The following is a 144,179-nucleotide window of genomic DNA, read 5'->3' as shown; positions in this document are numbered from 1 at the left end:
AAGCAAAGCCTGAATCTGTTGTAAGGGAAAATCAGCCTTTCTCATTGGACTGCAGCTTCCATTCTAACCCATCGGTCTCTTCACTCACCTGGATAAAGAAGACCAATGACGGCAGGGAAATGACTGTGAGTTCTGAAAGGAAATACTCTGTGGAATCTGCCCGTCGCTCTGACAGTGGATGGTACAGATGCGCAGCTACAAATAATGTTGGAACAGGAAAATCCCAGCCTGTACAGATTACAGTCCATTGTGAGTATTATAAAAAAGGAGCAACATAAAATGTGAACCTCCTGTTTCTAAACATAGAAATACTAAACTCATAATGTTGCTCTGCTTCATCTCTTCCTTTATTCTGCTTAGACGCTCCAAAACAAACAACAATCATCAAAGGTAAAGAGCTGTTGCATGATGGGAAACGTTTAGTGACTCTGAGCTGCAGCAGTCAGTGCTATCCTCCTGCAACTTATGTCTGGTACAAAAAAACAGAAAAGCAAAAAGTCTCCATTGGAAATAACTTCAAAGTTTTCTCAGACCAAGCAGGAGAGTACTATTGTGTTGCTGAAAATGAGTTTGGTCTAGGAATCTCTGAACCCATCAGGCTGTTTCATAGTAAGTGAATGTAATGCAATTTAAGTGAACATACAATCATTTAATCATGTTTGTCTTCAAAATAATTAGTATTAAAATTAGTTGAAAACAAATTCCCTGCTTACCCTTTAGGTTTGGGTCCTCTAGCAGACTCCTTGGAGCTTGAGGGTCATGTCCAGTATCTTTTGCTTTTGTCACACGCTGCAGGTTTTTGGGTTGTCCAGGCCCGTAGAGGGTCCTCTAACTGATCAGCAGCACCAACAAAACACAATTATTGTAATATAACTGTGATCTCTCTATTATTACATTTTGTGAATGAATTATTGTTGCTGCTGATGAATTAAATACAGTATATTGCCTGCATGTTGGATGCACATTTAGTGGTGCCAAACCAATTTTAAAAGTGAAAAGAAAAAAATATGAATGACAAAAGTATATAGATATATATTTTTGAATGTAACATTTGGCACTCAACAAATAACAATCACAAAACTCCAACTTATTAAAAACAGCAACTTAATAGCAAATCAAATAACGATAAAACAATCCAAAATAAAGAACACAACAGCTCACTGATGGGGATTTTGGAAAGTCAGAGTCTTTATCCGTCTGAAAAGGACCTCTTTGCACCAAATCCATTCTTACTGGATCAGAGAGTGTGGTTGGCCGTTCAGCTGGACCAAACTTACAAGCAGCAGCAACGTTTTCCCTTTCAACAGAAGATGTGGTGACAGGAGTTTCTTCTGCAGCTAAAAAACAAGAATTATTAATATGCAAAATATCATCATTATGTCAAACCAAAACTGCAAAATACAAATAAGAAATAAATGTGAACAATGACTTGAGTATAAATGGAAATATAAGCATTTATACACTTCTCTTTTATTTTGTATGTTCAAAATTTTAAAACTAATACATTTATTTTGTTTGTCATTGATAAATTAGAACCTTTATTTCTTATCTGTATTTGACAGTTTTGATTCTACATATTTCATGCCAATGCAAGATTTTAAGTCACATTGTTGAAAAAGTCAGACTACCAGAATGTTTACTCTATAACATATAAACAGCAGTTTCTATACTGACATAAACCGGAAAATGCAGATCGCACTAAATATGTGTTGGCAAAACAATGAAACGATGAGATAACGTTAGTTAAAACATTTATCAGCCATCATACCATCATCATTATCTACTTTTCTCTGCTCTCCGCCGTTTTGGAAGGTCATGTCTGACCTCAACTTGGAAACTTGGGTATCAGAATTATTTTCTAGTTTTCCATTGGAAATTAACAGGATTGTTTATGTGCAAACTTGACCTCGGATTGATTAATATTTTACGTAAATTGTGCAGCTGCAGAGAAAGGGAGGATAGTGTAAAAATTACGGCCCCAACATCCTCCAAACTTACCTTGTGATTGTTGTTGAAGTTCTTCATCTTTTTTCAGCTCCTAATGATGGATAAAGCATCTGTAGCATGAAGTTCTCTTGTTGTCGCTCTGATCAGTGTGACAAAATGCGCTCGTTTTTTAACTTTTCCCCAACTTTATTTAAACAAAATGCGCTCGTAAATGCACACTGTTCCAGACTCAGATGCAATGATGTTGACCAATCGTTGCTAAGAGTGGCGTAACGTCATTATTTAGGTTGCCAGATTGGTTCAGATATATTGAAGTGGGGGATCATTAAAGTCCAGGCAACATTCTTTTGCACAAAATTCAGAGCTCACATTGCTACAGAAGTTCTATGAAATGGGTTGCCAGATTTGGGTCTTTTTCTATTTAATTATTTTCGCCACTTCGGGGCCCTGGTGGTGACGGGGGCCCACGCGGCTGCGTAATTCGCATATAGGGAGGACCGGCCATGCATACAGTGCTCTTTACGCAGAACTCCAGTCATTAGTATGAATGTGTGCTCTCTGACCACACACAAATACTGCATGCATGGCATGTTGAGGTGATACAGGTGATATATGTCCAGTTTGGAGGAGTTTGGGGGGGGGGGGGGGGGGTGACACTTTATAAACTTCGTTAGCACAGACATGTTATTATTCCGTGACATCTCCTCAAAGTCAAAAGCCCTCAGTTCTCTATACGTTTCTTGTTGCCAACATATAAAAATGATCAAACGGAGATCAAACCTTTATTACATCACGCATAATTGAGATTTTCATTGTCTGTAATGATAACAAAATACGATTATACAGTTAGGCAACGTCCTTTTATTTTCCGGCGCTGTAATGCAGTTAATGGCAGCTCTCTGTTGTTGAGGATAACATCATCTCTTGTGATCACGGAGTAATCTGCTGTTTAGGTTCAGACAGCCGAAAATCTTTTTTATTTTGATTATTTGATAATGAATTACAAGGTTTACAGTCTTTGAACAACAAATGTACAAAAATAGTACACATTTTTGGAGGAAATCTAAATTAAATTGCTTATCTGTTGCAATTTTAGTCACAAAGAAGTAACATAATATTCGTGGATGAGGGGGCTATTTGGGTAGTGAAAACCCCAAATTGAAAATGAAACCTATATAAAGCAGATCAGTCCAGTAAGAGCTAGGAACAGCAAAAACCCTCTGCTCTCAGGCCTCTGGTAGACGACCTGAGTTTGGTTGAGAAACCAAGCAATGGGAAAGAAGAGAATTTGTATGTGTTTCTGTTTGTGTATAGATAAATTATTTACAAATATTCTGCATTTTCAAAATCAACAGATAGAATTGGAGTTGTGAAAATTCTTTTGATTGGCACGATTTTTGGCTTCATAGTTGTAGTATTCCATTTGCACAGGTAAGAAACACAAAAAAGGCAAATATTTTATAAAAGTAACACCAGTCAAAATTGCTCATACAGTCTTGTTTGTAAATTAATTTTAAGACTCAGGAGGAATAAACTTCAGCAAAGAACCATGAACACGTCAGTCTGCATTGAGCTTGTGGTAAGAAAACTCACTGCATTTTAATGGCGGCTCTGTTTCCAAACACTGGAACTAAACCTGTGAGGATCAATGTCTTGCCCAAGGACTCTTCAACACTTGTGCGATCCTAGGCATTTTAACATTGGGAGTTGGGTCATCCAGACCCTCTGGACAGTGCGCTGAAGCTTTTATCTTCAATGATTTGTGATTTTCACTGGTGTCCATGGATGACATGAAATCTTTTGCTTTTTAAGGACGTTTTAAAAGTAGCACGAAATTTATGCCGTCTATGTAAAAGTTTGATTGCGTACACTGATCGTCCAAAACGAGCGTTATGGCGTTGTGGACGTGCAGTTTTGATTCTGCTGGATTGCCGTTTTGGACGTGTGGTTTGTACAGGTTAAGACGCATTTTTACATTCATTAAGATTAAAACTGTTTAAAATTATTAAAAAGATTTGTGTACTCTTTATTTAACACTTATTTTTTTATAGTATTTTTACCTGTGTGTTGTGGGTCTTTTGTTATGAAATGAGAACACACATTGAAAGGAATATTAATCATTTTTCATGTTTTTGGATACATTTCAGGAGTAAAATGGGAACAACAGGAAGAAACCATGAGTGCAACTCTGCCACAGACACTGCTGAAGGTCAAGTAGAGATTGTTGCAGGTCCAACCCTGGACAAAGAAGACTTCATTCCCTCTGATGAGAATCAATGATTATTACATATCAGTCACCTAAATTGTGAATCATTACTGTTTACTGAAAAGATGTAGAAGTTCTGTCTGAAGATAATCAATAAGCACTCGATTTTGTTACTTGAAATAATCTGCACTTGATCTGATCAGAACCTGATGACAAAATCGAGGCAAAACTATGGAGTGAAATAACTCTGTAGGAGTGGGATTATATAAACGCGCTTCTTCCCACTCCTTTTTAAGCAACACTTGACTTTAGTTACTGATCACTACATTTAATTAAGCAAATGTGACTTAAGTGTGTCTTTGTCTGTTTGCATTTCATCATTTCTGTGAGGAGCTACATAAATCTGTGTATTTTTTCTTTTCTTTTGGGATTGACTACGATTAATGCTTGGAATAAAAATAAATCAAATCAAATAAAATTATACTTAACATAATTAGATTGTTTTTAATAACAATTTAAATTCTGCATTACGGGTCACAAGTGTGACTAAAAAATGGTTTCATTTCTAAGGCCATAAAAATGATCAATGCACTGTCATCCTAAAAGGAAATAAATAAAGTATCTCAGTGAAATATGTAGGAGGAGCAGGTGTACTGCAAATGATCACATGACTGTTTGCACCAATAGAAGAGGATGATGGCAATAAAACTCTCAACAAAAAGGTTAAAAAAGTATGTTAACGTAAAGATAGAACATAGATTTTTGGTACACATCATGGTTAAGGTGTCTAGTGTTGATATTTTAATTTGCAATTACTCTGCTTTATTTCATGTGATCATAGAACTCTCAAAATGTGTTCCTGGCAACAACAGTGACTGATGGGATAAGCCATTGTATCCACATCCTAATACAAAGGCTAACTGTCCTATCTTATTTTTGGCTATTTAACTTTCTACATAATTTTACACACAGAGAAGCACACTGCACTGGTCAATGAACCTTTATCCAATATATCCAGTGGTTGATACCGGTCAAAATAGCAATTAATCATAAAACCCTATTTTTTGGCCGACATTTCCATGAAAATCTAGAAAAAATATGATTGATTGTTATAAAGGGATACTAATGACACAGGTTTTGGATATTTAAATATCTGGAATTTTTTACGTCTTATGTCACCTCTTCACCATGTTTTTTTTTTCTAGAAAATGTTTGTAAGCAAGTTTGTCTGAAAACAAAGTTTTACCATTTTACGAGTTCCTTTCCTTAAAATAGAACTTTGATATATCTACATTTTCATTTATTTGCTTTAATCATAAACAAGCAGCAGTGTAAATAGATTTTTCCTCTCACTTTAAACAAAGAAGAATGTAAATTGTAAAAAGACAGTAAGAATGTCACACTGCAAACCTAGTAAATAAGGCTTTCAGACTTTCTGCAAAAAAATTCAAACTTAAAATAAATACAGCTTTGATCAAATACTGTGTTTTTGATTAGCAATAGTTTATTATTAAAGAGAAAACAACAGTGATCACAGATTATTACTTATCAGTAGCATTGATAACGTGACAAAAACTTGACGAAAAATACAAATTTTAACATTATAGGGGATAATAAGCTAGACTCAGTAATGGGTGCGTGATTTTGGTGGAAAAGGATCCACTGAAGAAAATTGTTTTTATTTGTGTCATGGTACCCCCGAGAGGCCCCCTCCTTTCTCCGCTTCCTCCTAGATTGGACCCAGCTGTTGGCATTCACCTCATCACCTGCACCTGTATTTAAGACGGCTCCAGACCAGAATTCGACGCCAGTTCGTCTGCCCTCTATGGTGCTTACTTGGCCTTCCCTAAGCTCTAGTTTTGATTATTTATTATTTATTTCCGTATTCCACCTCTTCGGAACTCCAGCACACTGACTCCATCCTGCCTTTCTCGCAAAACCAGCTCCACTTACCTCCTAGAAGCCGCTCCAGCTCTGCTCCGAAAATCCTCCTCCTCATCTGTCCTCTCCTACTCCGGTGACGTCTTCGCCACTAGGCTCCAAGCTGTTAAAGCCTCGTCAAAAATTAAATCCATTCACGCCACTTCCAGTGTCTGTCGTTTTGGGTTTCAGCATTTGGGTCTGCCTACGCAACCACCGAGCATGACAATTTGTTTATTTTTTTTGGAGAACTTTTTGCTGGAAATGAGTGGACAGAAGAAAAAAATCAAGGCGCTGCATTTGTTACTATTAAACCATGTTTAAAGCGTTTTTCATTAGTTTGTTTTTTTAAATAATTCTGTTGATCAACAACTCAAATGACTGATTTTGATTTTGATTTTGAAATTTTCAACAAATTTTTATTGTTACTTTTGAACGTTTCAAGTAATTTCGGAGAGCATTGTGGACTTTCTTTCTTCAACTGAGGGGCACCAACAATTTTGTCCACCACTGTATTTGCTGATCGTCCCGATGGGTTAGATAAAGCATCAGTTCAGAGAGAAAGTTCAACTCTTACCGGTTGTTTTTGTCCAGATGATGAAGCTAAAGTTTGTTTTAGAGAAGCCAGCACAGTGATACAGAACATTTGTTCTATTTTACCGGAACTACTATTTTAGGCGTGGTATATCACTTTTTAATCCACACCCAGAAGCCAATCAGAATAGAGTATTCACCCGGACCATGGTATAAATGTGTTTTTATTATTTTAGAATTAAATTAACTTTTCACAATCTCTGGATTTGTAAAAAAAAAAAAATTCTAAATTTTTTCGTACATGTTTATGTGGAGTGACAGCCACAATACAGCTGGTTTTTTGTTCTTTTAACAACCATAACAGTTTAATTTGTTCATTTTTAATGCTTTAAACCATCTTAGCCAGATACTGTTGTGTAGCCTGGATGATTTGTCTTTTCAAGATTTTGTTTTTTTGTCATTCCACACAAAGTATTTGCAGAGGTGAGACGAGATGTTGTTTCTCACTAGCATGACAGTGCAATAAAATAACAAAAAATAAAAATAGCAGTAAAATGAGATAAATAAAAATAAAATAGAATAAAAGGGGGTGTTAGAGTCTGTATCCATGTATTGTGTCTTCGGGTTGTTTGGGGGTGTTTGGGGGTTGGATCGGAGTGGAGTTTGTGAGAGCACGAATGAATGAGGAGGACAGTCCGTTCAGCAGTCTCACAACCTGTGGGAAGAAGCTTTTTCATCCTGCTGGATCTGCAGCTGATGCTCTTAAACCTCCTCACAGATGGCATGAGGGAGAACAGTCCATGAGAAGGGGGCTGGGGGTCCCTAATGATGGAGGTTGCTCTGCTTAGGCAGCGCTGCTCGTATAACTCCTCCAGGATCGGGAAAGGTGCACCAATAATCTTGCTCGCAGTCCTGACAATCTTGCTGGATCGTTGTTTGTCCTGAACCTTGCAGCTGCTAAACCAGGATGTGAAGCTCTGTTTTAGGATGTTCTCAATGTAGAAGGTGATGAGGTGAGGTGTTGGAATTCTAACCTGCCTGAGTCTCCGGAGGGAATGGAGACGCTTCTGTGCTTTTCTGGTGACATTTTCATTAGATATTCTCCAACGTTTTGAACAGAAACAGGAATATTAAATTTGAATAAAACCCTTTTGTAATTTAGACTAAACTTAAGTTTATATTTTTAAAAGTTTTTTTGTTGGACTGGACAGAAAAGAAGAGAGAAGGATGTTTGAGAGGAGGGGGTTGGAGGGTGATGATAGATGGGGGGTAAAATCATGAAGCATCATAAAGCAAAAAGTTGCTGGAAGTTAATAATCATTACTGTCAGGTGGAGATGAATAATAAATCTAAAAGGGACGGGGCCTGTCCACACACTCAAATGTTGCTAACATACCTGTTGGCTCCAATAATGTTCACATACAAACATGTCAACATGGACATAATACAACAGCTAACAGTCACACAGGCATACTTATGCATTCAGACACATGTGAAACATTTCATTCAGGGCCGCCGTTGCAGAGGGTCAGGTTCCTTCCTGCCAGGGAGGGGGTGGGGGACAGAAGATCAGAGGTCCCTCCTTCCTATGCATTTGTGTGTATGAGTGTGTGTTGGAGTGTATATTGATGTGGGGAAAAGGGTGCAGTTAAAATGGGCGGGTCTTGGTGTGGGGGTGTCCAGGCACTGCCCCTTTTTTTTTTACATTCTGTCACCCACCACAGCTGCCATGCTGCAAGTGTTAAACACAGCCGTGGATGAAATGGCTGCTGATGATGAGAAAATAGTGGCGGCGGCGCTAGAAAAAAAGGAAATGAGGTCTCACATCAGTCTCTCAATTACGCTTCCTGTCTACTTGTGGCTTAGACTCAATAATGTTGGGAAACACAAACTCTGTGCATGTTTTTTTTTTTTTTTTTTTTATGATACTGTGTTGATACTATGATACTTTATGCTTTGAGTTATATATAGCAATGTAAAAGCAGTGCCACCATAACTGTTGTGTTTTTTAAATTACTTTAAAGAAAACCCTCCCCTTAAAGTGTAATACTGAAAAAAATTTGAACTGCAGCAGTTAAAACCGCTTTGAGGAAGCTGGACAAAAAAAAGTAACACTTAAACTGCTGAGCTAAAACAGGCTGGTTTGTTCAAGTCTGCTTGACTTGACTTGCGTATGAATTAAAAAAAACGCACTTTAAAGGTTAGACAAAACTGCTTCTCAGACGAATATGGTTGTTTCGTGTTGATCTAAAAATGGTTTCTGAATTTTGTTTCTCCTTTACTGATTTGTGGTTTAAAGAGTAAACTTAAAAAAAAAAGGTTCAACACAGACTCAAAATTGGGAGCACATACTCTGACTTCTCCACCTTAAATATCAATAAATCCAAGTCCAGTCCAGATTTACTGACAATCATCTTCATCCACACTGAGGGTCTCAGCTGTATGGGAGGAAGTGCTGCCAAGTCTCCAGCAGTAAGAAGAAGACAAGAGAAGCCGTGTTCAGAAGAACCATTGATGGATTTACAGAACTGTAGAATTGGAGTCTTCTTTAGTGTTTAATAGTTATAATTCAACAGTGTGAACTGAACTGTGTTAATAGGGACATTTATATTTAAAAACAGCAGAAGACTGAATAAACACAAATGTATCACTGATTTATTTACTTATTGATTTTTTTTTGTTCACATATATTTTTAATGAATGAGAGTTTTATAAGTAAATTTTCTACAGAAAACAGTTACTATTATAGTATAGTTACTAGTATAGTATGGTATATGTTCCATACAAATTTATTGGCTCTCAGACACTCACAGGTTGCGTGTGTGCGTTGAAGTTGCGGCCCTCGCTCAGCTAGACCCTGCCTTCAGTGGCCCCCAGGCAAATTGAGTTTGAGACCCCTGTGTTACATAGTTTAGAAAAGTTTTGTTAATCCCATATGTAACCACTGAAAAGTGGAGGACTTGCTTTATTCTAAAGCCGTTCTTTTTAATATAATTGTAATTTTATAGATATAATTATAATTCAACCAACTATGTAATCATATATGGAATTTTGACATGAGCTACACCGTGAAAGTAAAACATTCTAAACGACAATAAGTACCGCAAAGGGTGTCACTTCTCATGCCGTTTTCCCATGTTTACTTCACTATTGACGAATTTAAGCATTGGAAAATCTACTGTCTTAACCCTCCTGTTATGTTACGGGTCAAATTGACCCGTTTTAAAGTTTGAACATCAAGGAAAAATAGTTAAAAGTATTTTTTCAGCATGAAACTTCTTCTGCTTGCCTTAATTAGTATAATCAACATGTACTATGAAAATGGTTCATTTCACATTTATGCAACCACACCTTGCATGTTTATATCACATAGATAGTGTTCGGGTCAGTTTGACTGCTGGGTCAAGGATGTCTTATTATTTTTAGAACCGGTATTCCTTTATTTGCAGCTGTTAGACATTTCAGCCCAAAAACACACATAGACACACACACAAAAACACACACACGCACGCACGCACGCACACAGGTGCATAGGTGTTGTGACTTTTGACAGGAACCATTTATGTTCTTGTGGGAAAACGCAAGCCACATTCAGTGGACACTCAACAGGGGAGGGGCAAAACATATAAAAGATTCTCTGCATGGGAGTCCGTCCAACATTACACAGGCAGACCTTTAGAAAATGAGTGGCAGAAGCAGAAAGATGACAGTCCAGGAGGCTATGGAAGTCATCACTGATCATGATCAGAGGAAGACTATCTTGGGCTAAATTCTGATTCTAATGATTCTGATTTGAACCAGATGAAGGAATTGCTATTCCTGTTCCTCAAGCAAGACATTCACATCAAAGAATGGTGAAATACATTGGCCTTCATCCCCAAATATGCAGACAAACCTGCCTGCAGAAACATAATAAAGACAGTGCCAGGGCCCACTAGGATGGCAGTGACTCATGTGACCATGTCAATTCAATTCAATTTTATTTGTATAGCCCAAATTCACAACAACAGTCGTCTCAATGGGCTTCATATCGGTAATTGAAAAAGTAAAACATAAAATCAAAAGGATCATGAATACATAGAATTCAAAAGGAAAATACTAAGTTGAACTAAAAAGACTAAACTAAACGGTCATCCCTTCCCTTAGAACCTCCTTCACGGTAAGGAAAAACTCCTGAAAAAAAAGCGGATTCCGGAAAAAACGAAGAAACCTACATGAAGGAGGGATCCTCCCCCAGGATGGACAGGCGATTTATCAGAACTCTTAGAGAAGAATTAACTTATCTAATGTAGAAAATGTATGTTTTAATATCTTATTCTTCATTATGTTATAGCTTTATCTTTAGTGTGAAGTGAACTCATTTTGAACTCATCAGGACTTATTCTCCAGTGACCTTCACTTGTGCTTTGTAGTTGCAGCAGCAAATAGGACTTCTTTGTGCAAATCTAGGAGTTTCCAGAGATGCAATAAATATGTCATGGACTACATTTCTACTATCTGGGTTGAACACCTTATCCTTGGGAAAGTGTTCAGATTCGTGTTCTCATGTGGAGGTTGGAGCTGACCTTTGCTCTGGATACCGGTAAAGGAACCTTGGGTTGTCCAGGAATGATTTACTCTGACCAGATGGGGACTCTTTTGATCATCGGACTGTGTGCGCCGGTGAAAACGGGCCCCCGAGAGGCGGAGCGCATCTGAAGTTGGCAGCCGTCAGCTATTGGCCAGAGGAAGCAGGCGGGCTATCAGCTGACGAATCAGAGGGACCAGGGGCGGAGATCCAGCGACCATGCTCTTTCCGGAAGGCGGAGATTCAAACACATCTTAAAAAGACTGGTTTTAAAGTTTTCCATTGTTCTTAGGAAAATCTACGAGTAATTCGCATGTAACTTGTGCGTCAGTAGATCTTTACTTGAGAATCCAGATATATCTGCATTAATGTTTTAAACTGTGCTTTAGAACTATTGTCAGGGAAATAAACTCCGTGTATTTTTAAACCGGTTGAATCCTTGTTTGTTTTACCACTCTCGACTATCGAACATGCATGGATGGAAAGAACTCAAAAACGGACGATTTCTTTCCTTCAATTTTGGTGACCTCGAGACGTGAAGTCGGGGGCGGAAGAAAGCGGACCAGACCGGTTGGACCACATAGTGGCTTATTACGAGATTTCTGAGACTTTCGACGAAAAGTCTGGGGATGCTTCCTGCCATGCGGTCGACTTCTTCAGAGGCCTCATTCATAATCATGGTGAGCAGAGCCTTTTGTAAAGTCTGCGTATTGATGAACTCAAATTAAAGGAGAAGTCGATTGTATGGGTGGCGGAGTGTTCCCTATACGAACGATCGGGCGAGCGCACCCCAGTAAATAAGTGTTGGGTTCACCCTCCCTAGAACAGCGGATTGAACGGTGGCAAAATATACACTTTGGACAGCAGTAAATTTTGAAAAATTGGACATTTATAAATTATGCAGGTTTTTCGTCTGTTCGGCCTGTAAACATTGAACGTTGGCAAATTGGGAGCTTGTGATATTTGGAAAGCAGCAAATTGACTAGGTTTGCGTCTGTTCAACCTGTTAAAAAAATCCCTTACGAAAAACAGAGTTACTATAGGAACTAATTTTGCGCGTCTAGGATTTTCGGAAACACCAAGGAGGCTTCGGCCTCTACAAATTATTTTTTTATACGCGGAGAGAAACCAAATAAAGGTTTCAAAATAAACATGAAAGGTGAATTTGACAGAAGATGAGGAAAATTGTGCATTTTTGTCAGGAAAAAAACGACAACAACATGACTTGACGACTGACTGATGACAATACAGACGTGATCGCTGATGAACGGACTGAATGTATGAGATTTTGGAGACGTGACTGCTTATGAATGAAATGTATGCATGAGATTTTGGAAAGTATGGGATGAAAAACTGTTTGAAAGCAGCGAATTTTGGCTTTATTTTCCATGTTTCTGTGTGAAATGTTTTCTCTATGGACGTGGCCATCTTGTTTCGAATTAGCCAATAACGGGACGTTTTAGTTTCTTTCAAATGCGTCGACAGCGCTGATTGGCTTTGTTTGTACCATGTGGTCGGCGTGACGGCGTCCATGGAGACCGAAATGTTCAACCTGCGCTAAACTTTCACGTAACAAGGCTTAAGAGTTTGCGAACTAATTTGTGGTAAAATAACAACTGACATTGTAGTTATTGAGCGTGGTCATGACCTCGGTTGTAAGACGTCGATAAAAACAAATTTCAGTGGTCTTAGTTCGACGAAAAAGATTTTTAAGTAGAAAGGAGTCTATGAGCAGCGCTTCCGATGGAAGTTTCAGCCACAACAGCAGCTTGACTACAGCTGCAGCCTGCAGCAACGGTCTCTGTTCTGCCTCTGCTCGAACGAAAATAACTTTCTCGGGAGTTTGCCTAAAGTTGGGCAAATCTTTCTAAAACACAGTAAGGTAATAATATCGGTCTAATATATTTTGTGTAAAATGATTTTGCAATTATTTCGGTTTTCTTATTTTGAATACATCATGTTTCTACTTTATTTGTAATTCCTAATTTAATTACCACGATTTAGTTAAGTTTTGCTAAAAAGTAATGCTATTGACACTAAATGTAAGTATTTGTTGGTTTAGATCCGGACTCCCTTAAAAAGAATGTTTGCAATGTTTAATTTATTGTATGTTTGTTTTAATATTTCCCAGATTACTTAGTGTTGGTGTTAAAGCATTTATTGCGGTTTAAAGATGACAGTTAAAGCAGATCCCATGTTTTGATGTAATTATAGTTTGAAGACAGTGTAAGTGGATGTTGTACAGAATGGGGAAAGGACAAAGCAGTGAATTAAAGTAGAAATGAAAGGCATGTGCAGTGATAGAGGGTCTGTGGACACAGAAAGGTATGGTAAGGAGGTGCTGGTTCTAGTAGAACAGAAGAAGGGAAAACATGAATGTTAATGCTAGTGATAAACGATTCATTTCAGTGAAATGGTTTATTTTGTTTATCTGTAAGGTACCTAATTTGTTGTGTTATGTCTTTTGGTGTGGTTTTGAGAAAACGGTTAAAAGTTATTGTCTGCGTATTAATTGTCTGTGTTTTAACGAACCTGTTGTTTGAGTGTGAATTGTGTTTTAGTTAAATAAGAAAAAGCATAAATTGTGGAATTTTGTTGCTTGTAGCACTTCTCAAAATTCTTTTTGTAGGACAGCAAGTCCTTAATGGTAAGTCAAAACAATTTTTCTTTGTTTCTGGATTAAAAGTGAATGATTAGCTGCCAGAATAAATCTAAAAACAATGTATTTTTCAAAGATTTTGCTCCACATCCGTCATATAGTTGAGAGAAAAGTTTAGGGATTTTTTCCTTTGCTGATTTTCATCATTGATTAACTGACTTTATCCACAGTGTTGGTGATGGTGAAAAGAAAGCATGACAGTAACAAATCTGCTTTAACAACATCTGCAGTAACATGTTTTTTCCAAGCAGCACATAGCTTTAATGTTGCAGGAAAGGCGCAGAGCCGTCCCGAGACCTCATAAATCTTTACACAGAAAACCCCCTCTGCTTCATTGGGTGAGTGACAAAAAGAGCATTTCTTAGTTCTCTGGCTTCACAGGAAGGAGCCTTGTTAGGAGCGTCTGACCCTCAGGTCAGCTCCGCTAATCAAATGAAGCCATGACTGCATGCATGGAGAATGCATCGGAGCGTCTGCGAGGTGATAAGAGTCGATTTAAAATGCATCTGATTCATCACTACAGAGCACATTTGCAGAAAAAGGGCAAAGGGAGGAGTTGAACAACTGAAAAACAGTTATTTATACTGCAGGAAAAATCCACACGGGATAATGAAGTTGTTTAAAAAAAAAAAAAACAAAGCAAATAACATGATGAGTTTAAATACCCTCAGGACCCGTAGCAATGTTCAGGTATCGGAGGCCAGGACAGGAGGACGGGTATCCCCTCCTGGAAGGCGTGAGCCACCCAGAGACCACCCCCAGCAGCAGCTGGAAATGGCATCTGTGGCGCTCAGGACATATGGCAACGACTGCCCACAACAAGGTACCCAACAGCAGAATGCACAAACCAGGAGCAGAGGACATGAACAGCACCCACGACCGCTCCAAGCTCCTCCACTGTGGCGAGGACCACAGGTGGCAAGTCGGACAATACCACTTGGTGATGCAGGAGCCATGGTCCCTTTCAAGCTCAGAGGTAACTCATGATGAGTCTAGTGGACAATCCATCAGCTCTGCCAAATGAACATCTGACTCCTCAAACCCGGCAAAAGACCATCCAACTGACTTTTGACCAGATGGTGGAACATTCATTTGTGCATTCACCACACACGCCTATGAATCTGTTGGGACGGAACATTTTTGTCAAAACAGGAGCCAGTATTCTTTCAGACTGGATGCCATGCCACAACCTACAGACAACCCTTACTGCTGACACCTGCTGGATCCAGAGGGCCCTGAAACGCCAGGTGTGTCCATGTATTTCGGGTTTGGATGCCATGAGTCCTGTCCTAGAAGCATTATTTTTCCGCCTCCGATGACCTGAACTGCACATTCTATTATGACAAAGAGGATGATCAACTGTACCAAGAAGCATTTCATCAGGTAGACGGCCATACGTGGCATTTAAACTACACTGACATATATATTGGTCAAGAGGGTGTATAGTTTATTTTGCATTCACACACTCACATTTGCAATGATACCGGAAGTTAGTCACACCTGTATCGCACATAGAATTAGCACTCCCCTGGTCATGAAGCTCGGCAACTCAGACCCATGACTGAGAGGGATGTAAACAAACAACTGTCTAAACTGTGATTTTCAGGTGTTCACTTCTCTCCCTTAATAAATATGTACAGGATAACTTTGTCTTCAAGGACTAACTCCTCAGTTCTGGAGCATTTCTACATCGTCAGTCATCGCAGCAGATAGAAGACAGATCATGAAGATGCAGAGGTGATGTTAAAAACGCTCTCTGATGCTTCATGGTCAACAGGTTCATTTGATGTTTGTTCATGCTTCAACGCTTCCCCGGTGGAGATTCAGGTAACTGCAGGAGCAAATGTTTTTAGATCTCAGTGCAGCTGAGTGAAGGATGCAGATGAAGGAAATTCTGATTAGTTTGTGGAACTCTGGTGTAATTGAGCATTCGTATTTTTCACGGTTTACTCCTTTGAGACCGGTTTTACAAGTAGATAATAAAACTTATCGCATGGCACATGATTTAAGGGCTGTTGATGATGTAACCATTACTCCAGTCCTCCCTGTGCCTGATCCACATCGCATGCTTTCAACTTTAACCCCACCATGTGCGTGGTTCACTGCTATTGCTTTAGCAAGTGCTTTCTTTTGCATTCCATTACATGAAATAGCAGACATCTATTCGCATTTCAGTATAAAGGTATCCGTTTGCAGTACACAGCTTGCCACAAGGATTTAAATATTCTCCTGGCATGTTCAATCACTTTTTAAAGTTTCTCCGACAGGATATTATGCTCTTAGAGGGTTGTGTTTTTGATGTAGGTTGATTATCTCCTGCTAACAGCACCAACTGCTGAAACCTGCCTACAAGTAATGAAAGATCTTCTTTTGATGTTGTTTGATTTGGGTTTTGAAGTGTGTAACAGGAATTTGCGACGTTGCAGAAGGGAAGTCACATTTTTAGGTACAACTGTTTCCAGCACAGGCTCTTCAATGTCTACGGAGCATAGAAAGTCTGTTTTGCAGCAGAAACGTCCAGAGACAGTAAGACAAATGTTGGCATTTTTGAGTCTTTGTGGTTAAGGAAGACATTTTCTTCTTTGTTTTGTGGAACCTGCTGCCCCTTGAGGTCAATGCTAAACAACAAGGGTGACAGACCTCACGGCTGCAAGGCAACGACGATAAGTGGTTTCATTTCTTCACCTTGTAATCTTGCTTTTCACAGGAACATGGACAGAGTGCCTGTTAATCTAAATGGTGCACTGATCTGTTTGTTGTTCTCCTATTTTATGTTCAATTTTTATTCAATTTATATTTTTCCTTTCAATTTATCTGGTTTTGTGTTTGTGCCTTATCTCTGTTTGACTCTGCAATGTTTCTACTCCAAGAGAGGGAGATGGACATTAGGGAGTCTTAAGGAACTTGTTTTATTATCATCGTCAAATTGTTTTATTATTATCATTGTTTACTTGTATTTGTTTAGGAAGAATGTTTAAATGGTAACTCAGATTGACCTTTTTCACTTTGTCTACAGCTTTGTGTGTGTGTGTTCATCTGGTTCACTCATCCTCGGCACGGATGAGGAAGTTTTACGACACTGTTCTGGGTTGATTAGGCAGTGATACGACTGTCTCTGATGAACTCTTCTTTATCTTGAATTTTTTTCTTCCCCACTTCCCCACTTGTGTTCTTGATGACTGCACGAGGTGGAGCAGACCTTTCAGAAGAGAAACACTGGTGGACTTTTTCCTTCACATTTGCTGCTCTCCCCTGCGCAGGCGTAACATGATTCTTGTGTCTTGTGTTTTGTTTTTCTGATATGGTTTTTGGTTATTGTTTTTTATTTTACGGTTACTGACCCTAACACTAATATTTAGATCCACAGCAGATTCATCTTGGGGAGAAGGTACGTATGTGTGGACACCTCCAGCTCAAAATTGGTCTAAAATAATTTCCAACTTCACAGTCACTGAGTTGCTTTTCACCTTCCGTGTCGACACTACCAGACAAATTTTTCCGATCCAATACCACCAACAGGATGCTACTGAATCATATTCGGAAGTTAGTCCGACATCCAGTTGCTCCCGCATGTTTATATGTGCGTGGGCAAATGGGTGAGATCCGTGTTGGCAGGTTGGTTTCTGTCCAGACATGGCATGTTAACATTACTACTCCCACTAGCCCCATGTGGAAAGGACCAGGCTCTGACTCTCCGGGAAAGGTAAACATCATAACTGGAATTCCTTCCACAGATGTTTGGTTCCAGATTGTGACAGGCATCAGCGGGGAAGCTAACAACTGGTTGCTGATGGTCGAACAAGCAGAAAATGTAATAGAGGAAGACTGTGTTGTGTGTATAGGCCCCCGTCCTTTGTTGCGTGTGGTTCCCGCAGCAGTTCCAGCAGAATGTGTCACTGACTTAATGACTAACATGATTCCTTTTAGCCCGGACTGTCGGAAACTGGATTGCTTTTATCCTCTGGCCCCCAGTGATAAAAGTAAGCCTGTTTTTGACCGACGTGTGGCCCCTCAGAATTTCTCATGTTTCGTGTTGCGTTATGGAAATGGTAGTCGATTTATAGGTAATGTTACTGACAATTGGTGTAATAACACTGACTCATTTCCAGCCACTCTCACGAGCGGACATTTGGATATGGTGTGGCACAAATCAAATATTTGACAGATTACCCCTGAATGCCGCCGGACGGTGTGCATTGGTCACTTTCATCTTACCCGTTTTTATTCAACCGATGGATTTGACAGGTGTCGCACCCCCGCTGACCCACCAGCCTCCAAGCGTAAAACGGGCTGGATGGGCCAGAATGATCCGACATACATTGACTCTCTTGGTGTCCCTAGAGGCGTTCCAGATGAGTATAAATTAGTGAATCAGGTGGCTTCTGGGTTTGAAAGTATTTTATTATGGATTACCCCTAATAAAAATGTGGACAGAATTAAATACATTCATTACAATGTTCAGAAGTTAGGCAATTACACTGTTGCAGGTTTTGAAGCTGTGCGTGAACAATTGAAGGCTACGTCTCTACTGGCGTTCCAAAACAGAATTGCATTAGATATGTTATCGGCGGAGAAATCTGGTGTTTGTGGTATTTTTGGTGATCAGTGTTGTACTTTTATCCCCAATAATACGCAAGCTGGGGGTAAGTTGTCAGTTGCTATTGAAGGTATACGCACATTAAATAAGAAAATGAAGGACCATTCAGGTGTTGACACATCCATGTGGGATGACTGGATGAAAGTGTTTGGTCCCTGGAAGAATTTGATCTCCTCTATTCTTGTTGCAGTTGCCGTTTTTACAGCTATTCTCACTCTATGTGGTTGTTGCTGCATTCCCTGCATTAGGTCACTTCTGACACGCCTCATAGAGAAGGCGGTGGGCGACAAGGATCGTGAGCATGGCCATTATGCCATGTTACCTGTCAGTGATCCTTTTCCCCCACCCCAGCTGTCAAATCAGTTTGTGTGATTTTGTTCTGCCTTAACATTTCTCGCTTTCCTCCCCCTTAATTCCAGGTGTTCTTTTCTTTACAGGAAGTGTTATCTTCTTTCCTTTTATAATTGCTATTTGAATTTGAATTAGACTGACTTAGACATTGAATTTGTTTGTTTACCTTATTTACTACTTTATTTCTTGTACTATGTCACTTTTATTTATGGAATTGTGACAAGGGGTTAGGTCGATCTTGTGAGCATGAGCATCCTTAGGGGTGGTTGCCGCAGGAGCACGGAACCGGCGCAAGACTTTTCCTGTCAGACTGAACACTGAATGTTTACTGATGCTCCGACAGGTTTCGCTTGCCCGTTCATGCATGGACGCCTAACTCCTTTGAAATATTTTGTGTTCCAGACTGTGCGGGCTTGAGACCACAGCTGTCGGGTCAGGTGGACCTGTTTGTAATGTTTTGTTGTTTTTGAGTGTTGTAGTGTTAAATCTTTTAGGTGATCACACTTTGTGTGATCAAAAGAGGGAAATGTAGAAAATGTATGTTTTAATATCTTATTCTTCATTATGTTATAGCTTTATCTTTAGTGTGAAGTGAACTCATTTTGAACTCATCAGGACTTATTCTCCAGTGACCTTCACTTGTGCTTTGTAGTTGCAGCAGCAACTAGGACTTCTTTGTGCAAATCTAGGAGTTTCCAGAGATGCAATAAATATGTCATGGACTACATTTCTACTATCTGGGTTGAACACCTTATCCTTGGGAAAGTGTTCAGATTCGTGTTCTCATGTGGAGGTTGGAGCTGACCTTTGCTCTGGATACCGGTAAAGGAACCTTGGGTTGTCCAGGAATGATTTACTCTGACCAGATGGGGACTCTTTTGATCATCGGACTGTGTGCGCCGGTGAAAACGGGCCCCCGAGAGGCGGAGCGCATCTGAAGTTGGCAGCCGTCAGCTATTGGCCAGAGGAAGCAGGCGGGCTATCAGCTGACGAATCAGAGGGACCAGGGGCGGAGATCCAGCGACCATGCTCTTTCCGGAAGGCGGAGATTCAAACACATCTTAAAAAGACTGGTTTTAAAGTTTTCCATTGTTCTTAGGAAAATCTACGAGTAATTCGCATGTAACTTGTGCGTCAGTAGATCTTTACTTGAGAATCCAGATATATCTGCATTAATGTTTTAAACTGTGCTTTAGAACTATTGTCAGGGAAATAAACTCCGTGTATTTTTAAACCGGTTGAATCCTTGTTTGTTTTACCACTCTCGACTATCGAACACGCATGGATGGAAAGAACTCAAAAACGGACGATTTCTTTCCTTCACTAACAACTACATATAACTACATATTTAAAGTCCAACAGATGAGCTTCATCCAGACTGAGTTGGGGGGACGGCCAGGGGGGCGAGTCAAGCCGGTGACAGGATCCAGGTCAAGACAAGCATGACCCGTGCGAAGTGTGCAGAATTAATTTGCACAAAGCACAGTGTGATGGCTGGTCACCCTTGTGCTGTGTATATGTACAGACACACACAACTTCATATTCCAATTGCTTGTCTGTTGTATTGTGATTTTGTTTTTTTTCTGATTCACAGTGCATGTATGTAAAACAAATTTCCAAGATTATGTTTCAATGTTATGTAAGGTTATTATATTTTATATGTTAATGCAAAGTTTATTTTTTATTTATTTACAAATGTTGGGTTATATTATTAGTCAATAGAATTTTCATTAATCTGTTGGTAGTTTTAAAGATGAATATTTACCATTTACTACAACTCTATGGTGACAAAACCTAATGTAACAGGTCATAACCAAAAAAAAGTGCCAATCAAAGGATTGAAGACAGCAAACATGAGCTAATGTGGAGTATGACAAATTTAATTTCCAATTCATAATTTTTTTTATAAGGCCTATATTACAGATGAGGAGCTGACGGGGCAATGTGAGGCACTAGGCGACATACTGCATTCTGAAGGAAACTGATTTGGACAGTAGAGAGCTTGTTCAGGAAATCAAGAACTTGCCTAATTTACCAATTTACTAATTTTCCTTGAGCTCATCACGTTCATGTCTGATAAGGATCTATTAGAAATCTATCCCAACTTTTGGACTGTTCTCAGGATTGCACTCGCCTTGCCAGTCACTGTGGCTCAAGCAGAGAGGAGCTTTTCAAAACTCAGGATGATCAAGTCATACCTGAGGTCAACAATGTCTCAGGAGCCGCTCACTAAACTTGCTGTTGTTTGTATCAATCATTCAGTAGGGGAGCAGATTTTAGATGATGACGTTATTGACGAGTTTGCATCAAGGAAGGCTAGAAAGGTTAGGTTTTAGATAGTGTTTTCTGTTCTTAGTGCAATGGTGCTGCATTTATATTTATTTCAGCGTGTTATTTGTGAGATAAAAGATTTTTGCTTTATAATATTTATTTTAGATTATTTACTCAAAACTGTTTGATTAAATATTTTCTGACCTTACTGTATTTTTACCATGCTTATAGTATTTTATCTTTATGTTAAGATAACTGTTATAATGCGGTGCATAATTCTGATAAACGTCTTTTGTATCAAATTCTTAATTTCAATGACAATAAAACAAGTCAGTTGACATGGACAAAGTGACAAAGTGAGGGGGGGGGGTGGCCTGGGGAGTAATTCAGGGTAGAACCGCCACTGCTCAGGTTTATTCTTCCATCTATCTATGGCAGTGTTCTGAAATCCAAACACACCAAACCAGTTCCACCTGGGTTGTTACCAGCTGAAAGAGATCACCAGTTTAGGGGGGGAGGCACTGGCTCCCCAACCCCCAGCTGAGGACAAAGTACTCCTAATGACCCAAAACCATGTAAGCTAAGTTAAATTCTATAAATGGGAAATTGGCTGACTCAATGTTACACAAGTGCTTTTTTTCTTTTCAGGTGTTCTTCAAGTTAATATACTGGTTAATAATCAGAGTGAAGGAACATTACAAGACATCAAAGAAGGGAACAGCATCATCCTGGAGTGCAAACTGAAGAAAAGCAACCCTTGAAAATAGTCAGATTTATGAATTGATGATGATCAAACCAGAGGACAGAGGAAACTACACAAGTGGAGCCAGAAACCTGATTGGCTCTGGAACATCTTCTTTCTCTTTCGGCTTTTCCCATCAGGGGTCGCCACAGCGAATCATCCTTTTCCACCTCACTCTATCATGAACATCTTCTACCCTAACGTTAGCCAACTTCATGTCCTCTGTTAAGACATCCATGTATCTCCTCTTTGGCCGTCCTCTTGCCCTCCTGCCAGGCAGCTCCATCTCCAACATCCTTCTACCAATATATCCACTATCCCTCCTCTGAACATGTCCAAACCATCTCAGTCTGGCTTCTCTGACTTTGTCGCTAACACAGGCAACATGAGCCGTCCCTCTGATGTACTCGTTCCTTATCCTGTCTAACCTGGTCACTCCTAAGGAGAACCTCAACATCTTCATCTCCGCTACCTCCATCTCAGCCTCTTGTCTCTGTCTCACTGCTACCGTCTCTAACCCATAGAGCAGAGCTGGTCTCACCACTGTCTTGTACACCTTTCCTTTGAGTCTTGCTGGCACTCTTCTGTCACACAACACTCCTGACACTTTCCTCCAACCGCTCCAACCTGCCTGCACTCGCCTCTTCACCTCTTTTCCACAATCCCCATCACACTGAACTGTTGACCCCAAGTACTTAAACTCCTGCACCTTCTTCACCTCAGTCCCCTGTAACCTAACGCTTCTACCTTGATCCCTCTCATTCAGACACATGTATTCTGTCTTACTACGACTGACCTTCATACCTTCATACCTGGCTCTGGAACATCACAGTCGCTTAATCTTGATGTTAAATGTAAGCTCCACATATTTATGGATACTTTAAATAACATAAGCAATACTTTTTTTTTTTCAACTTCTAGGCAAGCCGATGAATATAGCCATTTCCAATTTGGGTTTTCATAATAACAGAGTTAAAGTCAACAGCAGCGTCTCATTTACCTGCAATGCTGCAGCAAATCAAAAGCCACAGTTCTCCTGGTACAAACAGTCTGAAGGCCAACAAAAGATTTTGATAACGGACCAAAGAGTTTTGAATATAGATCGGGTTCAAAGAACAGATGAAGAATGTTACGTGTGCACTGCATCCAACACCCTTGGTCAGGGGAAAGACAGTTCACCTTCTTGTATACAAGTTCTGTGTGAGTAACAACCTTTTCTGCAGTTTATTAAAATCGAATAAAAGTAAAACTATTGGCATCTTTAACTAGTGGACCACATAAGGGAATTTTTCTATCCAAAATAATGTTTGAGGTGGTCTGATTCAGATCGCCAGGTATTTTTTACTCACCCAAACTATAAAAGTTTATAAAAAAAAGATAAACTATTCATAAATAAAGCATATGTAACGTCAGAAAGTTTTTTTTCAATGCAAATATGTCTTTGGCAACAGTTTATACGAATTTACGGAAGATATTTGTAATTTGTTTACAGTTTGAAGACAATTGTTTGACTGTTAATCTACACTTCATTAAGTAATGGGTGTTTACTTTTTGTACTTTACAGATTAAGTGCCAGCATAAATTTAACAAACTTTAAACTTTCAAAGTCAATTTTTTCTTTTCAGTTCCTCCCACCAACGTTCTGCTGACCATGGACACAAAGGTCAGAGAGGGTCATCTCATCACAGTCAAATGTACCGCTGAAAGTTTTCCAGCTGCTACTTTCACTGCTAAAACAAATTCAACATCATATAATCACTCCTCGGGAATAACTACACCTCATTCTGAAAAACACACTTTCACAAATGAATTTAAAGCAGCTTCAGTTCATAATGGATCTTACATCTGCATTGCATCAAACAGTGAAGGAAATCAGAGAAGCCAGAAGAAGAAGCTGGAGTAATGTTATAGAATTTCTTGTCTTGCTAGCAAATGTCATAAATAAATCAGTCAGCCTTTTATAATGTTGTGACAAAACTGATTTGTTGCACTGCTCTTGAGGTTCAGCGAAACACAAAAGCTTGATTTGTCCGTTTTTTTTAAAAAAGTATTTATAACAAACAGTTTGTACAAACAGTGTAACATTTTGTCCACATTGAAAGCAATTTGCATGTTAAATTTGCTTTGGATGCCCCTTTTTCTCCGTGTGGCAAATTCTCTGCTTGCCCAAAAATGTGTTCCTTTAACCTTGACGCCTGTGGGAGGAGCTACAAGCTGATATCTTGATCCTGATGTCTACATGAACAGGTTTTTCTCTCATTTACAATCCATCAAAGACATGAATAATGTTGAGAGTTCAAGCTTATTTATTTTGAAGAGAACTAAAAACACATTAGAAATCATTTCTCCATGTCTGGGTTAATGAGATCATTCTGAGATTCTTCCAGTAAAGTGAGCTTCACTCCTGCAATAAGAGTTGTGTCTGAATGACACCCGCTTCTGCGTTGTTTCCATCTCTCTGACTGATTTAGAAGGCCTGTTGTCCCGAATTAACCAGAAAGGGAAAAAATATATACAGGAATAAAATAAGAGCTTTTTTAATCATTGTCCCAATGTAAATAAAAATATCCTAAAGTTCAAGAGGCCCGAGCAGGCTGCCTCCTCAAGCTGCAGCAGCTCTCTGTCTGCCCGCCAGCTCGCCCCGTGTAGCAGGCGCGATTACTCCAGCTCCATGGGCCCTAGGACAGACTGTCTAGAGCAGAAGTGGCCAAATCCAGGCCTCGAGGGCCGGCCTCCTGCTGAGTTTCAGGAAACCCTGCCTTTTCTCCTGCTGATTTCCTAGATTATTTGTGTTTAGCCAATAAGGAGCTTCAAAAGCAGGTTGATTGGAAAACATATAGGGCACTGGCCCCCGAGGCCTGGATTGGGGTACCCCTGGTCTAGAGAATACCTGCCTTCCCTCAACAGTAGCCATGACGAGCTCTAGTAGGCCCGAAAGGGATAGAGCAGGTTAGGAAAGGGATGGATGGAAGTTCAGGAGAACCAAATCGGATGTATATTCTAACCGATGATCATGTTACTGAAAATGTCATGTGCCCAAAGTTCAGTTGGGTTGATGTGCCATGGCGACGTCACCATAGTTCAAATGTTTGCTCCACTGAAATTGCGCTGCGGCCAGACCGCGGCCCCACGCCTGTCGCTCAGGACCTCAGATCACATCTGTACCATTGACTCAACATTGAAACTGGCAACCTTAGCCATGCAAATCCTGTTCGGTATAAACACTGTTTTAGTTGGCAGTTTATTTACGTTCCTTCTTGTGTATTCCATTTTTTGTTTTTGGTTTGATTGAGTTTATCAATTTAGAGATTTAAAAGAAATGAACAGTGTTCTCAAACCAAGCAGGAAAATATTGTGTGGCTGAACACACATTCAGTAAAGGCTGTTTGATGGTAATTGAAAAAGCAAGATCCAGTAATTTGAACATTTTTGGTTTCTTTCAAATTAGGAAGTATAAAAATTGTATGCATTCTCCTAAATTGACAGTGTTATGAAGAGGCTTGGAAAAAATCTTGAAGTCCTAAACTGCTACAAAGAAAGTTAAAAAGTTTCATTTATTTAATTGTCATTCATGTGGTTTTGTTACAACTCATTCTATTTTAATGTTATCCCCAAACTGCCAAATGATTGGCTTTTATCACACAGTGGTAAAAAGTAGAAGTGCACTTGAGGAATAATAACTTCTCTTATTGTGAAGCTGCGATCAACTTAACACGTGTGTCTCTCTATTCTATACCACAGATCACATGGCCTCTAAAATGCTTAAGGAACATCAGCTGTGAAACTTTTCTTTATTGGCATTATTTTGACCTTTATAGTGGTTGTAGTTTTTAATTTACAGGTAAGAAATATAGCTTAGTCTTTGTCAAGTGTATTTGTAAACTGCGTTCTCCCACACTTGCAAAGGGACAGGACTGGACCTAGGATTTCACTCTTTCCAAGTCTTTTATTAGCAACAGTAGTAGTAGTTGGCAGTAGGTGGAAGTAGTTGGAAGTAGGAAGTAGGAAGAAAAACCTTTAAAAATCAAAACAAAACCTTTAAACAATCAATAAACATTTCAGCATATTTAAATCAAACATAAGGTAAACCAGGTAAATAAATTAAGATGAAATCTAAACCAACAATTTGTAACCAAGAAAATTAAACCAACAACTCAGTTTAAATTGTAGGAAACTTAAATACAATTTATCTCAACTTAAGTAGATTATTTTACCAATAATTATCTTTTTACAGGTTAACAAATATATATAATTTCAATACAAACATTTGTAAGACATTTTACAACATATAATTAGTTTTTCTTTTAATCCAAGACAACAATGTGACATATTAAAGTCCAGCATTGAGCTTACCAGTAGCCTTTTATAGTCCAAGTCCCACTCACACAGTGGTTTGAGTTTAGTGTCCAAGTTCATAGAAACTGCCGTGATCCAGCTCAGTTCTTACACACAGCGCGGTGAAACGCTGTTTTAAGCGTTCCTAGCTTCCGCGCTGATTGCCTTCATTCAGTTCAGCTGGTAACGGCACGCGTGTATTGTCCTCTGTGCTGAGCGCACACAGGCTGCTGCACGCTCATGTGTGAGGTGCTGCGCGTTCATGTGAGGCACTGCGCACTCCAGGTCACAGCGAGGCAACCACCTCCGCTGATCAGCGTGACAGTCTTTAACTAACAAAACAATTTCAAACAAATGTCCATGTTTGATTAACTCATATGATCTTGATTTTTTCATTACTTTTACCACACAGGAAGAATAAATCACTTCAGCAGGGAACCATGAACACACAAGCCTGCAATGATTTTGTGGTAAGAAAGTATGCTATGCTAGCCATACATTTTGCAAGTTGTTTTACTTGAAAAGAGATGTTTGGTCTAAAATGTTCTTCATAGAAACACTTCAGGTGTGAGAGACTGAAGGTAAATAAAAGAATCCAGCAAATCACATTGTATGTTTCTTTAAAATCACAATGATGCAGAAAATCAGTACTTAACACCAACAAACACATAAGATGTCCCTCACAGACCTGTTACTTCTTTAAGAAGCTTTTCTATCATCTTGTTATCTGTATCAAAAGAAACATGTCCACAACCTTAAACAGTCATGCTGCAAATTTCCACCATGGCTAAGTCTGTGGAGCCCAGTGTCAAATGCATTACTGCTCTTGAGAAGATCTGCATGGAAGAATGGACCAAAATAGTATCTACAGTGTGTTCAAACCTGGTGAAGACACGCAGGAAAGATTTGATCTCTATTATTAACAACCGGGGTTACCTAACAAAGTATTGAAGTGATCTTATTGATCAAATACTTATTTTCTATACCATTATACAAATACATTCTTAAAAATCAGCCAATGCGATGTGTTCATACAATTCTTTTTTTTTTTTAAGTTGAAGTTCATCTATAAGGGGGGTTGGCAACCCGCGGCTCAGGAGCCGCATGCAGCTCTTTAGCCTGCGACACACGTTTCTACCAGCAGGGATTTTTATTTATTTATTAATTTTTTCTTTTTAGAGGAACGCTAGGCAGGTGGCTGATGTAAATCGAACCACCGTCAGTGGTTGCCGACCCCCGGTAAAGTTGAACTTCAACTTTAAGAAAAAATAATTTCAGGAACACATAACATTGGCTGATTTTTGAGAATGTATTAGTATAATGATATAGAACTAGAGCTCGTCCTGGCTACTGCTAGTTTAATGAGTATCTCCTACGGTGGCCCAGAAGGGTCACAACACAGCACTTTAGATTTCACAACACAAAATAACACACTGCAATTCATCACAACAGAATAAATCATGACACAAAAACTCACAACACAATAACTCACAACACAACCAACACACAACACAAAACTCACAACACAATACATCACAACATCACTCTTAAACTCACAACATAACACTTTAACTTACAACACTTTTACTTACAACACACAACACAATAACTCACAACACAATACATCACAACATCACTCTTAAACTCACAACACAACACTTTAACTTACAAGACTTTTACTTACAACACAACAACTCCCAACACAACAGCTCAAAACACAATAACTCACAAACGATACAATAAGTCGCAACACTTTAACTCAAAACAGAAGTACTTGTGTGTCTACAAAGGAAATGTTTTTATTCTGAAATTTCCATTGGGATGAAACATCGGTAATCACGTCTATATTCAGGGTTCATAAGCTCGTTCAAAGATTCTCCTGCAGCTTCTCTCCTGCTCCGTCTGAGAGCCGTCTGTCTGTCAGCCGCTTCCTTCCGCGTGTTTCTGTGTATATGTGACCCACTTTGAAGTCTCAATTTCCCTCAATAACCTGAGAGGGTGAAATTAAAACAAAAATAAAAGTAGGGGACTTTTTTATTATTATTGTCACCAGGAAAATAGGAAAAATATCTGTTCGGAAAAGTTTGAAAGATATTCACAGATTTGGACTTCAGGCCTCAATAACTCTTCTGATAAACGTTCAAATGTGACAGCAAGTATCTCAATCATTTTATATTAACACGGAGAGTGAACTACAAATGCATTTCTCTTACTGCATTTTAATGAGAATTGTTCTCTTCCAGCAGTAAAACGAGACATGCAGCTGGCTGGCTGCCAAGGGACCGTCAACAAAGTGAAAGTTCAGAAAAAAGGCCATTCTGTAAAAATTAATAACCCTCAAAAAAGAATAAATGTCAACATTTGTATGAGCTGGTAATGAAGACTTGTCAGCATATCAAATTCAGATTTTTTAGGTTCAGAAACCGGGCAATAAACCGGTTCAGAGAACTTGCACTTTCTTGCTTCTTACTGACTGTGTGCAAATGCTGAACACACAGGGTGTGCACTCCTCCCTCAGCTCTCTTGTAACAGCATTATGTGATAATAAGATATGTTTCATTATCTCTGCAAACTTTGAAGAAGGAAGATTTTGGGGAAGCCTTAAACACTGTGTTTTCTGTACATAACTTGCACTGCATGAATAAGGAGAATCTGGAACCTGTGTAAGGTTGTAAACCAGGCAAGTAAATAACATTAGGTGTCTTGAAAAAACTTATTCCAAATCCTATGGTTATATAAACATTGCTGTATTTAAAGAAAATCTTGTGTCAGCTGCATGCATGCTAATCTGTGATGGTCAGTACTCAGCAAGAATGTGTTTTTGTGGGGGGCTTTAAATAGTTTTTGCAATTTTTTAACTTTAGTATTGTAGGAATATGCACACTTAAATTAGTGTCAAATAAATAGGATAAAGAGGAAGAAGATAAATCAACAGAATGTTTTATTTGTACTGAAGCATATTGTGGCAGGTAGGCCTCCTCAGGTGACATGGCATACACGGCTGGCATGGCCACAGATCCACGCAGGGGCAGCATGTAGGACCGCGCCCACTTCACTCTCTGCATTTACTGGATTGTGTTCTGTGGACCTGCTGGCCCACGGCAGTGTCGACCCTACAATTGCAGATTTTAATTACCCCATTTATAATATAATTTTATTGAATTTTATTTGGAAATTTGTTGTTCTTAGGGTGTTACGCCCCCTTCCGAGTCTAGGGGCGCCGAGGCGGCATAACATAACATTAGGGGCCCAGAGGGTGGGCTACAATTGAACCTATTGTTTTTGGTGAAGCAGTGCAATTTCCGGCTTATTTTTTGTGTTTAGCAGTGGTATTTGTTTTTAGTGGAATTTCTTTTCTTTTGGATTACTTTTTCCTGGGGTCTGAAGCATCAAATGGCGATCTGAGTGGTAGTTTTTTACTGTTCTGCGTGTTGTGCACCCTGGTTTTCCCCATCACTCATCGGTGTGGTTTTGATTTGATTTTGTTAAATTTTCCATTCCTTGATTTTTAAATTGCTTTAGTTGATGAAGCTTCTAACTTTTAAAATGTTACATTGAACTCTAATTACTATTATTAAAAAAATAAAAATAAAAAACACAGTGTTTTTATCCAGAACCTCCACTGGGTGGTAAACCGGTAAAGTAAATGACATTAGGTTATACATTTTCTTGACATAACACATTCTAATTGTTCATTTAAACATTGCTGAAATGAAAGAAAAACCTTGTTAATCTGTGATGCCCGGCAATGGGTTTTTCCATGTTTTAAATACATTTTGCTAGGGATAAAGAGGAAGTTGAGAAATCTACAGAATAGTTTATTTGTATATGTCACGCCTGTATGTCACGCAACCTAAGCGTGACATACAGGCGTATATCTACGCTGGTGTTCCTAGTTGAAACAAGCCTCCTTCACTTAAAGGAGTGAGCGCAGCAGCTCAGCTGGACCAAGGTGGTGTTGATTCCACTTTGGCAGATTTTGTTGACCTTTTGTTGACTGCTATATAATTGAGCAGATTGTTTTTGACAAAGCGGGACAACTTTAGGTATATTTTCTTTTTAAAGTTCGAGTTGTTTGTCTTCAGACATTTTTTTTTTTACTGATGATCAATTGTTTTTCTTGTTCCAGGTGTCTGGCACCTCGGATGTTTGACTGAAAGGTGATGATAGTTTTTCTGTTCTGCGTGTGGCACTACCTGACCTTCCCCATTACTCCCCCAGCGTGGTTTTGAACTGGTTTTGGTAAGCTCCCTTCTCTGTGCTTTTAAATTACTGAAGTTGATCAAGCCTCTTACTATTTTTTTGTTTCAGATTAAATTGTAATAAACTATTATTAAAACATTTGGACAGGACTGCTTTAAATATTTAGTGGTCTACAACCACAATGTTTGTTTTTGTCCAGCTTAAAAAAATGGATGCTCAAATGTTTTGGTGGTTGGTGTTTCTTTCTGTTGTGAAAAGTAAGGTGTTTTTTTTACCTCCATTTAAGAGTTTATTCAAAAATATTTGTGTTGAAGTTTATTAACAATATCCTACTACTTTTTCTCGATTCTACAGATGTGTTTTCTTACCAAGAAAATCCTTTAGTCTTAGAGAAGACCCAGCTCACAGCCATGAAAGGCTCTTGTGTCCACATCAAATGTAAACCCAAAAGTGCTGATATTTCTGTTGAAGGTGCAGACTGGTTTTGGTTGAAGGATGAAATCAGGACTGGAGAACATGGCTTTACTGGCACTGTCATTTACAGCACCAATGAATCAAAGTGGCCCATCAGTTCACTCTTCAAAAACAGAGTAAACGTTTCTGATTTTTTACTCACAAGTCAAAAAACATGCCAACCAGAACAGATCTGCAACATTTTGATCTGTGGACTAACTAAAAATGACAGTGGAAGCTATTCGCTGAGATTCTTTGGGAAATCTGAAAATGTCAAATGGACAACACACCCTGCAGCAAATCTAACCGTTGTTGGTAAGTGTAAAAAAACATATTCCAAATTATCTCTACACTCGAAATTTAAGTTTAAAATTATACTAATATATTATTGTAACAAACATTTTTTTAAAATATTGGCAAGAACATTTCAAATTTAAGATTTTATTTTTATTTTATTTTTAATTGTACTACAAGTATACTTAAAAGTGAGCCAGTACACTCAATTTTTACTTTTCTATCTGTACACAAATCTAATGTTCCAATTTACTCTGAAGAAGTATTCAGTTAGTACACTTCCTACACTAAAGATACATGGTCTATAGCGTAAACACACTCAATCATTGAGTATGTTTATTAAGTTTTACAGAAACAATTACAATAAATTTAAATTCACAGAAAAACTTTAACTGACCTAATAGTCATATTACAAGAAAAATTTGATGAAATTGAAAAACATGTTTGTAAATTTCAAAGCAACATTCATCTTCTAATCCATTTTGTCCATTTTGGGGACACGGGGCTGCTGGAGCCTATCCTGGCCACTTGCAGGCGAAGGCTGGTGACATCCTGTTCACACACCAATGGACAAGTGACTATGAAGCATCTTTTTGGATAGTGGGGAGAACATAGTGAGAAGAAAACCCACGCATTCACGGGGAGAACATGCAAACTCCCCTATTGATGTCTTTGAACCTTCTTGCTGATAGGCAAGAGCGCTAACCACTGCCCCACCGTGCAGCTCCCACTTAAAAAGATGATAGAGTCCTGTTCTTTTTTATCAATTATACTCCTCAACTGTTAGATGCAAAATTAACAAAAAAATCCAGAAAATCACATTGTCTGATTTTTAAAGAATTTTTTTTTGAATTATAGTGGAAAATAAATGTTTGGTCATTTGGTCAATAGCAGGATTTCTGGCTCTCACAGACCAGTAACTTCTTCTGTAAGAAGATCTCTGTCCTCCACTCGTTGCCTGTTTGAACTGCTTCTCTATAGAAAAGGTTGTGGACAGGTGTATTTTATGTAAAAGACACCTGTCCACAACCTCAAACAGTCACAATCCAAACTCTATATTTTTGGGGATTTGGCTGTTGTGTTTTCAGATAATCCGTGTCCAATCACATTTGAGGAGCCACCTGTGGTGTTGGATTCTGAAAAGGTCACGCTCACATGCTCCACGCCACATACATGTCCTTCAAACCTACGGATCGACTCTTCATCTGGAAGACTCTCCCAGAGTTCTGGAGAGGCTAAGAGCATTTCATACAGCTTTACTGCCAGCTGGAGAGACGACGGACGGGAGTTTTCCTGTCAAACATCAGAGAACAAGGACAAATATTTGATCAAAAGAGTTCACTTAACTGTTAAACGTAAGTTATTAAATTATACAAGTTTATTTCAATTGATTTAAAAGATCAAACATCACAAATCAAGTCACACATCATGCAGTCTTTTAACTTGATACAGTTTAAGATGAAAAAAAAAACATTTTTTAACCTAATAACCAAATAAAGTAGTTCCTTCCCAACTTGCCATTTTTTACAAACATCTTTCTGTATTTTTTTTTTTATTTGCCAGGGACTAAATGTTTTTTACGTGTTGGCTGATAACCTTTTATGTGTGTCAAATTCGTCTACACAGCGGTTCTTAATGATGAAAAGGAAGATATCATATTACATGTAAAAGAAGGAGAATCTGTGCATCGTATTTGCACTCACCCAGAGTCAACTTCCAGCACCAAATTTCACTGGATGAAAAACGGCCAGTGGTTTAGTGATGGAGCTCGACTCGACTTTGAATCTGTAAAAGAATCCAACTCTGGATCTTACACCTGTAAATGTGACGTACCAGGAAGTGGAGAGTCTAGAAAAGTAATCGTTGATGTGTCATGTGAGTATCTATTTTTATTCATTTATACCAGATGCTGTTTTGTTTATTCCGTTTTTTAGAGGCATTTACTGTGGCTACAGGAGTTTTCAATATGCAATGCAAAGCTTGTTTCTGCATCGTAAAATGGTTATTGGGGGGTTGTGATTCAGACGTAGCTCTACTTAAGGCCCAGGTAAGTAATGCAGGGTCTGCCACTGATAGATACCATATAAAAACACAACTTATACTCCAGTGTGACTCATAGTCTGAAAATATGGTAAATGGTTATGTGTTTACTGGATATCTCATGTCATCATTTTCATCACTAATGCGTCTCGGTTGATTTTCTTGGCTGTTGTGCTGCATCTTGGTCCACAGATAAACCTGAAGTTGAGGTTCAGATGAAATGGCAGAATCCCAATAGAGGCTTCAAAGACATTAAAGAAGGAGACGAGGTTACACTAGAATGTGTCGTGAAAAGAAGCAAGCCACAGCCTGACATCTTTTCCTGGATCAAGTAATCCAGCTCTTTGCCTCTTCAGAAAAGTCAGACATATAAACTGAGGGTCAAACCAGAGGACAGAGGCAACTACAGATGCACAGCTACAAACTCTGTGGGTTCTGGATCCTCACAACGATATCACCTCGATGTTAAATGTAAGCAAATAATCTTCATTTGTTACATGATTCAAAACCTTTATCCTCAAGAAACCTTGTTTTGTAAACCTTATACATCTTTTAATTCTAGTCAAACCTCAGAGCAAAATTATCCTGCGTGGTGGCAACATATCGTTTGTCTGTTATACTGATGTAAACCCAAAGCCATTGTTCTCCTGGTACCGCTGCAATAAGTCTAAACCCTCTGATTGGACAATTCTAGCAGCAAATGAACATGAACTGAATCTGACTTGGGTTCAAAGAGAAGATGAAGCCTGCTATGTTTGTAATGCAACCAACATCATTGGTGCTGGGAACCATAGTCTGCATACAAGTTCTGTATTAGTGAAATGCTTCCTCATTTATCTTTGTGAAATATCTCTTTCACTCTTGGCTCGTTTTAACAATGACGGCCACCTTTGCAACAGATTCAGTAGTAATCTAAATATATTATAGCTGTAAAAAACTACTACTTCAAGAGAGAGAGCTTTCCACCTGCAAATATTACTTTAAACATGTCTTCAGCGTGGATTCCTCAATCATTGGACATCCCTTTCAGTCAATCCAGTGATGATCCAAATGTTTTCAGCCACACATTTAACCTTAGCTCATGAGTCATCTTACACCTGCATAGCTTCAAACAGTGAAGGAGAACAGACAAGCAATCAGATAAAACTGGAAGTTGAATGTGAGTAAATATTAGTATGTGATTTCATTTCCTGTTTTGATATTATTGTTGAAAAGAAAAAAGACAAAAGACAAAATTTATTATTATTATTTACCAAGGCTGTGTCCCACCAAGGTGGGGTAGCCTAGACAAGGCACACAATTTTAGCTCCCTCTGTCTCTTCCCCAAACCCTCCTCCTTCAGTGCGTGAGTGCGTGTGTGCGTATGTGCGTGCGACTGGTCTGAGATCTGGTCTAAGCCACACCACACTGCACCAGGGTCAGCTGCACAGCCCAGTGTGGGCACCTCCACTGCAGGGCCTCAGCCAAGGCTGGTTTCCCCTTGCCGCTTCATCCCAAGACCAGACCTCTACCACACCCATCCATTCATCCATACACAAACTCTCTCCACCCATCCCTGTCCTGAGCAGCCTCTCTCCCCTGCACCACAGTCATCCCTCTTGCATTCAGCGCTCTTTTTACACCCTCTGTCCATCCCATTCGCGGTCTTCCTCTCATTCTCACTCCACTCACATCAGATTCATATACCTTTTTCACCAATCGCTCCCTTTCCATTCTTTCAACATGTCCAAACCATCCCAGTGCCTTTTGCTCTGCTCTTTCAGCCAACTCTCGCGTCACACCAGTTCTCTCTCGGATAACTTCATTTCTCATACGATCCATACGCGTCACACCACACATACTCCTCAAACATCTCATCTCAACTACATTCAGCTTCCTCTTTTCCGCCACTTTCAGACTCCATGTTTCAGCCCCATATAACGCTGCAGGCACCACCACACCCTCATACAATCTCCTTTTTGCATCCTTTCCCAGTGATCTACATTCAAACACTCTCTTCATTCCCCCCCATATCTTTCGTACTTCATTCATTCTAAACTCTACCTCTCCCCCCATTCCACCATCCACACAGACACACGACCCTAAATACTGAAAACACTCTACCTCTTCCAACAACTCCCCATTTAATGCCACATTCAATCTGCGTTCACCCTTTAACCTCGTACACCTCATCACCTTACTCTTTTCCACATTCACTCTCAACTTCCTTCTGTCGCACACCCTTCCAAACTCCTCAACCAGACGTCCCAAGTTCTCTTCTGAGTCAGCCACTAGTGCAGTATCATCTGCAAACAGCAGCTGATTCACACTCCATTCGCTGCCGTCAGTATTTATCATGCTCACACCCGTACCCGACACCCTTTCATTCACCTCTTTTACCACACCATCCATATACACGTTAAACAACCACGGAGACATCACGCATCCCTGACGCAGACCAACCCTCACAGGAAACCACTCACTCATGCTATTTCCCACTCTCACACACGCTCTACTGTGTCTATAGAAACTCTTCACACCTTCCAACAATCTACCATCAATACCATACATACTCAACACCACCCACAACGCCTCTCTATCAATCCTATCATACGCCTTCTCTAAATCCATGAATGCCCAAAACACCTCCCTCCCCTTAGCCAAAAACTTTTCACACACCTGTCTCACAACAAACACCTGATCCACACACCCTCTACCTCTCCTGAAACCACACTGCTCTTCACCAATCATACACTCAGTTCCCTCCACTACCCTATTAATCAGCACTCTCCCATATACTTTGCCTACAACACTCAACAGACTAATACCCCTAAAACTACCACATTCATACTTATCACCCTTACCCTTGTACAGGGGAACCACACACGCACTCATCCAATCAAGCGGCACCTGCCCATTTGCAAAACACACATTCAACAATCTCACTAACCACTCAATCACGATCGCTCCACCACACTTCAGGCATTCCCCAGCACACCCATCCACACCTGCAGCCTTTCCTACTTTCAACTTTCCCACAGCTTGCTCAACTTCCTCTCCTGTAATCAACGTTTCATTCAACTCTCCCAATACATTCAGTCTACTTTCCCTTCCATCCATCCCAATCACAGCATCCCGATCTTCCTCCACATTCAGCAGCCTCTCGAAATACTCTGCCCATCTTTTCCTTACTGCATTCCCCTCATTCAACATCCTTCCATCCTCTGTTTTCACTTTCTCCTCCCTCCCCGACACTCCCTTTCGCACCCTCTTCACCTCCTTCCAAAACATTTTCTTGTTCTCTCGAAAATTATCAGTCAACTGTCTGCCCCACCTTTCGTCCGCAGCCGCTCTTGCCTCACGCACAGCTCTCTTAGCATCCCTTTTCTTCTCCTTATAACACTCATATGACTCCCTGTCCTTTCTCTGCAGCCATACTTCGTACGCACATCTCTTCTCAGCTACAGCCAACCTTACATCCTCGCACCACCATTCACTTCCCTTTCTTAGACCACCCCCAACACGTCTCACACCACACACTTCCTCTGCACTTCCAACCACTGCACTTTTGAACTGTTGCCATTCTTCCTCCACTCCAACAACCATTTGCTCCTTCACCATATTCCACTTGCCACCTAATTCCTTCTGATACTCACACATTTTCTCTCTGTTCTTCAAAACACTCACTCTCAGAACTTTTCTTGCCTCCCCACTCTTTCTCGATCTCACCCATGGCATACCCACACGCAACCTTCCTTCCACCAAATAGTGATCAGACATACCTCCACACTCTCCCCTCCTCACATTTACATCTAGCAATCTACTACATGCAACCTTTGAAACCACCACATAATCCATCAGTGCTTTGTCAATCACTCTTCCACCACTCTGCCTCACCCACGTATACTTATGGATCTCTTTCTTTCTGAACCATGTATTCCCAATCACCATCTCTCTTTCAGTGCACATTCCTATCAGTCTCTCACCATTATCATTCTTTCCAGGAACACCATGCCCGCCAACAACACCCTCAATTTTCTCATCACCCACTCTAGCATTCAGATCTCCCATCAGCACTACATTCACATTTGCTCCAAATCCTTGCAAGCACTCATCCAAGTCGTTCCAGAAGGTCACTCTCTCCTCTTCATTCCTCTCACTGCCAGGACCATATGCACTCACGAACACCCACAGCTCCTTCCGAAATTTCGCTTTCACCCATATCAGTCTTGGTGAAACCTCCTTCCATTCAACCACACATCGTCTCACCTCACAGCTCACCAGCAAAGCCACACCTTCTCTTGCTCTCCCGCTCTCTACACCAGACATTCTCCCACTCACACTTCCAAACACACACTCACCCTTCCCTTTCATCTTTGTCTCACTCAGTGCTAACACGCTCATTCCCCTCCTTTCAAACATCCTTCCAATCAGATCTCTTTTGCTTCCGTCTGTACTACACCCCCGCACATTCAACGACCCAATCTTAAGGGTTTGGGGAGGTAATCTCCCCTTCCCAACTCTACCCTGTCCGTAATTAGGAATGTAGTTACAGGGGAGAGGATTCCCAGTCCTCTCGCTCCGTCCCTTTTAGTCGCCTTTTACGACACGCAGGGAATACGTTGGTAGTATTCTTTACGACCCCCCCTAACCACAGGGTATAATTTGTTGAAAAGAAAAAAGACAAAAGACAAAATTTATATACTTTAAAGTTTTCAGTAATCCTAAAACTTTGACTCTCTTGCAGTGGACAAAAAGACTGTTTTGTCTTTTTGTGAATTGATATTTGAGAAGTACCAAAACTAAAATGCAAGTGTGTGTAAAAAAAAGTGAAAATAAATTAAATGTGTAAAGTAATTAAAAAGTACATTTTTTTTCCTCTCTTTTTTTTAAAATTCAGATTCCCCTAAGAATGTGAAAGTAGAAGCAAAGCCTGGATATGTCGTAAGGGAAAATCAGTCTTTCTCATTGGACTGCAGCTTCTTTTCTAACCCATCCGTCTCTTCACTCACCTGGATGAAGAAGACCAATGACGGCAGGGAAATGACTGTGAGTTCTGAGAGGAAATACTCTGTGAAATCTGCCAGTCCCTCTGACAGTGGATGGTACAGCTGTTCAGCTATAAATGATGTTGGAACAGGAAAATCCCAGCCTGTACAGATTACAGTCCATTGTGAGTATTATAAAAAGGGCAACACAAAATGTGAACCACATGTTCCTAAACATAGAAATACTTAACTCTGCTTCATCTCTTCCTTTATTCTGCTTACATGCTCCAAAACAAACAACAATCATCAAAGGTAAAGAGCTGTTGCATGATGGGAAACGTTTAGTGACTCTGAGCTGCAGCTGTCAGTGCTATCCTCCTGCAACTTATGTCTGGTACAAAAAAACAGAAAAGAAAAAAGTCTCCAGTGGAAATAACTTCAAGGTTTTCTCAGGCCAAGCAGGAGAGTACTATTGTGTTGCTGAAAATAAGATCGGTCAAGGAGTCTCTGCACCCATCAGGCTCTTTCATAGTAAGTGAATGTAATGCAATTTAAGTGAACATACAATCATTTAATATTTTTTGTCTTCAAAATAATTAGTATTAAAATTAGTTGAAAATAAATTCCCTGCTTACCCTTTAGGTTTGGGTCCTCTAGCAGACTCCTTGGAGCTTGAGGGTCATGTCCAGTATCTTGTGCTTTTGTCACACGCTGCAGGTTTTTGGGTTGTTCAGTATGAAGGTAAAAATGCTCCAAAAAGAACGCACTTGTAGATTTGATTTGAGAACTTGTAATATAGAATGTGAATACTTGTGGATCAAAAATCTGCACAAGTATTCACATTCTATATTACAAGTTCTCAAATCAAATGTACAAGTGCGTTCTTTTTGGAGCATTTTTACCTTCATAGTTCAGGCCTGTAGAGGATTGTAGAGAGAGAGAGGACTGCATCTTGAGAGGATGTGTCTTAAGTTCTCTTAAGGCTCGTCATTAGTAAGAATGTGTGCACTCTGACCACACACAAATGCTGCACACATAGGATGTTCAGTTGATACAGATGACATATGTCCAGTTTGGGGGAGTTTGTGGGGGATGACACTTTATTAACCCCGTTAGCACAGACATGTTATTATTCCATGACATCTCCTCAGTTCTCTATACTTTTCCTGTTGCCAACATATAAAAATGATCAAATGGAGATCAAACTTTCATTACATCACGCATAATTGAGATTTTCATTGTCTGTAATGACAACAAAATACAATTATACAGTTAGGCAACGTCCTTTTATTTTTCTGCGCTGTAATGCAGTTAATGGAAGCTGTCTGTTGCTGAGCAAAACATCATCTCTTGTGATCACGGAGTAATCTGCTGTTTAAATGGTTCAGACAGCCGAAAATCTTTTTTTATTTTGATTATCTGATAATGAATTACAAGGTCTACAGTCTTTGAACAACACATGTACAAAAATAGTACACATTTTTGGAGGAAATCTAAATTTAATTGCTTATCTGTTGCAACGTTGGTCACAAAGAAGAAGTAACATAATATTCGCGGATGAGGGGGCTATTTGGGTAGGGAGAACCCCAAATTGAAATGAAACCTATATAAAGCAGATTAGTCCAGTAAGATCCAGGAACAGCAAAGACACTTTGGAAGACCCTCTGCTCTCAGGCCTCTGGTAGACGTCCTGAGCTTGGTTGAGAAACCACCCACAGAGGGTAAGAAGAGAATTTGTATGTGTTTCTGTTTGTGTATAGATAAATTATTTATATAAATTCTGCATCTTCATAATCAACAGGTAGAATTGGAGTTGTGAAACTTCTGTTGATTGGCACGATTTTTGGCTTCATAGTTGTAGTATTCCATTTGCACAGGTAAGAAACACAAAAAAGGGAAATATTTTATAAAAGTAACACTAGTCAAAATTACTCATAGTCTTGTTTATTCAATTAATTTTAAGACTCAGGAGGAATAAACTTCAGCAAAGAACCATGAATACAACAGTCTGCATTAATCTTGTGGTAAGAAAACTCCCTGCATTTTAATGGCGGCTCTGTTTCCAAACACTGGAACTAAACCTGTGAGGTTCAATGTCTTGCCCAAGGACTCTTCAACACATGGCCAGACAAGGCAGGAACCAAACCTGCTGTCTTCAGATGAGGGTTTACTGCCTAAAAACATCTATGTCAGGGGTCGTGAAACTTGCAAGTGAAAGTGGTCATAAAAGCGGAAGCCAAAATGTTGCTTTTTAAGGACGTTTTAAAAGTAGCATGTCATTTACGCCGTCTATGTAAAAGTTTGATTGTTTACACTGATCGTTCAAAACAAGCGAGATAGCGTTATGGACGTGCTGTTTTTAATGTGCTGGATTGGCGTTTTGGACGTGTGGATTGTACAGGTTAAGACGCATTTTTATATTCATTAAGAAATAAAACTGTTTAAAATGATTAAAAAGATTTGTGTACTATTTATTTAACACTTCTTTTCTTTATAGTATTTTTTTTGTAATTTTATTGTATTTTTACCTGTGTGTTGTGGGTCTTTTGTTATGAAATGAGAACACACTTTGAAAGGAGTATTAATCATTTTTCATGTTTCTGGATACATTTCAGGAGTACAAAGGGAACAACAGGAAGAAACCATGAGTGCAACTCTGCCACAGACACTGCTGAAGGTCAAGTAGAGATTGTTGCAGGTCCAACCCTGGACAAAGAAGACTTCATTCCCTCTGATGAGAATCAATGATTATTACATATCAGTCACCTAAATTGTGAATCATTACTGTTTACTGAAAAGATGTAGGAATTCTGTCTGAAGATAATCAATAAGCAATCAATTTTGTTACTTGAAATAATCTGCACTTGATCTGATCAGAACCTGATGACAAAATCGATGCAAAACTATGGAGTGAAATAACTCGGTAGGAGTGGGATTATATAAACTCGCTTCTTCCCACTCCTTTTCAAGCAACACCTGACTTTAGTTAATGATCACTATATTTAATTAAGCAAATGTGACTTAAGTGTGTCTTTGTCATTTTCATAATTTCTGTTATGAGTTACATAAATCTGTGTATTTTTTCTTTTTTTGGGGATTGACTACGATTAATGCTTGGAATAGAAATAAACCAAATCAAATAAAATGATACTTAACATAATTAGATTGTTTTTAATAACACTTTAAATTCTGCTTTATGGGTCACAAGTGTGACTAAAAAAATGGTTTCATTTCTAAGGCCATAAAAATGATCATCGTCATCCTAAACGGAAATAATAAAGTGTCTGAGTGAAATATGTGCAGTGTCACATGTGTACTGCAAATGATCACATGACCAGAGCTGTTCGCTTAATGTTTGCACCATTAGAAGAAGATGATGGCAATAAAGCTCTCAACGAAAATGTTAAAAAAGTATTTTTAACATAAAGATAGAACATAGATTTTTGGTGCACATCATGGTTAAGGTGTCTAGTGTTGATATTTGAATTTGCAATTACTCAGCTTTATTTCATGTGATCATAGAACTCTCAAAATGTGTTCCTGGCAACAACAGCGACTGGTGGGATAAGCCATTTTATCCACATGCTAATACATAGGCTAACTGTACTATCTTATTTTGGCTATTTAACTTTCTACATAATTTTACACACAGAGAAGCACACTGCACTGGTCAATGAACCTATATTCAATCTGTCCAGTGGTTGATACAACACAGTATCCCACAGGTCACCATGGCGATTAATCATAAAACCCACGTTTTTGCCCACATTTCCATGAAAATCTAGAAAAAACATGATTGATTGTTTTAAAGGTACTAAAGATACTAATGACACAGGTTTTGGATACTTATGTGTCTGGGATTTTATATGTCTTATGTCACCTCTTCACCTTGATTTTTTTTTCTCTAAAAAAAGTTTGAAATCAAGTTCGTCTGAAAACAAAGTTTTACAGTTTTACGAGTTCCTTTCCTTAAAATAGAACTTTGATATATCTACATTTTCATTTATTTGCTTTAATCATAAACAAGCAGCAGTGTAAATAGATTTTTCATTTCATTTTAAACAAAGAATGTAATTTTTAAAAGACAGTAAGAATTTCATGCTGTAAACCACATGTGTCAAACTCAAGGCCCGGGGGCCAAAGCAGCCCTCTGTGTCCTTTCATGTGGCCCGCGAGAGCATAAAAGTTTTTAAGTAATAATAAAAATTGGTGTGTATTTATTTATATCTAGGGGTAATCAGACTTGAAATATGGGAAATATACATTAGAAATTAAACAATGTCCATATAACCTAACCTGACAGAATCAAATGTAAAAGGATTTATGCTAGAGTAATAAGCAAACATATGTTTTCTATGCAACTGTAATTGTCACTTTCAAAAGTTATAATAAATAGATAAATGAGTAATTTAACATTAAGGAGAAGTTACATTTATTTTCATTACATTTAGTTACATGTAGAAGTTATATCCGGCCCTTTTAGGACAGGCACTATGTTGATGTGGCCCTCAGTGAAAATGAGTTTGACCCCCCTGCTGTAAACATAGTAAATGAGGCTGTCAGACTTTCTGCAAAAAAAAAAAATCTAAAACAAAATTCAAACTTAAAATAAATACAGCTTTGATCAAATACTGTGTTTTTGATTTGCATAAAGTTTATTATTAAAGAGAAACAACAGTGACAACAGGTCATTTCTTATCAGTAGCATTGATAACGTGACAGAAACTTGACTAAAAATACAAATTTGAACATTATAGGAGAAAAAAAAACTAGACTCATTTATGGGTGCGCTATTTTGGTGGAAAAGGATGCATTGAAAAAAGTTGTTTTTATTTATTTGTTTATTTTTTTGGAGAACTTTTTGCTGGAAATCAGCAGACTGGAAAAAAAATGAAGGCGCTGCATTTGTTACTATTAAACCATGTTTAAAGCGTTTAAAAAGAAAAAAAAACACTATAAAAGTACAGCTGTGTTAAAAAATGCTTGAAAAAAAAAGACAGCTTTGTGTAAAAGAGAACATTTCACAGTACATGTTGTTCATTTCTGATGACTATTATGAACAACAGACCAGGACTAAAAGAGGAGGATTTTGATGTAAATGATTGTTTAGGTGAATCTTTTATTACTTTCTATTTTAATTAAAGAGATCAGATAATATTTAAGCAAGTAGACGTGTTCCTTCTGATTATGAACATGCCCATCTGCATGACTGATGTGTGAATCTTTGTATCCCTCATAGATTCAGTTTCTTTGATCAGATAGTTTTATAGATTACCGGTTGTTCTTTTTCTAAATCTACCAAATTAGTTTCCTAAAATGTTCCTATTTCCTGAGCTAATTGCAGAACAAAGAGATCAAAAGAAATATATATACAATTTCTTTGTATTTCGTAACACATCTTTATCCTAACAATATTTGGGTCCAAAATGTGAGAAGTATAGGAACACTCATATATTTACAAATTATGTTTTTATCATTAAGATTTGTTAAGTAGCTTTGTCATATTTCTTATGAAAGGTTTGATCAATGTGTGTAAAGTTTGCACATTTTTTTTAAGTTTGCACATTTCTGAAGGTGTGCACACGTTTTTACTCAAAACTCTTTATTTATGCTAAAGATTCAGAATAAAGCCATCACTGTGCTTCCATCAGGACCATAAACCTGTTCCTTATTAATTTATGTCACCTTTTCTTTATCTTTTCCATTTGTTTCACTCTTTTCTCTGTAGGTCTCTGCATAGTCTGTTGTCTTTGATGCCCTTCCTCTGATCTCTACGTCTTCGAGGTCATCCTCTGATGTGACCTGAGATAAAGCAAACTCCACATGGACATAGGTGAGAGACTCCTCTTTTCCTGTGTTCTTCTTCATATCAGCTTTACTGGAAGGTTGAAAGCTGGTCTGCAGAGACAAAAGACCTTTTTTTCATCAACAATATCTGTAAGCAAATGTACATAAATTGTGTTTGAACACAAGGGGAAGAGTTTTTCATGGTTTAACCACATTTAACCCACTGCACCCTATTGAGAAGTTTGAAAACTTTAACTTACCTCACTGGAAAGCGAAAGTCCTGATGGTTTCTCTTGGGATTTGTTTACTGAAAAGTGGCCTTTGTCTTTGTTAAATGCCAAAAATGTCTTTCTAGTCCTGAATGAGGGAAAAATCCCAATATAAGGTGTTAAATTATTTACTTTATTCTTTACAATTTTTAGATCAAAGTTATAGATCATTCTATTCCTAGAAAAAGGTATATTTACTTATAACAACTTAAACACAGGCAATGAAAATCCAAAGCCTCATTTTTTCAGTGAGAAACGGACTTAGAAAAGGAAATCATTGAGAGAGGTAATAGCCTGTAAAACAAATTTAAAAAAGTCTCCAAAGTATGCAAACTGTTGTCTTTTTAACTGAATTTTTTTTCTCACCTGCAAAAATAAATCAGCAATGGGATGCAAACCAACGTCATCCCCAAGGCTCCAGCTGCACAGCCAATCAGCAAAGACAGAGGATGGAGACCTGGAAAAGTTTCCATCGCTCACATGAATTACAAAGCATAAAATAACATAATTTAATGTAACAATATTTTATAAAAAAAGTTGCTATGATAAAATGTGAGTTATAATTGTAGTTTGAATCAGCATCCAGCAGAGGGTCCTACTTAGCTGGATTTCACTGGAGGACAGGTTGAAGGCCAGACCGTCGGACCCCAAGGAGTTGCTGCTGTTGCACACTAGAGACGGTACGTTTTCATCCAGATGATACAGAGTGATCTGACTCCTAATGACCCCACTTCCCAGGATTATCTCCCGGATAGGGATGTCAGCAGAATGATTGACCAGTTCTCCTGCCAGCTCCCAAACCACAGAGGGTAACGGGTTTCCCTGGCTGTCACAAGAGCATCGGGTCTGTGATAAAACTTTAATGCAGCGTGAAGAAGACAGTATCTCTGGAGGAACTGGAAAGCAGAAACAATCCATCGGCTTATGCATGTTCCAAGTCCAAGTCAGGAAAAAAAAAGAAATAGAGCAAAACAGACAGTCTTACATGCAACATCAATTCTTGCAGGATCTGAGTATTCAGCTCCATGAATATTAGCAGCTTCACAGAAGTAAAAATCTTCAGAGAGTTTTGACACATTAAAAGTGAAGTCCTGCTCAGAACCGACCACCTCCTTTTTTCTCCCTCCCACCCGGAACCAGGTGATGTTCACCGCCGCTGGATTGGCAATGGTGGTGCAGGTCAGAGTCAAAGAGCTGCCATCCAGAACTGTACCAGAGGTGTCAGCTGACACCGAGGTGTTCTTCGGTGGAACTGAAACACAGCATTTCAAACATAAATAATATATATCTTTGTATCATATATAAAGAAATCAAAGTGCAATTGCAAATTAATACAAATGGCATAATTTTGTTAAAAATTGTCTTTTAATAATGGTCTTTTTAAGTGAGTAAAAACATTTTCTAACATATTTTACAGAGGGAACTCATTTTTTGTAGTCCTTTGATGACTAATTTTATTTCCAACTATTGAAAAAAATACTTAATGTTTTTGCTTTCATGTAGATGCTAAATTAAGTAAAAGGTAAAGTAAGTTTGGAGGAGACGTGGTTTGATGCATGTTTTCATCAATAGGTGTGAAGAAGTAAAATGGAAGCCTTAGATTTGCATTTAGTCTGTTATTTGCAAAAAAATTACAGAGTAAAATAATCCAAACAAATCAACAACTCCAAAACTTTATTTCCTCAGCATGAACTTGTTTTTCTTTCAACTTTACTGGTTAATATTTAAAGGTCATATGTTCAGACAAAGAGCTACACATGAGTACACACACTGGGACACACAGGACCTCAGCCATGATAAACCATTAACACAGACAGGATTTGGATGCTGTCATGCAGCTTGACAATGGCTCCCTGTCTGCCGTCTTCCTGGCTCCAGATCATGTCTGGGTTATCACAGCTGGACCAACAGTAGCAGCATCTTCAACACAACACTCCTCTGTGTAAATCATTCTGAAACAAACTCACACTGAACATCCAGATGGACCTTTGCAGACGTTTCCTCCCCAAGATGATTTTTGGCAGTGCAGTGATAATCTCCACTAAAGCTGGGATTGACATCTTCAATCATCAAGATTGGTCCGGTCTCCTGGTCCACCTCGTTATCTCTGTACCAGGTGTAGTTGGTCACTGGTGGGTTTGAATGGCTGCTGCAGAGCAGAGAAACTGAGCTGCCCTCCAGGACTGGACCGGTGGGGTCCACAATTACTGCTGTTTCTTTTGGAGAAACTAGAAATGCAAGCAACCTTTAGTTCAGATTGAAACGAATTCTTGACAAAAGTCATGATTCCCTCAGACTTACAGTGGATATCTATGTAAGTGATGGAGGAGTTTTGGGATCCATATTTGTTACTGGCCCTACAGTAAAACTGTCTTTCCACTTCTGTGACTGGGGTTGACAGCGTATTTTTAAATCCCACTGAGACCACATCCTCTCCACTGACTTTGAACCAGGTGTAACTCTCCACAGCTGGATTTGCATCCGAGTTGCAGGTCAGAGTTATCAGGTCACCCTCTTTCACAGGACCAAAGTAGCTCACTGATGTGTTATTTGGAGGATCTGAAAGGAAAAGCATGTTCATCAACACAGAAAATAGTAAGAAGTGCTTCTATATTACCAAACAGGGATGAGTGAGAAAATAAGCCTTCTCTTATTAACCTAAAGATGGAAATCCTTCCAGTTCTGCATTTAACCACTAGGGGCTAATAAAATAACTATTTAAAAAAAATAGAACACAATCGTTTCTCTTTGTCCTCTTATTTAGTCTTTCCAGAGAACTTTACCTAATAAAAAGCAATTACAAGACAATAATAGGTGAGGACCATGTTTCCTTATAACCAATGTAACTTTGACGTGTGTTTATTTATAGACAAAATTATGTAGAATTAATGTATTTTTAAGTTTTAGATTAAAAATGGATTTAAGAAAAAATAAAAGACCTTTTCTTGTCTCTGTTGGCAGTGGGAAAGTTTCATTGATTCAAATATTTGGAAAAAGTTTGCCTTTAAGAATGGCTCTTAATCTAATTCTTTTTAGCACAGTGATTAGGGTTGTAGTATCAAAAAATAAAATGAGCTTTATTTAAAAATGGAATAACTTTTTTCATAATTGGAAATAAATTCCACCATCAAGGGGTCAAAGAAAACAATAATATTGAAATTTGATTTAAAAAGTAAACAAGTTAAATAAAGTTCATAGAATTGAAAAAAAGGTCAAATATTTTTTTTCTTTGGAGTTTTTGTTTTCTTTTTGGAAAAGCCCTGCTTCACTTTACTCTCTCTAAAATATTTTAAATATTTAATATTCAAACATTTTTAATATATATACTTTTTTAAAGAGAACACAGTGGGTCAATTTTGGCCCTATTTTTTTCTTTTTTTAATATTTTAATTTTCAATTTTTTGGCTGCTGTTAATTGTTGCTTCCCAAAATGAGCAAACAGAACCCACATTTGTTTACTTAACTTTAAAAGTAGTGAAGAACATTGTAGTTGGGTCCTCCAGGGTTACATTTATTTACTTGAAGATAGAACAATAAATAAGGTTTGGAAAATGGATAAATGGATGTGTGTACTTACACATAACATGTAGAATTAGATGTTTTTCATACACAAGGTCACTTTTTCCCGCCTGTCTGTTATAGAGAGCGTTGCAGGAGTATTTCTGTCCATTGTCGAGGTAAGAAGCATTAAATGTCATGACAGAAGTTACAGATTTTGATTCCACAGTCTCCTTAATGTCTCCTGTACTCGGTGTCCATGTCAGCACTGGAGGGAGGATGGGACAGGGAGCAAGGGCTGAGCACGTCAAAGTCACTGGAGTCCCTTCTTCTACTTCGAGCCTGGATGGTGTCAGAGTCGGTCCAGGAAGGGAATCTGGGGAGTGAAGGGATGAAAGTGAGAAGATAATGACGGAAAATATCCCAAAGTTCAGAGAATTTCAAGATACCTTGTGCAGTGATGCGGACACTAGTTTTAAAGTTGAACATCAAGGAGTTGTCGCACTGCAGTCTGAAGTAATAGTCATCATAATGGCTTGATGGCAGGTTGTTGAAGATGGTGGTGCAGTCTTTGTCACTGAGGAGCCCTGTCAGGTTTCCCTGCATAATATTCAAGCTGACGCTCGCTCCAGTCAGGCTGGAGTCAAACACCTGCGTGCGGCTCCAGCTGCCTCTCCTCCATATGATCTTACAGGAATCATCCAGGAACTCGTCCCATTCTGAGGGCAAGCTGAAAGCACAGGGGATGACCACACAGGAGCCACTCAGCCCCTCCACCGTCTGAGGCAGGAAGGCTGCCCAGTCCAGGGACAGAGTACCTGAAGCAAAAGCACCAACATAAAGCGTCCAAATGTATTTGTATGCAAAATATATGACACTAACATTTTTTTATTATTATTTTTAAGAAGCCTATAAACTAGAACAATCTTAAAAGTGAATATGAAACAGTTTACCTGAAAGGAAACAGCTCATAAAGAAAATATTTATGGTCCCCTTCATTTCTGTAACACTGTTGATGCTGAAAGAAGGGGCAGAACAAGATTCACAAACATTTACAAAAAGCAAGACAATTTTTTCAAAGTAGTCTTTTCAATAAATCTTACAGTAAAATAATTAAATGTCTTGCAATATTTGTATTATATATATATTTTTTTTGCATTAATTAAACCTTTCTCGTAACACTGATCACAGAAAATTTTTGGTAAATTTTTAATTTTTTAAAATTAAATCATAGTATTGTTTCAAAAGCACATCTTATCCTTTACCATGCCCCTGAGCTTCCCCTAAAACTATTGCTTTGGCTAATTTTACCATTCATGATGCACAGATTGTTGGAAATAAGTCTAAAACATTTTCCGTTTGTAAGGATTTTGTTTTCAGACAGTCTCTGCACTTAAAACATGTCCCTTAACAAAATTTCATGCAGCCATTCCCTTTTCCTTAGAGTTGTGTCTTACCTTAAAGTCAACAGAACCGTTCAGCTCTACTGTTTCTCTTTGAATAAAACAAAATAAGGCACAAACCTATTAGATAAACAACATTAAACGTCCACAAAAGTGTTTAAAATCATTGGTACCTGATAGACGAGCCAGTTTTACCAGCCTGAGAGGGTCACTGTGTGACTCGACGCTGCCCCTCCACCTCGACCAAGGCCTTCGTCCCCCCCGAGTGCAGACTATAGGCTGGTGGTGCGTCTGGAAGGCACACGCAGCTGGACTGGTGTGATGTGCATTTACAGTGACAAGAAAACAGAGGGGGTTTTGATTGTGTTTTGCTTCATCTGACCTCCACCCTCCCTGGGAACAACACCACATTCAACCCAAACTGTACTGCAGATGATCAGAGACACAAGAGACCAGTGACAAAACCAAACCAACATAATTCTATTAAAGAGAAAAAACACTCTTTAAAGAAATAAAAAGTTTTTTTTAAATAAGGTTTCATAATTTCTCAGCATAAAAGCAAATGTGCAGTAAAAGCATTCCACATATGAGTAGAGTTTACTGTGTGAGGGCAGAAGTATTGCATCCACAGTTTCATACAGAGGATAATGATGGATTCCAGTTTCTGTAACGTCCTCTCATCCGCCACAATCACAGACTCTAGGGGACATCCCAGAAGTCGCAGCAGTGTGTTGATCCTCTTCCTGTTGCGGTCAGTGCATCCACACACCCATCCAGCGGCTCGCTCCATATGGGCGGATGCAACAACGCCATCATACAAAACCTAGAGTCCTGCAAACTCTGAAGGACCCCAGTCTTCTTTCTCAGCCTTTCTGGTAAATGGTAAATGGCGTATACTTATCTAGCGCGTTTCTACCTACAAGGACAAAGCGCTTTACAGTAACAGATCCATTCACCCAGTCACACACACATTCATACACAGAGTCTTGCCAAAGGACACTTCGACTCATGGGCGTGCAAGGCGGGAGTCGAACCTGCAAACATAAATCATAAAGAGCATTAAGTCATAGGTTCTGTGCAAATTCCCACCCTAACTAGTAAGAAAAACTATATAGTGCCCTGAATTTTAAAAGCAAATGGGACACCACGCTCACTACTCTCTTTTTTTTCCCCAAACGGCGGATATGTCGTAATCGATTTCACAAAGTTAAAATCTAATTATAATGATATTTTGCGATATTCACGAGTCTTCTGAAGATAAAAACATTGATGATTTACTTAAAAAAATACATTTATATACATTTTTGGGCAAAAATGGTTCAGACAGCATGCATTGTGGTTCGCCGATCTAGCCAGCATCGATGCACACTTCGGGGAAATTTCAAGGGCACTCGATTTGGGAACTGTAGATTCGGACAACACTACAAAATGGCGAACGCACAAATAGTGCTTTATTGGGGTTAGGGTGAAAATTCGGACATAGTCACAGAATTCAATAGGTAATGGCTAAACTAAACAGACTAAACTAAACTGGGCGTTCTTGCCCTTTGACCCTCCTTTGCTCCTGAGTTATGATAACTGGCAGCCTAAGTGGTACCAAGTGAAAAAAATTATCTTATTTTTTAAATGTCTGTTTATGATCAGTTTCACTAAAAGATCTATGGTACTCAAAAATGGATGGTCATTTTTTTTGTGTATAAAAAATTTACGGCAATCTTAACATCAGATGTATGGAAGCATTTGGTCAAGCATTTCTGGTATTCACTTTTATTTTGAATTATGAGACACATATGCGTCCATAGAACTGTTCTTGTTTCAACTTTAAATGAGGCACACAATCAACGCAGCACCGCCACCTTGTGGTTAGAGAAAGGTAGGGAAGAAAACTGAAAGTTCCTAAATACATTAAACCCTTGTGCTATTTTAGATGACCCCACCCTTACATTGACATGTTCTCCCTACCATGACAAAGGTGGATAAAGGAGGAAAGATTTCATGTAAACCTTGGACACCAGTGAGGTTCACAAATCATTAAAGAAAAAAGGTTCAGCGCACTGTCAAGTGGGTCTAGATGACCCAACTCCCAACGTTAAAGTGCCTAGGATAGCACAAGGGGTACATGAAATCTTTCCACCTTTATCCACCTTTGTCATGGTAGGGAAAACACGTCAATGTAAGGGTGGGGTCATCTAAGATAGCACAATGGTTAAACAAATGTTATTTTTGATGAGAATCTGTTTAAATTAAAAAGAAATGTTTAGAAAATTCGTTCTAAAAAATAAAAATGCAAATACTATTTAATATCATTAAATGGAAATAAACTATTTAGTCTCCAATATTATTTTTTCAGCCTTTTTTACGATTAACAATATCCTTCTTGCTGAAATGTTTAATTAAGCTTGTTGTGTTTCTACCTTAAGAAATTAAATTTGTTATATCAGTTAGCTTTAATCCTTGTGCTATCCTATGACCCCACCCTTACATTGACGTGTTCTCCCATGACATAGGTGGATAAAGGTGGAAAGATTTCATGTAATCCATGGACACCAGCGAGGTTCACAAATCATTAAAGAAAAAAGGTTCAGCGCACTGTCTAGTGGGTCTAGATGACCCAACTCCCACATTAAAGTGCCTAGGATAGCAAAAGGGTCACACTGAGATTTTCTTGATGTCATTTTGTTTTTAGTTTATCAACAACCTTCTCTAGGGTGATAGTGGCCACCAATATTACATAAACATCCCTCACCATAGACGGCATCATCTAGGTAACATATGTCAAATTCAAGGCCCGGGGGCCAAATGTGGCCCTCCATGTCGTTTTATGTGGCCTGCGAGAGCATAAAAGCTTTTACTTTCTTAAAATAAAATAAAAATTGGGGTGTATTCATTCGTATCTAGGGGAAATCAGACTTGAAATATCAGATTGTGCAACTATACATTAGGACTTAAACACTGTCCATATAACCTAACCTGACAGAATCAAATTTAAAAGGATTTATGCTAGAGTAACAAGCAAACATATGTTTTGTATGCAACTGTAATTGTCACTTTAAAAAGTTAGAATAAATAAATAATCAGTTATTTAACATAAAGGAGTAGTTACATTTATTTTTTATTACATTTAGTTACAGGTATAAGATATCGGGCCCTTTGAGGACAACCACTTCGCTGATGTGGCCCTCAGTGAAAATGAGTTTGACACCCCTGATTTAGGCCATCGACCTGTCTTCTGCGAACAGAAGAGCTACAACGCCCACACAGGCAATGAGCTGCTTATTGTGACGCCCTAAACTTCATATTTATCCATTAAAAACTTGAGTTTAGCACAAACTAAGAGTTTCAGACAAGCAATAAACACTACAGCAAGTTACTTTTTTTTATAAACGAATATTTAATATTGCATTAATAACATAATACATCATTTACTCGCAAATCAAATCCATATAAACTTTTAAAAAATAAATAATGCAAAAATGTTTTTTGAAACAGACACAGGAAGTTTATGTTTCCATGTAAAAACCTGAGAGTATAAAACAGTTTAACCAGAATGAAATAAAAAGCAAAAGACTCTGACAGTACAGTGTCAATGTGCTGGTTCCTGGTTGTTTCCGCTGCTCCTGTAGTGTTTCGCTGAATAAACCAGTCTGGTAATGTCGAACTTTGACCAGCAGAGAGAGGTAAAGCTACGAGAGTATCCAATGTTCAGTTTGAAAGCTGCTAAGAAAAAAAAAAAAAAGATCCTTCTTCTGGTATAAAGATGATGAGCATCATCACTGTCAGTACCAGCTTCCTCTGTTGTTCCAGCACGTCTGCTGAACCCGTGCTCCAGGATCCTAGGGTCCCACAGGCAGATCTGTAATCAGACCGCCTCTTATCCAGCAGAGAGGGAAAGAATGACTCACAGCAGCTTCGCTCCTCGTTTCACAGTTTTATATGGAAAAAGGTCAATATCGGCTGTGCTCGTCTGTTGCTGTAACAATGACGTCCATCCAGATCCGCATGGACACCGCATTGGACGCAACCAGGAAGAACAGACGGTCATACGTCTTCACACAGAACGTCAGGCTCGGCCGTGGAGACTGAAGGGAGACGCCATTTTTAACGTTAAGGTGAATTCTGATGAAGCATTCATCAGCAGATTTCAAACACAATCTCCTTGATCTAAAGATGGTAAACAGAGGTACTCTAAAAGCATACCAAAGACGACAATCAAAACCTAAAAATTACAATAAAGACCAATAAGCTTGAAAAATCCTTTTTACCTTTATGGAAAACCGTAATTTTTATACATCTTAACACCACATTGTATATATTTATATCACAGCATATTTATAAAAACATTCAATATTTTGTCAAAATCAGTTAGTGTGGAGACTAAACTCACAGAGGTGGCTGTTCGTAGATGGTCATAGTAAACCTCCTCTATTGCCTGGAAGTAAATGACTCCCTTCAGCTTCCTTTCATCACAATCTGCAAAAGAAACACAACAACTTACTGAGGCTGCCTGAAGTATTTGACGTTAACATAACATGTTTTTGTCTCTTTTCACTTTCTAAGCTTTATTAATGTGATCCAAAGGGCGATTTTCTGTGTAATCCAGCAACAATGCCTTCTTTTGGATGAGCTTCAATTGTGTGTCATGTAAAAACTCCTTTTTGGTGCCAACACAAAGACAAACGTGCAAAGTCAGCATGCGCGCGCAGCTTCCCCAGCCAGTCTAACCTGTATAGTAAGCTAGTCGCCTGTGGTCCGTGTCAAACAGGAACCATCTCTTCTTCCACGTCTTCACCCTCCCTCCTCTCTTGGTGAGGAAGCCTGCGCAGCGTCGAGGCGTCAGCCGCAGGTCCGTGCAGCCGGTGACCCCATGACCCAGGGACTCCACATGGGCCCGAAGGTCAAAGTTTGGAGACAGAAACAGGGGCAGGCTGCGCTGCTGTGGAGACAACTGAAATTAGATTGTGGGTTAAAACAGGAGAATTTCCATGGAAAACCGCATTCAGTGGCTCTTTATAATGGATGCACTTGTTTTTGGTTCTCAACAGGGGCTCTCTGTGATCAGATGTTAAAAATAAAAGTCATGACATTATGCAACTGGCAGAATCTTAAAACTATCTTCAGAAAAAAAAAGAAGAACAGAACTTAGAGGATGCAGTTAAGAACTAAAGTCTAAAAGCCGACTGTGCAGCAGGGCTGGGGAATTTAAAGTCCAAACTCTTTAACTTCAGCTACCAGCTTTAGGTTCTACAACTAAAACTCTGGTAGTAAAGTTATTACCAACTCTAGTGTAGTTTAACTGTTTTTATTGCAAAAATGCATGTTTGAAATTAATTTCATGCATGAAAAACAATTTAAATTAATGTAAAAACATTTTTTTAAAAAGGGAATGCATTCAATTAACGGAATACATTCTGGCTCTTGTGCATCAAAGACTTAACAACTGCTTTGTTAATGTAACAATATGATCATATTTAAAGAAAAACAGCGACAAATAAAACTTCCAGTTCGATGAATGGTGTTTTTAACAAGTTCTTGTTGAATTTTTTTTAATAACGGAGGACATAAATTAAGAAATTGAGCTGAAAATTGAATTTCTGAGTGAATCAGGAGCAGACAAAAAAAAGTCGAAAAGAAAAATGTATTTGTGTTGTAGAAATTATGCTAAGTGGGCCACGAGCTCCCTGTTCTGAGTTCTCAGCAATTTGAGGGGAAGTTGGAGGAGTCGCAATATATGTGGAAAAAAATACAAAGTTTACAGTAATTGATAAATTGTCTGTCGCAGTGGATGGAATACTGGAATGTCTTACAATTGAAATATGTAACAATTCAGGGAAAAATGTCATTATAACTGGATGGAAAAGATGTTTACCTCTCTAAATATCAAAATATTATACATCTGTGGAGACTTCAATATCGATCTGATAAACCCCAGCAAACATAAAGCAACCGACGACTTTATCAGCAGAATGTATGCTATGAGTTTATATCCAACCATAACAAGACCCAGCAGAATCACTACTCAAAGTGCTACTCTTATTGATAATATTTTTACAAATAATATAGAATACACTCATATGAGTGGACTAATGATATGTGACATAACTGATCATTTACCAGTTTTTGCACTATTTGACATCAATGTGAAGACAAAGAAAATTATAAAAGAACCAGTCTACAAAAGGCTAAGAAATGAAAAAACCATGAATGCTCTGAATAATGACTTATCCAGACAAAACTGGAACTCTGTGTACAGAGAGAAAGATGTCGATATTGCTTATAAATGTTTTTTAGAAATATTTAGGTCACTTTACAATAAGAACTGTCCAATTTATAAATTCAAGAACAAATTTGCCAAATGCCCTTGGTTAACCAGCGGTCTACAAAATGCTTGTAAAAAGAAAAATAACCTGTATAAAAAATTCTTAAGACAGAGGACAAGAGAAAGTGAACAAAGATATAAGTCATATAAAAATAAACTAACTGAAATAACACGTTACAGTAAAAAAGTGTACTTCAATAATCTACTGAATGAAAATAAATACTGCGTAAAGCGAGTTTGGGAAATATTAAATAACATCATTAAAAATGGGACAAAAAAGCGAACTTATCCAGATTACTTTACAGATGAGAAGGGTCAAAGCTATGACATGAATGTAGCAGCAAACGGTCTCAATAACTACTTTGTAAATGTGGGTCCAGAGTTGGCAGCGGAAATTCCAAAATGCAAAACTAGCAAAGACAATAACCCACCCATCGAAAGGATCCCACACTCAATCTTTCTCTCTGATGTGAACGAAAATGAACTGATATCAATTGTGAATAATTTCAAGAGTAAAAACTCAAAAGATTGTGAGGATATAGATATGAAGGTGGTGAAAAAAGTCATTCATAGTGTAGCTAAGCCTCTAACATACATATGTAACTTATTACAAACTGGGAGATTCCCAAACCAAATGAAAATAGCCAAAGTGATTCCCATCTATAAGAGTGGAGACAAACACCAATTTACAAACTATAGACCTGTTTCTCTTCTTCCACAATTCTCAAAAATTTTAGAAAAAATATTCAATGATAAATTAGCTTTATTTATTGAAAAATATAACATTATAAATGAAAACCCATATGGTTTTAGAGAAAATAGATCAACCTCATTGGCTATCATTGATGCTGTGGAGGAAATCACAAATGCTCTGGACAAAAAGAAATATGCAGCTGGAGTTTTCATTGACTTAAAAAAGCATTTGACACTCTCAATCATGACATCTTACTTGACAAACTGGAAGTGTATGGGATAAGAGGACTAGCGCTAACCTGGGTCAAAAGCTACTTAACGGGGAGAAAACAATTTGTCAAGATTGATGAATATACATCAGAAACCAAAGAGATAAGTTGTGGTGTCCCACAAGGATCAATTCTGGGCCCGCTGCTATTCAATATTTACATAAATGATATATTCAATGTTTCAAAGCTTATGAAACTCATATTATTTGCTGATGACACAAATATATTCTATTCTACAGACAATCAAAGGGAACTTATAAAGGTGGTGAACACAGAGTTAAATAATATAAAACTATGGATGGATTACAACAAATTGTCTTTGAACCTAAATAAAACCAAAGTGATGTTTTTTGGAAACTACAACACAAATAAAGAGCCCTCAATTGTAATAAATAATGTCTTAATTGAAAGTGTTACAGAAATCAAATTCTTAGGGGTTTTTATCGATGACAAACTAAGTTGGAAGCCACACATCAGACACATACAAACTAAAGTCTCAAAAAGTATTTCAATCGTAAATAAATCTAAACATATATTAGGATACAACAGTAGATATTTATTGTACTGTTCTTTAATATTACCATATTTCACCTACTGTATAGAACTTTGGGGTAATAATTACAAGAGCTCACTACATCCTCTCTTTCTACTTCAAAAACGAGCCGTCAGAGTTGTACATAAAGCCGGATATCTTGATCATACGAACAATCTATTTTATCAATCAAGACTTTTAAAACTGTATGACCCTGTGGATTTTTACACTGCGCAACTTTTATACAGAGCCAGCTGGAAATTGTTACCATCCAACATCCAAAAACAGTTCTTAGAAAATGAAGGAGGCTACAGACTGAGGGGATGTAGGAACTTCAAGATCAAATTGATAAGAACCACAAAGAAAAGTTTGTGTGTGTCGGTGTGTGGCACTAAACTTTGGAACAGTTTAAGTAATGAGCTCAAACAATGTTCAAATATTCAAATATTCAAGAAAATGTATAATGTAACTCTTATTTCAGGATATGAAGATAAGAGGATTCAAGGATCAACAGGTGCTTGAATAATTCCAAATACGTGTGTGAACTTGATTGTGGTGAAATAATCAAAGCTCTTTTAATTACAACCAATGAGTGTTACATTGTAATGTGCAATAATGATTACTGAAATGTTTAAATTACAATCAATAAGCTATTGATTTTATTTGTGTTCTAATGATAGGAGCCAGTTTAGCTCGTGCTGGTTTGCGGCGCCTTCCGTCCGTGAAACCAGGGTTCGACTCCGGGCTGCTCCCTGTTCCCTTCTCTACCTCTGCCGGTTCCAAGCCCGGTTTGAGAAGGTTGCGTCAGGAAGGGCATCCGGCGTAAAACATTGCCAGATTTACCATGCGACTTGTTCGCTGTGGCGACCCCTGATGGGCGAAGCCGAAAGGGGAAGGAGGATGTGTTCTAATGATAATCAATTATTATTACATATCGGTATCGTTACTGTTTACTGAAATCATGAATGAATCTTTTCTGAAGATCATCAATCATTTCTAGGCACTGGATTTTGTTACTTGAAGAGAATCTATCTGATCAGAACCGGATTTAAAACACTGTAAAACTATTAAATGAATGGACTCAGTAGGGGTGGGATTATATAAGCTTGCTTCTTCCCACTCCTTTTCAAGCAATAAAACAAACTCTACTTATACTTCAGTTAATGATCACTGTATTTAATTAAGCAAATGTGATTTAAGTGACATTTTTGTTTTGTTTTCTGTCTTTTTAATCTATGCATTTCATCATTTCTGTAATGAGTTTGATAAATATGTGTAATTTTTTTTTATTGCTTTGACTACAATGCTTGAAATAAATCAATAAATCAAAATCAAATCAAATCAAATCAAATCAAGTTGTTGCTCCGTACCAACAGTCCCGCCCACTACTCGGAGACAAATTTCTAACAAACGTTTGCTGCTCTGCAGAAACTAAGTCCTAGACAACCTTCTTTTATTTTACTTGGCTAAAAATGGCATAATCAAAAAAAGACCGCTGGGAACGCCTTTATAATAATTCAAAAGATGATCGTAGTGGGAAAAATGGAGCAGAGAAGGTTAAAAGCTATACTATATGTGCAGAATAATATGTTTGATATTTCATTCTTACCGGAGATGAGTTTGGAAATGAAACGGCCTTTGGTGATTGGTTTGGTACCAATTCTGGTTCTTGTTGATCCACTGGTTCTGGTGGTTCCTCTATTGAAGTGTTAAGTTTTCTTTGGTGTGTCTCCTCCAACATCGCACGCCGTCTCTCTTCCTGAGTTCATATGAGTTGAAGCAGAGTATGAGACACTTGTTTTTAACAGAAAAAAACAATTCCTTTGGCCTCAGAGCCACAAAATCCTGAGATTATGCCGTTTGTTATTTAAGATTGCAATGTTGACAAATTCCCATCAACATGCTTAGGTTTTTTTGTGTGTGTTTTGGGGATCAGCCAGTTGTTTGTAACGAGATGCGTTGTGGAGGATTAGAGGTGTTGCGAGTATTTCCCGTGCCAGGTGACTCACCCGGTCCCTGAGTAACCGCTCCCTCTCCGCTTTGGCTTCCTTCAGTTTCCTCTCAATCTCCATGAGATCCACCAGACACGGACTGACAGGAGAACACCAAACATTACAATCAGAATATTCATGACAATAATCCTTTTTGCTTTTTCACTCAGCTATAAATAAGCCATAAAAGTTAGAATTTCTAAATGTTAGAGACTACATTGGAGATAAAGAACAAAGAAATAAGATGTTTCCTTTGTTGAATGATGCATTTCAAGACATTTAATGAGAACTTTACCCTGAAAGAGATGTAACCCCCTCCACATTTTACAGCGCAAGGAGTAGTCTGAGTAGAATTGGATAAATATGTATCATGGAGCAAAAACGTATAAATAAATAAACCGGAGAAATGAAATATCATCCTAAACAATCAACTGGCCTACACCCATCTTCTTCTGCTGTTTGTTTACTGTTAATGACCGGCTGAGCATCCTGTTTACTCCAAATCCTGCTGTACGCTGCACTCAACAAGTCCAGAGTGAAAGTCGAAGGAAAACTGAACAGTTTCTCACTTTAATCCAGCTGTAAAACAAACTTTGGCGAGAAATTCAGTTAATTGTACAGCACAAGTGGTTGTTGTTGCTGTTGGTATCATTAGTTATTGATCTTAGTTGCACTAATACTAGGTTGCAACAAAGAAAAATCCCTACCAGACAGATCATTTGGCATTGAATTTCTGATTTTTGTTTGTGTAACCATGCTAGACTACAGCAGACTGTCACTTAAATATGAGCTTAGGACACAACTGACTATAAATAAGTTTATGGTTTGTCTCGGTTGCAGAATCTGCATTCTAATATAAATAAACCTGCTAACAGGCAGAATGAACACTTTTTGACTAATAGATAAAATTGTGGTTCAATGCCTAAAAATAAAAACCTGTAAAAAATGAACTTATCCTTAAAAAAGTTGCTAAATCCAACTAAAACATGGTTTGTGCTGTATCAGGATCTCATAGGCAACATACAAGAAGCTTAAATGTTTAAAAACTAAACAATGCAAAACAGGTACAAGTATTATTGCTGAACACACCTTATCAAAGGAATTATTTATGAGCTACTTTATACTCTACTTTCATCAAACTAAACCGACCTGGCAGCACGAGAGCTGGTTGCACTGTTGCATGGAGTCAGCAGCCCGCCGCCGTTGCCGCTCACAGGTTTGTGGCCGTTAGCGTGGCCGTTGGTGAGTCTGTGTGAGACGTGGGGGGACGCCTGAGCCTCTGAGGTCTGGCTGTCAGGAGGCATCCTCAGCAACCCTGCAGGTGGAGGGACATGCAGAAGCACTGCTGAGAGGAGCAAGACACAAACCTTTCAGTGAAGTCGACACTTTTTAATGACATCAAACCGTTCATTGGTAATGAAAGTGAGTGGAAAAGGAGACCTCTGACAAGACCAGTCACAACCCGCAACAAATGTCCAAATAAGTGGGTGTGAGTGCATCCAAACAGATTCACATTTGTTTTAGCAGGAGACTACGAGGGTTTTCTAACTCATCGGGCCAGTATAGGCAAATCCTGCTTTCTAACAAGCTGGGAACGCTGGTGACACACCTCTGATTTGACTAAGGGAGGGAACAGAGCAAACAGACAAACGAGGACACGACTCCACAGAGCGTGCTGATTGTCCTGCACAACAAAAGTCTCAGCTTGAGTAATCAAAGAGCACAATAGAAGTTAGAACCAGAGCAGCGATGGGAACGTACCCTGCACTGACAGCGGCCTGTCGGCCAGTCTGTTCCGATGGGAACTTCGCCGCCTTGGTAAACTGTTGGCTTCTTTGTAATGGTCCTGTAGGTTTAAAGACAGAGTCCAGTGAGTGTCATCTGTGATTTGGAGCCCACAATTAGCTGATTTTTACATTGATATTTAAAACAAATTGACAAAAAATATGCACCCATATGCCATTAAATCACTTTTTTCCCAGTTTTCAACATCTTTTAGCTGCTAGTTTTACTGCTGAGGCCAACTGGAAGCTGACCCATCACCTACAGACTTTAAACGAGTTCAGTGAGGTATCCGTGACGACCAGCTGCACACCTGTGGAGGCTTGTGAACCGTCGAAGGAGAGAGTGACATCATGCAGGGAGTGACGTCTGGGACGTTCAACCAATCACTCAGTGGTTTCTTCTCTTTGAGAACCTGCAGGACCAGAAAAGATTTGGAAATTCAACTTGAGATGATTACATTGCAGAAGGAACCAACACTGGAACTTGAAGGGAAAGCGACAAATAGTTCATTTGAAAAAAGGCTGTGACATTCCACATCCGACTGAAAGTCAAAGTTGGACTTCAAATGGAGATCAAGTTAAGAAAGTTGTCCCAACCAGCTTTCCTTCATGCTCCACTAACACTGGAAACTTGCAGAAAATACATGCAGTGCAGCGTTTGGCCTTCTGGACAGATTTTCCAAAAATGCTTTTAAACAACAGTCCTCTTGCGTTTTTCTCTTTGAAGCTTAGTTAATGTTTCAGAATATACCCTGGATTTGACTAAACTACTTTTATCATTTTACTGTAATGTGATGTAGTATTACACTATTTGCCATCGATAGTTGCAGATCAGGTTTACTTGCTCTCAAAGAAAGTTGAAAAACTTGTTAAAAAACTAAAACGGATACGCATCAACTGCATTTATTTTGTACTATTTACTCGTTTCAGCTTTCTAAACAATCTCTTCTCCCGTCCTCAACGCTGCCACTCCCTTCTTCCAGCCTCTCTCCGTCTTTTCTCTCACCAACCAACAAACTAAATATGCAATACTAACTTTTGGAGGGAAAACGCATTTGTTGGTCTAGTTTTTAGCCTACCGTTCTGTGCAGAGACGTGAAACTTCATCCAGCTTGCAGTTTTCCCCTCTCACGCATCCCAACACATGCTCCCTTCTACAAGCACCACCACAGAGCCCTCCCTCCCCTGTTTTCTCCTCCCTCTGTCTTCTCCCTCCTCTCTTCCTCCAGCTCGCTCCGTCCCCTCTCTGCGTCTGATTTGTGTTTTCCTCCTCCAGATCTTGTCTCCAGCTCATTTTAACTGGTGCTGTCATAACTCTGATCAAAGACAAACCACTTCCAAAGGGATAAAGTCACTTTAATTACTGACTGATGTACTTTGGAGAGCAAATGCTAACAATATTAACAATCTGCATGACCCAGAGTGCTTTGCTCCTAACCTCTAAGTAATATTTATTGGAGATTTCATGAAACAGAACTGTGTCTGATAAACTCTACGATGGCTACAGATCCTGTATTTATTAAAACAGAAACAATTTATACAAAACAAATAATTAATACAGAACTAATGTTTGAAAGATTATTTCCATCTGGTTGCAATCTGAATTAAAAAAAAAAAGAATTATCTCATTAAGTCATCATCTGCTGGCATTTATCCCAAACTGGACCACAGAGGCAGACAGTCGGTCTTTAGAGGGTGTGGTCAAATCACAAAATGTGAAAATCATATCTCATACATTGCTATAAATTGCTGATACCTTCTTTAACATTCTTTCTTTCTGTGTGCATCTTTTAATAAGTACAAAAAAATGAGCTCTTACCAAACAGAATAGATAAAACTACATTTGCGTTGTTTCTTCACAAACTTATGGGGATATGAAGCCAAATTCAATGGGAGACGTGTGGAGTTGCAGTTTAAACCGTTTCAGTTTTAGCTTCCTAATGACCATGAAAGTGAGTTCTTAGAAACATGAAGTGCTGGAAAAGTCTCCAGTGACAAACCAGACCTGGGTAAAGAACCACACAGCAAGGGATTCACAACTCTGTCTAGTTAAACGGACACTAGAGGTCGGAGACACTTCAGCAGGAAAATGGAAAACAGGCCGAGTGCATTTCCATCTGGACGCTGCAGCGAGCAGCTGCTTTCCTACTACTGAGGCCTAACTACTGGGATTCTGTGAGGGATCTATTTTGTTTCAACTGAACTAATAGAAATTTGAGACGTTTTTTTCCTCATTTTGAATAAAAGATAAAAGAGCACACTTTGACTTTGTAATTCACATGATTTTAGAGCAGACTTCATCTTAGCCTCTCACTTGTTTTTTGTATGCATAAAGAAATTGGGCGTTATTTCAGCAAATTTGACTTTTGCTCCAGCTATAAAAGTCTAATCTAGACTTCATGCTTACAAGCTGAGGAACTTTTACCCATTTAAATGGTATAAGAGACAAGAAGAAAACCCATCTATTTATAATGGAAAACTAAACTAGTACAGAAAATCAAAAAGCTGAAGGATTTGCTAAAATAATGTTACAAACACAGACCAGAAATGAGCTCTTTCATCATCCACATATGTTTTAGCCACAAGTGAGGTTGCTTTGAAAGAGGGCTTTGACTCGATCTGTTCAACTCTGTCGTTGAAAAATGTGTAGCTGCTCCTAAAGTCACCCTAGTTCACAAATTCACTGTTTCTTACATAACAAGGTTTGTATTGGTGTAAATATTACCGCTCGTGCACAGAAACACAACACCATCGTCATCATTATCGTCGTCGTGTTGAACAAAATTTTGCTTTAAACATGCTCTATAGTGCTATTATAGTGACAATATTCATATAGCTAAAGTCAATGAATACAAAAATATCTTTTTATATGAATTCTTTTAAGAGAAAATTCAAAGTTAAAAAATAATTTAAACTAAGCAGCTTTGTTTGTACAAATCTGAGTCCCATAGGCCATGTCATTTACATTGCATCTTTAAACGGATCAGCAGAATTATACAGACGTTTTTATGTAATAAACAAGCAGTGTTTGTTTCATGATCCTCCCAAAAAGCTGAAGAGACTCTAGAAACTCCATAAATAAACCCATTTTCTCCTACCATCTGAGTTGTGTGGACGAGCTCCCTCTTCTCCTTCCTCAGAGCGCTCAGCTCTCGTTCCTTCTCCTTCTCCATCTCTCTCAGCTGTTCCTCCAACTGCTGGACTCGCTCCTGAAAATTCAAACAGGAATTTCCGTCAGTGTGGACAGCCATGTGGTTTCTTCTCTGCAGAAAAAAAGCCCAAGTACGGCTGCTGACTCATCTGACCGGCATGAGATTTCTTTTTATTTTGCTGTGATTCAACACTGGAAACAGCCCAGAAAAAGTGACGGTGAGCATGATGCACAATGCCAGGTAAGATATTCCCAGCAAGAACACACACACACAAAAAAAAAATAAAAAAATCCAAACATCTGTTCTGTGGGTCAACGAGAGGTGAAGGGCAGAGACTGATGACAGCAGAAACAAACCTGAAACCAGAACCTGAGGGCAGCAGTGACAAACAGAACGATATAAGATGTCAGTGGCATGAAAAGACAGGATGATTTGCCTGGTGACTCTGACAATGCCCTCCTTTATCTGCCCTGTTTTACCCCTTCTCCTCCTCCTCCTCTTCCTCTTACCCACCCAAGTCAACTGAAAAAACAATTGCACATTATTTATCCAGTATCTGTTGTTGACTGGAAGCCTGCGTGGTCAACGCAGCAACAGCTGAGTCTTGTTTCTCACAGTCATGAGGGCATCTTTTTTTGGAGGAGTTCAGCAAATTTCAACAGACTGCAACCCTTAATATTGAGATGAGGAGTGAAAATATTTTTAAAAAGTAATATTCTTGGTTTATTTGCTTATGCAACAACATTAACTGCATGTAATGAACACATGGCAGCCTAAAATTTACTTTGAAATTGAAAATATAAGTTGAACGATCCTGGCACACTCCATTCTAAATATTTAAAATTTGATAACTTTTTTTTCCCAGGTTCCTTTTAGATACATTTCTTTGCAACGTTTGAGTAAATGACTGAATGAAAGTCAAAAGGTATAAATGTATGGAAATACAACACTCATTCAAACTGAGGAACAACACTTTAAAGGTCTGTGGTTATGGGGTCAAATCAGAACCAACTAAAACTGAATGAAAAAAATTGTAAATTTGAAAACAGAAATTGTTAAAAACAAAATAATGAAAATTGCACATTGTGAACTTACATCAAATATGAAAAAATGAAATAAAAATTCAACATTAAAAAAAAACATTAAGAAATGTGCTTTCAATTTTTGTTTTTGGCCATTTTTCTCATTTCTCTCCCTCTTTGCTTTCAGTTCACAGTTTTAATTCAGACTTCGGTGTTGAGCCTTTAAGTAGGGGTGGGGCTTTGAGCCCATTCGCTAACGGGGCCTCATTAACATTCGGTGACAGAGGTTATGGTGATGTCATTTCCATTCCAGGACAGTCTTTATTGTTTGTGCTGCCTTTGTCATCCCTCCTCTGATGTACCAGGCTTCAGTATCACTACTGTATGGTGGTCTGATCCTTATGTGCAACCACTAACAATATAGGGAAATAGTTCCCATCAGCATCTGTTTCTCTTTGAATGTGTTTCCCAGTTTCTTTTCTCCTATTAACCTCTAAGCAGAACTATTGGTTTTGATGGACTTTAGTGCCAAAGTTCTGTATAGCTGTTTCCTGCAACAGTGGTCTGACAATATGTGCTATAAAGCTTTTTCAAAATTATCACTGCTTATGTCAGGAAGGACGGGAGAGTCTTATTTGAAATTACAACCATTAACTGTAGAGGATATTATGTAAATCTTTTTCTGTCTTATAGTTGGTATGATCTTATACAGTAATGGAACAGTATTTAAGACCCTCTCTTATGAAAACTGTGTTTTTAACATGTTCTTGTGGCATGTTTATGAATGAAATTGGTTTGTGAAAGACATTAATTAAGAAAATAAAGCTCAGAAAATTAAGCTTTCCGAGTATTTCTTTATTCAAATGGTTGTGAATCAGGATCAGACGAAAAACATGGCATTTAAAAAAAAAAGTGTCCTTGTTACGCTGGGCGGGCCACAAGCTCCCTGTTCAGCTCAATTATGATGCATCCACTTATAGACGACTACATTCATGTACGTCTTTGTTTTTTTGGCCAAGCTGCCTCAAAATGGCTCAGATACTGCACGTCATTTTTGTTGCACTGGTAATGTTAGAATGAAGGTGTGGGGGGGCTGTTGAACTAGCAAGAGAATGCATAAACAGAGAGCTCTCCAGATCAGGGAGAGGACAGGGTTTCTGTGCACTGACAGTACGACCCACAACTCAGAGCCGAATTTCTGTTGAACAACTGCCGCTCTGCAAAAAGCATGTCCTAGAAAACTACAGGTTTTTGGATTTTGGCTAAAAACAAATTAATATTTAAAAAAGCACTGGGAACACTTTTGCAATACATCAAAAAAATGATCAGATCTTTAAGGAAAAAGAAGGAATTAGATTAATTTCAAACTGCACAAGCAATGCAAAAAGAAAACTGATTGGTCAGAAAATGAATAAGAACCTGGTTTATGTTTGAAATCATCAGTCTTGCAACAATTGCCTTTAAATACGGATAAAAAAAGGGAACATTGTGGGGGGAAAAACAGAAGAATATTGGATTTCAGTGTAGACTCAGTCACTACTGACGTCATCAGAGCTCCCAGAGGAGGAATTTCTTTGAGGGTAAACATGGACGCGCAGCACATGACAAGCTGATAAGCTGTAAACTCGTGCTGCACATCAGGGAGCAGCTGTAAAATTCTCTTGAAAGTTCCCTGTGAGGCTGTTTACCTGAGCAGCGTTGACCGCATGCTGCTGACATGACAAGTCCTTCTCTCTATCTCCGTCCTCGCACTCCTCCTCGTCAATGCCGCTCTCCTGCTCCAGAACACGAAACTCCCAGTCTTCAAAAGCCCGAATTGCCGCCTCCATCTGCTCCTTCTCCTGAGTTAAAAAGGAAAGTCTTGATCTGTCATTGATTTATTAAAATCACACATTAGGCTTAATGGCATAAATTGCTAATTAATAAGGCAAAAACAAATTATTACTTGAATAAAATATCACTTGAACTCACAATTACAAAAACTCAAGTTTTAAAATGGCAAGCTGGATGGGTCAAAAATGAGTTTCAAAGTAAAAGTTTGTTTCTCGTTTTCATTAATTTTATCTATATTGCAAATTAAAACATTGTTTTATAAAGAAACTAACCAGAAGATAAAATGATGTCATCACTGTAGTTAAACCTTTTAAAATGTCAGTTTGTGACAGCCATCATTCAGCATTTGTACAAAGTTTAGAAAATGTCATTCTCTTCACAAATACAAACTTAATTCAAAAATGCATATGATTTTTTTTATTATTTTTAAAATGCAAGACATATTTTTTGCATGTATTAAAATCTTTGATGTTACTTGTGGCATGTTTTGGTAAAGTCAGAAACATTTTTTAAATCATATGAAAGACCACATTTTTACTGTCCCACAAGATGTGCCCCATATTCCTTTCAGTCTGCTTTTTATTTTTTTTTTAATTTTTTAAGGAACTTGTCCCAAACCTGTTTCTAAAAGCAGTTACCAAACAATTCTGACATGTTTCAGCAGAGCACGACTGCGACAAACCTGTCATTGAAGCAATTCTTTCTTGTCACATTCACAAGAAGACTACACATCCTGAGCTCTGCATGGGTGTGTGTAAAACTCAAGAATCCTTGACACAGCAGGTCCAACAGGTACTGAACAAACCCACACATTGTGTGAAACAAACAGCAGCAGAGTCAACACACCCTAACACTCACTGTTTTGAGACAACATGAAAGTAGAAGCAATTTCTTCATTTGGAAGGCAGCCATGAAGGTGCAGTCATACATAAAGATAATAAAAATATATCTTATGAAATTCTGTTCACATATAAATGTCTAAATGTGAGTAATAATTTGACACTTTAATACGATATCCTGTTAATTTGTTGCATCAGTTACTGAACTGCCTGACAAGATCCTGTGAATGAGCTTATTCCCTGTTAACAAGATCAAAGTAGAAATACCTCCATTGTAACCACAGCTGCAGCGAATATCCGCACTTTGAGCATCATTGGCTATGCTTCTTTAACTATGCTCAATTCTCAGCTTGTTTTTCTTGTTCCAGCTTTGATTTTCCCAATCTGTCTCCACTCTGGATCAGCAAAAAGACTATAAAAAGATTATAGAAAATGTTAAATGCAACATTTTAGAAGGGGGAGGGGGTCACCAGGGACCTACTAATCAAGAACGTTTAGTACTTTAGGAACTTAAATAATCATGCCATATTCTTTTTTTAGATTTCTTTTACTGACTCAATTTTATTATTAGCAATTATAGTGTGGGAATGTCAAATTTACTAACCCAGCAACTCTAAAGCTAGTACCCATCCTTTGACATCATTAAATATAGTACAAAACAAAAGCATTGGGATACATTGGGGGCTTGTCCGGGATATTCAAACCCAAGTTTTAAACTTGGATTTAAAAAGAACTGCTATGTTAAGGTACAAGGAAATGCATTGACAAATAGTGGTGCTTTCAGGTGCGAGGCAGGAGCAGGACTGTTTAAGCAAACTCTGATGCTGTGATACATCACTGCCCAAAATACAGCCTTTGTATAACAACAGATTATCATCAGAAATCCAACAGAATTACTGTACTAACAGTTTATCAACTTTTTAAAAAAGATATTTAAACCTTAGACAAAGAAGTCTGATCAAAACTAACCTCCGACAAAAGTGGCATATCAATAAAGTTTTTGTACGTTTTGTTAAATATAGTCCATGGACACTGGATCTCTTACTGTTGGTTTCACGCTCAAAAACTACAACCTCCTGTTTGCATTCTTTCTGGTAAATGGCGTATACTTATAAAGCGCTTTTCTACCTACAAGGCCCAAAGCGCTTTACAGTCACAGACCCAGTCACACACACATTCACACACTGATGCCGAACACTGGCGCCAACCTCCCACCAGAGGCAAGGTAGGGTTCAGTGTCTTGCCCCAGGACACTTCAACTCATAGGCGTGCAAAGCGGGAATCTAACCTTATGACCCATGATCTTACGATCATGGGTCGACCGCCCTACCGCTACACCACGGCCGCCCCATTTAGGTTTTTTTTTCCCTTATAGGAAATGTATTCAGAATTTTCACTTGCTGTTAAATGAAGAAATACTATGAACTTGCATTTATTGAACTAACGTGCACAAGAAGAATCCTGACCTAATTATTTACTATCTGTCAGTGCGAGCTAATATAACCTCTGTGTTCTTATCTGATGTGTTGCACTTCAGTTAGCTGGGTGAGGTCACACAAGAGTGCATGTGAATGGCAGATTATAACTAAACCTTCTCCTTTCTTTTGTGATGGACAAAAGTAGTATCATTTAAAGAAGCTATTCTAGTGAAAAAAACAGTTTATGCACACATTAGTTTGTTAGCCAAATCTGAAGCATCCAAGCATTACTGATAATGTTTTAGATATTGCTACAACAACATAAGTAAGCCTCCTGCAGGACATAAATTCAGCGCAGCTGAATGCCGTTACTCAACTTCAAGACGTCACTTGGATGAATGAGAATCTTCATCGACACATCCAGATTACTGTAAACCGGCATCGCTTTTTGGAACTGCCACTAATCTCATACATTGTAATTGTTAGAAAGCATGAGCCTTAAAGTCATGATATCATTCTGGTCATAGTTCAATGTTTTGTTGCAGTTGCCCACCTGCTGTAGCTGCACTGTTAGCTGTTCCCTCTGACTCTCCGGCAGAGTGGGAATCAGCTTCTCTTTCTCCTCGCACCTCCTCCTTAGCTCTTTCACCCTGCTCCTCTCCTCCTCCAAACTCTCTCGCTCCTGCATTAACAGAAAGAGTGAGGCGACACTAAAGTTATCCACTCAACCCCCCAAAAAATACCAAAGCACATGAATATGGAGGCCTAAAACTGTTGGAGTTAAAACACAAGCCCAAACTTTAGGCTCATAGAGCTGTGCATCAGTGCGTTAAGCAACAAACAATAATTGCCTAAAAGCTGATTTATCATTGACATCATGCTGTGTTGGTCTTAACTGACCCTTTATGTGTCCACTTGGTTTAGGACACCTCAAGCTTTGTTTTTCTGTTGTTTGTGACCTCTACATTAAGACACATTGTCTACAACAAAGGTGTCTTTTACCTTGAGTCTGCCTGAGTGTTTTCTCCTGTCTTGTTGTCTGGCCACCGTTTTTAGAGTCTCCAGCTTCTGCATGTGTCTGTGCAGCTGCTCCTTCTCAGTCTGCAGCTCACCCTGCAGCAGAGCGATCTCCAGCTGCAGCTGCAAGGGAAAAAACGAGGTTATAGAGCTGAATCATACACAACAATCCAAGCAGGAGTGGTTCCCAGGTACACACTCTTTACCCTGGACTGGACTGGAGCTTGAAATGTGAGGTTTTAAAAAATACTGACTTCTTCAGAACTTTTTCTTATATCACCAATCATTTTGGTTTTAACTAATTAACTGTTATACTGATTTTTTAAATAATAAAACAGTTCAAATTTGTTAACGTTTTCCACAATTTATGTGACTTTTCTAAAGTTCTTACCTCAATCTTCAGTTCTTCTCTTTGTTGATCGAGTTCCGTGATGCGGCGTTGGAGATTTGTGGGCGATGCCAGGACCCTCAGTGAGTTTCCCTCCAGTTTCTTAAGGCAGGACTGACAGAAATAAGCAAAAGAGTTGAGTTTGTCACCACATGTAAGCCGTCGACAGACAGAACATTGAAAGCAGGGATGATGAATCGCAAGGAAAGTGCATCCTCAAATGCAAGGCGAGGGATAAACTGAATTACACCTGACGGAAAAAAGCATTTGTCTGTCATTTACCTTTTCTCTTTCTGTGCCGCTGCTCTCCGTGTCTGAGTCTGCCCCTGAGGAGGCGGGGCTTTGACCTTCAGCCGCTCTGCTGATCCACGCCGACCGCGGACCCTGCTGCCACTGGACCCTGGAGCTGTCCATGTTGTGCTGGGGCATTTCTAAATACTAAAACACAGGGGGGCGTTTTTAGGCGGAGGGTTTGGTTAACTTTAGGGAGCATTGTTGTAACCTAATCCCCCCCGTTGGCTGAAAGGGTGTGAGAGATCAGGTGGCAGTTTACCATGGGGATATCACAGTTTAGTTTTACAGCTTAGGAACTTAAAACACAGAAATCCCCTCTAAGGTTTCAAGAAAAAAAAAACATCATTTAAAAAGAGGAAGCAAAAGCAAAAAAGACTGGGGAATTTAAGATGTGGTCTGTGGTTGTGTCAGGGTCCCGGTGTCTAGAAAGACATACGTCTCTTTTCTGTTAAAAGGCTTTGATGTACACAAACAGTAAGACAATGTATGAAAGATGACAGGCTAAACTTTGAAGTCTGGATGATCTGAGTTTTGCTTTGTCACATCCAATAACTTTCAAAGTACAAATATCATTATGTTGAGTGTTTATCAAGCTCTACATCAAAGTACAGCTAAACTGCTTTGTATCACCACATTTTTATTCTAAAGTCTCCAGTCTCTGTTGTTGTATCGCCTTATCTCTGTGGTTTCACTTCACAAAAAAACATGCACGCCAACAGAAACATATACGAGCACAAAAAGACCAAAAGCCAATTTATGGGAAAATACTTTTGACTCTTAGTGTTGGAACCTTTTCCCAGCAGATCCAACCACACCCTCAGAGCCCTCCTTCAGAGGTCCACTCCTTATAAGGGACCGATGAGGGTTGAGTGGAAGTCCACAGATAAATATACAGATGAGACACGACTGAAGGCTTCTGAGCAACAACTGGCACTGTGGCGTGCAGAGAATAAAAACAACAGGGAGAGATGAGGAAGAATGGACAGACAGAAGACGCATAGAAGAACATAAAGACAAATCCTGATTGGGTAAAATGTGCCCAATACACTGAACCTCACATTGCTCCCAGTGGTTACAAGTTGGCGCCAGTATACACCAGCGGAGCCGCCATTTCTGTGTAAATGAATGTTGGTAAATGGGACTGTGATTGTAAAGCATTTTGGGTCTTCTAAGAAGGCAGTAAAGCGCTATAAAAGTATAAACCATTTACCATATTGCATATCTGACCTTGTTGTAAAATGGTATGTCATGACTATGCACACAGTTATCATTTCATAAAGCGACACTCTGGATATTTAGTCCATATTTTCAAAGATCTAATTCAAACCACATTTTTTAATGATAGTTTTATTTCAATTTATTTTAAAGACATTAGTCAAATGTATGAAAATTATACAAAGTATGATATTAATACAGTTTATAAAGATTGTTATTATGTATTAATAATTCTTAATCTTTTGTGACTGTGTCTACCCCCAACTGTATTGTTTTAGAAAAGAGAAGAAAGAAAAAACTTGTGGAATAAAAAAAAAACATATACAAGCAAACACACAAAGGACAAACCGTTAGACGGCCATCCTGTTATTTACTTTCCAGCTAATTCCTAAAATCCAAACCCACAAAGGCTAATGTAAACATCATAATTTAATGAGCTAAGCTTACCCTAATCTATCCATGCCATAACATTAAATTGAACCAGAAGTTCTATCGAGTTTCCCAATACCTGTCATTACAAAGTTTGTTGCTGGAAATGGTCCTAAACCAAAGAACCAAAGAAAAGTATTCAAAAACAAACACACACATTTCTCCTAAGAAACCATTAGAACCAGGAAGCGTTTGTCAAAATCTGAAAAAGAAAGAGTAAAGTCCAAATAGTTTTAAATTCATGAAAGTGTGCAGCGCTTGGTTCCACATGGGATGCAAACATGACTAGAAATGCTCTGGTCAGCCAATCAGGAAACAGATGAGGAGACATCAGCAAGAAATGAAAACAATGTGGAAATGTTAATGAGTTTGAAGAGCTCCTGAAACAAGAAAAATGTTTTTTTCTTAGGGAGACAAATCAATCTCAAAAATATAATATTAAAACATTGTTGCTGTATGTTACTGCTGCGTGACGGTTAAAACAAAAACATTTAAACATGCCAGTGCATGTTGTCATTGATAAACTGGAGTTCCTTCAGATTTATGGCTCTGAGCCTCTGAGGTCATTGATTACAGTATAATATAATAAAATATAGCAAATAGACTGTATATATGAAAATGCCTTTAGCTATTTGCATTCTATCAGAAATATTAATAACATACTAAGTGGTGACTAAAAGTGAACACATCATTGCACAATTATGTTTTCCTGTCTGTTCAGATGAATCATGCTGTGTCCAATTTACAAAATGTTTGCAGTAAAAGTTTTCCAATTACACTGTGAAAAACCTTGGGGTGGGGGGGGCTTCATACAGGGTTCTTCGTTGGTTTTAAAATGTACACAAATTGGACCATTGTTTAACACATATTTCTTTTTTTTTTTAGAAACACAGACATTTCTGTTTAGCGAGCGCACATTTCTATGGAAGCATTTGGCTCTCTCAATTAAAAAAAAAAGTCAATACCAAAAATGCTTTTTTCATTTTCACAATGAAGCTGCGTTCTTTGATTCAAAAAGAAAAAGAAAATTGAATCCGCCAAACTATAAATATCTAATTTGACAATTAAAATGGATTAACATAAATGCTTTTTCACTTTCACAATGCAGCTGCATCAATTGACTTAAAATAAAAAAAAAATTAAAAAAATCATTGTAAAAAAAAAAAAAAAAAAATCAATCCTCCAAAATGCTTTTTCATTTTCTACTAAATGAAAAAGCATTTCTGGTACTGACTTTTATTTTTTTTAATTATGAGAAACAAAGGGCTTCCTCACATTTCAACTTGGTTTACGATAATTTTTTGTGTGCAGAATTTTAAAGCCCCTGTTAATACAACTGTATTTGCTTTTTAAAAGCCATGTAATTTATTTGATGGTTCATTTGGTATCTTTGTGATAAGGTATAAATAAATATTATAATTATGTTTCTAAACATAATAAGACAGAACAGTTCTTATTTTTTACCCATATTGATTTGTTAATTATTTAGGAATTTCTTTGAATTCCTTTTTGGCATTTGATAGGACAAATATAAAGAAAATTTAGCTTAAAATTGCATTTCTAAGTATTCCTTTAGTCATTTTTTTAAAACAGGAGCAGACGAAAACACGTAGTTTGAAAAAGATCGTATTTGTGACTATGAAAATACGCTGGGCAGGCTGCAAGCTCCCGGCTCCGCTCCATTCTGATGCATCCACTTGTAGACGACATGCCAGTCTCCATTTTTCTCGTCCGAGCTGGCATCTGGCTCAAAACTGTACGGCTGGATTGCTCCAATATTGCTCCCCATTTTTGTTGCACCTGTAATGTTACGTTGGGGGGTGTGAGGGCTGTTGGCTAGTGGGAGAGAGTGTAAACAGAACTATCAGCAACTGGAAGGGGAACAGGAGTGGGGTTGCTCTGCACTAACAGTCCCACCCACAACTCAACTATAATGAACTGCTGCCACTCTGCAGAAACTCTGTCCTATAAAATGATACAAGTTTTTTTTTTTCTTGGTAAAAATGGCATAATGATAATCCTAGACCACTGGAAACACTTTTAAAATGGATCAGAGATAATCAGAATAGGACTTTAAGCAGAATTCCTGTTAGTCTTTGAGGAAGATGCAAAGTAGTTTCACAAACAAGACGGACAAGGCTTTGCCTTAAGTTATGTCATCATCTAAACGTGTGGGTGAGAGTTCCACTTCCAGCTAAAGTCCAGTGAGATACTGTATCAATGACAGAGCCCATAGAGACATTCCGGAGTAAAGTCCACGCTGTCGTGTTAACAAGCTGCCTTTGGTCCGCACTGATGGGACACATCAATGATGCAAGAAGGAGGAGGCCAGCAGAAGAGGAGATAGAACCAACATTGAAAATGAGCAGCTGCAGAAGAAAACAGCAAAGTTTACCCTAAAGCTACATTAAAAAAAACAAAAAACAAAGAAGTTTTGTGCCCAAAATAATTGGGCTTGATTGCAGGGAGGAGAGTGCCTCTGGAGAATAAGATAAGAAGGGTGAGCATGCAAGAGCACAGTTTAGGATCCACTGCCCTACTTTGTGTGCATGTGTCACTAAAACAAACGTTAGGGCAACACATTGCTATACTCATAAACAGAGACATAAGGCAGCCTCCTGGAGCTAATTTCAAAGCTAATCAACACTAACTAGCGGGAGAAACATCTCTGTAGTGTGAGGGAGTCAAGCAGATAAGAAAAGAATGCCACTAAAGTTCTTTCCTCCCACCAGAGACAAACATCAGCAAAACTTTATCATTTATCTTTCTTCCACTGGAGCTTAAAACATCTTAGATTGTATTTGAATCAAACTAATCCATACAAACAGATCTGTCAACACTCAGCAAAAAAAGTGTCTAAATCAGGTCAATTGGATTTTCTCTTGAACATCTGTTTGTACCTCATGTTGTTTTTCACTTAGAGAGGTTTTGTGTGGGTTTGAAATTTGAACAGCGCTGCACAGCTGATGTAACATAGCTGTGCAAATATTAAAGTGAAATTAAAAAGATGATTTCATCAACTTAAATTAGCATTTATGCTGTATTTCATTTAGCAGAGACATTTAGGGTTTTTACAGCTGGACTTCTGCAGACACTTTTTTGCCTTTGACTGTTAGAAATACATTGAAGCAACTATTAAGATCCTAATTTGACAGTTGACAAACATAACGTATCTACTCTGTCTCAATTTTAGTGTGATTTTTTAAGAAATAAATATATTTTAAACTTCAAATGAACCAATAAAGTGTAACGTTTGAGGCTTGTAGAGTCTGAGTAACAGCTTTTGGGGTCTTTTTTTTTATTTCTCTGCACATTTTTCCATCTCTGCTGTCAGCAGCTTGGTTATTGATGTATGACAGAGGCAGATGGCCTTTGGTCCAGCCTCAAACTGAGATTATCTCTTAACCAGAACTTTCTTGAATATTCCTCAATCAATCTTTGACACGGAAGGGTGACATCAAAGACAACCATGAAAGCAAAAGTCTCCAACAGAATAAGCCTCAATATCAATCAAGGGATAAACTCATTTAAAAAAAAGGCAGATTATTTTGTAACGGCTGGTTTTATCTTCCTTTGTAAAATCTACAAACAAATTTAAAAAAAAAAAAAAGTTTCTTGCAAAGAAAGTGGTATAAAAATGTATCATTCTTGCAAATTTTTAAGCAAAACATTAACATCATCTTATGTTTCTGTTTTGTTTTCTGAACGTCTATGTCCAAAAAATTGATCACCAAATTACAATCAAAACAGCTTTCAGCACCTTACACTGTGGCTCCATAATGGAAGGAAAAACATTTTAAAAAAAAACAATGTGGAATGACCTTGTCCCCATACGGACCCCTCAGTGACACTGGCGAGGCATTCTGTACACAAAAACCATAATGTCAACCCTGACTGCAGCTATGTTCCACCAGATACGTTCAGGACAAAAGAGCTCCAACGCTGGCGGGGCTGTAAATCCTGATTAGAGCCCGTCACCGAGCTTTCAGTGCAGGAGAAATACAGGAAAACATGTAACCATTGGAACATGGGAGCAGAACTGTTTGCTAAAGAGAGGAGGCAGCTTCCAATAAAAATGTCATCTAAAGGCCTAAAGAAGTCATTCAGCTACCCTAATTAGATTATAAAAAGGTAAAAATAAACGAACATAAAAGAAATATGAAAAATATCCGACTATACAAGTCCATTGGATCAAATTGCTTAATCTGTTTGATAAAAACCAACTTTTTGGGAGCACGTTGACCCAGATTTCATGAAAATAATCTCTTGGTCACTGTGAACTTTAAATGTAAACACTGGCAGAAGTCATGCAGTTGCTCTCATGTTTTAACTTCCACTTTTGCACAGATTGGGAATAAAATGTGCTTTAAAAACAGAAATTTCCATAATTTTCACTAAATTCCTGTCTAAATGTATTTAATAAAATGACACTGCAGCAAACAGGATGTGGATTTTTGCATAAATGACCAAAACATGAGAGTGTGACTGAATTTATAGCATTTATTTTTAAAGTAAATGCACTAAATTTCCAAAACAATTATGCAGAACGGTCAACATCTCACAAAAGATGCATCTTCAGTCGCACTCAGTGAACTTCCTGTGGAAAAACCATAAAACCCCAACTATAAACTATAACTATAAAGACTCAAGAACTATAAAGACTTGTCACCCTATTCTTTTTTTTTTTATGGTCACACATTATATGCATCTCCAATTCAAACTGATCAATTCTTCTCATTCAAAACATTTGTTTTAGTTACAGAGCTAAGACCACAATTTCCCTTTTCTTTTCCCCCCAATGATTTCAAGCAATCATTTTATTTTTTCCCCCTTTTTTTTTTTGCTTGGATTTGCATTATTACGACTAATCAAAGGCAAAAAAAAATCTGCAGATAAAATTTATTTGTAAGGTTTGGGAGGTTGAAACAACATTAAAATATTTCCAATCTTTCCTTGCATTTAATGACATTCTTTGATGTTTGGAAGCATAAGTTTGTCTTCCATCAGAGATGAAACCACCCGCGAGCGTTAAAAAGATGAACCACAGGGGTCTGTCCTGTGCTGACCTGTGGACCTGCCACATGTGACTCCTGCTGGGAAGCCGTAAAAGTCCAGGAATCTGTCATCGCATTACAAGTTTGTGTGGATGGAAAGCAGCTGAGAGACAGGAGACCTTTTTATGACCCACCTGATACTCTAACAGTATGCTGAAAAGTGATCAATTCAGCCTAAAACTTGACTGATGTACGACTGCAAACTGTGCCGTCCAAATGCAAAAACAGGGCAAGCCTCAGCTGTCTGGATGACACAGTTTTTTAGCTTTTTACAATAAAAAAAAATAAGAAAGCAAGCACTGCTCATACTTTTACCAGAAAAGAAGGACATTTAATCCAGACATTTAGTGTTGATGAAAAATTAGCAAGCTGTAAATGAGTTGCACAAGAGATTCATCACCTCTGATGTATATTTGCCCAAACATCTCACTGCTTTAAACTGACATTTGTAGAGAATTGGCAGAGTAAAGAGAGAAAAACTGGTTAGTGAGCATTTACTAACTCTGAAAGCACCAGTTTGAGCAGTTAAAAAAAAAAAAAACATGCATATCCCCACAAGCTTCTATTGCTGCAATTTTAGTTTGGAAACTAACCTTTTCTCCCCCTGGAAAGTTGCTTAATTAACATTACAATATTAAGCAAACATTACAAAAAAGGTAAGATATCAGTGCTCCACAAACAGTGCAACAACAACAACAACAAAAATGTTGAACTTTGTCAATCATTGGGAGCATTTTGTTCTCAACTTAAAACTATAAATATGGACATTGTTCATGTGGATTCTCTGAATAGACAAACACAAACCGAACATATTCAATGTTGACTAATGCAAATTCTAAGAAACTATTATCAGTAACCTTGTAAAATAAACAACACATCTGTTTGATTTGTACTTTTTTTTCTTATATTATTAGTTTGTTCTGACTAAAATGGAAAAAATGAGACCACAGTAAGTGATGATGAATTTGTGATTCAAGGTTTACACTACTGCCTTACAGTAACTTTCACAGCAAAACAAAGAAACTCACTGAAACTGGACGTACATACACTTTACACTGTTGGTGCAAAGTTTGAAACCATAGGTATAAATACAGCCCCAAGATTTAAAGTGCAGAATCAGTCAGGGTTCTTGTTAAATTCTTCATGTTGTAACTTCATGCATCACAGAAATTCCTTTGGAGTTAGTGGATCTGTGGGAATTGCATTGCAAGACGGAGTGATCCATTAATGATGGCCTGCAATGCAGGGCTCAGACAGATTTGTACAGTGGACACTAAAATGTAGAGTGTGTGTGTGTGTCTGTGTGTGTGTGTCTGTGTGTGTCGATGTGAGAACTGAAAGAGCTGAAGGCACAAGTCCTCAGACAGCAGATCTGTCCTCATGATCCTGCTCTCCCACCCACTCTGTTTACTCACTGAGAGCTGATGGGAGGATAAAGAACCAGATATCTCAAGGTCTTGTAAACAAATATGGAAATTTAGGTTCTATTAGGTTGAACACAACGGATTTTCCCCTCAGAGAGGGAAGAACTGAATTTCAGAGATAAAACATGACCAGACTCACTGAATCATCACGCAGCTCTGAGTCCAAACGTGTCTGCTTCATAATCCAAGAAATAAATTAAGGGAAAGAGTTTAGATGAATTAATTCGGGAAGCTGGGGTGAAGAAGTCCTTCAATGAGAGGTTTACTCTGTAAAAAGCTGTGCGTAAAAGTTTGAAATAAAAGGGAAGTAATAAATATCTCTTACCTTAAACAAAGGTGCTGGAGCTCAACACAAGATGCGTCCCGGAGCTCATAACTGTCAGGCAGAAAGCAGCATTGGAGCGAACTGTGACCACACTGTTTCACTTTCGGAGCTGCGCTCTTCCTCCTGTTCTGGAGATTCCTGCCGCTCGGCCGGCAGCGGAACTTCTCTGCTTTGGCGAACAAACGGATTCCCGGCAGGAATGACAGTTCGGCGTCAACAGGTGAGGCTGAGCGCAAATCACGTGGAGGAGGAAGGAGGACGGCGGCAGCGGGGGAGGAACCGACCCCGAACGCGTTTTCGGTTTAAAGTGACGCACTGACGCAGCAGGTTGCGGCTGATAAAGTTCACCGCTGCTGCTACATTTTGTGTGTGTGTGTGTGTGTGTGTGTGTGTGTGTTTGAGTTTCGTTCACGTCCTGAGTTGAAGTGGGATTTCTATTCTGGGAACTGAGCGGTGTTTTCATTGTGGAGTCACCCGGGCATGGGGCCAACTCTGTCAAGTTAAGGCTGCTAAATACTTTGCACGACCAAGCCTCATGGGAGGAAGGAGCAGGCATGGATGCAGCTCACTGAGGACCCGGGCCAAAGACATGTTTGGATCCCCAACTCACAGAACTTTCAAAGTGCAGACTAAAGAGGGTTGATTCAAAATAATGGTTTCTACTTTCTGATCTTCAACACTTGTTTGTTTTTACAGAATATCTAAGAGCAAATTGAAAAACTAAAACCCCTCAAATTGTTCTGCTTTAAAATCTAACAAATTATAAACCTCACACTAAAATCTGACCCCCTTAATTTATTTAAAGTCCCACTCCAATCATCCTATGATCTACTTTTCTCAGTGGTCTTTAATTCTGATTATGACGTTTTTAGCTCAAATCTAACCTGTGTTGTTTTCTAGGACATAGTTTCTGCAGAGCGGTGGTAGCCCACCATTCACTGTAACTAAGCTCGCTATTTAAAGATTGACACAACCCCAACATAATATTACGGTGCAACAAAAATGGGGAGCAACATTGGAGCTATCCAGCAGTACAATTGTGAGCCAGACGTCGGCTCAGACGAGGAAAAAAAGACGTACATGGATCTATATGTCTGCAAGTGGATGCATCAGAATGGAGCGGAGCAGGGAGTTTGTGGCTTGCTTTGTAACTTCTACATCACACCTACAAGCTTTTTCCAAAAACCTTTTTTGTCTGTTCCTGATTCACCACAATTTGAATAAAGAAATACTCTGAGCATTCATTCATTTTCTATGCCGCTTTATCCCTTTCGGGGTCACGGGGCTGCCGGAGCCTATCCCGGCCACTTGTGGGCGAAGCCAGGGGACACCCTGAACAAGTCGCCAGTTTGTTGCAGGGTAGAATGTCCTCACTCACACACCCATTCACTCCCGCACTCACACCTATGGTCAATTTTGAGTTGCCAATTAACCTATGAAGCATGGTGGGAGGAAGCCGGAGACCCCGGAGAGAACCCACGCATGCACGGGGAGAACATGCAAACTCCACACAGAAAGGTCCCCCACTGATGTTGTGTTTTTCATGTCCCCCAGCTGGGACTTGAACTGGGGGCCTTCTTGCTGTGAGGCAAGAGCGCTAACCACTGCGCCACCGTGCAGCCTCTGAGCAATTTTAAGCTGAAGTTTTACCATATGTCCTCCTAAATGAGAAAAAGGCCACAAGAACATACTAAGAACACCAAAAACCTGCTTTTCGTTCCAATGAAAAGCATTTTAGAACAAAAATTTGCATCACCAGTAAGATTGATTGAAGATGAAATAGACTAACCTCAGCAAAGGTTAGTCTGTTTAAGTGTACTACAAGTATACTTAGTCTATGCTAAAAGTGAGCTAGTGTACTTTAAATTTTACTTCTTGTATACTATCTACATATTGTAAATTCAAAATGTTCCAATTTAGTCTGAAGAGGTATTTAGTTATGTACTTCCTAAATTACACCAACATGGTCTATAACTTTATCACTTATTCATTTACTTATTCATTTACTTTGTTGCAGTTGTTGCTGTTTTTCAATTGTTTTTTGTTCCTGAACGGTTGTTTGTTTTGGTGTGTACTTTATCACTTACTTATTTTTGTATTTAAAAAAATCTTTATTTACAGTTGATCACATTTTGTATTTTTTAAACCATCGCAGCTGTATTTATTTAATATGTATTTATTTAATACAAATGTCATTTTATAATAATTTTCATAATAATTTTTAATAATTTAATATGAATGTCATTTTTGATGTCCTTTTTTATGTTAAATTATATATTATTTCTGAATGTCGTTTTTGCCGCCACAGATAAATGAAATTTCCTCATAGTGGGATTAATAAAGTTATCTATCTATCTATCTATCTATCTATCTATCTATCTATCTATCTATCTATCTATCTATCTATCTATCTATCTATCTATCTATCTATCTATCTATCTATCTATCTATCTATCTAATCTACTTACTATACTTCAATAGACTGAACAAAATAAACTTTAAGTGGGCTACTTTTTGCCAATGGAAATCAAAGAAAGGAGTTGGGATTTGGTTGGCGTTTCTTTCTGGTGCAGACAAACTGACAGCTTTCATGAAACATGGCTGAAACCATGACAAAAGTTTGCTGAAGGCGGAGTAATGTGTAAAACGTTGGTTGTGGAGTCATCCATCAGTAAAAATGCTTTTATCAGCTGCTGCTGACATATTTCTTCTTTATGTATGTGTCAATGCTGACATCATTCTCTGCCTCCCTATTCATTTTTGAGGAGCTAACATGACGTAGAATATTTTCTACAACACAGTGTTTTGAAATACCAGAAGGGGAGCCAAGTCATATTCAAATGGATCAAAACATTGACTGTTTTGAAATAAAATCATTGGAAAACTAATGGTTCTAAACAGTGTGTCTGATGTCACACACTAGGCTAACAGAGGCTAAGAAGTTTGTTCCTGTCAGTCCAGAAGTGGAAGCTCCCAGCAGAAACAATACCAGTGTGTTTCCTGACACATGAACCACATGACACATCTGAAACACTAACACAATCCTCAGGTCTCGGATGAACACCACACACATGTAGGCCAGAGGCAGCTGTGAAAAGACATGTTTACCAAGGCTTTTACTTTGGCAATGTCCCACAGACTCAGTTGGATTGATCAGTACATCAAGAAACGTTTCATACCTTTATTCTGTTCAGGAAATGAGTCAACTGCTTGGAACCATCAAGCCTTTAAAAGCACTAATTAATTGGGGTATAATTGCTCAACATAGATTTGATCAGAAATGAAAAATACATGTTCCTGTTCACACTGATGCATTTCATCCACATTTAAAATCCTTTTCTAAATTGGTTTACTTGGCACCTGAACTCTGAGTTTATGTATGCAAACAGTCCCTCCAGAGAGCCAAACAGGGCAAAATGAGTCCTCAGAAAATAAAAGTTGTGATTAGAAAATGTCTACCAGGAACATGAGCTGTTTATCAAAATATTAGAAAGGAATAATGGGACCAGCTGATTCTTTTGGTTATACACCTTTCCATCTCACATAGTTTTGCTTTATCACATGATGCACTTTAAGTGTTTTCTTCTGTATTTCACCCGCAATGTGTTGTGTAACAAAAAAAATCAGGGTTAGCTTTCCCAACAACCAATTATTTATCAAAGATTTTGTTTTTAAGGACCAAAGAAACAGGACTTTGTCTTAAATTTTGTTTTATTTTTAAGGTAATTTAATAATCTGGTCATATAAAAATGTATCCAAGTACTAATGAGTGTTTGGAAAGTATTTCTTTTATGTTGCATATACGGTACTATTTTTAAGTGACGTAACTTAAAACAAGGTCACACTTTGAAATGTGTGTCTGAAAGTGGATGTGGTTTTTTTGATTTAACTATGGTTCTGTATCAGAGTAAAAGTGAATAGAAGTGAACTTCAGACTCAACATAACAGATAATCCTCTGAAAAACTGTGAAATTATAATGAATGAATTGATCAGAAAATTCAGTGGAGACTTTTAGCACAAAGTCTGTAGGTTTGCTGAGATTCTTTGTTGGCTGTGCAGAGCAAGCCACCAGGCTCAGCAATGTGTCTGTTTCATGTGACTCTCTTGGGACCAACATTTCAAAAGTGTGAGGGTGAAGGTGAAATATTTTTCACACCAACATAACGAAGAAACTGTACAGCTAGTCAGAAAACCTTTTTTCAGGAGCCTGTTTTCCCTACAAGCAGCGTTAAAGGTTATTATAATTTATTTCACAACCTCATTTTAATGAATTTGCCTCATTTAAGCCAGAGTTTGACACAACACATCCCTATTTTTTTGTTTTTGTGTTATGAGTTAATTAGAAACTGTAGAATGTGACAAAGCAAATTCTTGTTTCAAAATGTAGCACAAGAAAAATTAGAAAGCCAACTTGTAACAGTAGTTTTCTAGATAAAAACCTAAAGGGACGCCAGGATACTCTGAGGTCGTTACTTTCATTTATATTTATCATTCCTTCTAGATTTTCTGATCTCTTATTTTACCAAAAAAAAGTCTAAATAAGCCCAAGAAATTAAGAAAACATGGTGACATGATAATTTGTTATTGGTTTTAATTAAAGAAAGTGTGTGGTACATTAATAAAGCACTGCAGATATTTTACCTCTTCATGCCGAATGTTAATAGTTAGCGACGGACCATTTAATGCAGGATTTAGCATCACCTTGAACGGAAAAAACACTGAAGAACATATTTTTTATATATAGTTAAAAATAAATTCAGGCATGAAGGGGTTAATGAGTCAATCTTACCAAAAAATACGGACAATTTGCATTTTGGATGCCACAGATAATAAATACAGTTTGTTAAAGCTGCCTCCACAAACGTGCAAGCATAAAAAAAAGGCGGAATATGACATTTGTGGCAACCTTAATTTTTTTTTTTATCATTTATATTTCTCTTTAAAGTATGTAACAGGTGGGAAAATGGTCTAACTTTCACTGAGATTGTGATTTATGAAGTTCTTTTTTTTAAAAAAAACAATGACCTGTTTAGCAGGATAGACCAAACATCTCATTAAAACATTGTTTCAAGACGAGTTTCTAAAGAGTCTGGAGCAGCAAACCCACAGCCCTCCCTCCCTCCCTCCGCTCTGAGGACTTTATCACCCCGCCTGGCGTTTTTACAGCTCTCTCTGAATGAGCTGATAGTGTTGGAGATTCTTTCCAGCGGCGTGTCTGGTGGGACAGAGAAAGAGCTGCAGGTTTACTGCGTTCTGGTGCTAGTGGGGTCACACTGAAGGGCTGGCAGATGGGCGACAAACCGGGGTAGGGGACAGCTGGCCCGTCGCGGCCCGGCAACAAAACAGCATCAAGAAAACACTTTAGGTGAAAAGCAACACATCTTCAGACGGAGGCCACACTCCCCCCATTCCCAAGAGAAACAATGCAGGTGTCTGTCAGCAGCCACAAGAGAGGGCGTTCTGATGAAGTCGTTCATATGAAATGCTGACAGAGACAGCTGGTACATGTGTGTGGGCAGAAGGTGTCAACTTACATTCAAGCTGGAAACACCCACCTGCAGATAACCTTTTCCCTCGCCCATGCTTTCCTTTCATTTCTGTCAAGCTATGGGGAAAAATGTGGCGTTTCCAAACGTCATGTTTTAAAGCAGTACTAAACTGTAGTTTCAAGGTGGTTCACTCCAAATCTTACCAGCCAGATTCAGTATTTTGCTCATAGAGCATCTAAAATTAGGAAATAACTTCCCCTCCGTGTTTAAGCTTAATTTTTAGTGAAAAGTAGAATCCAGCCATAAAGGGTTCCTTTCATGCCAACATGGGACATCATCCAAGTAGCTGTGGTCCTTTCACTGTACCACACATAAAAGCTTGCATTTGCTAAAATGAATTTATTTTGATGAAAGCCCCTTAAAGCAATCACACAGTTTGTAATCACATGTGCAGGTTCCTGTGGCTGATGATCCTAACAAACCTTAGACAGAATGAAGTCTAGTATCTTCAGATAATGGTTTCAGAGTTTGGGATTTTTTTGTTTTTTTGTTTGATATCTTCAGATGAAGACACACAAAGCATTTTTAGTTCCAGCAATGGAAACTGTGCCTTTGATGATATTGAATGCAAAAAGTCTGGATTTATTTTCCTGTTATGCAAAAAATTCTGTACTGGTTAACAAATGCATGACTGTTCCTGTGTGCGCTCTTGGCTGACGGGAGTCCGGAATCACCGAAAAGGCCTCTCTCTCTCTCTCAAGAAACCTGTTGTTCCTGTGCAGCATTCATGAATACTAAACCAAACCTTGAATTGAACTGTTCTATTTGAGCTGCTTTTCTAGAAACAAAAAATCTCTCCTCAACATTACAAATAACACAAATACAAGTATTAGACTTTTTGAACATTTTAGGTACAAATTATTGCATTTGTATTTTTTAACACAACAGTAATTACTTTAGTTGTCAATTAATGCACTAAAAAAATATATACATTTACAAAAAAACACAATAAAAGCACTTAATGGTAAAGCACTTTACGTCCGCTAAATCAGATATGAATAGTCTTTGGAGCCGGACCAGTTCATTCATTAGTGCACTCTTCTCTGCAGGCCATTCAGATTCCATGTAGTCCACACACAAGGTTGGCTGGCACTGCAATGTCTGCAAAAACAAATGAAATCATCTTCTAAACTCATAATGTGAATCTACTGCACTGTTTATTGATGGAAGAACTCATGGAAGTGTCAGCTAGTTAAAATGTGAAATAAATTCCTTTCATACCGATTTTTTTGGGCTTTGGGAGATTCAGATTGTCCATTATCTTTATAAATTCTTCCTTGCTTTTTGTGAGGCGGGGATTCAGTTTGCGCTCCTCTCCAACTGTGGAAACGGTCTGGCCTAAAAACAAAAAAGTATAAAACCAACTCTCGAATTACAGTGTGACAAATAATTAGTCACTAAAACTATGCATCAGATAAAACAAATTGCATACATTGAAAAGTTTTATATTGTGGACTAAAAAGACAATATTCTAACCTAGATAGTCATGTGCGGGGTAGATGAGGCACTGTTCAGGCAGCGTAAAGATCTTCTGATGGATCGAGTCATACAGCTTTGAAGAAGATCCTGAATTAAAAAAAAGGTTGTCAGTATTTTGTTTTCCGTTGTTCATAAATAAGGTTATAGAAATAAATATAAACACTGAAATGATAGAACAAACCAACTGTTGGGTGTTCATAAACAGTGCAACACTGCCCTCTAGTGGCCATTTGTTAGATTTACAAAAACAAGCCGTTTTCAAACCACTAAGGAATAAAAATGAAAGTAGTACAATATCTGCCTACCCTGTTGGAAGTCTGTCCTGCCACAGCCTCTAATGAGCAGAGCATCCCCAGTGAAGGCCATGAGCTCATCATCCAGCACTAGAGTGGAGCAGCCATCTGTGTGGCCCGGTGTTTCCTTCACAACCAGGTACTGAGAAAGTGGAAAATGGAATTAAAAAAAAAAAAATGGAGGCCTGCTAATTATATTCTATACAAAGAAAGCCTGTTCAAATGCTTTGCTTATTGGTTATGTGAACAGTTTGTTGTTTTCCTTACATGTTTTCCAAAAGGGATTTTGTCCCCCTCCGACAGTTGAATGTCTGCTGAAGCGCCGCTGAACTTGGAGATGGCGCTCTTCAACCCCAGAATCCTCTTCTTCATCAGTCCTGTGCTTGTGATGTGGTCCGCATGGCAGTGGGTGTTTACTGTCAAAAAGAAGATTAAAAAAAATATTGATTCATCCAAAAAGGGAGGTATCATATTTCATTAAAAAAAATAAAAATAAACAAAACAAAAAATTACTGACTACTTAGATATTTTATATAGTATAAAAATATTTGGCGAACCCAAGGCTTAAATTCTTGTATCAGTATAACTGCCGCAATTAATTTTAAAATTATCTGATACCATCCATTTGTATTATGGACCTCTATTTTTGTAAGCAAAATAACAGAACCCTCGAGTTATTCTTATTGACTCAAAAGTACGGGTCCAGGCACAGACCATTCATTTCTCAGCCAAACTAAAGCACAAAATAAAAATACCTGCAACTGTTAAGTTGAGTCCAAGCTCTTGGACAAGTTTCACGTCTCTGTCGAGCTTCTCCAGGACGGGGTCAATGATGACTGCATCCTTGGTTTCAGTGTCTGCGAGCAGGTAGGTGTATGTGCAGCTTTCAGACTCAAACAGCTGAGGAGGAAAAACAAGTATAATTAGAAATGACTCAGCAATAAACTCCAACACTACACAACAGGTGTGCCACACCCGTGTAAACCTGCCTCCTCGTTTCGAGTCGGTTTACGTGAGAGGAGAGACAGAACAGATAATCATGTTATAACACCAGTAAAGAATCCCAGCTAATGTATTAAAATAAAAAAAACATATATTACAGGATCAATACAGTTCTGTCATTTGATGTTTGGGGCCTGCTGGGAAATGGATTTGTCTCCTCTTTTTGTAGCATAAGAGGAGCTTTTTTTCAACTTTAACAATAAAGCCCGTTTTTATTTTGTTGTGACTAGATTTTACTTCCAAAAAAACAACAAATGTTACACAAATGTCTGCTGAAATTTCAGGATGATGTGGACATAACTATACATACACACACAAACAAAAACAAGTCTGAGTGGGTATAACATAAGGAGTGGGTTTCCACAGCATATTTACTCCGAAATACAGTAATTAAAAAGGCTAAATGTGATGGCCCAAACCCAAATACAGCAGCCAAAATCCTTTGGTTGAGAGCCGTAACATCATCTACGGTAAGCTAGCAGCTAACTCCGCAGGGTACACTTCCTGTTGTCATGATGACCCTGAACATGATTACGAATTTAGCCGTTTTTAAAGCAAAAACCTACATCATGTTGGCACATTTTGAACACAGCAGTGCAATAAAAAGCAGGCAGATGAAACATGTTGACTTACTTGTTTGAAGAGGAGTCCTTGTCTCATCGCCATACTGGCGCAGTATAACCTCCTACTGTCTCGCGACGGCTCTATGAAAGAATTTAAACCGGAATAGAAGCGCCTACTTTCGGTTAGAGCGCAAGCCGAACCCTCTGTTATCGATCGGAGACGCAATGTATGAGATGCTATCCGTTGAGCAGTGCGTACTCTGCCTAATACCGAACACATAGTCGACTCTTATTTATACCAACGCCGGCTGGAATGATTTATACCCCAGCGGCTATGTCAAAGGGTCCCGAGACACTCCCCCCAGTGGCGGAATGCGCCCTTATCTCAAGAATAGGTCAAATTCCTCAAAAGAACTTAGTCACGCGGCGGATTTGGGCTAACTTTACTCCCAGCGACGATTGCTGTTCGGTACCGCCGTGGCTAGTCCATAGGCTAGCAACGGTGCAGTTTGCCAACAATAAATGTGAATGGTGGGTTTACGTGCGGGTGAACAGCCGCCGTCGGTTGGCGTGTGCACGCGCGCACGTAGAACAGACGCCGTTACTTGTATTTTTTGCCGTCTCACGCAGACTCATCACACTGAAACCAAAACAGCACTTAAGGAACCCTATATTGTATGTTTTGTTTTTTAAATCAGATTGAAACGTTGGAGCTTCATTTTCAAACCATAAAAGAGAATAGAAAAAACTAAACATTTACTTTAAGGTTGATGTTTGCAAAAAAATGTCTTATTTTGAAAATATATAACACAAAAATAAAACTATAAAGCAAAATGCCAGAAGAACCTCTATTTTTTTCTTTGGAAAGCATGCCTTCATATTTTGTAATTCAATGCAAAAACTTGGTTAAATGTTAAGATTATTTGTTTCTGCATTCTTAAGGGTTTGCCTCTGTTCTAAATATTTTACTTTTCTAAATATGTCTGATCTTCATGTCTGTTTTGCAGATCAGTAAATGTAAAGCTAAAGTTGGGCTATTTAATGTATTAAAATGAGCTTTAACACTTTTTTGAAGAGTTCCTCAAATCTCAGTTCCAGTCATCATCACTTATATACTCTCCAAACTTATATAGACAATTTTTGTAGGTCATTAAGGAATTTGTGCAATGTGTTGCAAAATCAGCCCAGCCATGTTCATCACTTTTCTAACAATGCAATAAATAAAGAAAGAAATGTTTAAAATGGTTTTAAACTACCATTTACAAAAATTGAAGTATTTTGAAAATCTATAACAGGAAAATGAAATGTTAGCCTCTTATTGAGACTAGATTATAATGTCAGAAGAGCTTTTCTTTTTTGACAGCATACCTTCATATTTTGTAATTCAATGCAAAAAAATGCAAAAAAAAAGAGCAAAATAACTTTTCCCTTCATAATGAACATTATATTTGACATGAATGAGTTTTGACAGAAAATGTTCCTTTACATCTGAAAGCATCAGCTGCCTTTTTGTGCTCATTTAATTTTTTTTTGCTATGAATGATGTCCAAACATTGCAAAGAACAGTTGTTTTGCTGAAGTTTCAGAATAATCTTAATTTTAAAACTGTGAAGTCCCAGATGAAAAATACAATTTCAAAAATAGTCAAATGAAAAACATGGACGTGATCAAAGTACATTGTGGTATGTTACCCTGCCGCCCAAAACTGGCAAGTGTGTTAACAAATCAGACTACTATAAAGTTATATTGTGCATTTAATTATCTCAGCAATAATACAGAAACTGTTTATATGTTTGTTTGTTTTTTATTAGTCATCCTTCTGCAAAAAGCAATAAGAAAGCCTGGACGTTGTAGACATATCAGCTTTTATTGTCAGTTATCTGAGGGATGAGGCAAGCGTTAGGGAAGTGTCAGTCACTGCTTTCTCCTGCAGTTTCTGTGTGGAAAAAAAAAGAGATTTTTCAACAAATGAATGAAAAAAAATGTGATTCTTGTTAACATTTTTATTTTTCACTCATAAAATTACTTTGAAAGGCCCTTTATGTTCCACAGATATTCAACCGAATAAAACAAAAGCTGTTGTGCAACAGTGACTAAGGGAATTGTGAAGTGTAATTACTACACAATGCAGGTTTACTCATAACTTTTTTTTTTAAATAACGCCATCTCTTTTCTGGTGTTCAGAAAAAAATGCTGCTCTGCAGCTTCTTAAGATTTTCCAACACAATCGTTTGCAAAAGGATTTGCTCTTTGACTCCAAGAAATCTTTGTTTTGCCCTTTTATAGCTTCAAGGGTTATCATGGTGACCCGTTTATTTCCAAGTCTTTGATGCACAGCAGCAACAAGTTAACCATTAAACTATTTGATAGTTTGTCTCCAAGATGGCCAAACCTGCCCATAGAAAGTGGGTATGATGTTGTACCTCTGAGGATTCCTCAATCCATTGGAGCAGTTCAGTCACTCTGCTGTACACACCAGGTTTATTGGGCCGTGCACAACCTTCACCCCAACTCACTATTCCTGCCAGCTTCCAGTCTCCAGAGGATGTCTGGCAAACCAGTGGCCCACCACTGTCTCCCTTACAGAACAAGACATTTGCATTTTGAGCACAACTTTGACCAATAACTGAATATATATATATATATATATCTATATCTTTTAATTACCTGGCAAGAGTCTAGACCACCAACCATGCTGCCAGCACAAATCATCTGAGGTGTTATAAAGTCCCCGTAGACCCTTGAACTGGAGCAGGTTACTTGAGCTATTATCTTCACCTGAGCCTGCCTCAGCTCCTCTGACACCGACCCTGATGAAAAGCAAAAGCAAATAAAATACACAATGAAACATAGGGAGGCGTCATCTCTGAGAAATTTGAGAAAAAAGCCCACGAAAAAGATGGGAATCAAAGTTGTAACACAGCTTTTTTCAATGACAGATTTCAAATTTCAGTTTTAGAATATAATTTTAATGTCACACATCTGTCTGGACTTGATGATAAATTTAGTTTTGAGGAGGTTTGAAGATGTTTTAGTGATTTTTAAAAACAAAAATATCAATAAACATTGATTTAAATGCAGTTTTTGTTTGTATTTCTTTTAATTTAACCTTTATTTTACAAGGGGGTTCCACTGAGATGAGATTTTACTGTCAAGAGATTTTGCAAATATTTACATGTTTGCCTTTAAAAAAATGTCCCAGAATGCACCACTAGACAAAAAAACAAAACAATGTTGGATGTCAAATTTTCAAAACCTAATGCAAAAAAAAAAAAAAAGACTTACACTAAAATTACATGCAACAAAATTTGACATGGTTAACTTTGAAGCTGTTGTGTTGGATGTGAGCCGGGAAATCTAACAGTGAGTATGCGTGAAATGACCTCCTTCTTGAGTGGAGCCCCAGCCTGTAATCCAACAGTCTGCACCAACAGGAAAGATCTCATTTCTCCTGGGTAAACACACCGGTTGCACCCCATCTGCAGAGAAGCCAGCAATCAGACTTGAAAAAACTAAATGATTGAAGATGATGAAGTAACGCATTGCTACTGTTTTGTTTCCTGGAACCACATTCCTGTACAGATTTGAACTTTTGCTTTTCACCTTTGTGAGACATGCCTTCCCACCAAGCAGGAAACTTTGGAAAACATCCAATCAGAGAGCGAGCTTTGGTCAACAGAAATATTTGTTTTTTCAGGAGGCAGATGCAATTAAAAGACAATTCATATTTAATTACATTAAGTCAACAAGATTCAAGTATTAGTTGAACTTGACTTGATCAAGAAAACCAACTAAACCATTTCAAGATCCAAACTTAAGGCTGAAATGAGTCTCATAAAAAACAGAGGATTTACTGATCCCACTGAATGTTGACTTCTGAAAGTCTCTGTCACAGCATTTAGCAATTTCCTTACTTTACAAAGTGGAAAACGAATCTTTACATTTTTGCTTAAAGACCCACTCCAATCATCTATTGTTCTACTGTAAAACTGTTTCGAGTGGTCTTTTAATTATGACATTTTTAGCCAAAAAAACCCTGAGTCTTTCTCTAGGACATAGTTTCTGCAGAGCGGCAGTAGTTCGTTAGAAGCTCGCCACCGAGTTGTGGGGGGGACAACTGCCACAAAGCCACCCTGCTCTTTACCATTGCTGAGAGCTCTCTGTTTACACACTCTACTGCTAGCTTACAGCCCCCACAATTCATACCTACAATTTACAGTGCAGCAAAAATGGTGATCAGTATTAGAGCGATCCAGCTGTATAGTTTGGAGCCAGATGTGCGTTTGGATGAGGTAAACAAAGACGTACATATATCTATTTGTCTACGAGTCATGCATCAGAATGAGAGAGGGCTGGGAGCTTGTGGCGCGCCTATGTATTTTCTACATAACAAATACAATCTTTTTGCACATTTTCATTAACAATTTGAATAAAGAAAAATGCAGAAATGCAATTTTAAGCTAAATAATAACAATCCCTTACATCGTGAGAAAAATGCCACAATAACGTGTTAAAAACACCAAAAACACACTTTTCATTTGAGTGAGTCTTTACAAATTAACATAGTTTAATCTGATATAGCTTTCTCTATTTTTTCCTCAAGGAAATGCACATTAACCTGTGTGTCGAGTTTGCATTCATTTTTGATAAAGAGCATTTCTCTTCTCTGTTGATGAGTGGAGCCATGTCTTTCCCCACCTGTCATGTCAATGTCAGTGATGGTGCGCAGCAGCCCCACATCATAGTCATTATTCTGGCTGCTAAAGCCAGGGTGGTAGAGGATCTGCAGGGCTCTGTAACGTTTCCCTGAGTTGTCTGCGAGGCTCACAGAGCCGACCACCACCAGCCAGTCAGCCGCTTCGAACATCTTATATCTGCAGGAATGGAAGACAAAAGTTAAGGTTTTTTTTTTTTTAATTTCATTGTGCAGGTTTCTTATGGTTTTATTTTTATAAATCTACATGTCTGCTTTGCAGATCCGTTAATTTAAAGCTACAATGAAGCTCTTAATGTACTTTTTGAAAAGTTAATTAAATCTCACTTCTATTCATGTACATTGTCTTAAATTATAATGCAATTTAATTAATAATAACAATACTTTCTTATCTCATTAGGGATATTGTTTAATTTAGAAATGGGGACTATAATGAAAGTAATCAAATCAGGGACTCTAAATTAATTTAATTTATTTAATTGAAATTAATTTCTTTGGCAATTTTTTATTGTTTAAACCGAGAGTAAGCAAAGCTGGAGACCCATTAAGTCTGAAGTTCAAGTACTGAGTTGCAAAATCTGTCCAGCCGTGTTTCATCACCGTCTCAACAATGGAGACCTTCACTGAGCTACAATTCAATGCCCACTTGTCCTTCTCACCCCTCCTCCTAGTCCCCCATCCCCATTTGTCCACCTCTTACTCAACAAAGCAATGAGCAGCAGTGATGACCCAGTGGTCCGAGATGATGGCCCCACCGCATACGTGTCTCCCCCTCCACTGCATGCTGACTTGCCAGCCCCACGCGTACTCTGCCGCCAAATTCCCACCAACTATTCGCGACCCGTCTCCAACCACTAAGGGACAGCCTGAACACCAGTTGGAAAGGGAGCATTAAAAGAATCAAAGGAAAAGGAAAAAATTTTGCACAAAGAGACGCATTCTATAATGACAGGATGATGAACAATACAATTCTTGAGCAGAACTCATATAAAGAATACTTTAGAGACAAAACCATGGGCGTGTTGAAACAGTTGGCTATCACTGACAGGATGGTCAAAAGCTGAAACAATCATTCAGACTTTTTAATGGATAAATCACGCAAAAAGGGAGTTTCACCGTCATTACTTGCAGTAATGTTTGAGGTCTGATTGAGTGGGTTTTTGGACAGAACAGGCCTCTGGCTTGTGCTGCCGCAGCTTCCCTCCACCTTACAAAGAGTTTGTGATTCACCTGAGTGAGAAGGGAATGCCAGGAACTTGACTGAAATAAAAACAAACAGTAAAACAACATCAATGTTTTATTCTTAATTATTTTTACTTGCAGTATTTGAATTCTTTCAAACGCAATAATTGAAAGAGTTTTCTCAAGTATAAATGTAAGTATACAAATAGAAAGTGAACATGTACTGCCAAGGTCAAACTTTTTCACAGGCCACCCATTGTAGGACATCATGGCTGGCATATTAAACAGTCCTGGTTTGCAATTTAGATTTTATCATCCTTTGTTGTAATTTTAACCTGATAACAAAACCCAAATTTATGCACCCAGAGGTTTAGGTGAGCACATTAAGGTTAGATTTTATGACAGTTTTGGAATTATAATCATCAGACTACACCAGGGTGGTATGCCCCAAAGTGTGTTAAAGATGCAGCAGCTGTTCCTTCATGTCAGAAATATACAAAATATTACCGTACGGCTGCAGATCTTTACAAATGCTTCATGGATGACGTAGTATGTCATTAAAAAAGTTTTAAACAATTGACTTGGGAAGAGTATAAGCTCCGTAGTTGATCTTATCAAATGAATATATTGCACAAGTGCAGTTATCAGAACTTCGAAAGCCCACATATCATTTCTGATGCTCTATTTGCTTACCTAATAAAGCAGTACCAATGATTAGTTTGATGGTGATGGGGATTCCCACAATAGTTAGCAGCTCACGAGTTGTGCAGGCCCGAGTGCTTTTTGTTTCTGCAAACATAGAAAAATGCAACTTATTTTTTTTAATAAAACAGAGTGGCTTACATTTCCACTCTAATGAAAATAATGTTTTTGATGTATTCAATATGTTTTGTGACATTTTTCTGATGATGGAGGGTGAAAATTAATCTAGGAATTCAATTCTTCTTCTTCTTTCTCTTTCGGCTTTTCCCATCAGGGGTCGCCACAGCGAATCATCCTTTTCCACCTCACTCTATCATGGACATCTTCTACCCTAACATTAGCCAACTTCATGTCCTCTGTCAAAACATCCATGTATCTCCTCTTTGGCCGTCCTCTTGCCCTCCTGCCAGGCAGCTCCATCTCCAACATCCTTCTACCAATATATCCACTATCCCTCCTCTGAACATGTCCAAACCATCTCAGTCTGGCTTCTCTGACTTTGTCGCTGACACAGGCAACATGAGCCGTCCCTCTGATGTACTCGTTCCTTATCCTGTCTAACCTGGTCACTCCTAAGGAGAACCTCAACATCTTCATCTCCGCTACCTCCATCTCAGCCTCTTGTCTCTGTCTCACTGCTACCGTCTCTAACCCATAGAGCAGAGCTGGTCTCACCACTGTCTTGTACACCTTTCCTTTGAGTCTTGCTGGCACTCTTCTGTCACACAACACTCCTGACACTTTCCTCCAACCGCTCCAACCTGCCTGCACTCGCCTCTTCACCTCTTTTCCACAATCCCCATCACACTGAACTGTTGACCCCAAGTACTTAAACTCCTGCACCTTCTTCACCTCAGTCCCCTGTAACCTAACGCTTCTACCTTGATCCCTCTCGTTCAGACACATGTATTCTGTCTTACTACGACTGACCTTCATGCCTCTTCTTTCCAGAGCAAACCTCCACCTCTCTAGCTGTTCCTCCACCTGCTCTCTACTCTCACTGCAAATTACGATGTCAGTCTAATCTAGGAATTCAATTACTGAGTATTTCTTGATTAAAAGTGTTGTGAATCAGGAGCAGACAAAAATGCTATTTGAAAAAGATCATATTTGTGATGCAGAAAAGAAGTTATAAAAAAGATTAATAGTGGGTTGCTCGCCATTTTTGTCAAGAGAACCTGGCTGCAGACATCAACGTTCAGAACTGGAAGTCCCCCACCCATATCCCTAAAAAAAAAAAGATTGCGACCCTAAAAGGTTACATTAATTCCCAATTTTAAGTTATAATAAGTGTTTATCAGCTATTCTGAACATCTTTGGTTTATGTATAGGGTAACGGTTAGGGTAAATTATATAATTTTTGCCCCCGGCCTATAATTTCAGGGACCATCTTGTCTGCAGCCAGGTTCCTGTCATTTTTGTTGCGCTGGTAATTTCAGGTGTGTGTGTGTGTGTGTGTGTGGGGGGGGGGGGGGGGGGGGGGGGGGGGGTGTAAGATAGCGGCGGAGTGTGTAAACTACTGCCGCTCTGCAAAATCTATTCTAGAAAACGACACAGAAATTTTGCTTTTAGCTAAAAATCTGCATAAAACACCACTGGCAAAACTTTTAAAATAACTCAACAGATGTTTGGAGTGAGTCTTTAAGCATTAATACATCATTAATGCCATTAGTTTTTTTGTTACTGCTTTAGAAAGATAATCAACAAAATCAAAGACTGCACATGGTTACCTCTAAATAGGATTATTCTGATGAATTTAGGGGAGAGAGGGGAACTCAGTGATGTGGAATTTTAATAAAGCAACAAATCCATTCATTGAAAATCATCCACAATAGTTGTTGGGGGGGGGGGGGGGGGGGGGGCTGTCAAACCTGTCTAATGCTGCAGCTGCCATTGAACCGTGTAAGCAAGAAAGATCTGAATGCAATTTAAATATTTCCTCAGCTGTCACCAAACGTTAAATTGAGCCATGGGTCTATCCGTCGTGTAATAGATTGTAATTATGTTGTGGTGAAGCGCAACGGTGGCAGTACATCCTCTTTAATTACTTATTCCTTTCTTGTTCAGAGGAGTGGGACGCGTCCCATCATTGCTTCGCTTTGCTCTGACAAGAGAAAACAAGAATTCTCCAAGCTGAAGTTGTGGCTCTGCAAGTTGCTTCTTAACAATCTGTTAGCATAGAATAGGTTTACATAATAAACAGCTCCAGAGTGTAACAGCAAAGTCTGTGGCCCATCAGAACTGATATCTGTTACTCTGTTATTGTGCTGCTGTTGCATGCGGGTTTCGTCATACTACGAGTCCTCCTTCAGCAGCACAGTGGAACAGAAGTCAGAGCTGTCACCTTAAAGTTAGAAGGTTGTGAGTATGATCATGTCTGCTGGCTGAAGACTTTGTGGAGTTTTTTTGAATTTTGAACTGTCCCTGAGCGAGCATTGCTCATTACCAGATGGGAAGGTTTGGACACACAAGAACTGATGGTTATAAAGTGGCCTTGGGTTTGTGTGACCGCATTCCTTTTGCCAACCCTTAAAAATGACCTGAAAGTCTGTCAAAACAGTAATGTCTGCATGTTGTGAATACTGATAGTGTCAAAAATTCAGCCCTGTGCAGTGTCACTCTGAAACATTTGTGGGCATTCATCAGCTTTCATCTGAAGTGATGGGAACATTATATTTCATTGAGGATGAGGCAAGAATAGGGGGAAAGTTACTTTTTATTTACAGTAAAAGCTTGCTTACCAACCCAAATGAGTCCCACAGAAACTGCGAACGAAAGCCCATAGACAAAAAGGAGATGGAACTGTCTTATTCTAACTGGACAACAGCTGCTAGCCCTAATTGAGGCCCACTTTGTGCTGCTAAAGCAAAAAAAGTTCAGTCAGAAACTACCTCTGCTCTGGACGTTTTGACAGCAAGCACACTGCTTCAGGTAAATGAAAAGAGCTCTCTAAGTTATTGTTTTTTCTTCCTCCCATCGATTTTACCCACTGAATGCTTGTTAGGGTCATTGGGCTGCTGGAGCCTATCCCAGCTACTGTTCGGTAAAGGTGGGGGAAGGGTGTCCAAATCCAGGCCTTGAGGGCCAGCCTTCTGCTGGTTTTCCCAGAAACCCTGCCTCATCTGCTGTTGATTACCTGGATCAGGTTTGTTAAGCCAATAAGGAGCTTCAATGGGGAGTTGGTTGGAAAACAAGCAGGACATCCTCGATCCCCGGAATTGGACCCCCCTGATTCAGAGTCATCAATTAACCTATAAAGCATGTTTTTGGAAAATGGGAGGAAGCCAAAGTGTTCACGGAAAACCCGGGGAGAACATGCAAACTCCATACAGAAAGGACCAAGACAGGGTTTCCAACCAGGGCCTTCTTCCTGTGTGGCAAGAGCGCCGGCTACTATACCATTGTTTATTTAAAGAGCCGGTGAAAAAAAAAAATTATATTAGAGGTTCAGTTTAATGGACAATGGTGACTATTGGGGTTTATTGGTTTAATGGTTTATTCTGGTCTTGCAGAAGAAAACCTTGTTGCTGTGTTAAACAGAAAGAAAACTAATAAAAGTAAAGTGCTTTTTATGACACTTCTTACAAAAAACAACCACATCATTGCCAAACCCTGGAACTTCCATTGGCGCTGGACAAAGAACGTTGTTCTTCATCTGCTGCTGCACCAAGATGAGAAGACATGCCGCAAGAAACAAGGGGCTTCATATAAAGGGCATCACATGAAAGGGGGGAAAAATGTTCAATGGCTTAATGCATAGGGCTTGACAACAAAGGGACATCAAATACAGTGGTGATGAAAGACCCCCTGCAGTGCCTTCTCATGCTGCGTATGGGCAAAAATGTAGCACACCGCGAAAATGACTTCCAGCCCCCAAGCCTGAAAACACTTTCACAAGAGGACATGTGCTCCACTGCATAATAAGGAAGCAGTCTATGTGGATTATATTAGGAACAGACAAAAGGACAGTTTATAGATTAAAAAAGTGAGAAAGTGAGCTTCCCTGGTATGAAGGGGAGAGGTTTTCTAGTGCTTTATCATTCCAATGTCAAATGGATTTCATCAGCAAACCAATGGTCTGTAGTTAAAATCAAATCGACCTGGAGGACGTCAAAATAAATGATTATTACAATTACAATTACATTACAATTATTTTATGGTTTGGTAAATTGATGTTAGTAAATGATTGTTGAAGTTTACACATGGAATTTGAAACTGGCACACATGTCGTGATAACATTTCTTTTAATTATTATCATTATTATTATGTATAGACAACACAGCAGATACTGTGATAGTTTTTTTATTTATTATAAGTTTCTATTTTAAAACAAGAGAAGGAAATAATCAAACATTTCTAAGGACTTGATATCACGTTTTGAAAAAAACTTTCCACCAAAATTTAAAGTGAAGACTGACTGAATTTTCAATTATGTCTTATTCTATGTTCTTTAATCTCATTTATTTTTTATTTTTTTGCTATTTGCAGTTCGTTATTGCTTCTTACATAGGCTTTCTCTCATTTATTTTTCAGCCTCTTGAGACCTGGCATCCATATGCGTGGACATCACATTTTGGGTTGTATTACCACAGTGGTTAACTCTGCTTATCTGAGGCCGTGTGACCACAACATTAAAAAAAAGCATGTCAAACAAGAGCTTTAGTCTTAACAGGTGAAAAAGAATCTACTTTAGGTCGTGACTGAATTCCTTTACTACTTGATGTACTAGTATAGTGCATTCTCCATTTTGCAGAGCTGTCCAAAATCCAGTACCCTGGAAAATTTCCCAGAAGTCTTTGTGAAAAAACTGTGTGCAACTGTGTGAAAAAATGTATTTTAATGTACTATTTTATAAATCAACCATGTTTTTGGCTACGTCCAAATTCCCTCCCTACTCCTAAACTAAAAGCCTATATAGTATGGAACTATCTAGCGCCCTGAATCTTAGAAGCAATTTGGACACTTTGGTCACTACTTTTTTTTCTCAACGTAAACAATGGTGTTATCAATTTCCCAAAGTAAAAACCAACAAAGTAAAAATGAGCATTTTACAAAGACTACTTCTGAATTCACAGAGTTCAGATGATAAAAAAAAATACATATATTTTTTTTGACCAAAAATTGTTCTCTGTGCTCTATATTCGCCAGTCGAAGAAGCATCAATGTTTTTACTGGAAAATTTCTAGATCGTCCCGCACTATATAGTTTTTATATATATATATATATATATATATATATATATATATATATATATATATATATATATATATATATATATATATATATATATATATATATAGTAGTTCGGGAGTAAGGAGGGAATTCTGACATAGTCCATGTTTTTATTTGAATGTTGTATTGTCTGGTATTCGTGTATTGACCCAATCCTGTCTCTCAGAGCGTGTTCGCCTCAGGTAAACAGATAAATTTCTGTCCTGGTCTCTTTGTATTGACCTGCCCTTGTTCTTCACATTGAGACCTTTTGATAACCAATACAAGCTATGGTAAGGTGATGCTCAGCTGCATACACGGCTCCAAGGTGAACATGTCATTGTTAATCAAGGTGAGTAAAAGTGTGGAAAGACTTCTTATAGTTTCTGGTAAAATGCTGATTGACAGTGCTGTGGCAAAAACAGACATAAAGGAGTGATGTAATGTATCCTCCTTTCTATGAAAGCTTTCTTTCTGTGACATTTGGTTTTAATTTCTCATGCCGAAACACAGAAAGTCTCTGCTGTAATTAAAAACAAAAAACAGAGAACTGTCAAACTCTTTCCTTGCAAAAAAAAAAGGAGGGTCTTGAAAAACTTTACTTAAAAAACAAAGTTTAACTCACAGTGGATGGATTTCCTCAAAAGATAACGAATATAAAAACATTTTATATTTTTTTGAAAGAAAGAAAAACCACCAAAGAAGAGGATCGATTAAACTGAAAGCCCAGAAATTTATTCATTAGATTTAAAAATGTCTTATCAAAGGTCGCAGTAAAGTCTGACAGCAAAAAAGCAGATTCTATCTCCTCAGCCTGTAACCTTTGCTAACACAGAGCTGGCATAGATAGTGGATGGATTGCAAACAGCTTTCTCAGCATTCTGAGCTTTATATAAGCTGTCTGAAACCCTGCTGAGTTTTTTTTCTCCTAGTTTTCACGGCTGATAAGTAAACAGTACAAGGTGGAGGCGATAGCTGGAGTGGGTGACATGCAGGAGTAATACGATTAATTTATGGAAGCTGCTGTTTAAAGCTGCAAGCTGTTTTCAAAGCAAAGAGACAGGATGCATTGGCCTTAAGGCTACCATTCACAACCAAATTTAATATTGCGTGCAGCATTTTTATAGCAGCTATCTGAAAATCTGGTGAATATTGAGCTAATTTAATCTTATCTTCCAAATGTTGTGGATTTGATATAAAGCCATAAAATCCAAACACACACAATTGTTAATCATTAACAGGTTTAAAGTTTTTTTTCTTTTCTATTGTTGTTGTGACTAGGATGAACTAAAATTAAGGTTACGGTAACCTTCTGCAAACCTTCACCTTTCATCTATGAATATGCCTTTTGAAGAAGCCAACATTCAGATCTCTGTATGGTAGTTTTTTGAGTATTAAAATGATGCATTGAAGCTCCGCCTTTAATTAATTACCATACCTGCTTCTTCATCTGGGATGTCCTTGGGCACCAGGAGATTGACAGACCTCTCCTCCACTGGGGTTCCATTTGACAGTTCCCTCTGCTGAGCTTCGTTGTCACTTTTGTAAGTTTGGTTGTCTTGCGCCTCTGGGGATGCAGAGCTGGATGATGAACTTTTAGTAGTTTCAGGCTCTGATGTGAGATAAGGAGATGAAAATTCTGGGTATGCGCCTGCAGCAGCACTTAGAGGTTCAAAGCTGGGTATGAGTGTGAAAACAGTAGGAGGGATTAGAGAGGATACGCTCAGTATTTCAGTGTTGGCTGGACTTTTGAAAGAGTCTGAGGAACTCTGTTCGAGGGACGCAGGGCTCGCCATTTGCAGCTCGGCTTCAGAGGAGCTTGTGTTGTTTGTTTGGACCTGACAATCCATATTTGTAAAGCCACAAAGAAATCACCAACGGCAGAGTATGCTCATGATGAGAGGGGCAGTAAAAAAATGGAAACCAAAAATCTGCAAGATAAACATGACAATAATTTTTAGAAAGCGAGAGAAAAACTAAGAAAAAGAGCTGTTTTACTGAAACACACATCTGGCAACACATAACAAGATGTCTCACCTGAATACTGAATGTGCAGGTTTGACAGCATGAGCTTCATTTATATGCACAGGATTATCCATCCACTTGTCTCCTGCATTTATTAAGCCGGCTTGTAGCAGAAAATGCAGAAGAAATAGATCACTGGTGCATCCTGAGTGACACGGCTCTGACAGTGCCCACTTGCTGAGGAGCATCTTAAATCCAGAGATTTCTGCTTCTTGGCTTTGAATTAATCATTTTTACCTTCAACAGGTTGCAGCAGTTTGTCACCTCGGCTGTTCTCCTCTTCTTAGTCTCAATCTTCTCATTGTGTCACTCCCTTCAGCACCGTCCTCCCCTCCCCTTCCAGTATACTGTGTTTTTTTTTTTTTTAAATCTTTCTCCTCTGGTCACAACAGCGAACGCCGCCATTTCAGGTTTGTAATAGATCCGTGCCCTCGCTGTCACTGGGAGTCAATGAAAAATGCATGGGGATTATTGTGAAGCCTGGGTCACAGTTTAGGAACAGAGGGTAATGTATACTTCAGCGATGAGGCACTGCGGCTCAGATGCTATGCACATAAAGGCAGCGCATGACGAAGGATTGAATTGCACAGAATTTAATGCAACTTTGTAAAATAAAGCTTCTGTTATGAAAGCAATCCATAAAGCAGCTGTGAATGGGGTTTTTCAGAGCTTCCTAAGTATTTTCTATGGAGCCTATTATGTGACAGAATCAGTTACCCCTGATGGTGATGATCTAAAAGGATGAGAGTTACTCAGCATTTTTAAGGTTACACCTCAAAGCTCTGGTCACAGTAAGAAGGAGGAGATACAATATCATTACTGATCACGTCAGTGTATCTAAGCATTGACAAAAGTCAGCACCACAAAACATGTACAAAACATTAAAAGCAAATATTCTTTGTGAAAAAAAGGAAAAACTACAGTACATCTTTTTTTTTGGTATTTTTTTTTTTGCATCTGTCACTTTAAACAGGATAAAACTAACTAAAGGATAAAAAGTTTTGAAACCAATCAACTTCTGAGAAAAGAAGGCTTCAAAAAGGACAGAAAGAGCCCCCCCCCCGCATTAATTTTCATTACCAGAAAGCACACACAGTAAAGAACAGCTCTTTCCATGCACTGAATAAACTCACAATGTTTGTTCTGGGTCACACGATATTCCATGGAGATGATCAGAGGAGATACAGGACTCCATTTGTTTCCAGCTGGCTATCATCTGCTTTAAATCATCAGTGAATCTAAATCATCTCTGAATGAAATATGGTAAGCTATGATACACTACAAATTTTCTGACCTTTATTTAACAAAAAAAAATTCTATAGAAGCTAATAACAATAAGCTGTCAAGAATAGCCGTGTATTTCCACCAATCAAGAATTCTTTTTAGATAAAAAATAATAAAGTCAGACTGAAATCTTGGTCCAATCCATCACTGTAATGACTCCGCCTTCAGTCTAGTTTTTTCTTTTCAAAGTTTATTGCTGAGTGGGAAGGAGACCGAGTTTTTGTGTGAGGATAAGCAGTAATTGCTAGAGACAGTAGGAGAAGTGTCTACAAGCAGTTTAGGCTCTGAAACTCACCTCTTTGAGAGGGGTTGGACTCTTATATGGTGTTGCTCGTACCCCTAAGCTCGGTCAACATGAGTCAAGGTTCGCAAAAGGACTCCATGTCTGTACCCCCGGGTCGGGGACTGGTCTCGGCTTACGGGTCTAACAGAATACTCTGCCTTCCTGGAATCTCTATAAGGGGTTAGGAGAACTGATTCCAATGAAAGTCTTTTGTCTCCCACATGACACCTGGAAGGGGATTGATCAGGACGAACTACTTCCTTGATGTGAGCTGTGTTTTGTTGTTGGACTTCAATGTCAGTCAGTTCATCCATAACGAACACCATGTTTGAGCACAAGTGCATGTGTGTGCACCCTAATTAGGTCAATGATCATCTTTATGGTGTCATCTGACCTTCAGCCATGTGTCTTAGACACTCAAGTAAAAAGAAGGGAGAAGCTTCCAACTGATCACTACCTAATTTGCAGTCAGAGAAGGAGGCTGGTCACAGAATGGGTAATTCCCAACTGTTTTTTTAGAATCTGTTGGGAATGACTGGCTGAGCCCACTGTCAGTAGAGTCTTCAACTTAACTCCCACATCTGACAGAGAGTCTGCTTTGGAGGTCAAGAAGTAGTTGAATCGAAAGGCAAAGCTCCTGATTTGGTGGTCAGTCTATGTTCCTACCATCAGATGTGGTCGCGAGCTTTGAACCTCTCATAAATGCATTTTTCATTGACTCCCAGTCATGATAGAATAAGTTCCCAAATTCAAGAGGCTATAATAAGGGTGACTGGGTGCTCCCTTAGACATGGGATGAGGAGTTTGGTCACCTGGGAGGAGCTTCTCCTCCTCCACATAGAGAGAGGCCAGTTGAGGTGGCTCAGACATCTCTATTGGGTGCCTTCTGGGGAGTTTTCAGGGCATGTCCTACTGGTTGAGGGATGACCCAGGAGAATACTGACGGATGGTCCGGGAGAGGGGTGGGGGTGGTGGGGGGTTAGTGGAGAGGGATGTCTTTACTAAGACTACTCCCCCTGAAACCCTGGCTCCAGACAAGCAGGAGAAGGTGGATAGTTGGATGGATTCATTTTTATATAGAATTTGGCTGTTTTGCACACTGTTCTGTTTTTACAGCTCCTTTGTTAGTTTTACCATATAAATGACCACATTTGATCTTGACCTCAGACCTTTTAAGTAATAGTCTTTAGGATCAAAAACAATGAAAGGGTTTTATCATTGATTACATCAGCAGATTTAAATTTACAAAGTTGGGACATAAAAATGAAAAAGGTGAAAGGCTGCAAGGAGAGAAGTGGCCTATATATAACAGAGAAACACACAGGAGGACAGATCATAAATATAGTTTAAAGTCCAGAGATAGATTTTTTTTTATAATTAATGTAATATATGCAAGGAAACACAAGGAAAGAGATACGATCAAAATGGTCAGGGAGGTAAGCAGCAACTAAAGGTTAGATACAAAACAACTGCTGACAAAAGTGAGAAAATTATTTTAAATCATAAAGAAATGAAGTCTAAACAAATGTGGATCTTTGTTAAATAGTTTGATAGGTTATATATTTTCATAGGCTTGTTCTTCGGGTTAAAATTTGTTTTCTGAGAATTACTTTGCAATATCCTCCACTTTCCTAAGACTTTGTGTCTTTGTGCAATCGTGTCTTCCGTGTAATTTAGAGAGAGAAGCGATATTTTTGAATAAATCAAAATTGTGTGGTTTTATTTATGGACAGAAGAGGTTTTTTTTTGTTTTTTATAACATCCAAAAGTTTTAAAAGTTCTACTTTAACAATGGATAGGAGCTTTGCTGCAAAACCCAGTGCATTGTCATGCCAAATATGATTAAGATGTTATTAACTAGTATCTGACTCAGACATCTGTAAAAAGCATTGAACTTTCTAAATCTGCTTTCTAAAGCATAATTTTGATCTTGAAAAAATGCAGTAAAATGGATTTTGTTTCATTGTTTTTTGCATCAAAACTAGTGTTGTTACACTTACTCGTCTATTTTATTTTCTGTGATATTTCGAGTGAAACACCTTTTCATGCAGGATTTTTCTAAAGATCTACGACACGAGCTCTTGATATTCAAGTGTGGATCCCTCCGTTCCATCTGCTTCTACCGCGGGGCTAATTTGCATCCACGTTCCCTTGTTTACTGAACTCAAGCTGTTCAGCATCTCACACCTGAGCTTGTCATCTAAAGCACATCCCTGTCTGTGTCTAATTCATTTGGTTTCACTGAGCAGGGAGGAAATGCCTTCTTTCTGCCTCCTTGAAAAAAACAAACAAACATTTAATTTGTTTTATTTTGCTCACAGTAAAAATGAACGGATACGATGTGGGGCATCAAGTCAGTGACTTCTTCCATGAAAAAAGCTTATTACAAGGTGGATTACATCCATTGTGGCTGCTTCTATTTATTTCCTATGATGATAATTGTGACATTTTTATTCTCATGCCTCTCGTTTGCAGATTTTGGGAGGTTTAAAAATGATTTTGGGTGTTCTTGAATGACAAAAAAGGGGCGCAGATAGACCTGGAGTTAGCTTACAGTGCATGGAGGACTGGTCTTTTGTATGTATTCAACAAAAAGTTTAGTGAAAAAAATATTTTTTACATTATAAATTCCTCTTTATATTAAATCTCTGAGTGATCTCAATCCAATTCCCTTTGATTGCATTAAGGTCAGATTCCTTTCCTCTGATAAATGGAATGAATCACCTGATCTCATCTGGCACTTCTGACATTCTACCCTCAGCCTCACCCTTCACTAGCACTCCCATCCTACGCCTCCCCCTCTCAGGTTGATGTAGAGTCTTCTAAATCAAGCCGAAACTCTGAACTCAGATAGATATCCAGCGCCCACTGATTCAGAAAGAGCCAGTGTGCTCTGTCATCACCAAAGGTGGCGCTCACAACGCAGCTTTGACGAGCTGACGTGTTCAGGTTACAAGGGCAGGGACTCAGATCTTTGCTACCAGAGGGAAATCAGTGTACTTTTTTATTCAGTTAATCCAGAAACTTGATTAGAATTCAACAACATTGTCCAAATCACAATTATTTTTTCTGTGACTCCGGCACAGTTAGCTTTGTTCAATGTCCCTCCCCCAGCAGGTAGTCATTTTCCATTAACAATTTTCTTTTATGTTGGTAAAAAAAGAGAAAAACATCCACACAAAAGCTTCTGAAGTAGTAAAAGATGCACGATTGTTGAACGAAGCAAACAAGCTTTACAACAGTACTGTGTGTGTTCGCGGTAAACTGGCTGTTGGCCACTCACACATACTTTTTATTTCCTTTGTGAACAAAAAAAAAAAGCAATTTTATATTCTTAATGATTTTCTGACAAGAAGGGTAATGTGTGCTTTAAAATCATACAAACCTGCATTCCCACTTGTTTGCAGACACACTGCTTTTTTTAACTTAATTTATTTATCATCCATACCTAGTGTTATAGGTGAAAAGTTAATATTAATGAGACAAATTTCACATTAAGCTAACAATCTGAAAACAAAATCCCTTTTTTTTCTATGTCTACTGCTAAAAACATAAACATAAAAGTAACTTTTGTGCATATTTATTGTTTTATCAACAGCATAAAAGCCCCAGGATTTACTTTTTATCTTCTATGTACGCTTGAATATATAAACCAGTCACTCCAGCTTGATGCGATTCCGGAGATGCGTCAAAAGTGGGGAAAATATTGAAAAGTTCTGGGCGTCAACATGACACAAATATTAGAGCCCGACATCAAAGTTAGTGTCATTTTTCTGCCTCATTCTCTCCTCTCCAACAAAAAAAGTACATGTAAACACTAAAAAACCCATAGGATGCTTGTCAATGCTCCAAGAAAATCGAGTCTGACGAGAATCAACTGTTCTAGTAGAGTAGGAAAACAGTCACGTCTCAGCAAATCTCACTTTGACTTTGCATGCTGTGGTGAGATATCGACTTCTCACATTCCTTTCACAGATTATATACACAACACAGTGCATGTCATTTCTTCTAAAGATGCTTCCAGCTTGTTTGTGTTTCTTGTTTCTGTCTTCTACATGCCATAACACTCTTTGTTTGCAATTGTCTTGTGGTTTCTTTTATGTCTGCTGTCATCCTCTTGTTTTTTCTGTTTGTTCTGTCATTGTCTGAGCTCCCGGTTTTGTCTATTAAAGCCTCCAAGTCAGTATTAGCTTGACTTCTCAAATGTCCAGATATCTTCTTTTTTTTGCCTCGGTCTTTGTTTCAGTGCATCAAAATGCATCAGAGGTTTCTTACTTTCATCCCAATACTTCTTACCAGTCTCAGGCTTTCATGAAAGCATGAATTCCTAAGGCTGTCAGCAGTCTAGCAGTGCAGGATCTTAATGAAGGCTTTGCGAAATTCAATGTTGAAAGTTGTGTAAATGACAGGATTGACGGCGCTGTTGAGGTAACCCAGCCAGGTGACGGCGCTGTACAGCGAGGGCGAGATGCAGCAGCTCCTGCAGTGCGCTTTGAGCACATGAGTGAGGAAGAACGGCAGCCAGCAGATGATGAACACACCTGAGAAAGAAAAGGGAAATGTGGATTACAGGACACGCGTGCAGTAAAGAATCAGCTTTAATGATTGTTGCTAAGCTTCAAAAACGATAAATATCAGTGGGGAATCATCTCTGACTGTACAGTACATTAACACTGGAGGATTACAGCACAAAAAAAAGATTGATAAGAGCAAAACATTTCAGTCAAAGTGCACATAACAGAACATTCCGTTCACTTCATTTAAGATAATTGCAGTGAGCATCAGATGTACTGTTTTTTTTTTTTTAAAACCCATCCTTTTAACCTTAAATATTATGTCTAAGCTATGAAATAAGAGACAAAGAGTGTGGCATAGTTTCAATGCATCATACAAATTTGGATGTGGAATGTGAAAATTTCAATGCAAATGTAAAAAGAAAAAAAAAAGAGAAAATTTTTCCATTTATAAGAATTGACACACTCCAATCATCTTTTGATCTATTTTCACAGTGTTGTCCTTTATTTATAATTATATCATTTTTAGCCAAAATCAAAACACCTGTGTCGTTTTCTATGGCATAGATTCTGCAAAGTGGCTGTAACTCATTAGAAATTCACCTCTAGTTGTTGGCGGGAGTGTTGACGCAGAGCAACCCCACCCCCCTTCCCCTCCCTGTTGCAGAGTGTAAGTGTATGTGCTTGTGGTCCACTCAGTGTATTTTCTACATATCCATCATGAGAAAAATGCTACTTGTAAATGTTAAAAAAACACCAAGAACTTAACCTTCAACAGAGTGGATCTTTCTTTTTTTAGTGATCATTGTTTTACTTACACTTTTCAAAATGATTCTAGTATTTATTTGTATTTAATAAATCATTTTGAAAATTGATTTATTTGTAGTGTGCATATGAAAATAGACGGAACATGGCTCACTCTAAAAGTGAGCATCTCATTACTTAGTCTGTTTTTCTGCTCACCCAGCACGATGGCGAGCATCTGTGTGGCTTTCCGCTCCTTCTGCTGTGACAGCCTCCCTCTCACCCTCTCCTTGGTGGTGCCCCATTTCTCTCTGCTTCCGCTGCGTCCCTTCCATCCTTCGCACCCCCTCATGCCGTCCTCAAGGGTGGCAGGGCGAGGCGTCAGGGCCGATCTCGTCACAGACGGGGGAAGGACAGGCGCAACTGAGATGGAAAGCGAGATTCCAGTCCGCGGCGAGTGGGACGCGGTCTGGGGGGCGGGAAGAGGGGCTCGGCTTTGCTCGGTCTGGGGCAGAAACTGACCTGGTTCCACTTCCAGAGGGTGGACAACTGCCTCCTTCACCAGAGTCTGACACAGAGAGGGAGAAATGAGGCTGTTAAGGGATGCATAATTTGGGGGACAAAGAGAAGCGTGGCTGCTTGTTATGAGGAAAGATGAAACAGAAATAACGCAAGACTGTTGGTGGGGAGAGTATGATGAGATGCAGGAAGAGCATCATTAAATCCTTGTGCAATTTACAGAAGAGATCCTAAAAAGTGGAGATGAACAGAGTCTGCCTGCTTGATCGTTAGAAGTTACCACTTTCTTGCGCTGAGGAGCTGCAGTGGTGGGTCTCAGGATCAGGGTGCACAGTTTCACATCTTCTGGTTGTGTACATTTATTCTGGAGCAGCACAAAACAAAAATAAAAGAGAAAGCACAAAAAATAGTGTCAGTACATTGTGTTATTAGCTCTGCCATCTATCATCTTGCTCGCATCTCGCCTATTTGAGTTTTTAGAGGTAACTTTTTTTTTCTGAAACAAAAAGAAAAATATTTCACCAGTGATCAAGAAAAAAGTAAAAAAAAAAAAAAAAAAACGTAAAATCCAAATCACTTTTCAATTTTATACAGTTTTAATTTAAAAAAATCAGTTGGAGACACTTTTAAAATGAAGATTACCTATGAAACACTTTTGAAAGGTATACTTGGCAGATCTGGTTGAAAGATGAATGCAATGAATAAAGATAATAAAAAGAACCATAGATGCTTTATAACACGCCTTTTCCATGCGGTGTGTTAAATTAAATCTACTTGTGTAAAAATTAACTGTATTTATTTTCTCAGCCAACAGTTTTCCTACAGTAGAATGAGTTGAAAGGAGATGTTATTTAATTTATGATTTAAAAAAATCAGCTAAAATCAAGGTGTTCCTTTAAGTGTTTTAAAATTACCCTCCAACAAAAAAAGACAAAATACATTTGATATATAAAAAATAAAAAACGAAACATTTTTGTTGGATCCATCGTCCTGTGGGTCGGAGGGTTTTCATGGTGTACATCTATGAGGGATCTGCTCCATCGCATCCTCAAACTTTACCTTCTGATGTCGACTTTCTCTGGTGTCAGTGCCGGTTTGGGTGAACAGGCCGTGTCTGCGAGGAGGGCCGGTGCGTCTGCCTCGCCTGCGCAGCACCACGCAGATCTGGGCGTAGACCAGCAATGTTACGATGAAAGGAACGTAGAAGGACGCCACAGATGAGTACACCACGAAGGCTGGGTCTGCAAAGCTGCACGTGGTGCCTTCACGATTGGCTGATGCAGGAAACAACATACAAATAAAAAAAAAAAAAAAATTGTCATTTTTCTTTCATTAAAATTTCCTCTACTTGACCGGTCCAACTGCTAACTAACCTTGTGTTTACAAATATACACCTTGTGTCAAAAGGTGTATATTTGTACAAACCCCTTTTGTAATTTAGGCTAAACTTTATTTATATTGATTACATTTGTATCCTTTATTTTGTTGGACTGGACGGAAAGGAAGAAGAGGAAAGAAGGGAGGGATTGTTGGAGACACAAGGGCACAGAAGAAAGGGTCAAAACAGGAGTTAATGAAATCTGGAGGATGGTTAAAGAACTGGTGGGGGGCTGCAATCATCAAGCAACAAGATACTGGAGGATTATCATCAGTCCTGTCTGGTGTAAATGTTAGTCAAAAGGGGCGGGGCCTGTCCACACACATACTCACGTGTTTCAAACATACCTGTTGGCTCCAAAAATCTTCACATACAATCATGTCAACATGTACTCAACACAACTACAGTTCACACGGACATATGCATACAAACCAACACGTGTAAAGCATTTCATTCTGTCACACATACTATTTGTGCAAAGGTCAGCTGACACCTGTTCTCAGGTGGGTGTCTGAAAGATTAATTCTTCAAAGCCTTAAGTTAGCAAAAAAAAAAAAAGTTCAAGACACACCTGACTTTTGGACTTTTTGCACAGCCTTCATGGTTACTGGAGTCGTTTTACAGGCTGTTTCGTAAAATACGTCTTTGATCCTAAAAACCAATTCTCTGAAAACATTTATCGTGGAGTTTTGACGCTCTGAATCTTCTTGTGGCTTGAATTACATTTGAGTCTTTTCATGATGAAAGTTGAAACATATAGTCAAGACATTTAAAAGTTAACTTCTGATTAATGTTTGACTTGTTTTATCCCTTTTAAAGCAAAACTGTTACATTATAACAAACAGGGCCTGATTTCTGTCAGTTCCTCATTGTGGGAAAAGGTAGAGTCTCAGCAGGATGTGCACACTGCTGCCCTCCACTGGTTGTTGTCAACCCAGTGAAATCTGCATAAAAAACACACCCAAGTCATTTGATTTTGATACCGATACTCAACCCTGATCGGAAAAAACATTTTTAAAATCTGGGAAAAAAAATGTTATAAACTGATCCAGTTGGTCCCTATTTTTATTTTATTCACCTTCTTTTTTCTTTTAACTCTTAAACAGAGTACTTCTGTAAAAGTAGCATCAACAATCAAGTAAAAATAGTGCAACTATGAACTAGAGAAAAATATTCAACTATAAACGAGTACAAACTGGTGATTATTGGTCATGTGAGAAAGTTTAAAAATGTAGTTCCTTTGGAACTACAAGTCTTTTTTGATTCATTATTATCCATGTTTACCTAAAAAATTCTCAAAAATAGAAGTGATTTTCTCTGAAAAAATCTTTGTTGCAGTATGCCAGGAAGGTAATAGTTATTTATGGGAGAAAGTTTGGTGACTGTAGGATGTTTAGAACATTTTTGATCAGATGTCACCACATCTCTATTAAAAATGAAAAACAAGGACTTTAATTACAATTTATTAGTTGCGGTTGTTTTTGAGAGATAACGGATTTATTTCATTATTATTATTTAAATGAACTTTTTCCCAGAGCTTACACTCTGCAGCTATATCACTGTTGGCAGCAGGAGAGAACTGTTCTCATTAAAAAGAAACAAAAAACCCATCTTCTTTTTGTTCAAATGTTTTTATATGCCATGAGTTTAAGTGTTTATTAAAGGAGTTTTTGAGCCCCGAAGTCAGAATCTGTGAACAGGTTGCTAACTTTACCAAACTGTTTCTGTTTACCTCCTGCTCAATCTGTGCTTTGCAGCAGCAACATGACTTCTACTACATTTATTTAAAACAACAATCTTGAAATATACATCGCTGATCAAAACAACTATAAAAAAAACTGGATAACCGAGCCTGATCGGGAGACAAAATCCAATTTTGATCGAGTCTACAACCTGATTCCGGAAATCCCAAGTTTGCATGACTGAAAAACCCACTTCACTTCAGAAAATTGGGAAAAACTGTCCGTGTTCCAGCTGATGTGAGTTAACTTTGTGATGAAGTAGCAGAAAGAAGATAGATTTGCTGTTGTATGACGACTGGAGGATTTTAGTGATCCTTCATGAACCCATTGAATTATCAGAGCAGCTTCATTTCCATGCATAATGGCGCGTTCTTGTTTCTCCACTGTTTTCTTTGAAAGTTATGTCCTGCTTAAAACAGAAGCACTGTTTTTTTTGTGAAGAGATAGTCTTCCCTGATTTAAACTTGTAAGCCGCAGTAACTCCAAGAATTAGTTGGGAAAGAGAGCAACACTGCTTGCGAAATGTATTCATGTTGAGTGACCAATGGTGACTTGGGTCAGTTAACTGTCTAATTTGGTTCAAGGATGAAATGTAATGCAATAAATTAGGCTCTAGATAAAAAAAAAACAACAACATTACACGTATCTATTAATTTGTTATGACACGGAAAAGGAAAACATTTACTGGTATGTTTTAGTCTAAATTCAGCCTGCCTGTAAACGTATTCCTACTTTCTACTGACGGCACTTCTCCTTCGTGAGGCCACAATCTAATTAAGGCTTATGTGTCCAATTATTTCAAAGTCTGTAATCTCCTTCCTTTGATGAGAGCAAATTACTGAAGTAAGAACCACTTAAGAGTTCAGCATGAAACTGGCATGGAACTTCTTTTTTATTTTAGATCCCAAATAAGAGATCAATTTAAGACATGTTTTTTATTATAATACTGAAGAGGTGGGGTAATTAATAAGATAAAAGATGCTCTCCTGCAATTAATTTGAAACACCAAAATACATTTTCAGAAGAAAAGTAAAGTGGGACCCAAACTTACTTAAATATCTGATACATTTCTATTTGATTTGTAAATGCAGAATAATGATTGAATCATAAAGAAAGCAGACAGTTATTATATAGGACCTAAAAGAGGAGGATCTTTTTGTAGGATTGCTAAGAAAGCCATGTGGGGAGATTAATGGGGATTTGTTATGTGGGGGAGGCTCTGTGGTTTTCAGGGATTTACTGAGTTAATGTGTATGTTCAAACACACACACACCGCTAAATCTGTCTGACATTTCACAAACTGTACAAACAAGCGTACATTCACTCTGGTTTACACAAAAGTCTGTTATCGTATGGCTGACTGGTTGCAGAGCTGCATGTATGTTGTGTTTGATGTCTTCCTCACATCACACATGTTGTGGTTTTTGTTATTGTGTCAGATTATGTCATTTAAAGTCATGTACTTGTTGACATATTTCTGCTTTTAAAATGTCCAAGACTTCATTTTATGAGTGATTTCTCCCATGAATCTTTTTTTTATTGCTGGCCTTTAATTCCCAGCTTATTATCATTTTAAACTGTCAACCCCCAAGGTACCCCGAGAAAACAGCAAACATCCCTGTTTTGTTCTGGATGTGCACACTTAAAGTCACACACTCCAATCATGTTTTTTATATCATATTTGCATTAATAGTAAGAAAATGGAAATTTTTATAGTTTTCTTTTTATTGTTTTCCATTTACATTAAATCACATTAAAAATACATTATTTTGGACCAAAAAGCTTCATAACAGCCGCATTTCTGTTGTAAGCCGATGAATCAAGGCCCTTGAGTGAGTTGAAAGTATTAGCCTTTATACAAAAACTAAATAGCTTTTGCAGACTCGTAGAGTCTGACAGAACAGTGCGTAGAATATTGCTCTGCATGTCTATAAACCACACTGTTTGCCTCAGGAGGAAAAGGAAAATGCAGTTTTAAGTTAAGGGAGAAAATAGAGATTTTTTGTTTTGTCCTCAAAAAATTCTGAATTAAGACTTTGTGGCTCCTACTGGGTTACAGTCAGTAAGAAAATCGACCAAAATATCTCTTTAAGTGGTGACGGTTGCAGACCCAAGCCCTAAATCAATTGTAGCATCTCATGGTAAAGTCTTTTTGAGGAAGGATTGCTTTAAGCATCTTGACAGTCATTTTTACTACTTTGTTTTAACCACAGTGTCGTGTGTCAAAGGGGTCAAACTGAGCAGTGACATCACCTCTGGAAGTGAAGGATCTCCACAACAACATGAAACTTTGATGAACATGACAGAAGAGCTAAATCTGAACCCACATCCAAGAAGTGAAATCTTTATGTTTGTAGTAAAACAATCATCTGTTGGTTTCATTTCTATTCCTGGGTTATGAAAATAATTCCCATAGTTCCTGAAATGGAGCAGCCAATGGGATCCCTGGTTTGTCAGAAACTGGGGATTATTTCAGATTCTGACGTTAGATGTCAACTTTAATAGAAAAAAAAGAATTAAAAAGTAAAAGGAGGATTTTTACCAGTGTTGTTCAGACCGAACAGCAAAGGGCAGGAGATGGCAAAAGAGAGGAACCAGACGACGGCGATCATGACGGCCACCCTCCTCCTGGAGCTGTATCTGGTGTTGTAGAGCAACGGCATAGCCACTGCTGTGTATCTGTAACGATGCATGCACACAGGTATGTCAGAAACCACAGGAGTCATGTAGCTGTCTTTTTTTTCTCCAAAACTCATGCTGCTCACATTTCACCACCAAATGGTGTCATCCTCAGAAACTCATGTCATGCTCTCGTATATTTTAAAGTAAACTTGACGGATGAATTTTTAGGTTCCACTCAAACTGACAAAACTTGTCATTTTCTGGTTTTAAAGCCAGAAGGATACAAGAACCAGAATCAGAATCAGAAATACTTTATTGATCCCACACATATCCCATAGATATTGAAACCAGCTGTAGTCATTTTGGTATGAATGCAGGTAAAGGTAAACTGAAGTGCAGATGCTAATAATCCCAAAAGCTGCTGCAGGGTCACAGACCGAGATATAAGAGAGCTCTTAAGAGTTAACACACGAAATACGAATTTCCAGAGACTTCATTTTATGTCTGGAATTTTGTTTATTATTTTTTTTACTTTAACTTTTAACCTGTCCACCAGCTGAGTAATCAGATAAGAGCTGAAGGCCTCTTGTGTTGGACACATGTTACTGTTACAACAGGTGCGTTAGGAATCTTCTGATTCCCAAGATGTATATTTGTATAAACCCCTTTTGTAATTTAGGCTAAAATTTATTTATTTTTATATTGATTATCTTTGTAAATTGTTTCTCATTGGACCGGACGGAAAAGAAGAGGAAGGATGAAGAGAGGGATGTTAGAGAAGGGGGGAAGGGGAAAAGAAAGGGGGGGGAAAAAGGAAAAAGAAGGATGATTATGGAAGGGGAGGTAGAATTATAAAGCAACCAGCAACAATTTGCTGAAGGCTTAAAATCATTGTGGTCAGGTGTAAATGTTAGTCTAAAATGGGCAGGGCCTGTTCACACACACATTCAAATGTTACCAATGTGATCAGGTAGATTCTGGTAGATCAAATTCTGTTTTTTTTTTTTTTTTCAACTTGTCCTGTCCAACAGCTGGGCAGACAGATGAGAGCTGAGGGCCTCTTGTGTTGGACATATTTTACAGTAACAAGAGGGGTTATTAATCTTCAGACAAACCAAAGGTATGTCTGAATAAACCCCTTTGTAATTGAGGCCAAACTTTATTAATTTCAATCATGTCTGAAAATCTTTGGTGTTGGACCGGACGGAAAAGGAAAGAGGGGAAGAAGAGAGAGGGACGTTAGAGAGAGGGGGGGTAGGAGGGTGATAATAGGAGGGGAAGGGGGATAAGACCATGAAGCAGCATAAAGCAACAAGTTTACTGGTTGTTAATCATTATGGTAAGGTTCAAATGTAGTAAAAAAAAAAAAAAAAAGGGCGGAGCCTGTCCACACACACACACTCAAATGTTATAAACACACCTGCTAGCTGCAAAAATGTCCACCTGTCGACATGTACACAAAACAGATAGTGTTCACACGCATACTTATGCCTTAAAACCAACTAGTGTGAAATATTTCAGTCATTCAATCATGCAAACTGTTAGTGCAAAGGTGAGCTAACACCTGTGCTCAGGTGAGTGTTTATGTTCTTCTAAAATGGATGGTGGAACGTGAAAAGAAGGAGGGAGAGTGCCCAGCCATCCCCACCCCAAGACCCCCACCGCAGCAGCAGCGGCAGCCGGAATCCCCCCAACGCCACACGGGAACCGGCAGGGAACAACCGCCGCCCGGGCGACCAAGCCCGCCACCCAGGCCAGGGCCAGCAGGGCCGCCGCAAGGCCCCCAGAGCCAGAGGCCAGGGAGGCACGGAGGGAAAGAGAGCGCCGCCCCAGCCCAGCCAGGAGAGCGGCCCCCGCCACGCCGGGAGAACCCAACGCAGGGCCCCACCGGAGAAGGACGCCCACAGCCCCAAACGAGCACCCCACAACCACCCAGGAGTTCCGGGCATCCCCCCGCCCCAACCCCAGGTACGAGCCAGGACCCCCCAAGGGAGACCCGCTCCGCACTCCAGGCAGCCATCCGCCCGGCCCACGGTTGGTCCAGGGAGGAGCGAGGCAGGGGCCCGCCGCCCCCGCCCAGGAGGGGGGAACCCCGGGGAAAAAAAGAGGGCCCACAAGGGGGGTTGTAAATATGGCCCGACCAGGCTCGGCCACAGTTGGAAATTTGGCGGGGCCCAGCACTCAGGAGCAAGGACCAGAACCCACCCCCCAGGGACCAGACACCCCCGGCTCAGATGTAATGTGAACCCCCCCACCGCGCGGAGAGAGCACCGCCGGGCCCAGGAAGCCGGCACCCCGGGGACACGGCCGCCGTTGCAAAGGGGCCCGTACCCCCCACCAGGGAAGAGGTAGGGGACAGATGGACCCAGGTCCCACCTTCCTTGCAAAATGTGTGTGCGTGTATGTGTGTTTGAGAGGGTGTGTGTGTGCATGTGTGTGTGTTTATGTTGGGATGTATATATTGAGGGGGGAGGGGTGTGTGTACTAAGGGGGGTGCAGTTAAAATTGGCGGGTAGGGCACTAAGGGGACATCTCCTGATTGCTCACAGTGACGTCCCCTCACCCTCCCCACCAAGGGGCCCTAAATGTCTAAGGTGCGGTTAAAATTGGCGGGTAGGGTGCTAGGAGGACATCCGCTGCTTGCTGGCAGTGATGTCCAAGCACCCCCCCTACCAAGGGCCCTACATGTCTAAGGTGCAAATAAAACCGAAAGAGGGGGGGCCCACTCCATACGGCAACCATAGGAGGGGGGCCACTGCCTAGTAAACCCCCCCCCCCAAGGCTCATCGCATGCTAAGCCCCCCACCCCCTCACCCTATTACGAGGTTATATGAGGAAGGGGGTAAGTTGGACAGCTGATAGACTGTCCCCCGGTGGTCAAACAGCTGTCCCCCCCCCCCCCCCAGCAAGGGGGCCAGATCAAATTCTGTTTAAGGAGACGAACAACCAGATACAAGTGTTCAAAAGGTTTATCGTCCATAGGAAGTGTCCACCCTCCAGCAGTTTAAACGCTCCACCCAATCTAATAAATCAATTAAAAAAAAACCTTGAGGTTCCATGGTTCAATGGGTCCAACTTTGCTGTCTCAGTCATGTGGCTGAGCCCAGCCTCTACGCTCCAAGCACCGCTCATTTAACTCCTGTGGTGTGCCTTTCTTCTGTTTCAAGTCCTGCTGTTCATCCTTTTTGAAGGGTCAAAACACCGACCGACCCTGATCACACACCTGCGACTCATTAGCAGATTTGTCACGAGACATTTAAAGGCCCTTGGAGTTTTAAGCTGCACAACCAGGATCAATGACAAAAAACAAAAATACAAAAACCAAAATGGTACAAGAAGGTACAAGAAAATAACCCTTTGACACCAGCATTCCTGCTGGCTCCAAAATTCTTCAAACATGTCAACATGTACACAATACTGCCACATTTCACACGCACATACATATGCATACAAACCAACACACGTAAAGCATTTTATTCACCTGTGCCTGAATGATGTTCTGCTGGGGTGGATGATGGAATGTAAAAAAAAAAATAGGAGAGTGCCCGGTCATCCCCATACCCGACACCCAGTATAGCAAATAGAGGAAATCCGCCCGCCCGGAGAACACCCCCAGCCACAGACGAGCAACCCACCACCACTTAAATCCCGGGGAGGAGCCAGGGCCCCCCATGGGAGACCCGCCCCATGCTCCAGGCGGCCACCCACCTAGCCCGCGGAGGGTCCAGGAGAGAGCAAGGCAGCGGCTACCCTTCCCCCACAAGGGACAGGGAAGATCAGAGATCCCACCTTTCTTGTGTGTTTGTGAGTGTTCAAGTGTATGTTGAAGTGTATGGTGTTGTGGGGTAAAGGGTGTGTGTACTAAAGGGTGCAGTTAAAATTGGCGGGTAAGACATCTTCCGCATGCTGGCAGTGATGTCAGAGAACCCTCTCACCACATGTCCAAGGTGCAATAAAACCCGAGAGGGGACGGACCCGAATCCAGGTGGCAACCATGCCTGGAATTAAAAAAACATGTATTTTGCTGGCAAAAGTCTAGTGAATAGACCAAGTCAGGGTTCTCCTAGTAACAAATATTTAATCATATATAATCAATCACATTTAATTTGACCGTCGTGCAGATGTAGGGCGGTGGACAGGTAATTCAACCTCCAATCGTAAGATTGGATTGAATTTGGTTCAATTCCCGCCTTTCCCGCCCATGTGTTGAAGTGTCCTTGGGCAAGACACTGAACTCCACCTTGCCTCTGGTGGGAGGTTGGCGCCAGTGTTTGGCAGCGGAGCCGCCACCAGTGTGTGAATGTGTGTGTGTGACTGCAAGTGCTTTGGGCCTTTGAGGAAGGTCGAAAAGCGCTATACAAGTATACGCCATTTACCATGTTAATTCACAACATTTCCCCTTTTTTTTGCTTTGCAACATTTATTTTATTCATTATTTGCACATTAGAACTAAAGTGGGAGGTTACGTCCCCAGAGATGGAACATCATTTCAAAAAGTTTCAAGAGATCATAAACGAGAGACAGAGTAGAAACCAAACAAAAGAGTACAAATAGAAACTACACATAACACACACACAGGGGGTCTCAATATCCACATCTATCTAACATGACATTTGAAACATTACTTCACCCAAAATCCTTTGAAAGAACTTTAGAAGAGTCTCAGAACAAGAGGGGTGAATGAAAAACCCTGAAAAACATGCTCAGCCCCACGTTCCAACATCTCTCTGCCTTAAAACAAAAGAATTGATCCGGTTTTCCTGAAGCAGCTCCCAAACACGAGCAGTTTGCCTCTCCAAGGTTTCCACAAAAGAAAAATAAAATCAGTCGAAAGAAATACTGAACTTTGATTGTAAAGCGGAACTCAGAACAATTGTTGTGTGTGCTAGCATTTAGTATTTATATATATCTTGGCAACAACTGAGCTGATGATGTTGGCAGCAGCTGATTTGAATTACAAAAAAAAAAAAAAACTCATAAGGCTGAACTTTATCTGAAGTAAGTGAAAAACATTGATTATATCAAACAAAGCATGCTACTTTTGTTTTCCCCTGATTGAAATTACAGCACATGGAAGCACATAATAGTTGTTTTCTTTAAAAAAAACAAAAAACAAAGTTGACTCAGGTGGATGACTCAGTCTGTTTTGGAAAGTGCTTTATTATTGTCCTTCTTAAAACAATCCCACTTTCTTGCAGGTAAACAGGTATTTTAGCCAAAGTGAAGGGTCTTTACACTCAATCATTTTCCTGATAGTTGAGGGCAGATCTCTTGAACTTAACTCTGAATATCAAATATCAAAAAATAAATATAAGTAAACGTGAAGTTCCACTTCAATTATCTTCTGATATATTTTCGAACCGTTCCCAGTGGTCTTTTAAAAAAAATCATTTTGATGCTATTTTAGTCTGTGTCAATTTCTTAGGACATATTTTGTGCAGAGCAGCAGGAGTTCGTTAGAAATTCGCCTCCGAGTTGTGAGCGAGACCGCTGGTGCGAGGAAAGCCCGCCCCCCGTTCCCCTTTTCATTGCTGAGAGCTTGGACTTTGTGGCCCGCTCAGCTACATACATCACAAACAAGCTCTATGTCCAACTGCATTTTTTTTTGTCAGCTCTTGATACATTTTAAGCTTGATTGTCTTAAAATATGTCCTCCATCATCAGAAAATGCCACAAAAACATGTTGAAAAAACACCATTTTCATCAGAGTGGCTCTTTAATACTCCAACTGAATTACCTGTTGCTGCTTTGTGGATGTCTGCTAGAATTTTTTTCTCTTTCCAGATGACACATTTACAGAAGAATCTGTGCATCTCTTGGTGAAATGTGCATACATATTTAATGTGCGGTGGATGGGAGCACAATATTCTATCTACAGGCCAAAATTATAATTGTGAGCAACATGAGCAGAGGTATGAAAATAACTCTTAATAATCATGGCTAATTATTACAATGAGGCACAACTGAATGTGAGATATTTAGTTACCTCTATAAAAAGCTTTGTGGACACTGACACTGTAAGTCATGTCGTGTGCTTGAATGTTTTGATATTAGCTGTCGAATAAAATAAAAAACTCTTTTTTGGGGTTTTGCAACCTTATTAGACTGAATAGACTTTTACTTAGAAGAATCTGGGTTAAGCCATTCCATGTACTGGTAATCTTTTTAGGATGTATTGGTCTCTTTCTGTTCCGATTTACAATTGTCCTAATTTTCTCTGGTTTGCTATGAAAAATTAATAAAGATTCTGTTCTTAGTGCACTGCTTTACACAATTCCAAACTAATGTGGCCTGAATGTGTCTCTCTGTCAGAGGAATTAGCACACAGCTGCAGATGACCTGCCTGCTGGGTGTCTCCTCACCTCCCACCGGAGCGGTGAGGAGACACTGAGGTTGATGACCAATCCTAAAAAAAGGGTGTCCATGACAAATAGCTGCATAAAAAGAGGGCACAATAACACAGATTTCCCCCGAACTTTAAGCAGAGTGCAGGGTTCTGATCTTGCGCTCAAGTGGAAACATCTTCAAACTTTATTTTTCATTTCCATTGTTCAATTATTTCTGGGAAATCCCAGAGATGCATCTTCATGGACCCTTTTATTCATTCCTAGATAAAAAGCCTGATTGCTGTATGACTTAGCACACCCTCAGCAGCTGAGAAAATGTATCTATTTCCTTTAGATTAAACAAAAATACAAAAAAAAAGCAGAATACATTTATGTTAGATTTTAAAATCACTAAAACCTGCATAATACTTCTTTGCCTTTTTCTCCACTAATTTACACATAGATTATTGTTTTCATCTTAGAAAATTACTGCTTTCCATTAAAAAACAAACAAACTAGATCCTCACCAGTGAAGACTATGGGCAGGAGGAGAAAATAATTAAGCCCATTGCAATGATCCTGTTTTCTCTGCTATTTTAAACCAGTGAAACTTTATATTTTCAAATAACTTAATCAGTTTTTGGAAGCTTTAAGAAAACAGAAATGGGCACCTGAGTTGGAATGTCTTCCGATTTAAAAGTGGAGGATGAATCTACCTGTCGATGCTGATGGCGCACAGGTTGAGGATGCTGGCGGTGCACATCATGACGTCCAAGGTCAGCAGGATGTCACAGTGGATGAGACTGAAGTGCCATTCTCCCACCACCTTCAGAAGGTAAAAAAAAAAACTCATTTATCACGTTTAAACAACACATGTAATATTTTCGGATACTTCATTTATCCCTCAATGGGGAAATTCTTCTCCGCATATGACCCATCCCCTGGGGGATGGGTCATATGAAGGTCATATGAAGATAATATGAAGGTTACTCCTGCTCAACAAAAACAATTTTCCTCTTTAATTGAACTTTTTGTAAAAGTTTGGCCATGATGCTTGTTTTAATTCATGAATGTTCAAAATAAAATAAAAAAAGTCTCCTTTGTACATGGGTATCATTTAAACTTAGTAATTCATTTTTTTTACCAACTGAAATTCCAGCTGCAGTTACTCATCACTTGACTGAAACTTTAAAAGAATAGATATTTGATTTCATAAAGCACAATCAAAAGTAATAAAATTCACATTGCCCAAAACTTGTAACCATGCTACTTTTTTTTATCTTTAGAGGATTAAACACTTTTAAAAATGGAAGTGGTTCAGCAAAAATGCAAAGAAAATACAAACAAATTAAATTCTAAAATGTCCAATGTGTGAAACGGTTTCATATCCTGGTATTGCCTGCCTGATGTGTGTGTTTTAACATTATTAAACAACATTACACGTCTCTGTTCCAATTCTGGATTAAATTATTGATTGCTTTTGTCTAAAATACACACTTTAAACTTGTTTTATATTATTATTGATGGCAGTAAAATAACAATAATTAAACTGTTTTTCATCCCCTAATGCAGCAGTGCTTTGCTGAGAAAAACCCCAAAATGTCCGCCAACACACCTCCAGGTAGACTCCCCAGGGCATGACCAGGGTGGCCAGCAGCAGGTCGGACACAGCGAGGGAGACGATGAGATAGTTGGTGGTGGTCTGCAGGGCACGCTCCCGTGACACGGCTATGCAGACCAGCACGTTACCGAACACCACGCAGAAGATCAGGAGAACCAGGAGCACGGCGTAGAAATTGTACGGGGGAGAGGAGGGCGACGCCGAGCTGGTGCAATTGGAGGAGGGCAGCAGGGTGGAAGATAAGGTGGGGAAGGACACAGGGGAAGACGAGGGGTCATAGGTGACAGAAGAGGAAAGATTTTTCTCAAGAGAGGAGATGGGGAAAGACAGGGAGGACATATCGTCTGAGGCGTTCAGCGAAGTCATGATCTCTCCCCTGTGAGCATGGTCAGGCTGAAAAACGAGACACAAAGAGAGGAAGTGAAAAATAATGACCACAAATCCTCGAATGACCTGGTCTGCATTTCCTACAAAACCCAGCGTCAAATTGTTTCAGTCAACCAAAATAAAGGAAAGGTCGTTGTTAAACTAGAACAGTAACGTTAAAAGACAGCATAAAGGACAAAGATATGATAAATGTTCCCAGATTTTCATGAAACTCTGAACAAACTGAAGTAGAGATGAAAACCTTCAGCCTTTTATTATTTCTTTTTAAGCAGTGACTTAAATTCATAGAACAAAAACAAAACAAAAAACTGTTTAATTGGAAAAATCTCGTAGCAGTTTTTCTGTTTTTTTTTTTTTTATTTTGATCACAAGTCATGCTTTGACGAGGGGCCCATGAGACTCCCTGTAAAACCTATTTACAATCTTTGCTTCCCATCATTACTGCAAGAGTTTATATCAAAAAGTGTCAAATATATGAAAGCGGAGTGTGTTCTCGTTCTCGCATGAAAAATGACTTCAGCTTCAACAGCTTTGGCTTCTACTGACATGTTTTTAACTCAAAAGAATCCCAGAAGAGTTTAATTGGTGACATGTTTGGAAGTAGAGACACAGCAGCGCATTCTACATTCACAGCGAGCTCTGGCACCGTCTCCCCTGAAATGAACAAAGGTTTCTGCCAATCTGACCAACAACAGCGCAGAAACGCTGCTGTGGATTAAAACAATTACAGGAACATCCAAAAAAGATTTAAAGTGACAATAAATTATTAGGCCTACATATTGATTGATTGAAGCATTAAAAACTTTGAGTCTTGAAAATGAGAATATTGTGAATATTCTGAAATCCATCATTGGAGATCCTAATGAGCTTATTAACTTAACAAACCGCGAACGTTTCCAGACCCATTAAAAAGGACTCAGTCTAGTGTGAGAAAACTGCTGGCTTTGCAGATAACTGGAAGAAAGTCATTGCCATTTATTTGTTTAGCTATTTATTAAATGATAGGGACAAATAAATAGATCAACATATTACAGTGTTCCTTCGTTATATTGCAGTTCATCTTTAGCGGTCTCTGAGTTTCTATGATTTTTTTTCAGTGCAATTTAGTTTGCTTTTTTTGTATTTTCTGTGCCCTGATTGGTTGTTGACCTTGTCAATCAATCTCCTCTGCCATGTCTCCTGTACAGAATGCCTTCAAATTTAAATAACTCTATCATCGCGATCAGATTGTCATTTTCAGTCTTTAATACTGGCATTATTTTTCTATGAGGGTTTGAACTTAGAGAGTTAAAACAAGAGAGATGTTCCCTTCTGTCTGAAAAACATGTATAAAGTGTGTAGTGAGGGGTTTACTGCATGAAAAAAATCACAGACTTCACCTATCAGGAGTTCTTTTAGAACACAACTCCCAAAATATACCAGGAAACACTGTAATGCACAATGATGATAATGGATTGGATTTATCTGTGCTTTTCCAGACGCTCATATTGCTTCCATTGTGTCCATTATTCATTCACTCTTCACTCATACTTGGTGATGGTAGAAGCGTGGCTGCCAGTTCGCACTTACGGTCCCTTCACCCGGTATCAATCATGCACATTCATGCTGGTAGGCAGTAGCATTAAGGGTCTTGCCCAAGGGCCCTCACTGGGTGATGTTAATTGCAGGCTATTGATATGGTAATTGCCCCAGTACCATCATTCCCCTCCGGTAATCCAACCCTGGATGATGAACATCTATCCAGACAGTGATTGACAATTGAACACATCACATGACAGAACAATTGTAGAAGGTTAAAATAATCATTATTTACAGAACTGGTTTACTTTCAACCAATGCTTGAGGGAGTTCTGTAAATGTTTGTGATGAGGGACATTCCCTTATAGGGAGTGAGAGACTTTTCTTGATGGTACTGGTCTTTACAAAAAGAGCGTTTTGTCCGAAGGCTGTTTTTCTCTAAGGGACGTCACAGTCCCCTCTTAAGAGAGGCCCTGGTCCCCAAACTGTCCTTCACAAAAAGCCATTGCTAAATGAGCTGGTTGCTGACAGAAGGCTGTACCCACATTTTAACGCAAAAACCGGATGGGGGGTAAAAAGTTTTTGTAGGAAAACTGGGATAACCGCAGCCATGAGAGAATTTTCAAACAAAATGTGTTCAAGAATTTGGGGGAACATCACAAGGCATAGAGCCACCGCACACAGATGAATCCTAGATAGGGGATTCAAATGTCACATTCCTCATGTCAAGCTGCTCCCGAACCAGTGAGGTCAGAAAAGTCAGGGCTGAGGAGAAAAATAAGTGGACTGAATGAAAGAACATTTAGTACTTATTTTAGAAATCAAAGGCCTTTAGTCTGGAGGGAGAGTGGACAGGCACAGAATTTACATCAGCTCAAGTCAAGTGTGAAATTTCCTCAGTCGCTGAAGTAAAGTCAATATACAGTGTAGCCATATACCAGAAAATAATGGAGCACTTTACGTTCCCGTCTGCTGACGAGCTGTGAGAGGAAGCTGGTTTTATTTTCTGGTAGAATCTGCCCTCGCAGTTAAAGACATACCACAAAATGGTGCAATGAACATGGGGTAACTTTGTTTAACTCACCAGCAAACTCTCTCGACATGAACCCAATAGAGCTGTTAAGAGTAACAACAGACCCAACCACATAGATGACTTTTCGGCAAAAGCAACCTGGTTTTCTATTACTTCATGCTATTCATTACTATTAATTACAACTGTCCCAGGTTATTTTTTCGAAAGTAACCCCCAAACGAAAGTGAATCTTACAATCAGGTGTGCAGCCACAAATGTTCTTCAGGTCCAACTTCCCCACATCCCTCCAATTGTTTTCTAATGGCTCCACTGTTGATGAAGACGTAGTATGACAATCCTTTCATGTTGAAGGCCAAAAACAGGTTTTGATGGCACTTTCACAGATGTGCACAATAGTTTCTGCCATGTGCTCAGGAGCACTTCTGCTACCTCTGAGGCTTTTCTTTTAAATGAGCAAAATTAACAAACCAGATGGCTTTTTATTCTGGATCAGCCCCTAGCGAAACTTTTTATTATTATTATTATTAAAATAAATTTAAGCAACTGGTTTTTAATCATCTGGAGTATGGAGTATGCATATGTATATGTATATATATATATATATATATATATATATATATATATATATATATATATATATATATATATACCGTAATTTCCAGACTATAAGCCGCTACTTTTTTCCAGCGCTTACAGCCGTGCAGCTAATTCAGAGACGCGGCTAATGTATGGATTTAATTGGTGGCCGCCATGTACGTATTTTCGGACACAGTGAATGGTTTGAATTCTCTATCCAACTCCAAGCACAAGTCATTTATTTTTCAACACTCCTCTAAGCAGCCAAACAGCATGGACTTGACTTCAGGTCTTAGACACTTCAGTCATGGTTCAACAAAACGAAACACGCATGCCCAGCCGCATCCCAGAATCCTTTGGTGCCATTAGACCCAACGTGCACGTGATCGCCGCTACAATATGATGAAGATTTCAAGTTAAAAGCAATCGTTAAAAGGAGCGTGAAAAAATCCACCATCACCAACGGGTTTGGAAAAGCCGGTCAGCTGCGTGACGGAGAGAACAGCGCATGGTCCGGAGTGAATTTACCTATGGGTCATAGTGACTCGGCTGGCTGCACGTAAATATGTGGGAATAACATCAGCCTTTATTTTGTCGGGACACGACTGGAAACACAAATTGACGTGATCGTTTTAACGGTTATTAAGGACTGAGCGGAGTTTTGCATTGAAACGCTCACAGCCTCCGTGTGAGCTGGAGACTGCGTGTCGTGTGAGCTGCGGGGCCGATGGCAGTCTGAAGGCTCCCACACGTAACAACGCATCCGCCCCTCATACACAAAACGTACAGTATTAAGTCCGATTGCTCTGCACAGACACGATTTGCTCCGTTCACCGGCGCAATGGGGACGAAGCGCTCCTCCTTGAAGCCGCCCTGGCCAGAGCTGTCGGAGTAGATAGGAAGGGGAGACAAGGAGCGTGCGGGAGCGCGGAGCGCAGAGGCGTCGAGCCATTCTGCAGGCTGCAGCCAGGGCTTACTCGAGGCGTCCGCGGAGCAACAGTGTTTGTTGTGGAAGGAAACTTCTGACGCACGCACCGCGCTAGGGCGGGTATCGCGCTGAGGCGCGCGCTTTTCAGTCGCCGCTGCTTTATTTTGCTGGTGTGTATTTTAACCAGTCCTGTTACTCCCGTAACGCTGCCGCGACACAAGCGGAAGGAGAGCTTTACCCGTTCACCCCTCCATGCACTGCTGATACTTGCTCATTCTTAAACACGTACAACAGAATGGCGAGCCGGGCATTGGCCCCGCCTTTAGCCCCTAAGACTCATGGGAAATGGGGGATCGCGGATGTAAATTTCCTCATCATAACTGAGGGATGTAATGTTGATTATATGGTTACTGTTTGTAATTTTATGTATGATACCTAGATTGTCAATAAGTAAAAAAAACTAAAACAATAAATAAATAAATAAATAAACCATAACTGAGGAACTTGTGAACAGAATAGATCTCCATGCTGTTTAGCAGATGTATATACACTCAAATACATGAGCCTGAGGCAAAGCTGACTCCACCCACTGTGTGCTAATAAATCACACTTAATCTGGGAGTCAGGACGTGACCTGTCAGGATGACAATGTCGCTTAATACATGCGGCTTGTACTCCGACACGGCTTGTGTATGTATAATAGTAGTTAAACACGTGAAAATGGGTGGGTGCGGCTTGTAATCGGGTGCGCCCGGAATTTACGGTATATATATATATATATATATATATATACCTGGAGCAGGCAACAAGGAAAGCTTCAACAGCTAAATACCTTCAACGAGTAAGGCAAGTCCTGAGAAGCCAGCTCAATGGCAAAAATAAGACCCGGGCAATAAACAGCTACGCACTACCAGTTATCAGATACCCTGCAGGAATAATAAGATGGCCAAAGGAGGAGATACAGACCACGGATGTTAAAACATGAAAGCTCCTCACCATGCATGGAGGGTTCCTTCCCAAATCCAGCACCCTGAGACTGTATGCTAGCCGCAAGGAAGGAGGCCGAGGACTAGTGAGTGTAAAAGTCACTATCCAGGATGAAACATCCAAGATGCATGAGTACATCAAGCTCAAGGCCCCAACTGACAGTGTGGTCAGTGAATGTCTCAGGCAATGGAGAGCAGAGGATACAGTGCTGGAGGACAGATCCTCATGAGAGGACAAACCCCTGCAGGGGATGTACCACCGGACCATAACTGAAGTGGCTGATATCAAGAAGTCCTACCAATGGCTAGAAAGGGCTGGCCTACAGGACAGCACTGAAGCACTCATAATGGCAGCTCAGGAACAAGCCCTGAGCACCAGAGCAATAGAGGCTCAGATCTACCACACCAGACAAGCCCCAAGGTGTAGGCTGTGCAAAGAGGCACCTGAAACAATCCAGCACACAACTGCAGGATGTAAAATGCTGGCAGGTAAAGCATACATGGAGCGCCCCAATCAAGTGGCTGGAATAATATACAGGAACATGTGTGCAGAATATGAACTGGAAACCCCAAGGTCAAAATGGGAAACACCTCCGAAGGTGGTAGAGAATGAGAGGGCAAAGATCCTGTGGGACTTCCAGATCCAGACTGATAGGATGGTAATGGCGAACCAACCAGACATAACTGTATTGTGAATATAAAATGCTCCCAAAAAGCTATAAATGCAAAAAACAGATAAAAATAAAACAGAAGAACATCAGCTAATAGCTATACTGCATAGCCAGTTGTAATTGATTTATTTAGTCCATAGTTGCAGCTCTCTTGTCCCTTTTTTCCACCATTGAAGGTTACATTGCTCAAAAGTGAGTGTGAGCACCTTTTCTCTCAATAATACTTAATACTAACCTCACATTCAAGACCTAATGTTATCATACAACTTTCTATGAAATCCCTTATTTATTTATTTTTGCACATAAGCCTTCATTTTTAATGACATGGATGTTTTTATTATTGGCAGTTGCCTGTAAGCAGCTCTGTAAACTGTCCCTGGAGGAGATTAGTGCTCAGCTGTGCTCTAATCCACCGGTTCATGGCCGCTGCCGCCAGTAAAAGGTTGGTTTAATTTCATTTTAGGATAGAGTTCCTCCCCACCAATGGGAAATGGGACAGCAGGTGCTCTAATGTGCTAACAGCCCAGAACACCTGTTTGTGGGTGTGATGAGGTCATTTAGAAGTGAAGCGGAAAGAAAGGATTATCCACATCCAAGCAAAAATGCATAATCTTTAAAAGAACCCATCTTGCTTGGAAAATTCAGTTATTCCCTGAGGGTTCTTTTTTTTCTTTTAAGTTCATGTTTTTCTACTTAAGTAATTATGGATCAGTGCAAAAGCTGTATGTATCTGTCTGTCAGTCATTAAGTCAAAAATCCATTTAAGTTTTTTCTCTGCTGTGGAAATAAAATGACAAACAGAGAACAGGTTTTTTGTGTTTATTACTGTATGAAAGGTTCATGAAAATAATGGAACCTGCTGCTCCCGAGCAACATCAATATTTTCACCCATGTGCAGGCTCTCCATTTGTATCAGTGAGATATTCAGGTATCGTCGCAAGAATACAGAGCCTGTCACATCAAGGAGTTAGAGGAAAAAAGATGTGATCAGTCAATTAACCTTAACCAAAGGTGATGTTTCTGTCACCAGCGCTGTGAACTAATCAGAATGTGACAACATTATAAGATCAATAAATGTTCCCGTCTCACAGAAGTTAGAGGTGTATCACTGACTGTGGAGCATGGATGCAACTCGGTTTGATATTGACTTGAACCAGATGAAGGATGAATGGGGAGCATCACAGAGGCTTTGTTTCAGCGTGGAAAGAGGTCAGTCGGATTATTAGAGGGGGAGGCGGCAGGGATGGCACTCAGCCGGGACCAGAGATCACATAAAACTGCTATTGCCAGATTTTTAAGAGTGCAGAATGATTGTTCTCTAATGAAATTGCTGATGATAACAAATAGCACAGCTTAAGTCATTGCTCTTCACATTTACATTCCTACAAATGAGGTTCAGTTTCACTAATCATCGTTTTTATTGGGGAATAATCATTTGAGAAATGTTATTTGTTTTTTAATAATGATAAGTGTGGACTTCCTACAAGCTCAATCCTGATTGGTGTGAGTGGTTGCTATAGAAACAACAACTCGACAGATTTGGTCTAATGACTGCAACTGAATTGATTTCAGTCAAGTTCTCCTTAACAGTCAATAAAAACCACATATTTGCTTGCTGTGAATGCAAATTTCCTTTTTTTTAATACAGGCTTACGTTTAAGTTCCCCTCAAAACACCCGAAAGACAGCATTCCTGGCAGAAGAAGAAATAAAAAATGAATTTGAGCACATCAAAGGCAGAGATGCCCCAAAGACAGGCAGCCAGACAAGGAAAAGACTATTAACTAATAACAGACTGTAGCTCTGCGCTCCTGTGAAAAGGCTGGTGTTGGTAATAGGAAAAGGGGAAAATGAGCTTCTCCAACTGAACTAGATCCTTTTCTGCAGAGAGCAGCTCAATTTAAAACTCAAATATTTTGCTTTGTTTAAAGAAGCCAAAAACCTCAAATCTTGATTGTTTATTTTTTGTAAATTAACAGAAGTCTATGAAAACAGGAAAAACAAAAAACAAAAAAACCAACAGCAGTCATTTCAGATTTGCATTGTGAAAACAGCTGACAAAAGCTAAAGCTTTCCGAGACTGTCGATGGGGAACTATGTCGGACCCCCTGCTGTGTTTAGCGGTGGTTTTTACCACAAAGGCGGCACATGAAAGTAGCAGATGACAAGAGCCTGCGACAGAAAAACTGAGATGAAAGTTTTAAGCACTGCAGTGTTGCAAAGACTGATCTGTTACCGTCAGAACTGTGACCGGAGAGGCTAAAACTAGACCTTACATGCTGATAAAAGACAACAGAAACAATTCTTTTTTTAAATCCTGTGATTTTTCACATGCTCTCTGCACTCTCTGACTTTCCACTATCACAACTTTAACACAGACATTTCTATTCGGCTCAAAAGAAAGACAAGCTTTTTGATAGTTTACTTAGGTGTTTGATCTTTCCTGTTAAGAAAGATTTTTGGTCTGATGCAAAGATTTGACTGTCTTATAAGGAAGAGACTTTGAAAGCACTACTAATAACAGATTTTGTGATGAAGAACGAGACACAATCCTGTGATGTAACTGTGTCTTCATGGAAAACATACATAATGATAAATCAATGAATTATTATATTAAATACAATTTATGTGAGACGTCTATTTTTCTAAATGGAAGCTTTTAAAAACTCAATTAAAAAAAAAACAACAAATAAGAGAAAACATGGATTTCATTGAGTTTTGTTGAGGCTAGAGAAGAGTTAAATAAAGCACATCATTGTTTAGGCTGGTGGAATAACTCTATTCAATTTGTTTCAGCTCAACTTCAGACACAACTTAAAATGCAAACCTATATAATTTTATTTTAAAAAGCATTACTAAAACTCAGTACACTAACTACGCAGAGAACCCAATTAACCAATAAATCGTATCCATCTAAACAAGTCTAACTTGTGAAACATCAGCGATCCATGACTTGCCTGAGTTGAGGCGACCCAATGAGCATTTTGGTTTTTTGTGGGGAAAAAGGCTGTCAGTTGTCCATGACCATTGACCACATAGAGAGATAGAGAGCATTGGGTGGCACCACTGGTTCATTTGTATTTGGCCAATTTAAAACCAGCTTTTCAAACTTTTTCAAACAGGGACAACAAAACCTCTTGACTCCATTGGAGCCAAAAGGTACTTCCTGTTTGGAATCCTAGGGGGGGGGGGGGGGGGGGGTCACTCAGTCCAGTTCTCTTATACAGTCAAGGATTTAGACCTAAACATTTGTTCCCTTTATCCCGGTAAGACTACAGATTCCAACGCACACGGCTAAAAACAGAAAAGAAATCAAAAAACTTCACAGAACCTATCCCTACCATGATGGCCAATTTATCTTGTTTTTCATCCTAACAATTATTTTTCAAAACACCCAGTGGCTAATCTCTGACTTAAAGTGGGACAGCCTCACAGCCTTTTTTCAAATGCAGAAGCAGGCAACCAGTTTTTCACATTTTCTGGCACAGTGTCATGCAAAGCTTTTGGGTTTTGTAGAATAAACAAAATAACTTAACAGGCCTTATCTGCATCTCTCACAGAGCTGAATTATGTTGCTTGGTAACTGTGAATAAATCCCAAACTCCTGCAACTTTTACTTTTTACGGTTTTGTGTAGATCTCACCAAATCCTTCATGTCCATCACCTACTTTCTGTTATCTTTTCAACTTATCGGTTTGGTTACATTTTTAAATTTGGATATTAAGCTAAGTTTCCCCTTGGTAAAGTTTGCTAAAGTTTTGTCTTTAAAGCCATGTTTAACTATGTGGCAACATTTGTTTTCTTCCATGTAAATGACGAACAGGAAAGAGTGTCTGAATGCAGGAAATAAAACAGATCTTTGCAATCACAAACATTTTTCTATTTAAAAAAGAACACTGAACACATTCAGACCACGATAAACTCAGCAAACACGTTTCTGCAAGATATGCTTTGAAATGCAGGATAAACCAATGTTTATATTCACACATTTATATTACTTACTTACACAACAGGCAAGAATACAAACACGTTCGGATTCTGACACATTAAAACAACCAATGTCATCTGATTCAGTGAGATATTATTTTTAAGGCCAGGTCTTATGATCTTGGAGTCTCCAGGAAGAACAAAAACTTCCAGTTTAACCTGAACAACAAATGTAAGAAAATTCTGACATTTGGGAAATTTCTACATGGAGAGTGATGAAGTTTTGGGGAAATTGTTTTCTGTTTATGTTTAAAATGATGGGGGGTTATTAAATAAAACTTACCTTATAAGGTACCTTTTCAAATCTAAAAAAAAAAAATCCAAAATTATTGTTGGTACTATTTTTGTTTTAAAAGTTACAGCAAAACACCAGTTAAATTGAGGATTTTATTTTCATCTACTAAGTAAAGTAAAGTTGGTTGTATGAAATTATTGAGGTTGTCTTGGCTGCATTGACTATTGAAGTCTTATGGCCATGTCACATGGCCACTATAAACAACACGTCTGGAATTTCTGTCTTTCATTGTACATGTGTAATTTATATAAGTACATAATATATGCATATTATATAAGTGTTTCTTATGTTTGTCATTTAAGCAGTCCAAAATTTTGGATCGGTTGAGAATTACGCAGTTTATGCGTATTTTACAAAGTTTAGACACAATTATTCTGCAAATCTTAAGCAGCTGTGCGTGACTTTTGCAAGATGCACACGCAAATTTGTGGCTTTCCACAACCGTTTCACGTATGTCCTGGTTTCTCTAATAAACTATTCACACATGTACCATCGATGTATAACTTTCTTTTTGTGTATACCGCACACATATCACAAATCTTGGGCCAGATTTAGCTTTAACGTTGATTCACATGTTATTTGAGTGATTTATTTGTACTTCTAATGTGGTTCATTAACTAACTTTTCTCACTTTTTCCACGTATGACCAATTTTCATTCGTGCAAGATGTACAAAATGTTCATGGTGGCTGTTTGGAAAGCGAGGCTCTAAGTAAGTTTCCATTGCATAGCATAGCATGAAAAACCCAACAAAACTAGCCAGTTAAACAAGACTTTTCTCCCATTTTATGTTGCTAAAACCCCCCCGTTAAACATTCCTTTGCACATTTTTAAAATGCTATTTGTCTGCACTTTCTATCTCATTAAAGGTTTGTTTGAATTTTCATTCATGAAGCCCAAAAGGAATTTGAAAAATGATCAGGAAATGTTTTCTTCTGAAGGTTATACTTTGTTCCTTTCAAAGAGGTCACACTTTAAGAGGATTTACTGCAATATAGCACAACTTTGAAAAGAAAATGCCAGTTTGCTTTTAAAAATTGCAAATCTAATAAAAATGATTTCTTTCATCTCTTCACCTTTCCTTCATCTCTATTACTCCACTTTACAGTGATTGTCTAATTACGTAAGAAACCTGCGGGAAAAAAAGCTCCATACTTCATCATTTTCAAATATCCATGTGAACCTCAATGTTAGTCTTGAAGATTTGTGAACGTAGTTATATATTCTATAAAATAAGTTTTATCTGTAACAAGTTTTTAAGGAGGTCATTAATACTTTAGCTGGGATTTTTTCTGAAGATCAACTATTTTCTGAAACTTTCAAGTAAAAAAAGTTTCCTAAAATGTTGAAATATTCCCTTTTCTACTCTCAATTACCAAGATTTTAAACAGTAACACCCAAACTTTTGAGACCATATCTATTAAACATCATTGCAGGAATTCTGTCCGGATTCAGCTTTGGTCTGCTCCGTGCAGCAGCTCCTCCAGCGCTGCGATCCATCTGAACCCGTGTTTTACAGGGGAGGCTGGTAATTACAGATGGAAAACAAGGCTCTCACACACCTCACAATAAGCCTTTTTACTGGAAAAAAAAAATTCCAACAACTTTGTAGTTAAATAAAAAGTAAAAAAAGGAAAATAGACAAAAGAAATTCTCCACTCCAAACTATTTGATGCTTGCAAAGATTTTAAACCTTGTTTTGAGACATTCAAGACAGTGTACCAGAATTAAATTGTTTTAACTTATCTTTGGTCTACACCTTTCCAGGCTTTTCTTAAAATCAGCACAGTCAAACAGAACTAAGATCTAAAAAAAAAAGAGGACATTATTGTTAAAATGAATCTAAATCATTTTGCTTCATCCTGTTGACAATAGACAGACTTAAAAAATGCCCTAACATTTTGGTTTTAATTCTAAGGATGTTATTCTAAAGTTCAATAAATGTTGAAAAGTTAGACTGGCATTCAGTGTCATAATTTTAGAAACAAAAATTTACACTTATGTTCTAAGAATAAGTGCTAGTTTTAGATTTTTTGAGGATTTATTAAGATGGGCCAATTTTTTTTAACCAAGATTCAAATTCAAATTAATTTTATTTATATAGCACCTTTCATGACAGCAAAGACAGCTCAAGGTGCTCAAGATTACATTCTCATTTTGTTCACTTTTTCTTTTTATGAGTCATTTCCACAAGTTTTATGTCACTAATCAAAGTAAACTACAATGAGGTACATATAAACTAAAAGAAAAATCATTTGCTTAGAACATAGAATAAATCTACTTATTATTGGGCTGTATACCATTGAATTTGAAGTATTTCTATCTAACATTTATCCTTCTTAGCTTATTTTTCCCCTTTTGAATGTTTGTGAAGAACTCCTTTTTTCGACATTTTTATATCTTAAGGATAGAACACTTTACTTCTTTTTAGTACTTAAGATTCATGTACTTTTGCTCATTTTGGAAAAAAAAAATCAAAAAACATCACAGTTTGCGCTCTAAAAGCTTCAAGAAACTAAAAAATGATGTTTGGCACTTTATTTGTTAAGAAGCCTGTGTTGCATCTGCAAGGATGGCAACATTTATTTAGACAAGATCAAAAGAATAATTCTTTATTAAGTATTGATGATGAACAACTTTTACAGAAGCATTTTCACTCTCTAGAAAGAGATGCTTTTCAAGTGTGTGCGATGTAAACCAGCAGGGTGTCACATGCACAGGCTCAAAGGGTGCTAAAAGTGAGAAAGCTCTCAGAAGCAGAGGAAGCGGGAATGTGTTGCTAATGTGTTATCAGCAGATCATGGAGTTGTAGTCGATGCTTCTGCCTCATCCCGTTATCTGGCATGAATGAATAATAACTCGAAGCAGCATCACTGCTTTTCAGGGACAGATTAATCTAGGGATGCCTTTATGATTCTGAATATGATTTTTTTTTGTCCTGAAGAACACAAGGCAGGAACATAAATTGGACCAGCTGTGTTAAGCAAACTTAAATCAAAAAAGCTTTAAAGAAAAAAAAAGAAAATAACTTTGTAGAGAAGATTCTTTGCCATGCTTACTTTTCAAGTTTTAATTTATAATTCTCTGCAAATTTCCTCTTCTGGACTCTGTAGAAACTAAACCCTGGATTTGTTTCCTGTTATGTTTTAGTTCGGGATTTTTTGGGATCATGATGTTCAGTTCAAGTTTTAAAGCAAAGTCAAGACCGTCCAAAGGACTTTGACTTTATCCTTGCACAGTCCGCTGCTCTTCAGAACACAACTCTTATCTTATCGCTCCATCCATTCTGTTCCGGATGCATTTGACAGGTCTATTACATTCTTGGCCTTGTCTGCCCCCAATTCTATTGAAAAAAAGGATTAAGGGTAAAAAAAAAAAAGAACAAAAGGAGACTTTTTTAAATATAACCCTCTTTTGTAGTTTTGATTTTTCTTAGGCTCTAATAAGCTAGTCTTCAATAAATATTTTGTTTTCTTTATACTTTAGAGGCAGATTTGAATGATGTCCAGCTGCAGTGTAATCGGCCCTATGCTAAGACCAGGGCAAAAATAAATAAAAAACAATTGTGCTTTTCAACCATCAGCTCTGATTAAAACAGAGCAAAAATGCACAAAATATTACGTTTTATAAACATCACATCAACATTAGGGGCATATATTAATGTGAAGGATAAATTTGACTTGCAGATGTCTTCATTTTTCATCAAACTGTAAATTTAAGATGCTATCTTTTAGAAAAACACTTCATGTATTTTTCCCCTTTGCCCATCATCATAAAATGCATTTGGATCTTATGGTAATGCACACTAAGACACTTATAAAGTAATGAAACTGACGGGCTGCTCATTAACCCAACTACAGGTTAGACATACTATAGGTGTTCGCTGACAAACAAAAGGATAGAACGTGTAGTAATTACTCATCCCAACAATTAATGAACAAGCAAAGAGATTTATTTCAGTGCTGAGTCAAACTTGGAGACGTCGGCCCTGAGGCACTGTTCCCCAATCAGCCAAAAACATCCATTATTTAAAGTTTGGGCATCCTTGTTATCATTTATTTAAAACGAGTCGCCTCAGCTTTTGGAAGTCAATCCCAAACGACGTGCGCCCGATGCTGTAGACGAGGAAACAGACATCCAACTTGGACTGCTCGTGAAAATGGGTCAGTGGGAAGAAAATAACATTCCAAACAGCCACAACTTTTTCTGTTTGCAAATGAAGAATGTGCTAATTCAAAAAAGAAACTTCAAACTAACAAAAAGAAATCACATGGCACAGATGGTTCACACATAGGGGGTGGCAATAAAACCGGATGTAGGCGCTATTTTCACACCTGTGCACGTATCCCACAGCCGTCTCATTATATGCACAGATTTACACAGAATTCAACCGTGAGCTAAACAGAACATAAATCTACCACAGCGTCATTTTGATCTACCAGGAATGCAAAAACAGCTAAATGTGCCAAATAAAGAATCACTAAATAATGCAGCAACGAAATAAAATGGACGATAGTTTTTAAAAAGTTAATAATCATGAGAATAGTAACAGAATAATTCAGATTATTGCCCAGAACAGTTTCAAGACTGTGGCAGGACTCTCACTCGATCTCGTATTGCTGTCCGACTTTCCTTCTCATTCATAGCCTCTTTTTGATCACAGAAAAAAATATAACTTTAACTCTTTCCAGAACTACAGGTTTATCCTAAATTATGATTTTAATTAGTATCCAGTTCTTCAAACCATCTTTAGAAATATATATTTATTTAAACTGAAACGTGTTTTAATATTGTTGCTTTCAATACATAAAACATTTAGAACATTTAGAATCTTTTTTTAAAATATATAAATATTATTCTGTTGATTTTCCCCCTGAATTCTGTCTCAAAAGTCTGAAGAACAAACTTCCATGCAGATAAAGTTTCCCCTTAAAAGACTAATTGAACAAAAGTTTATCCACTTTAGCATTATAAAATGCTCTTTCTTAGCCACAGATGCAGAATGAAAATGCAGTCATTTCTTTAACTTACTGTTCTTGTCTCTTGATGTTGTGTTGCAGATCAGAGGAGACCGACAGGCTGACCGTGAGGCTGCAGCTCCCATCAGCAGTTTCCAGCCATCTCTCTGACCCCGGCTCAGTCTGGGGGAAACGATCATCCGCTCCAAGCTGACAGCGCTTTCCCCCCTTAGTGTGTCGCCACTAAATTCAGCTCGGCAGGAGCGTGGCAGAAGAGAGGTGCAGTTAGGCAAGGAGGAGGAGAGAGGGAGCGTGATGCCGTTTCATTTGTTGGTGTGTGAAAGAGCAGACACTCTGTTGGCTGAGAGGTATAAAAAGAAGGTGGAGTCAGGCACATTTTAGTTTTTGTCAAATTAGACATCATGCTCCTAGAGCAACAAAAAGATTGGATGTCAAGGGCGAGTAACATGTTAGCCTTCAGCAGACTTTAAATCTGAGCTCAGTTAAGCATAAGAAGCAGCTCATCTCTCAGCTATTTTGCTTTACCTTCCATTTGTAGGTAATGAGGGGAGCCAGGCAGCTTGGTGGAAGGACAAAGCAGTTTGACAGAGTAAAAACAGTGAAAAACAATCAAAGATCCACCTGACAGTCTGAAAAAAAAACAATTAAACAATTAGTGGAGGGGAAAAAAAGTTATTTTAATTCTCTGTAACATTCCTTTTTTTTTTCTGGTTTACATAACCCTATTGCTATCCAATGGGGTCCAGATGACCCGATCCTTACATTGACGTGTTCTACCTACCATGACAAAGGTGGATAAAGGTGGAAAGATTTCATGTAATCCGTGGACACCAGTGAAGATCACAAATCATTGAAGAAAAAAGGTTCAGCGCACTGTCTAGTGGGTCTAGATGACCCAACTCCCAATGTTAAAGTGCCTAGGATAGCACAAGGGTTAAACAGATAAAGAAAAACACTTGAGTAGATGACCTCCTTATAGGCATATTAAAGACCATCTCCAATGAAAATTATGTTTGGTATTTTTAACATGTTCTTGCAGCATTTTTCGAACGATGTAGGAAAAATATTCAGAAAAAAAAGCTTAAAATTTAAATTTTGAGTACTTCTTTATTCAGATCTACAGAGCCCCTAAAGGGCCATTGAAGAAAAAAAAATGTTTTAAAGCAAAAAAAATAAACAACCGCTTAGTAATGCTAGGATGGGGGTGTGAGGGGCTGTAAGCTAGCAGGAAAGAGTGTAAACAAAGTCTACAACTCTAAGGGCAAACTTCTGATGAACTCCTGGCGCTCGGCAGAAACTATGTCCTAAAAAACAACATATCTTTTGATTTTACCTAAGAGCTGCATCACCTAATTAAAAGACCACAGGGAACACCTTTAAAATAGATCAAACGATGATAAGAGGGCATTTTAAGAAGGACATTTAAAGTACATCCAATGGATACCTGTTGTAAACAGCTCTAGAGTCACGATTAAAAATAAAATATAAATACAACCCAACAGGGTCCATAAGTGCAAAATATGTCGGTGATGCCCACAGTCCTCTCTGGGTTCCAGGGAAGGTCTCCCACTTCAGTTTGGCGCATCAGTGGAACCTGTGGGACACAAGATGCTGTTAAGCTTTTAATTCTTTTTACAACGTGTTTTTATCGTGATCAGCTTTACGCCTAAAATGGCGAGAAAACAAGTCTGCATGGAGCTGTGTGTTTAGACTTGTATTGATTTTTAAATCCTGACAGATTGGTTAATGAGGAACGAGGGTTGTTGGAAGCAGTGCAACAAACTGAAATGAGTGTTACTCCTCAGAGTCGAACTGCATTTATCTCCAACAGAACCTCCATTCATTGTATATTATTTAGCACAAATAAAAGAAACATACAGGCTTATCATGCCATATAAAGATAAACATGAGGAATAAAACAACAAGATATGTAATATTATAAAACAAGAATACAGAGCAACAAATAGAAACAAAATGTCTACATTTTATTCTGCCCATTTTATAGATCCATACGATATATAATTTGATAACAATACCACAGTAAATATGTTGATAAAAGTATGTTTTTTAGTTTAGTTTTGCAGGTTGATAAAGAAATTGAGTTATTTACCAGATCTATTGAAATGTGTTGAAAACTATTCTCGGCTGTAAAAATATATAATCGTCATTTTTGCTTAACTATAATTGATATTCAGGTCTGTTTTGCATTTGTTGCAGCTTTTAAAATGCATTTGTCCAAAAGCTAATGTCTAAAATTTATTCCAAAAATCTAAATTAATTTTGTTTAAATCATATAGTCTATGAAAACTGTATCTGTGAAGTTAGAAACATGTGGAAAAAGGCATTTATGTTTGCAGTTAATTAAAAGATGTGTTTTAAGGTTTGTTCTTTTGTCGTCTACTGATAAAATTATGAATTTACTTAACCTGTTCACAGATTCTGAACTTTAATTAAATGTCCTGTTAAATCCTCCAATATTTCTTTTTTAACAAGCATAGACTGTTTACCAATGACACAAAGCAACAGTTTTAATTAATGATGGCATTTATCCAAAATTGTCACATACAGACAAATCCACTATGACTAATCAACCAATTCCAACTGCACTCCACCGCCTATTTTCTTGCTTTATTTTTTTACTGGAGCATTGCTGCTAATCTTCAGCAGATGCTGGTTGTCATGACAATGTTGTTTTTGTTTTTTCAAACTAAAGGTTAAAATTCTGCATTCATATAGTTCATCTATGAGGCAAATGTCTTACCAAAAAAAAAAAGTTCCTGTAAATGTATCCTTATTTATCCTTCTGCAGCCTCTTTGACGGCTGATATTTTTCTTCCCGCCCTTCCGACCCAATTTACTCAAAGTCATTCGCCACAGCCTGGAAATAATTAAAGTTTGATTTACTGCTTTAAGAGCAGAGGTCAACTTGTACTCCAATACTACCTTAACTCAAAAGCAGCTGAGAACCGCAGGTACCTTAATTACAAAAATGCACAACGTGCAAAATGATCTCAGCAAAAAAACACATAAATTACAGCTTCCTTATCAATTCTTTTTCTTCTGACAGATTCATTTGGAGTTAAAAAAGTCTGGTTTACAATACATTTTGCTGTCATAGAGCTAAAGCGTCTGACTTTTTATTTGCAGGTTTTATTTTTAGCATAAAAAACAGGCAGATAGCAAATGCTGTGATCCTTCTTTGACATAAAAGATAAATATATGAGAACATATTCAGTACTCACCATGGAGTGGACTTGCATCAACATGGGGTGAGCACATAAACAATCTGTTGGCCTTCCTTCACACACACACACTAGTCTTTGACGACGAAGATGGAGTTAAAATGTGCGCAGCTCTAACAGTTAACGATAAAGATCTGTTTAGGTCACTTAGACCTCGCAGTTACAGAAATTAAACATCAAAAAGAAGAGGTTAGGGAGAAGGGAGAAGCAGTAGGGGTAGGAGAAGAATTTCAGATAAATCCAATAGTTATCAGTGATCATGCACCAGTTTCCATTACTATATCTAAGAACTTATCAAATGTATAATTTAAAAACTGGAGGTTTAATGCATCTCTGCTTAAAGACGAAGATTTCACTAATTATTTTAAAAGAGAGTGGGACATCTTTATAAAAACGAATGATACTCCGGATGTTACACCATGTGTTCTTATGGAAGTGGCAAAAACGGTAATGACAGGTTAAAAATTATTTCCTTTTCATCTAACAAAACAAAAACTGAATAAAAAAATAAAGTAAGAACCCTGGATGTTGTTAAAGATCTGTTCTAAAAAATCGTAATACATTTAAACTTGAATTAAATATAAACAAACTCAATTTCAGCTACAAAGACTTCCATTGGAATAATTTGAACAAGCAAACATATCTGGTACATTCTTAGCTTATCATTTAAAAAAAACAAAGAAAAAAATCACAATCCCCTCAATTAGGGAAGGAACAGGAATATCACCCATGACACAAAAGAAATAAGAAGTTTAAACAAAGAATGGAGGAATCTGTATCGCCCCGGCCCGTCATTTTTAATTGCACCTCTTTAGTAAACATACATACAGTATACACACACACAGCGAAAGGGGGACGGTCACATTGTTCTCCGTCTCTTGCCCCCCAGACTGGGTAGGGCGGGCCAGCGGCTGCTGCAAAGACCTTGGTGCCAACCCTGGGTCCATGCGGCTCTTTTCCACACGGTGAGGGAGTCCACCACATCTGAGTTGGGGGAACCATATCGCCCGAGGAGCAGGTAGGGCCCTTTTTCTGGGCACACCAGGGCACCCCAATTTTTCCATCGTTGCTCACAGCAACTAATGCCTGGTTTGCAGGTTAATCGTCCCCTGGCCCCATCTGGGGCCTCTGGTAGTCGCCCGGGTGTTCAGTGTGGGCGGACCATGGGTTGTCCCAGCCTGCCTCTGGGGGTGGGAGTGGGGGCGCTCTGGACTCCCTGGCGGTGGCATGCCTGTCATCAAAGCCCCAGCGTGGGTCTCGTGAGGTTGGGGGCATTGGGTCTGGGCCTGGAGCACCTTGGGGTGGGACTCTGGCTCTGTGTGCTCTCTGTTCCTCCTACTCATGGGCCGGGGGGCTGCCGGGTCTTGTCCTCCGTCTCCGAGGTGGGGGTCCTGTGCCCGTGAGGGTGGTTGTTCCCGGGACTTTGTCTGTTTTTACACCTTTCTCCAAGAATATCGGCTATGCAAATCTTTTGTGTACTTGTCTGTGTCTTGTGAGATCAATCTTCCATCAATAACGTCTGAATACATTTAAAACCTTTAAATAGCTGTGTGCAGACTATTTGTTGGTATTTGTATGTGAAAACCAAGTCATGCAATAAACTCATGATACTCTTATGTTAAGACTCTGTCTCACCAACTGCCCCCCCTCCCCCATATCTTAACCCCTTATCCACCCATCTCTAACATCCCACTCTCTTTCCTCTCTTCTTTTTATCTGACTGGTCCAACAAGGGATGCATAGAAATATAATTATTATAAATAAAGCTTAGCCTCAGATACAAAAGGGGTTTATAGAAATAAACACTGTGTCTGAGGATCCATAAACCTCTGCTGGAACAGTAAAATATGTCCAACATAAGAGGACTTCAGCTCTTATCTGCTCAGGTGTTGGACAGGACAGAAAAATTATAAAAAAAAACATTTAAAATTTAAATGTCAGTTAATGATTTAACAAAAATAAAGGATTCTTGTAAAGGCTTAGTGAGAAGGAAAGTTTGAACTGTGAATTTGTTTTTGTGTAAATCTGTTTTTAAAGGATTTTGTCTTGATAATTGACTCAATTTTCTTACAAAATTGTAGATTAGTTGTTCCAGAAGCTTTCTTAGTGCATTTATAACAGGAAGGCAGTAGAGGGTAATGCAATAAAGACATTGACTACAGAATCACATAATCACATGACCAGTCCTTGGCTTCTAAAGAATAATAAACCATCTCTCTAAAGTGGCATCATCTTTACGAGAAAAAGAGCCCTGTAACAAAGGATCTGTGCTGGCTCTTTGTCTGACAGACTGGCTCCATCAAGGAAAAAAAAAAAAAGTTTTGACAAATGATGAAAAAACCAAGTGACGAGTAAAACAAAGATATAGAAGAAACATTTAGAAAATTGAATTCTGCATCTTCCCGTTACAGAAAAAGAAATGTGCACTTAGTCTACAAAAATGTTCAACCAAAGGACAAGGGAGAAGATGACCAGGAAGTTTGGGAAGCATCGTCTTCTCTCTGCCATCCACAAGATGGATATGTTTTTAAGTGGAAGATGACAAAGTTTTAGGCTGATGCCATCAGCTGCAACAGACCGACTATTAAGAAATAAAAAATAAAAAAAAAGATTTGACCTGAAAGTGTCCTTTCTAAAAATGAAAAAGGAAGTTGCAGAAGTTTGCACGATCGCATCTCTGACTTGAGTTTTGGTCTTTGTTTCTTTTGAACAGTCAGTTAAAAGAAAGTCAGATCATTTTCGTCCATCCTGCTCTTCCGTCCGGCTTTCCTACCACCTCCCGCCCGC

The 144,179-nt window shown here is 38.7% G+C and overlaps 5 protein-coding genes across 11 annotated transcripts; all 5 read right to left on the bottom strand.

Moving 5' to 3' along the window:
* Positions 1-43,615: 43,615 nt before the first annotated feature.
* Positions 43,616-49,335, bottom strand: LOC105356005 (B-cell receptor CD22). The gene is made up of 12 exons (XM_011485691.4): positions 49,217-49,335; positions 49,098-49,134; positions 48,594-48,658; positions 48,090-48,458; positions 47,720-48,016; positions 46,444-46,701; positions 46,110-46,370; positions 45,128-45,394; positions 44,742-45,038; positions 44,509-44,599; positions 44,134-44,230; positions 43,616-43,984 (listed from the first exon to the last, which is right to left on the bottom strand). Exons 3-12 carry the CDS (start codon positions 48,637-48,639, stop codon positions 43,763-43,765), a joined length of 2,205 nt encoding a protein of 734 aa, XP_011483993.1. The 5' UTR covers positions 48,640-48,658; positions 49,098-49,134; positions 49,217-49,335; the 3' UTR covers positions 43,616-43,762.
* Positions 49,336-52,410: 3,075 nt separating this feature from the next.
* Positions 52,411-79,399, bottom strand: phldb3 (pleckstrin homology-like domain, family B, member 3). Of its 4 annotated transcripts, none has more exons than XM_011485690.4 (15): positions 79,039-79,399; positions 70,580-70,735; positions 70,301-70,411; positions 69,895-70,032; positions 69,446-69,574; positions 66,491-66,643; positions 63,727-63,837; positions 60,940-61,041; positions 60,606-60,690; positions 59,994-60,159; positions 58,863-58,944; positions 58,463-58,612; positions 53,766-53,988; positions 53,428-53,513; positions 52,411-53,122 (listed from the first exon to the last, which is right to left on the bottom strand). In XM_011485690.4, the coding sequence occupies exons 2-15, from the start codon at positions 70,724-70,726 to the stop codon at positions 52,988-52,990; spliced, it is 1,818 nt and encodes a 605-aa protein (XP_011483992.1). In that variant the 5' UTR covers positions 70,727-70,735; positions 79,039-79,399; the 3' UTR covers positions 52,411-52,987. The 4 variants fall into 4 exon arrangements, with proteins under 4 accessions (XP_011483992.1, XP_011483989.1, XP_011483991.1 ...); XM_011485687.4 differs by having other exon boundaries at positions 59,994-60,189; positions 79,039-79,398; XM_011485689.4 differs by having other exon boundaries at positions 53,766-53,976; positions 59,994-60,189; positions 79,039-79,398.
* Positions 79,400-84,912: 5,513 nt separating this feature from the next.
* ethe1 (ETHE1 persulfide dioxygenase) lies at positions 84,913-88,507 on the bottom strand. Its single transcript, XM_004078322.3, has 7 exons — positions 87,996-88,507; positions 87,116-87,260; positions 86,628-86,776; positions 86,373-86,502; positions 86,065-86,154; positions 85,810-85,926; positions 84,913-85,689 (listed from the first exon to the last, which is right to left on the bottom strand). Exons 1-7 carry the CDS (start codon positions 88,203-88,205, stop codon positions 85,643-85,645), a joined length of 888 nt encoding a protein of 295 aa, XP_004078370.1. The 5' UTR covers positions 88,206-88,507; the 3' UTR covers positions 84,913-85,642.
* A 1,202-nt stretch (positions 88,508-89,709) lies between these two features.
* On the bottom strand, positions 89,710-102,132 carry LOC101158972 (transmembrane protease serine 3). 3 transcript variants are annotated; one of them, XM_078933324.1, is made up of 11 exons: positions 101,997-102,132; positions 101,772-101,862; positions 101,173-101,665; positions 94,515-94,610; positions 93,756-93,899; positions 93,340-93,505; positions 92,624-92,799; positions 91,309-91,404; positions 90,593-90,735; positions 90,349-90,504; positions 89,710-89,861 (listed from the first exon to the last, which is right to left on the bottom strand). In XM_078933324.1, exons 3-11 carry the CDS (start codon positions 101,582-101,584, stop codon positions 89,802-89,804), a joined length of 1,449 nt encoding a protein of 482 aa, XP_078789450.1. In that variant the 5' UTR covers positions 101,585-101,665; positions 101,772-101,862; positions 101,997-102,132; the 3' UTR covers positions 89,710-89,801. The 3 variants fall into 3 exon arrangements, with proteins under 3 accessions (XP_078789450.1, XP_020565992.1, XP_004078369.2); XM_020710333.3 differs by having other exon boundaries at positions 101,772-102,047; XM_004078321.5 differs by having other exon boundaries at positions 93,765-93,899; positions 101,772-102,044.
* Positions 102,133-106,316: 4,184 nt separating this feature from the next.
* Positions 106,317-138,405, bottom strand: drd2l (dopamine receptor D2 like). Of its 2 annotated transcripts, XM_023963811.2 has the most exons (8): positions 138,203-138,405; positions 122,787-123,185; positions 121,888-121,997; positions 114,766-114,902; positions 110,163-110,377; positions 109,384-109,467; positions 108,804-109,152; positions 106,317-107,867 (listed from the first exon to the last, which is right to left on the bottom strand). In XM_023963811.2, the coding sequence occupies exons 2-8, from the start codon at positions 123,156-123,158 to the stop codon at positions 107,671-107,673; spliced, it is 1,464 nt and encodes a 487-aa protein (XP_023819579.1). In that variant the 5' UTR covers positions 123,159-123,185; positions 138,203-138,405; the 3' UTR covers positions 106,317-107,670.
* Positions 138,406-144,179: the final 5,774 nt, after the last annotated feature.

This window comes from Oryzias latipes, chromosome 16 (genome assembly GCF_053564925.1).
Source record: "Oryzias latipes strain Hd-rR chromosome 16, Olatipes_Hd-rR_3.1".
NCBI classification, from domain to species: domain Eukaryota; kingdom Metazoa; phylum Chordata; class Actinopteri; order Beloniformes; family Adrianichthyidae; genus Oryzias; species Oryzias latipes.
Note: the sequence above shows the minus strand (reverse complement) of the source record. Positions and strands in the feature narration are given on the sequence as shown.

Bases quoted from the DNA above. Each gene is read 5' to 3' on its own strand.
- LOC105356005 (XM_011485691.4), bottom strand. From the start codon at position 48,639: ATGAAGGGGACCATAAATATTTTCTTTATGAGCTGTTTCCTTTCAG. The intron at 48,459-48,593 runs GTAAACTGTTTC...CTTTTGCTTCAG, and splicing joins TATGAGCTGTTTCCTTTCAG to GTACTCTGTCCCTGGACTGG. The intron at 44,231-44,508 runs GTGAGAAAAAAA...TCCCTCATTCAG, and splicing joins TTGCTGATTTATTTTTGCAG to GACTAGAAAGACATTTTTGG.
- phldb3 (XM_011485687.4), bottom strand. From the start codon at position 70,726: ATGCCCCAGCACAACATGGACAGCTCCAGGGTCCAGTGGCAGCAGGGT. The intron at 66,644-69,445 runs GTGGGCAACTGC...TTTTTAACTCAG, and splicing joins TAACAGTGCAGCTACAGCAG to GAGAAGGAGCAGATGGAGGC. The intron at 58,945-59,993 runs GTCGGTTTAGTT...TTCTCCTGTCAG, and splicing joins ACCAGCTCTCGTGCTGCCAG to TCCGTGTCTGGTGGATCTCA.
- ethe1 (XM_004078322.3), bottom strand. From the start codon at position 88,205: ATGTGTTCGGTATTAGGCAGAGTACGCACTGCTCAACGGATAGCATCT. The intron at 86,503-86,627 runs GTAAGGAAAACA...CCACTTTCTCAG, and splicing joins AAATCCCTTTTGGAAAACAT to TACCTGGTTGTGAAGGAAAC. The intron at 85,927-86,064 runs GTTAGAATATTG...TTTTGTTTTTAG, and splicing joins CCCCGCACATGACTATCTAG to GCCAGACCGTTTCCACAGTT.
- LOC101158972 (XM_078933324.1), bottom strand. From the start codon at position 101,584: ATGGATTGTCAGGTCCAAACAAACAACACAAGCTCCTCTGAAGCCGAG. The intron at 91,405-92,623 runs GTGGGGAAAGAC...GCTTCTCTGCAG, and splicing joins CACTGACATTGACATGACAG to ATGGGGTGCAACCGGTGTGT. The intron at 90,505-90,592 runs GTAATTAAAAGA...TTGTTCTGTAAG, and splicing joins GTGGTCTAGACTCTTGCCAG to GGAGACAGTGGTGGGCCACT.
- drd2l (XM_023963811.2), bottom strand. From the start codon at position 123,158: ATGACTTCGCTGAACGCCTCAGACGATATGTCCTCCCTGTCTTTCCCC. The intron at 109,153-109,383 runs GTAACTTCTAAC...TCTCTGTGTCAG, and splicing joins CTCCTCAGCGCAAGAAAGTG to ACTCTGGTGAAGGAGGCAGT. The intron at 107,868-108,803 runs GTGAGCAGAAAA...TTTCTTTCTCAG, and splicing joins GATGCTCGCCATCGTGCTGG to GTGTGTTCATCATCTGCTGG.